At 39.0% G+C, this 111,720-nt stretch overlaps 18 protein-coding genes across 22 annotated transcripts; 12 read left to right on the forward strand and 6 right to left on the reverse strand.

The window, feature by feature from the left end:
• The first annotated feature begins 1,747 nt into the window (after positions 1-1,747).
• LOC140762260 (protein-ribulosamine 3-kinase, chloroplastic) lies at positions 1,748-7,723 on the forward strand. Its single transcript, XM_073099957.1, has 9 exons — positions 1,748-1,906; positions 2,153-2,306; positions 2,873-2,963; positions 3,058-3,132; positions 3,210-3,298; positions 5,251-5,369; positions 5,928-6,068; positions 6,617-6,693; positions 7,404-7,723. The coding sequence occupies exons 1-9, from the start codon at positions 1,759-1,761 to the stop codon at positions 7,548-7,550; spliced, it is 1,041 nt and encodes a 346-aa protein (XP_072956058.1). The 5' UTR covers positions 1,748-1,758; the 3' UTR covers positions 7,551-7,723.
• Positions 7,724-11,312: 3,589 nt separating this feature from the next.
• On the forward strand, positions 11,313-12,428 carry LOC140763037 (ethylene-responsive transcription factor ERF026-like). The gene has a single exon (XM_073101067.1). It carries the CDS (start codon positions 11,641-11,643, stop codon positions 12,175-12,177), a length of 537 nt encoding a protein of 178 aa, XP_072957168.1. The 5' UTR covers positions 11,313-11,640; the 3' UTR covers positions 12,178-12,428.
• A 4,470-nt stretch (positions 12,429-16,898) lies between these two features.
• Positions 16,899-21,337, forward strand: LOC140763994 (uncharacterized). Its single transcript, XM_073102398.1, has 9 exons — positions 16,899-17,095; positions 17,330-17,378; positions 18,033-18,121; positions 18,231-18,287; positions 18,831-18,893; positions 18,975-19,040; positions 19,751-19,837; positions 19,970-20,063; positions 20,658-21,337. The coding sequence occupies exons 1-9, from the start codon at positions 16,991-16,993 to the stop codon at positions 21,137-21,139; spliced, it is 1,092 nt and encodes a 363-aa protein (XP_072958499.1). The 5' UTR covers positions 16,899-16,990; the 3' UTR covers positions 21,140-21,337.
• A 3,488-nt stretch (positions 21,338-24,825) lies between these two features.
• LOC140763052 (dehydration-responsive element-binding protein 1G-like) lies at positions 24,826-25,835 on the forward strand. Its single transcript, XM_073101083.1, has one exon. It carries the CDS (start codon positions 24,897-24,899, stop codon positions 25,512-25,514), a length of 618 nt encoding a protein of 205 aa, XP_072957184.1. The 5' UTR covers positions 24,826-24,896; the 3' UTR covers positions 25,515-25,835.
• Positions 25,836-27,801: 1,966 nt separating this feature from the next.
• Positions 27,802-31,548, forward strand: LOC140763987 (uncharacterized). The gene is made up of 3 exons (XM_073102388.1): positions 27,802-28,396; positions 28,930-29,086; positions 30,516-31,548. The coding sequence occupies exons 1-3, from the start codon at positions 27,974-27,976 to the stop codon at positions 31,016-31,018; spliced, it is 1,083 nt and encodes a 360-aa protein (XP_072958489.1). The 5' UTR covers positions 27,802-27,973; the 3' UTR covers positions 31,019-31,548.
• A 1,718-nt stretch (positions 31,549-33,266) lies between these two features.
• On the forward strand, positions 33,267-39,461 carry LOC140761848 (cell division control protein 2 homolog A). 2 transcript variants are annotated; one of them, XM_073099333.1, is made up of 9 exons: positions 33,267-33,515; positions 33,644-33,687; positions 33,777-33,961; positions 35,587-35,707; positions 36,514-36,687; positions 38,020-38,183; positions 38,284-38,371; positions 38,626-38,679; positions 39,178-39,461. In XM_073099333.1, the coding sequence occupies exons 2-9, from the start codon at positions 33,679-33,681 to the stop codon at positions 39,265-39,267; spliced, it is 885 nt and encodes a 294-aa protein (XP_072955434.1). In that variant the 5' UTR covers positions 33,267-33,515; positions 33,644-33,678; the 3' UTR covers positions 39,268-39,461. The 2 variants fall into 2 exon arrangements, with proteins under 2 accessions (XP_072955434.1, XP_072955435.1); XM_073099334.1 differs by having other exon boundaries at positions 33,270-33,515; positions 33,649-33,687.
• A 640-nt stretch (positions 39,462-40,101) lies between these two features.
• LOC140763280 (uncharacterized) lies at positions 40,102-43,181 on the reverse strand. The gene is made up of 5 exons (XM_073101394.1): positions 42,886-43,181; positions 41,506-41,767; positions 41,168-41,367; positions 40,875-41,062; positions 40,102-40,658 (listed from the first exon to the last, which is right to left on the reverse strand). Exons 1-5 carry the CDS (start codon positions 42,975-42,977, stop codon positions 40,372-40,374), a joined length of 1,029 nt encoding a protein of 342 aa, XP_072957495.1. The 5' UTR covers positions 42,978-43,181; the 3' UTR covers positions 40,102-40,371.
• Positions 43,182-43,672: 491 nt separating this feature from the next.
• Positions 43,673-44,885, reverse strand: LOC140761849 (uncharacterized). The gene is made up of 2 exons (XM_073099335.1): positions 44,152-44,885; positions 43,673-44,064 (listed from the first exon to the last, which is right to left on the reverse strand). The coding sequence occupies exons 1-2, from the start codon at positions 44,611-44,613 to the stop codon at positions 43,792-43,794; spliced, it is 735 nt and encodes a 244-aa protein (XP_072955436.1). The 5' UTR covers positions 44,614-44,885; the 3' UTR covers positions 43,673-43,791.
• A 213-nt stretch (positions 44,886-45,098) lies between these two features.
• On the reverse strand, positions 45,099-50,981 carry LOC140761847 (zinc finger CCCH domain-containing protein 17-like). The gene is made up of 9 exons (XM_073099332.1): positions 50,234-50,981; positions 50,066-50,161; positions 49,895-49,984; positions 49,645-49,746; positions 49,390-49,536; positions 48,782-48,901; positions 48,593-48,652; positions 45,696-45,793; positions 45,099-45,612 (listed from the first exon to the last, which is right to left on the reverse strand). Exons 1-9 carry the CDS (start codon positions 50,699-50,701, stop codon positions 45,471-45,473), a joined length of 1,323 nt encoding a protein of 440 aa, XP_072955433.1. The 5' UTR covers positions 50,702-50,981; the 3' UTR covers positions 45,099-45,470.
• A 1,211-nt stretch (positions 50,982-52,192) lies between these two features.
• On the forward strand, positions 52,193-52,985 carry LOC140763259 (uncharacterized). The gene has a single exon (XM_073101366.1). The coding sequence runs from the start codon at positions 52,318-52,320 to the stop codon at positions 52,678-52,680; it is 363 nt and encodes a 120-aa protein (XP_072957467.1). The 5' UTR covers positions 52,193-52,317; the 3' UTR covers positions 52,681-52,985.
• Positions 52,986-60,066: 7,081 nt separating this feature from the next.
• LOC140763911 (SPX domain-containing membrane protein OsI_17046-like) lies at positions 60,067-71,927 on the forward strand. 2 transcript variants are annotated; one of them, XM_073102292.1, is made up of 12 exons: positions 60,097-60,128; positions 60,315-60,418; positions 63,314-63,387; positions 64,070-64,190; positions 64,865-65,176; positions 65,371-65,475; positions 65,584-66,038; positions 67,043-67,344; positions 68,383-68,561; positions 68,953-69,143; positions 70,274-70,404; positions 71,469-71,927. In XM_073102292.1, the coding sequence occupies exons 3-12, from the start codon at positions 63,335-63,337 to the stop codon at positions 71,705-71,707; spliced, it is 2,088 nt and encodes a 695-aa protein (XP_072958393.1). In that variant the 5' UTR covers positions 60,097-60,128; positions 60,315-60,418; positions 63,314-63,334; the 3' UTR covers positions 71,708-71,927. The 2 variants fall into 2 exon arrangements, with proteins under 2 accessions (XP_072958392.1, XP_072958393.1); XM_073102291.1 differs by having other exon boundaries at positions 60,067-60,418.
• A 1,256-nt stretch (positions 71,928-73,183) lies between these two features.
• On the forward strand, positions 73,184-80,929 carry LOC140762421 (probable ubiquitin-conjugating enzyme E2 23). Of its 3 annotated transcripts, XM_073100212.1 has the most exons (9): positions 73,185-73,448; positions 73,560-73,641; positions 75,919-78,056; positions 78,226-78,366; positions 78,447-78,950; positions 79,163-79,232; positions 79,311-79,450; positions 79,590-79,901; positions 80,282-80,929. In XM_073100212.1, exons 3-9 carry the CDS (start codon positions 75,963-75,965, stop codon positions 80,549-80,551), a joined length of 3,531 nt encoding a protein of 1,176 aa, XP_072956313.1. In that variant the 5' UTR covers positions 73,185-73,448; positions 73,560-73,641; positions 75,919-75,962; the 3' UTR covers positions 80,552-80,929. The 3 variants fall into 3 exon arrangements, with proteins under 3 accessions (XP_072956314.1, XP_072956313.1, XP_072956312.1); XM_073100213.1 differs by lacking the exons at positions 73,560-73,641; positions 80,282-80,929 and adding an exon at positions 80,072-80,275 and having other exon boundaries at positions 73,184-73,448; XM_073100211.1 differs by lacking the exon at positions 73,560-73,641 and having other exon boundaries at positions 73,186-73,448.
• Positions 80,930-87,359: 6,430 nt separating this feature from the next.
• On the forward strand, positions 87,360-90,086 carry LOC140763310 (uncharacterized). The gene has a single exon (XM_073101436.1). It carries the CDS (start codon positions 88,928-88,930, stop codon positions 89,927-89,929), a length of 1,002 nt encoding a protein of 333 aa, XP_072957537.1. The 5' UTR covers positions 87,360-88,927; the 3' UTR covers positions 89,930-90,086.
• Positions 90,087-92,017: 1,931 nt separating this feature from the next.
• LOC140763309 (bifunctional dTDP-4-dehydrorhamnose 3,5-epimerase/dTDP-4-dehydrorhamnose reductase) lies at positions 92,018-95,476 on the forward strand. The gene is made up of 2 exons (XM_073101434.1): positions 92,018-92,628; positions 94,761-95,476. Exons 1-2 carry the CDS (start codon positions 92,173-92,175, stop codon positions 95,211-95,213), a joined length of 909 nt encoding a protein of 302 aa, XP_072957535.1. The 5' UTR covers positions 92,018-92,172; the 3' UTR covers positions 95,214-95,476.
• A 520-nt stretch (positions 95,477-95,996) lies between these two features.
• On the reverse strand, positions 95,997-98,796 carry LOC140762597 (subtilisin-like protease). The gene is made up of 2 exons (XM_073100471.1): positions 98,703-98,796; positions 95,997-98,059 (listed from the first exon to the last, which is right to left on the reverse strand). The coding sequence occupies exons 1-2, from the start codon at positions 98,794-98,796 to the stop codon at positions 95,997-95,999; spliced, it is 2,157 nt and encodes a 718-aa protein (XP_072956572.1).
• Positions 98,797-99,449: 653 nt separating this feature from the next.
• Positions 99,450-101,651, reverse strand: LOC140762598 (subtilisin-like protease). Its single transcript, XM_073100472.1, has one exon. The coding sequence runs from the start codon at positions 101,649-101,651 to the stop codon at positions 99,450-99,452; it is 2,202 nt and encodes a 733-aa protein (XP_072956573.1).
• Positions 101,652-102,682: 1,031 nt separating this feature from the next.
• Positions 102,683-106,849, forward strand: LOC140763065 (copper chaperone for superoxide dismutase, chloroplastic). The gene is made up of 6 exons (XM_073101100.1): positions 102,683-103,160; positions 103,249-103,275; positions 104,379-104,451; positions 104,581-104,715; positions 105,723-105,943; positions 106,436-106,849. The coding sequence occupies exons 1-6, from the start codon at positions 102,906-102,908 to the stop codon at positions 106,667-106,669; spliced, it is 945 nt and encodes a 314-aa protein (XP_072957201.1). The 5' UTR covers positions 102,683-102,905; the 3' UTR covers positions 106,670-106,849.
• LOC140763063 (subtilisin-like protease SBT1.3) lies at positions 106,839-111,407 on the reverse strand. Its single transcript, XM_073101098.1, has one exon. It carries the CDS (start codon positions 109,301-109,303, stop codon positions 106,976-106,978), a length of 2,328 nt encoding a protein of 775 aa, XP_072957199.1. The 5' UTR covers positions 109,304-111,407; the 3' UTR covers positions 106,839-106,975.
• Between the last annotated feature and the right edge of the window lie 313 nt (positions 111,408-111,720).

Below are 111,720 nucleotides of genomic sequence, written 5' to 3' on the forward strand. Positions count from 1 at the left end.
TGATGACTCATGAAAAACTTGTCTGCTGTCAAATTGCATCCACTGTGCAGACTTTTTCCTCCATGCTTATCATTGTGAGAGCTAGACTAGTATTTTTTTCTCTTCAACGACATCTTTTGATTGTCGACAGAGTGCGCTCAAATTCTTTTCCTCATCCATTCATTTCTCACTGGACACCATTACTAGCTTTGTTACATATGAAAATTTATGTGAACAGGGATGTGCAATTACTTGATTTGAGGAAATGTTCTTGGTACCATGAGTATGTTTTAAAATGTCGGTTTCTCTGAAAAATAAAAAAAAGTTTAAATGTGCATAGTGTTTTATGGACGCAGACTACAAAGAATGGATTGTTAGCCATGTACAGTTAAGAGTTGATTTTTTTTCTTTTTATATGTCAGGTCTCGATGATTGCAAGGCATTCTAGTTGTCATGAAGTATCTAACATGTCATGACATTCTTTTAGCACATTAAGTCTTTCAGTTATATATTTATATGATGGATTCAGTTATTACTATATTGAATGCTTTAGCTCAGAGTGGTGCTTCCATAGGGGCTCCTCCCAGCTTTTGTTACTTGTCATTGATGGCGAGTATAAAAAAGATCTTGTTCTTCTTTCTGCGCATATGCTGCAACTCTAACTGTCCTTTTCTTTTTTTTACTTCAGTTAATCTTTACGCAGAAGAGAAAAAGGAAAGTTTTATCTTTCCCAAAAATTTACTGTCATTTTTGCTCCAACAGGTGTTCAATTTGTTTAGGAGAATACGAAGAGAAAGAGATGCTCCGTATCATGCCGACATGCCGTCATAACTTTCATCTTGCCTGCATAGATGAATGGTTGCAGAAACAGCCAACTTGTCCGATCTGTCGTCTACCACTAGGTGACATATTTGAAGCAAAATATGCTTCAGCTTCTGCACTCAGAGCCTCTGACGGTCAGTCTAACCAATGGCTACATCCCAGCCATGTCCGTTCAGAAGGCAGAGAAGATAGCCACATTCGACATGAATCCGTGTCTGTGGTTGTTGCTGTTCCACAAGAAATACAAGAATCCAGAAGGTAGTCAGGCTGTGATGATTAGATTCAGAGACTGATGAACCCTTACTGGTGCATCTCAAAATTTCCCATCTGAGCCAGTTTACAGCTACAGAGACACAAATGATCTTTCTTGGCAGTAACAGGCATGATATTTGTTATGGATTTCGATTTATCAACAATTGCAGAAGTCGATCTGAAAGCCCTATGGATACAAGAGATGCAGGGAGTGACTTTGTACGCTTGAGTCTAGTCATCCCTTTATGAGTGGGAGCAGCGAAATTATGCTGCTAGGCGACTTAGTCTGTAAAGCTAGTGACTTTTGATTTTTATCAATGCTTTTGAGTTGCTTGCTTGTTATTTTATACTTATGCCTTATTGGATATCATTATATATCTGAAAGATTATCAGGACAACCTTTTAAACCGAAGGACGGGAAAAATTTCTAGTTATGGCAATTAGATAATGATGATAGCAATTGGATTATTATTGTTATTATTATTGGATGATAAAAAATTAAAAAGAAGGGAAAAGTGGTAATAGCCACTGGCATAGTGCTCTTCTTTTAGTTAAGAGGACTCATATTCAATGAGATTTCTTAGGTTCAAAGCAATTCTAGGAGGGTTTTAAGGTTCGAATTCTGGATAGTATTTAGTGGAACAATATTAAGTTATTATTCTTTTTTAACAAATAAATAATAAAATAAATAAAGGTGATAAGTGGATGTCGAGTGGGAGAGTCCCTGGGATTTGTGGCGGACGAGGGATGACGCGCGCGGGAGTACTCTACGCCGCCCTTCCTCCGAACCCTTTCCCTTCTTCTCGCCGCTCGTCTCGCGCCAAATCTCGACGCGCTCGTCCCTTCTCGATCAGTGAGTATCAAATCCCTTCTCAATCACCACAATTCTGTAATAAAAAATCCCGAGATTTGTCATCCAAATCAATTCTTTCATCTCTTTATCACTTCCTTTTAGAATGCGAATCTGAGAGACTGTTTGATGTTTTTGCTAGCATTGCTTGAGATCGAAGCAGTTATTATGTATTTTTTTTAAAAAAAATTAAGAAGCTGTTATTATTTCTCTAGGTTGATAAATTTTCTTACTTTTCTCAATTGGCAGTGTCGGCATTAAGTGACGATCCGATTCGCGGATGGATTCTCACGGAAGGGAAGGCTACTCAGATTACACGGATCAGTCCCATTGGGGGAGGCTGCATCAACCATGCGAGCCGCTATGATACTGATTCCGGTTCCTTCTTCGTGAAGACGAACAGGCATGCCTTGCTTCAAAATCCTGTATAAGAGTCAAGTTTCTTCAAATTTCGTATATTATAGTGAGACTAGAGACATATTATAGCGGATACTTATTTACGGTTAATTTTCTTTTTTTTTTTCAGATTGATTCATGTTTTCTTGGATTTATACTTATGGTGACTTCAAAAGAGTTTTTTTTTTTCTTTTTCCTGTTTTTGCTAAAACTATTTTTGAAACGTGGTTGCCTGTTGTATAACGAGGCCAGTAGAGTGGAGATATTGCAAGACCTAATCTACCAACATTGATAGTTAGATAGCTCTTCGTTGCATCAGAAGCAGCACTTGGGCTCTTCCCATGTTGTGTGTCGTCAAACTTTTTCTGGTTCTAGGATCTCTTTATCTTCTATCAGTAATACTTACAAATAGCTTAAAGGAAATGTGTTCAATTTAATTTTAACAGAAGTATTCATACATATCTTGAAGTATACGATTGCCTGTTTCTAGATCTGTTCTTGCTTCGTTTGTTTTTTTTTATTTCACAAGCAAACTGTGGTTAATAACAATATCTTTTTTGTTACTTGGTTCAGAAAAATTGGAACATCCATGTTTGAAGGGGAGGCCCTTGGTTTGCGTGCAATGTATGACACCAAATCAATTCGTGTTCCCATGCCGTATAAGGTGGATAACGTGCAATTTATTTGTAGTTTCCTATGAAATTTCTCCAGTACACCCTTTAGCTATTAAGTAAATTATTTTGACATCTGAGTTGTAGGTTGGACCTTTACCAACAGGTGGTTCCTTTATCATAATGGAATTTATTGAGTTTGGCCCTTCTAGGGGAAGTCAGGTGATACTAGTGTATCAATACTTCCTCTAAAGCACGCAGAGAAGTTGATCTTTGTTTAACAGAATATCTGTCCTCAGTCAGTTTTAGGAAGAAAGCTTGCTGAAATGCATAAAGCTGCAAAATCTGATAAGGGCTTTGGTTTTCATGTCGACAATACTATTGGCAGGTGAATTTTCTTCTCTTAAACTGGTTAACCTTTTAAGATCATTTTAAGATTTGCAATTAGGGGTAGCAATTGTGTTGTGTTAACACTAACATGAACACAACTCATTTGTTAAACAAATTGAAATTCTAAACACGAATGTGACCTTTCACATGTCAATGTATAGATTAATCAAGCTGGATGAAAAAAATGTATAGCTTGACAATAACAACATTTTAGATGGACCAAATGACTTTTCGCATATCAATGTATAGATATATAAAGTTGGATCAAAACAATGTATATGTATTTCTCTTTTGAAACTTCTATGCTGATACTGTTGTATGTAAAGCATTGAATGAAGGAATGATTGCCAACAAGCAAAAACACAATAAGCGAGCTTGCCAATTGAATAGAAAGTCAATGTTGAAATTATGTAAGTAAGAGTAATCACTAATCAGTTAGGTTGACAGAATATAAAATAAATTCCACTGCTAAATATGCCCATCATGATCTCATATTAGTTTTAAAGACAATTAAGTGCATATATGATATTGAATTCCATACAGTCCTAGGCGCCAATTAAGTGCATATATGATATTGAATAGTCTTTGAAAGACTGATATTGTGGTATGTCCATTTGACATGTGCTAGCAATTGGGTGATTGGGTCATCCTGAGCAGTCCTAGACACCAATTAAGTTGGCATTCCTCAAAGAATTCACATAATCAACATACTAACTAATAAATACCTCACCTTACAATATTAGTTTCCCAAATTGATCAAAGGATCGATTTCTTACGGTAATGTTGTCCTGCAGCCTCATTCGTAGCTCATCATTCTCTTTCCCCAAATCATCGCAAGATTCCATGACCCTCTCAAGACCTTTTTCATATAGACCTGCAAGTGCAGCGGGCCTTCAAATCCTTTGTACCCCCTGATGACCATCTCCTCCTCACTGCATTTCCTCAATCCTTGGGCAGTCATGCTCTCATCCATCTATCATCTACATCAGAAGGGAAAAGAAAAAAAAAAAACTGGCACAACCTCAAATATGGAAAAAAAAAACAACCCCTAACGAAGAAATAAATAGACATCGAACAAAAGGATTATTAAAAAAACATTTTACCTAGTATTGCTCCAATTAATAGTTGCAAAGGCCCTGCGCTCCTCGATGACAGATCTGATCTTAGAGGCATCAGATAAATCGATGGTTTGTAGATGGCTTCGTATGGGCGATCTCTGACGCATATTGGTTTCCCGTCATTGTCTCTTCTCCGGCAAGAGCTAGGATTTCAGACAAGATGAGGAGGTGCCATCTATTTTTACCAGTCACATAAGAAAGAGAAGAATGACAGAATAAAAGAGATAGGACTAGCGCAAAAGCTGTCTAACTTACATAGGGTATATGAGATGGGTTAATAGGGTTGGCGGGTTAACCGAACCAAATTCAACCCAGTATAATTAAACGGGTTGGAATTGGGTTAGTAGTGTAAACACAAACAGAATATGATTATTAAATGAGTTGACTCGTTTATGACACTAATCCGATTAGATTAAACCATAACCCATTTAAGATGAAGCAATGGCGTATCCTGCTCTGTTATAGTAGCGGAAGCCAGGCCAGGGATCTTAGTAGTGGAAATATCAAGTTATCGAGTCAGGTTGACTTTTGCCACTCCTACTTACAATTTTCTTAGAGACCTCATGTTACATTTAGTTGATGTTTTCCATACATGCAAAAAGTGGTTCTTAAAAGTCTCATGGCATCTCTCTGCTTCCTTTATTGGAATTGTATCACCATTACATAACCCTTTCTTCATGTTGTAGGCTTTCCTGCTTTTCCTTTGCCCAATCCTAGTATGGGGCTCTGCATATAGTTGTTGATCATCAATACTGCAATCCTACATGTAGTTAGTTATTGTTTAAGCACGCAACATTAACACTTCCAAGCTCATCTGACTGTCCTGTTGTAGTACTCCACAGATAAACACTTGGACTTCCGACTGGATTGAGTTCTTTGCTGAGCATAGATTGGGCTACCAACTAAAGTTAGCGTTCAACCAGTTTGGGGACTCTAGCATATATGAAAAAGGTACGAGTATTGAAATAGTAACATACCAAAATAGTACATGCATTATTAGTAGTTTTATTGCATCATGAGGAAGTAGCTGAGATCTTGGTTTGCAGTAAGCTGCATGTTGTTTCACCCACCATGCTAGGCTCTTTCCATAATTCTTATTATAAGATATATATATTCATAGTTAACTTCACCATTCATGATGATAAATTAAATCCCTACTGGTGAATTATAATCATTTCGCTAGTTAGGTTAGTTGTGCTTTTCTTTGAGTTGCCTTTGGAAGAGCCATATACTTTGCCAATAACTGGAAGATGCTCACTCCCTTTGGCAAAAGCGTTAGCTAAGACTCGAGGCTCTATTGTCCCATCTGTCAGTGAATTTGGGTCTGAGGTAATTTCTGGTTACAAATAACTGCATATATTTTTTTAAAAAAATTAGATGTTGATTGATGAAAATCAGGAGGTATAGCATCATGTTAAAGCTAGTGAACCGAGATATTATGATCAAGTTATTGGTCCCTGGTAATAAGTTCCTCTTGTCACTTTCAACTTTCCAATATCCCTTGAACAGGTCAACGTTTGTTGAAGAACATGGGAGCTCTTTTCGAAGATGTCGTAATTGAGCCATGCTTACTACATGGGGACTTGTGGAGTGGAAACATTAGCTCTGATAAGAATGGTGATCCTGTTATATTGGATCCAGCATGTTACTGTAAGTTTTGCTCAGTACTTATTTACTGCTTCTGAATCTGAAGGTTGACCAAGTGATAAATAAAAAACTTCTAATCCTTAAATTCTATTAAAAGACATCTATTTTAATCCCAATTAATTTTATTAGAGTGGAAAACAGCAATTGTTAATCAAAGCAATTTTACTTATCAAAAATGTCCATGCACCAAGGATAATGTGACTATGTGCTATCATGTCAATGACAAGGATTCTAAGATTTCAGACATGCTAATTTAATGTTTAGAGTTCTCTCAAAGTTTACTATTGAACTAATTTGACATTGTGGATAAGAGCTGGACTACAAACTTTTTGTTAATATTTGACGAAACGGTGCAACCTTTCCACCTCTGGATTTGTTTTTCAGAATCCAAAGACATGAGCAATGAGTAAAAGATGTTAACTTTGTCTAAAGTTTTTAACATAAAATTTATAGTCCGAACTTCATGTTGATCTTATGCCATGCTATAGAATGTGTCCTAAAAGCAATTTTCTCCTTGTAATAATTTATCCATTTTCTTTATGTATCCACAGATGGGCACAATGAGGCAGAGTTTGGAATGTCCTGGTGTGCTGGATTTGGCGGGTCCTTTTATAATTCATACTTTGAGGTATCTCCTTTCTCATCATGTAAGTGATAAATAACAGAAGCAAGTAAACTTCACCTGGAAGCTTTGGAAACAAACTTCTACCTATATGGAACAGATAGCAAGAATGGATGTGTACAGTTGACTGATATTATGGTAGTTCTTAAATGTCAAAGGTGCTCTAGTAGTAAGAAGTCTTAAATTTTAGAAAAGAAAATTTGGAATATTGCAAGAATGGACTTCCTTATAAGGGTGGTGCTACTGTGCAAGAATGTTCTGCACTCTAGCCTTCAATACGAAGGTCAATTGATGTCACCAAAATTTGTGCGTGATTGAGATAAACACATGGCTGCTATAATTGATGGTGTTACTTGTCAGTTTATTTCTTCAGAAGCAAGTATCATCCTTCTTGGAAACTAGTGCATCTTTCTTGGAAACTAGTGGATGATGGATGGTGGATGATGGATGATGCACAGTTGCCTTTTCTGAAGTTAGATAGATGTGTACCATAGTGCTTGAGATGTGTGAGTTGACATCATAGTTCTGTTTATTTGAAGACAAACTGTACACTATCACTTGGAGAAACACAACCATCATTTGTTGATCTTATACTCTGGTGCCTATTTTTTGCATTCTTCTACTCCTCATTTCTCTGAATGTAAGATATACTGTCAACTTATCCATTTTTTGGGCAGAACTATTGACATCTTTTATTGGCATAATTTTGTATGCAGGTGATGCCAAAACAGCCAGGATTTGAGAACAGGAGGGACCTGTACATGCTCTACCATTACTTGAATCACTACAATCTTTTTGGTTCAGGATACCGATCGTCAGCCATGTCGATCATCGATGACTACTTACGGATGCTAAAAGCTTAAAGCATCCTCTGGTACAAAACCACTTCCAAGTTATTGTAACTGTTGTGAAAAAAAAAAAAAGAAACTGGAATTCACTTGAATATATTTACGAACTTTGTTTTCGATTCCTTTTGGGCTTTGGAAAGATCAGCATTACAAACTTGGTGGGCTTCCCAGGACCCTAATGTTGAATAGATTTATTCTGATATAAACCTTCTTACACTGATATAATCTCTCGTCTTTTCTATATATCTAATACATAACTATTTTTCTGCGGAAAGTCACTTTAATCACTATCTCTTTCATCTTCCTTCTTTCTCCTCTCATCTCATAGTTTAATTATTTATCAAACTACTATTTTAATTTTATGTTATATTAATATATAACTAAACACTATAATTTATAAATTTTCTTTTATTAGCACAAACCAAAATTGAAATAATTGTAACAGTGTTGATCTTATTCTTATTTCTGCAAGTAAATCGTGTAGGGCTTATAAGGAGCCAGCATGGCATATCAGGTAGAGGTAAGGCTTACAAGGAGCCAGCATGGCATCTGGTTCACGTAAGCTGGCCCGTGGGCCATGGCATGGGTCATATCAAATGTCCGTATCTAATCTGCTGGTGATTTCAATTTGTTTTGAATTACAGTTGACAACCTACCGAAAGAGATAGAATATATAAATATATATATATATATAGTACTATTATTAAATTCCACATTCATTAAATACCTCCTCCATAAGTGATAAGGGTACAATCACAGAGAGTTTTCTAAAATAAATATAATTTAGGGTGATGAATAGTACTATTTTTTTATAGACTCCTCTGGCCGTCGTAGAGAACTATTAAAGCCAGTCGTACTCTCTCTCTCTCTGTCTCTCTCTCTCTCTCTCTCCTTCCAATAGTATCTTTCATGCTTATGCTAATTATGTTTCGATTATGAGTCCCAGTCGATCTTGAGAAGAGATCTACGTGAATGGGTAATCTGTAACCGTGGTTAGTAATTAATGCAAAGCCTCTTTTTATTATTCCTTTCACTTATGGAACGACGCCAATACCAATATAGTTTTTTTTACTAGCAGGAGAAATTATATCGATATAAATTATTCCAGTGTTTAGACGTCTACTATATAGTATGTAATAATTATACTTTGTTGTCATATAAAGTCAAAATTATAGTTTAATTAATAATTAAAGTAAATTTTATAATAGATATATAAAGAGAATAGAGAGAAAAATAGGGAAAAAAAAAAGATAAGAGTAATTGAAATAATACTCTATTAAAAGTGTAAATGAGCTAAGCTTGAACGAGCTATGCTTAATTGAATTCTGCTCAAAATTAATAAAAATTTATTATAATTGAGTTCGAGTTCTAAACAAGCTCAATCATACAAGCTGGCCTAGGTTGATATTAGCCGCCAAAGATAATTTAATGCATTTAGAGAGAATGCTAGTCATTATATTATATGAGCTCTATCGAGTTTTTGATATGAGATTAATCAGCTAAAAGATTCTCTTTGAAAAAACTAGTAAATAAACAGAGTAAATTATAAATCGAACCCAAGTTGGCTAGTTTACTATCTTTATCAATTGTGCTGCACAAAACTTATACATCTATTTTTTATCCATATATATAACACCATCTGCCAAGCTCGCAAGCCGATGAGCTTTTTATTGATAGTCTTTTAAGTTTAAATGGTTATTTACTAGCAATACTAGTATAAAAGAGTTATACCGGAATAAACATTTTCTTTCTATTAAGAAGAATATCTGCTAACCCAACTAAGTTATATTGCATTTCGAAGAGACATATCTCCCCCAGAAGGTCAAAATAAAGGACACAAATCAAATCAAACAGAGGAAGAAAATTAGCCCATTCTGAATAAAAAAAGAGACTTAAATCTACCTCTACTAGCTGCCCAATGACAGCGGCCTAATTGTAATTGCAATCCTTGTAAATATAAACAAAAGTACGAAGGCCAGAGTGAGATATTAGTTTTCTGCACTGAGCAATGATATTCTTGATGCACCAAAGAATTTCTTCAAACCGATTGACTACCGTGATGATCTCCCAAGAGGGAGAATCGCCGTTCAAGGGTTGTCCCCAGGCAAAGAGCAGAATGCCCCAGGTGATGGATGATATCTGCCTACCAACACAGTCCCCAGCTCTAGCACTCTTTGACTGCTGGACAAAGGAGGCTTCAAGTCTTGCCTTGCCATCTTCAGTTAATCCATCGATCGACGTGAGTAGACTAGTCCGACTCCGAACTAACCCAAAGAACGCGTTTTAATGCAAACTGGATTCACCTCACCTCACCTCACCTCACTGGAGAAACACTGGATAATCCAATTCCAGATGGCCCGCGATAAGGAGTGAATTGTGATGCTAGGAATATTAAGTTAAACATTTATATATGCAACAGCTACTGTTTCCAACTTAGATAGCTACGGTCTTAGAGAATTTTCTGGCTCTCATCTTTAATGATCAATTAATGAAGGGGAGAAGGTTATGGTGGACCAACCAATCCATCAATAGACAATAGGTAGATGCCACTTGCCTTTTAAAATAAAACCACGTCGCAAAAATGTCTTAGAGATAGTTGCATTTTTTCTTTTTTTAATTTCCTTGTCGATAATCACGAGTCTCCAGTGAAACTATGTGTGTGTGTATATTGAAAATAGTCTTTAACTTGGTAATATAATTAATTAGTAAAGTAATTTGGCATAGTGTATCAAGTCTGTATAATCCTCTCCGTACTCAATCGGTCGGCGTCGCTGCTGACATCATGAGCTCCAACTATCCAATAGAAAGGCGCCACATAGACGACAAGATCTTTGTAGCCGACTAGGATCTTAGTTTTGTCTTGTATTTGCTTTAAAGAAGTATTTGAGGTTACTTCTCGTTGGTATATCATGTACCATCCATCATCCCTCGACTTTTGTGCTTTTCAAGTTAAGCTCCAAATCTCTCTTTTTCTCTTCTTCTATCTAACACCCCCCTTTTTCATGTCGATTGCTATTTTAAACCTTATTATGTTAATACATACATATATATATATATATTATTATTTTTGATTCTTGTACTTTACATAGTGTTTTAAAAAAATATTTAGATAAATAAGAGCGGAATTATACATAATAAATAGACAAGAGAAACATAAGATTTTTATTTTTGCTCTCTCCTGTTTTCTTTCACTTTCCTGCTGGTTTTTGTTCACATCCACACAAATGGGGGGAAAAAAAAAAAACAAAGAAAGAAAAAGAAGTAAACAGTAAAGATTCTTCACATCTCTCTCCGTGTCTCCTTCCTCACCCCTAGATAAACTCTCTCTTCGCACAAAGTATTCAAACGGTTTGCGGTTATAATTAATCAGTAGGTTTAAGAAAATTATATTCTAGTGGGATTTAAAATAGTTTAGCAACATTTTATTTTATGACCTCAAAAGCTTTTTTTTATGTCACGTCGCACACAAGTCGGACCAAAAAGATAAGTAGTAACATACACCAAGAATTTAAAAAAAAGAAAAAGATAAAAAGGGGATGATGACTACAATTATTATTATTATTATTATTGTTCAACTTACTATTCTAACAGACTAATATATAATTAAATAAAGTGGCTCGCACACTGCTATCAAGCTTTCTAACCATCATATATTTGTCGCACTTGTCATATTTAATTATTCCCCCCTCCCATTAGAAAAGCGACTGTGGGTTAGTATCATCACAACCCTAAAGTTTCAAGTGTTTTGCTCTTCAGGTAACAGCTAATTGCTAGCGAGCAACTCCCAATACCGCGTCTCATCTCTCTCTTCTCACACGATGGCGACGAACTCTCTCACTCCCCGCGAAATCCCTACGCTTCTCTCCCACCCGCTTAAATGCCCCCCTCTCTCCTCTCACGAGCTTCCACTCCAAACAACATGGGCCAAATCTAAATCTCCTACTCCACGAACACTTTTATTTCCCTTGTCCTCCCCACCCTAATTAAGCTACCTTAGACTATATATAGATATAGATATAGATATAGATTTTCATAGGGTTCTTATAGGAGGTATAGGTCCTATAGAGGATATATATATATATATATATATATAAAAGACACATAGATGGATCACGACCGCCATTATTCCCACGTGCACAGGTCACAACCGTCATCGCCTACCGGGAAGCACCCCAAGTACCGCGGCATCCGGTGCCGGAGCGGCAAGTGGGTGTCGGAGATCCGCGAGCCGCGGAAGGCAAACAGGATTTGGCTCGGCACGTACCCGACCGCCGAGATGGCTGCTGTCGCCTACGACGTCGCGGCGCACGCCCTCCGGGGCGCCGATGCGGTGCTCAACTTCCCGGACGCCATCGCGTTGAGGCCAATCCCCGCGTCGGCTTCGCCGGCACACATACAGGCCGCGGCCGCCACGGCGGCCGCGGCCTGCCTGCCGAAACCGGAAGGTACTCAGAGTCAAGGTGTGTCCGGAAATTGTAATGCGGGAGGGTACATGGACGAGGAGGAGATCTTTGACATGCCACAATTGCTAGTTAGCATGGCGGAGGGGATGATGATGAGCCCTCCGAGGCTGAGTCCGACCACTTCCGACTACGCACTGGAGACCTCGGATCAGGGGGGCAGCCTTTGGAGCTACCATTAATTAGTTCGATCGAGATCGTTTGGAGATTTTAGTAGCTATTAGTAGTATGTGTGTATGATCGATGCATGCCTTGAATCAGTTTGAGTATTACCCCCTTTGAGTATAATGGAGACATGTCCACGCCTCTTGCTCGTTTTGGTAATCGAGATTGGGGGCCTTTTGACTTTGCAATTCTCGAAGCTTGCCGTTTATGGAGATGTTGTAATTATATATATATATACCTATATATAATCTATCTGGTTTTAATCCTACTGACTTGCGTGCTAATTGCGATGCCGTCGGATTGGTATCGGACGTCTCAGATCGCTCCTGGAGGTCAGAGCTACTACTAAAGAATCTGTGATACGTGGGAACGACTCATTCTTCTTATCGTATGAAGGTCCGTACTCCAATATATATATGGTTTCAACTTAGGAAATTAATTAATAACGGGAAAGGTAACGGAGCTGAGTCTCTCCCATATGTTCTCTCGCCCATTTCTTTCGCATGTGGTGATAGGCCAGTTCGATCTTGATGTTAGCTTAATAAATAAAATTCTTGCGACTATTTTTAGGTGAATAAAAATGTTCTGCGGTCCACAGATCAACCAATGGATCGAATTATGAATATGAGAATATCAACATGGATATTTATTTAAAAGAGAATATTTGTACAAATATCCTTGGAGTTTCTTTGCGATTATACGATAATCCCTTCATTGACCAACTAATTCTTGGTATATATGTGTATAGGATATGGTCAGTTTTCATGGAGTTGGATGTGTACATTTCCGATATCACATATGATTGGATAGCCAGATTCCGCAGCTCTAAAAGGCTTTGCTAACTTCCAAAGAAACCAGCACGGATGTGACTAAATAAGTAAGATGAAGTTGAACTCAGGAACAGTAGGATTCCCAACTTTTAAGTTTCAAAAGTTAGAACTTGTTAACATTTTTTATTTAATTTATTTTTGCTCTCCCTTAAATTTCAAATGACCCTACCAATCATCAAAGCTCTGCAAGTCCATTACACAGCGTATATATCATAATGTTCTGTAGCTGTCTATCTATTTCTTATTCCAATATTTTTCCAACAGTGTAAACCTGGCTAATATGCATAAGAAACAAAAATTGAGTTCTTATTAGAATGTTTTCATCTCTCTCCATGCTCAGAGAGAACCTGATTCACTAGTTAGTAGTTACTGATTGAAATGGACGAATACATTAATGTTCACTGGTGAAATCTTCTCTATCCCTTTCCCGAAGTAATGAGCCATTTAAGATGCCAACCATATGGCCATAAAATTGTTCCGCCTCACAGTACACTTTTTTTCCCTCTCTGATTAGATAGTGACGCACGAACAGTTCTACCCCAGATTCACGTCCACCTTTATGGTAAAAAAAAAGAGAGAGATGGGCTACGGAGACCTTTCCATTTGATCGATAGAGAATTTATATGTTAACCATCGATAGCTATCCTTAATACATAAAGTTTAACATATGAGTCAAACTGGCGTATAAAAAATAAAGATAAAAATAGGCACTAAACACAATTACTTATGTTGTAAATAGAGATGTAGAAAGAAGTTACTAATGGTCTATGTTAAATGTTACTACGGAGCTTAGTAACCAAAAGGTTTCACACATTATAGAGTTCTTGGACGACGTCGGTGGTGTGCATGTACCTGGTCACAAAGTAGCCGAGAATATTTTGGCTCTTCCACGTGTGAGCACATGACTTTGGCTTTTGCCTTTATTCTCTCGTACTCCTAACACGCACGATTAATACCTTAATCGTCGTGTTAAACAAGCTGCTTCGTTAGGTAAGAGGGCCGGGATTTCGTAATGTACTTGTACCTGTGGAATGCATGGGCAACCATGAGCTTAGAAGCTCTCTTTGCAGTGGTAGAAGAAGGTCACGAGTTCAAATGCTTACGAGTGTAAATTTAGGGAAAAAGGAATTAAAATGGATTCCACTTTATAGACAGGGTTGTCGTTGACTGTCCATATATATAAATATGTTGATCGATAAGTCCATTACTATGAGCCGACCACTACGAAACAAACAAGGAAGCATCCAACTTGAAGGCTTCCTTTCTTAAAGAACCCAACAAGTGGAAATTAACACGTGTGCAGTGACACGTCTGGAACATTGGGCAGACACAGTCGCTAGCGTGATCTTGGGTAGATCTCGCCGCGATGCCCCACCGTTCAAAAGTTGATGGCGAGACTCACTACATCCCAAGCTAATAACAATACATTTGGACGGAGGGGTATGCATACGTGTAAGCTCACGGTACGATCTACCAGCCCATATGATAGTAATGTGATGCTATAAAAGCGATGGAGAGAGAGAAAGAGAGAGAGAGAGGAGAGAGGGGAGGTACCAAAGAGAAGGCGTTTTCGAGGAGAGGGAGGGAGAGAGGAAAAGGTTTTTGTGGTAGTTGGGAATCGGCGGCCGCCGCGAAGTAGGGAAAAGGCGTCGCAGTCTTGTGTAGATATCGTTTGAATGGGTCGGGGGGATTCGAGGATTGCTGGGGCCCGGGAGGGAAAAGGTTGGAAGACAAGTGGGAGTGGAGGGTCTTGGTTGGTGGAATGTCTTCTCTTGCTTTTCGTTTTGCAACTATTGTCCTTCCGGCTTTATCCATTCTTATGTTTTCTTTAGAAAAAGAAAACAAAATTTAAGTAGGGATCTTTTGAGAAAGTTGGATTATTTAGATTCGGTGAAAGTTAATCTCATATGGATTACCTATGGTACACCATGTAGTGCGTATTAACATATCGATTATGTAGGGTTGATAATTTTAAATTATAACGGCTTAATCTACGATCTTTTGACTTGTGATCACGGTCTACCGTGCTGAATTGTATGAGTTGGCCCACGCTAAATCCACACTCGATCCTTAATTCTATTTATTTTAGAAATAAATAAAAAAAATAATTATTATTAAATATTATATGTAAGTGTTTAGTTACACATTAAAAAGATAGATAAAAGTGAAAATATTTATATAGATACCCGAGGCTTTTGGGTTGAACCAAAACTTTTCTTTCAAAAAAGATTTGTCTTGCCCACAAACTTTATAAATAATTTATATGGTTAATGATTGCAAAGTGGAGAGAGAAAATCACGAATTGATAAAATGCATATATATGATATGGATAATTATTTTTAAAAAATGTATATAATAAATCCTATAGTTGCAACTTTCATGCAATATCCATTCTATATTCTTTATTATTAAGTCAGTGAGCTACCGGTTTAAATAGTTTCAAGGCTTATGGCCTCACTAACTCAATATATAAATATAATCCCCTATTTGACTAAATCGGAGCTAAGTGTGCATTTATTTAACAAATATAAAGATGAATCTTATTAAATTAATAAATGGGATTAATAGTCTGGACTGAATATCATATTCCCTAAAAGAATATACATACGGGGATAAAATAATATATCATGGATATAAACATTATAATTATATTATATTTATATAAGAAATAATAAATTTAGACGTACAATTAATAAGACTATATTCTTAACTACTAAAATGTTATTTTTATTTTTTTTAGTATTTTTTATTTAGTTAAAATATGATCATATTCGAAATATATACATATATAATTAAACATTTTTTATATAACGTATTCTATTATTTTGTATTACTTTTGACTTTAATTTTGATTATTTTGAATTGAACCTCATTAATTTTTATAATTAATATAATAATATTTAATAATATAATTTAAGTTTGAGATAATTGATAATAATTTTAAATAGTAATTAACGTTACTATTTTTATTGTGTATAATAATGTAATTTTATTTAGTTAATCACACATATATATATATATATATATATAATTTATATAAGCCAAACAGTATATTAAAAAATGGGATAAATAATCTCGAGAGATATGTTATCCTTAAAATAAGCCAAGGGATGACTTATTCTACTCTTATTGGGTTGGAACTTCACAACGCTTACGCGTCCATCAATCGATAACTAAGGCCTAGAATCCAATCACATACTACTTCAGAGCCCATTAAGCCCAACATATATATATTGTTCTAGAGTGAAGACTAAAGAGAGATCTAAATTGATATACTTATTGATATAATATAAACACTGAAACTTAAGTGGTATAATCGGTTCAATAAGTGATTTCTTAATGTAATGTAGTTAAGGGTGTAATCAAGCCGAGCTTCATCGAGCTTAGTTCTAATCAAGCTTAAATTAAAATAATTTTGAGTTTATATTTGTTATTAAGTTTGAATTAAAATTATTTTATTTTGAGCCGATTTTGAGCTCAAGCACAACAAGTAATTCCAAGCCTATTTTTGAGTCGAATCAAACTTGAGTTAGACTTGAAATCAAGGTTAAAATAAGGTCTAACTCAACTATAAATACAAACTAATAGAACATCTTCATGTATTAGCAAATTTTAGAACATAAAATATAGTATAAAAAATATCACTAATATTATTATTATTATTATTATTATTATTATTATTACGAGCCTAATTATTTTTTGCAAAAATAAATCTTATTGAGCTGGCTCGTGATTGCTTGAAATCATTTTCAAGCTTATTTTTAAGATTAAGCTCGGCTCAGCTAGTTTAAAACGAGCTTAAGTTAGTTCGATTATTTTGACAGCCCTACATTTCGATGGGTATTGAAGTATTTGTGTGTGTATATAAATATAGCCCATTAAGGCCCAAATAAAAGATCATCGCGAGGTTTATACGCGGGACTCCGGTTCTCCAAAACCCACACAGCTGCTACTGTGCTGCGATCCCGGAGAGAGAGAGAGAGAGAGAGAGAGCAGCGAGATGACGACTCGCATCGCCCCGGGAGTGGGAGCGAACCTTCTCGGCCAGCACTCCGCCGAGCGCAACCAAGACGCCACTACCTACGTCGGCAATCTCGACCCCCAGGTCCTCCACCTCTCCCCTATCCCCTCTATATGCTCTCGATTAGTCTCCTTCCGTTAGTAAATAGGGTTTTCGCGAGCTTCTGCAATTTTGACGAATTAGATATTGTAAGAGTCTTTTATAACCTATTAGGCTTCAAGGTTCCTAGGGTTTCCGTGAATTGATGCGCTTTTAGGGTTTTAATTAGGCCTAATAATTCTGCTATAACTATAAGAGTAATAGTTTTGGTTTTTACAGGTTACAGAGGAGCTGCTGTGGGAGTTATTTGTACAAGCGGGGCCAGTTGGTAAGTTAAAACGCTGCTTTGCCATCTTAGATTGGTTTCTTTTGCAAATTGTGGCTTGTTTCCCATTAATTTTTCAGTTTTTAGATTTATCCTGTACAAGTTTATGTTCATATGTTCTGTTTCACCAGTGTTGCTTCTTATGTGTTTGGATTGATTCAGTGTTTTAGACATTCATAAATCTGAGACCTTTAGGTAGGTAACTGCCAAAGTCATAGAATCGGTAAACATCTACAAGCTTGCTGATTTAGAGTTATGCATGTACAGATGTACTTTTTAAAAGGTTTCTAGCACATCCATTTAAAAAAAATATATATAATTCATACTTATTTTTAACTTGGTAGCTAATATTTACCTCTACTTTTGCTTACTAATTTACCTTCATTTTTTTCTACTTTATTCTATTAATATTTTTCCTCAACTGAATCATTTGAACTACTGAAACTGAAACTGAAACTGAAACGGATGAGTTTGAACTTCGTTTTGTCCTCTCACTTCTTTCTTGACTTACTAAGCGGTCTTTGTCATGTGCAATCAAGAGGTATATAACCTTAATCATTGAAATTGTAACATTGATATCGTCCTCTTTTTGGTACTATAAATTGTTGTACATTGACAATATGCAAGTGTTAATATCTGGTCAACTTTTCCTTGCAGTTAATGTGTATGTTCCTAAAGATAGAGTTACGAATCTGCATCAAGGATACGGATTTATTGAGTTCCGGAGTGAAGAAGATGCAGATTATGTAAGTCTTGCATCTACATGGATGACTTAAATGTCTTTAAGTGAATATGTTACTAACACGTACCCTTAATTTCTAGTGACTGATTTCTTTTCTGGTTGAGTATTTGCAGGCCATTAAGATTTTGAATATGATTAAACTTTACGGCAAGCCAATACGAGTTAATAAGGTGAGATTGATTTCATTCTTCAACAACACAACACTTCTTGTGTTCTATTATTTCTCTTCATTAATTGTCGAATTTAACCTTATAGACAAATGAATGTAAAAGGAAATATGCTTACAGCTCCTCAAGCATTTGTTGTTTATGTAGCTTTGTTATTTAAGCACGTGCTATTTCTAAAGGTTTTTGGAGGCCATTGAGAACATTAGAATGTACAATTTGATATTGCATTGGCTGTTATTAAAATATGCCCTAAAGCAATATTTATCATGCAATTTTCCTAATTCTTTCCATGTAGAGATGTAGGCATTCCATCAGATTTTTCACTTAATAGTTGCAGGAAAGCAAATTGACGCAGGAGGATAAAGGGTACATGAGTCTTGAAGCATTATCATTTAAATTTGATGTGTTCTAGCATGTTTTTATGTTGAGTTTCTTTTATAGCTTTTGTTTTGAATCCTAATATTTCTATTCTTGCATGTGCATGTACTGATCTCTATTATGGTTAGTAATTAATTGGATTTTTGCTAATTATCTATCTTATTTTAGGCTTCCCAAGATAAAAAGAGCTTGGATGTAGGGGCAAACCTTTTTGTTGGCAATCTTGACCCGGTAAAAATCTTTTGCTATCGGCTGTTTCTTCATCAATTATATGACATGTGGCTCAGTGTCTCCTTTGCTATCTTCTTGCAGGATGTGGACGAGAAACTTCTCTACGATACATTCAGTGCTTTTGGAGTCATCGTAACTAATCCTAAGGTGATGCCTCAAAATATTTACCTTGGCATCATCCACCAAAGTTAGATATACAATGATTTATTGAAAATCTGTTGAACTCAATCTTGATAGCATCATTCGTCATAAATCTTTTGTACAAGTAGACATCTAACAAAGGGAACGATTGCCGGTACATATGCAATAATTGGTTATTCGGGGGAGTACTTTAAATAATATTAGTATTACCTGAATATGTTAGATGTTGCAGAAAGCAGGTAGGTATTTGTCTACCTATTCATAGCTAACCCATTTTTACTTGATTGTTTGTTGACAAGTTGGTTAGTAGGACAACCGGGAAAGATAGACCCAATACATTTAGTTTGGTGTGTTGTGGTCGATTTATGTCCACCCACACATCAAATAAAACACTGCAACAAATTTAGGAGAAAGGTAAGGAACTAAGTAATTGGAATGATGATCTCATGGTCATAATAGAATCAGGGTAGCTCTCGTTCTTTCTATGCTAATCGTCATTTCTTTTAGGTCCTTTCAGGATCACTTCAACTCAGTTTATAATTTTTACATATAACTGCTTGATTTGACTTCTTTGGACTGTTGGCTTTCATGTTTTTGGAAGTATACTAGCATGTACTGTTGCTTCATCTTCAGCCCCCCATTGTTGCTTCTTTATCTTAGTTCCCCACCATTTTCTTGACCATGTGAATAGATTAAAAATTATCCTATTTTGCCAGATAATGCGAGATCCAGAGACTGGGAATTCTCGAGGTTTTGGTTTTATTAGCTATGACTCCTTTGAGACATCTGATGCAGCAATAGAGGTATTTTCTTGACCATCCATTGTAAAACTTTACAAAAACCAATAGAAATCTCCAAGTTCTCTTACTGGGTGAGAATTTCAGCTTCTTTCAATCTTTACACATCTTAATTGAATTCTTTTTCTTTCTATATAGGCCATGAATGGTCAATATCTCTGTAACCGTCAGATTACAGTCTCATATGCTTATAAGAAAGACACAAAAGGAGAGCGACATGGCACTCCAGCAGGTAAAGTAACTCCATCGTAAAACAGAACAACTTCTGCACCTGTTGTCTGCTTGGTTGAGTGAATTTATAAATAGTGTTATGGCTGTTAACCAAAGCTGGTCCCTCCAATTAGCTCTTTGTTATACAAGGATAGTATTCTGGTGCATAAAATCAAATTCTAGAAGGAGATAGTCATAATGCTATGGGAGTTATCAACCATGTATAACTACTTTAGAAGGTGGATTAAATGAAGATTTCTCTTAGACTGGAGATGTAGATATCCAACTATTCACGTCAATTCATTCTTATTTAACCATGTATACATGCATTTTGACACTTAAAAGATATACTTCTAGCATATTATCCTTGGCCTAGAAGATTGTGCAATGCGCCCCCCTTCTGGTTAATGTACTTCCCTCAAATGGGCTACTGTCAACGTCATGTCTTACTTGGAGCTTGCTGATCTTCTCTTTCATCTCCATATGGAGATTTAGTAACGAAAACCATAGTGCTACTCTACTTGATGTTCAGCTTAACTATCATGTTTATCTGTTCTTGCTGTTATTTGATCTCAACCAATTCTTTATCTTTACACATGTGGTTGTCAATATGCAGAGCGAGTTCTAGCGGCTAGCAACCCAGGAACACAGAAGAACAGACCGCACACCATGTTCGCAAGTGGGCCACCAACCCTTGCTAATGGACCCCAGGCAAATGGCGGTATTGGTGCGCCAATCCCTCCTCGACCATTTACCATGCCAGCAGGTCAAGTGCCGCCAGCTCGGCCCCCACCGCCGCCGGTTGGGCAATTTCCTCCTCCCATGCAGTTTTCAGGGCCACCGGCTTGGCCTAGTCAGCCACAACCTGGCCAAACACTTCCACCGCCTTCCATGCAGCCACCACCACTTCAGTTCAGGCCTCAGATGCATGCACCACCACCTAATATGCCACCGCCTCCACCTACAGGTATGATGAGGCCACCCCCACCCCCTTCTGGAGGTGGTATGCCACCTCCTCCTATGTGGAGGCCACCCCCACCACCGCAACAAGCTGGTATGAGGCCCCTGCCACCACCTCCACCTCCAAATGTTCAATAGCGTGCTGATCCTGGTGACTCTGTAGGATAAATTTTGTGAACAACAAACCCTTACGGTTGATACTGCTCAAAACCCTTTTGTTGAGTCGCTATTTGAGATGTTTTTTATTTAGCCTTTTATGGTTAGCATCAATTGATTATGTTATTTGCTAAAGCACAGCACCAATTAGACTAATAGTTGTTTTTCTTCTTCCTAGTCTATCGAATCTTTTTATGGGCTCGCTGAAGATGCTCCACGCTGATATGTCTCACTGTTTAGGTTGTTCCGTTGAACTCCAAACTCTTCTTCTTTTTCTTTCTTTGTGGATATTAATATTTTTCCTGTACAAAAGAAGCCTACTGGATCCTGTTATTACACACTCCTATTGAGTGAAGTGGAAGCACAACACCAAAACGAAGAGCATACCTTTTCCTCGTACAACAGTAACCTCGTGACTGAGACCCGACAAGCTGCGGAAAGAAACATGTACGGTCCTTCATACGTGGCATGGTTCGGGTGACGTGACCCGTAAGCTTTGTTGCCTCGTACGAAGACTTTCCCTTCGCATCAACAGCACGCCAAAATTGGCATGGAAGTTGGGGAGGAAGAAGAATCTATCATTAGCTAGCTGTCTCTCGAAAGGACGAGAATGATATAAAGTCTGTTGATTCAACTGTTGGGGGGGTGTGTTTAAACTTTAAATCCGACGACGTCGTTGTTCTTACGCGTTTCCATACCCCCCTTAACAACCGACTCCCAACTGTCAACCGTGTTCCCAAGATTAGATAACGTAATTTGCACAGCGACACTGATCACTTTTTGACTTCTTCTAGAGTTCGCATCGCTTTCTACTCCTCGTCTTATTAGATATTTTCAGAAAAAAGAGTAAACTTCGCTTTCTTTATCAGCTTAATCAGTAACCGTTCGTTTATATGTTTACATATATTGAGGGAGAGGAAAAAAAATTGTGATAGCTTCTTTGCTGGCTCCAATGAGAGGAGTACACTCAGAAATTACTTATAGTTAAATTATAAGTAGCCATAGTTAACCATTCGATACTGTGTAAAATGGTTTTTTATATATATATATTTATAATAGAGTGTATATAGAGTTATTGTATCTAATTTATGGCTAGTATCTCAAGAAAATATAATTATAATAATATAATTTTAAAATCTATAACTATGGAATTTAGAGTCCGTATCTACAAAATCCAGATTCAGCATATATAAAAACTGAAAATACTAACTAAAAATAAATAAATTCAGTTATATTATAATATCTTTGGAAGAACTCACCAAAAGAAACTCTTTCTTTTATTGTTTTGTCGCTCAAGTACATACTTCATCTACTAGCATACAAGTTTGTATATTAAACTCGCGTCGGAGTGTGCACCGTGCTGTTATAGTACGGAATTCACAATTAATAACTATAAAAACAAGAGTAAGTATTTACAGAATCTAGAATAAGTATATATGAAATCCAAATATACTAATTTTAAAACTATAATTGTATGTCAAAATATTTGTTTGCTCTGTATAAATATTATAGAAAATAATATCTATGAATTATATAGAATGTAGGTCGAAATACATCATATATTGAACTTCGCATCAAATATTTAAGTGTTATATATCAAAATAAATAAAGTACAAGTATGCTGATGATGTAGGAGAAAAATATCTAATATATATTTTTTCTCTTCGTACCTACCTCCGTATCTTCTAAAGTACACATTCTCTCTCCTAATAAATAGAAAATTTAAAAAAACAAAAGTCATTCAGTGTTGCACGTGACAGTGGCTTTCTCTGCCTTTTAAAATAGGTTCACCGGCGCTATAGTCATTTTATATTAAAAAAAAAGGGATAAAATGGTTAAGTAAATTAAAATATGTAAGGATGCAAAATCATAAGTTATATTAGTGTATGGTATAAATCTCCCAAATAGTTTTTAATAGTCAATATGTCTACGGTGAATAAATGATTGAACGGTATTCTGACAGTTTAATTGCTATCTTTTTCATAAAAGAAGAAAAGAAAAAAGAAAGAAACATAATGGGTCCATTTCTACTCAGTGATCATTGTTCTAATCATTCTTGAATGGATCTTATGGGATGAAATAATATTCAGGGATTGCCGGGGCGAAACCGGCTTGTAATTTAGGAGGGGCCACTCACTTAGTATGTTAGCATACTAAGTTTTATAAAAAGAGTGGTTAAGATTAAAAGTAGCATTACATTTATAAAATAATTTATTAGATATATGTGGCTCCACACTAATGATAGCTAACCTAGAGTGTCAACTTATTAAATACTCTAAAAATATTTAATTATTTTTATATTTATATTTCAACACTTTCTCTCTCCGTGAGAGATATTTTGATAAGCATAAAAAATAGATTTTAAATTAGTGGAGTTGAAAATAGTTGGTGAATACATATGGTATCAAAGACATAATCACTATCTCTTCTTGACAAAGACAACTCTTTCTCCCTCTATTTTTTACATTGTAAGTTTAAATTATGTCATGCTCACATGTTATTTATAAATATAAAATCTCCGCTCATTTAATAGTTACTAAAATAAATCTTTCTTAAGCCCAAAATGAAATAATATTAGAATATAAAGTATATAGAAAAAACAACGAATTGGCATACTGAGTCTAGCATAATTTGAACTCAACAAATGACACTATTTATAAGCTCTCGGACTAGTCCGTGAATTAACACAGACAAATAAAGAACCAAACAGCATATAAATAAATAAATAAATCAATCAATCAAAACAGAATCTATTACATTGAATGTAGCGTTAGATGCAATCCTCAGAAAATCAGATAAAATCCAACTAATTGATAGTACTGTAAACACTGCATTTTAATGTCCTCGCCCACACGGTTGCACCTACACCTAGCAGGATAGGCCGGGCGGCCACCAACGCAATGGGTTTATGGGTTATGGGTCCCTGGCCATCTCACTTAATAAGATGGCTTGAAATCATTGTCCTAAGTACAAAACTGCGACCCATCCATCCCAGATTAATTTAAACCCACCCACAGTATCCATTAATAAGCCCAGTCCTACTACTACTACTACTACGTCACGTTACGTTGCATCTTTCTCCTCCCTTGGGCCCCATCGATCCTACACACGCTTATTAAACTGAAGCGGGCGAGTTCCAGGAACCAACGATCCCCGCAACATCCACATGCATCTATCTATATATCTAAGCCGCCGGAAACTCCCCCCCTCTTCCTTTCTTTTGGACCCACAGGAATCCAAGTCCAACTTTAGCCACCGTCTACTTTTCTTTTTCTTTTTATTTTTATTTTGGGGGGGTTCGTCTTCTTATTATTTTCTTATATTTAATGAAAAGAGAAGGATAAATATTCAGATCAGTTAATATGTTGACGAGTGGTGAACTAAGTAGAATTTATTACTGTCAATATTTATAAAATAAGATAAGATAAAAATAATATGTAAGAAGGAAAATCCAAACTAAAATTTTATTTGCTGACCCAAGAGGCCTATGACCCGGTAAAAGGGTTAAAGGAAAGTCGCTACTTTCTGGATGAGCGCCACTCCTCATCCCAGCTGGTCCTATATATCTCAATCCCCCAACCTGGCAGACCGAGTGACCGTGTCCGGAAAGTGACTTTTTTTTTCTCGCATATACTAGGTTCGTACTATTTTATATAATCTCCCTCCCATTTTCTCTTCATTCGAAATCACTCTCTCTCTCTCTCTCTCTTACGAACACTTACTTAATCGACATCCAAAAATGGACTCATCCGTCAGCAGCGACTGCTCCTCCGAGGAGGCCTACGCCACCGTGTCCTCCGCGCCGCCGAAGCGCCGGGCCGGCCGCACCAAGTTCCGTGAGACGCGGCACCCAGTCTACAAGGGCGTGCGCCGCCGTAACGCCGACCGGTGGGTCTGCGAGGTCCGGGAGCCCAACAAGAAGTCTCGGATATGGCTAGGCACCTTCCCCACCGCCGAGATGGCGGCGCGAGCGCACGATGTGGCTGCCCTCGCCCTCCGCGGCAGGGCGGCCTGCCTCAACTTCGCGGACTCGCCGCGCGTCCTGCAGGTCCCGAGCAGCAGGAGCCCGAGGGAGATACAGCGGGCTGCGGCGGAGGCGGCGGAGAAGTTCAGGCCCAAGGGCGATCAAAATGGCTGCTTTGGGTCTTCTTCCGGAACAGGGGAGGAGGCGGTGGGAGAAGAATTCGACCCGTTCGCGTTGGAGGACGGATTGGATTTCGGGATGCAGGGGTATCTCGACATGGCGCAAGGAATGCTGATAGATCCGCCGCCGCCGCCGTCACCACTGCAGAGCGTGAATCCCGAGGAGGAGGAGACTGGCTGTGGTGATATGGGGCTTTGGAATTATACGCTTTGAAGCCAGAGGGGTGCTTCTCGTAGGTGTACAGTTTACAAGCTTGGTAGCTATTTTTATTTTTATTTTTTTATAAAAAGAAAGCGGATAAAGCGAGAATAAGAAACAGGGGCTGTATGAATAAAGCCTCTGGAGGTAACAAAGGGTTGCCTATATGGCTTATAATAGCTGCTTAATCAAAAGTAGCTATAAGGGGTATTAAGGGGCTCTTTTGGCCTTTTACCTCTCAAATCACTGGATTTGAGATAGTAATTAGGATATGAGCTTGGATTAATTAAAAAATGTGGTTCTTTAATATACGAGCAAATCGAAGCTTTTCAGCAATGCCATGTTTCTTGTTTGATTCTTCCCCCCCTTTCACTCTCTAATTATACGAACTCAATCCTAACTAAGCACGTTGGGATTTCTTAACATTAAATAGGGAAAACCAAGTTGATAGTGAGAGAGAATTTTAGATACGTGCATATATATATATATATATATAGCACTTTGTCGCGTCCACTTATCGTAGCTGGGGCTTTTAGACGTCCTTTAAGGATAAGTCTGACGGCTTGGCAAGTTTGGGCTACGTGTTCGATGGATCACGTAAATAAAAGACATCAAAGCCCATAGAGTTTGGGCTCCCAAAAAATTGCAAACTTAGAACTAATCTAACCATTTCACCAATGAAATTAAGCTGAAGCAAGCTACTAAATTAATAGACATGCATATCCCTAGGTTTCAGATCGATATATCTTAAAATAATATAGATTTGAAGTGTTTCTGGAAGCAAATATATGACTGGGAGAGCAGTAACTGCAGCTAGCGCCAAAGAGCAAGCGCAGTATGGTGCGGCCCAGATAGCGTGAAAGATTTCTCGGGCTCTTATTTGGAGAAGAACAGTAAATAAAAAATAACTATATAGACTAGGAGCACCCAATCAAATTGGTCGTAGCTCAAAGATCTCTTGGATTCAACTTGAGACGTCGCATCCTACCTCAATCCAAGTAGGTGAGCATCAACCAAGTGTATGTAGCTATTAGCCAAATTGCTTGTAGGTAAATCTTGAGCTAGAAGACATTATGCCAACGTCGGCAGTTGTTGGATTCGCAATCTCCTGATGAGAGAGAGAGAGAGAGAGAGAGAGAGAGAGAGAGAGAGAGAGAGAGAGAGAGAGAGAGAGAGAGAGAGAGAGAGTCAGATAGAGGAGAGGGGAAAGAGTAAAGAAATTTGAAGATATTTGATTGATTCAATACTAGGAGCGGAATGCTCGAAAATCTAATCGAGGTAAAAATTTATACTTGCTCGTGTCGACATATACAGTTGCTTGCCCGTGAATATTTGATCGCTTTATTTCGGGAGATGCGGCCAATTCAACGATGGTTCATTCGATTTAATTCTTTGGTCCTCGGCGTACTCCATGGCCAGGTTACGCCAACGCAAATAGATCCAATTCCCTTCATATAATTGTACTCTCATCATATCATAAGCATCATCTGTCCACACGCTTTGCTTTAAGATTCACTCCCTCTTGATTAGGTTACCCTCGTGCCACCGGTCGCCACCCATCTCTTTGTATCCTAGCGTGTCATACGTACCACACAGCACCTGATCAGCTGCAACCTGCAACTAAACGCAGCAGAATCCATCCACTCACCATCCGACGCGTGGAGGTCAAATGCGAGAGCCGACGGGAGGATGGGACCCAGCTGGGCCCCACCACTCATAAATGCTAAAACTTTGGGTTCCCGTCACCTTCCTTTTGCGGTCCCCAAATCTAGACATCTCGGCCACACGTGCTGCTTTCCCAGTTATACGCTGCCACGTGCCATATCTCCATATGCATCGCGACAACTTCAAATTTTCGAATTGTCCCAGCTTGTCTCCACTTTCAACCCCGAAGGCATTCTAATTTCTACCCCCCTCACTTTGATATAGTTATCCAAAAAAGTGAAGATTATTAGTACAAATGAGAGTATAATACATTACTTAACTTATATGCATAAAGCGACTCACTGTCTTGAACTTTTTTATGCAGGTATTTAAGAGAAAAAGGAAAGCTAAAAAAGTGTGAAAATAACATCAGGGTCAATGGGTCAAAGTGGTCAGACTTCCCGACATGCGCATCGCTATTGCTCCAGCACGAACAGATGCCCTTCTCCGACGTGGCAATCCAACAAATTTAATTCAAAAGTAATAAAATGTAAAATAATTGTTTTAATTACTGCCTCATTGATTGGCTAATGAAATTTTTTTTTTACATGCGTCAAAGTTCCTTTTCCATTATAAAAGGCAACTACCATCAGTTTGGACTTTTAAGAAGCTAGCATCCGTGGGCTTGCGTCTCTCTCTCTCTCTCTCTCTCCCCTTCTTCTCTTCCTTCCGTAACTCCATCTCTTCCTCTCCGCCTCCTCCTCTCTTCTAGTACTCTGCGGTCCACATAGGAAAATTAACATGGGCTACATTCTCTTATAAAGTGAGGAATGATATCCGAGAAGCCATTAATGCTCAAGGAGTACCTTGAGCTCGAGTACGATGCGGAATCCAGCGACGGTCTCGACTACTACCCAGGCCTGGCGTATGCCTCTACCGTGCGCCACCTCATCGATGCGGAGCTACGCGGCGGGGCGAGGCTGATCCGGACTCGATCCACCAACGCCCTCGCCAAGTTCTCCGCGCTTGTCAAGCTCAAGCTCCTCCCCTTCTCCAATTCCATTCCCGAGCGAACGATTTCTAGAAGCTTCTCTAAGAGGCTCGAGGGAAGCTTCTGGAATAAGAAGAACAAGAAGAAGAAGAAAAGGAGAGGGAAGAATGAAGAGGACGCGGGAGGGAGGAGATCCGACGTGGACAAGAACCGGATTAGCGACGACGACAACACGAAAGCCACGGGCCACCGCGAGCCGTCGGTGAGTTATTTGTTTATTTATCTACGCTTCAATTATTAGAATTAGTTGTGCTACGTTTCGTGACCACGGAGGAGATAACGGAGTTAATTAATTTTGGACGGTCAAGTTGCTTAATTATATCCCTAGTCGTGTTCCATCGTCAGATCCAGGGGGGGCCTATGCTGTCAGTTCGATCTACCCGTACAATCACGTTGGTCGGGCAGCCTTTCGCTTAAGACGGCGTTACAGGCGTCGCACTACGCCGTTCTCTTTTTTGAATAGATATATCGCCCCATTGGTCCTGTCTTTCTGTTTAATTTAATTGATCTATTCATTCCTTTAATTTGGTAGGTATAAGATGGAGTGCTTGCATTATATAAAGATTAAAAAAAAAAAAGAGGAAAGTGGTGGCTCGAATTAATGTTATTCTTTTCTCCTAGCTTAGTCTGTCGTCTAGTGAAAAGATATTGGCTTTTTTGCATGTCCACTTAGGGGATTAGTTAATACCGAAGCTAATTTATTTCTGTTAATGCCTTTGGAAAAATAATTTTTAGGTAGTGGGGAGTAGTGAATCCATGGAATGCCATTCGGAGGAGGAGAAGGAGCAACTGAGTCCAGTTTCAGTAATGGACTTCCCCTACGAAGAAGACGAAGAAGAGGAGGATGAGACCACGTCGCCTTCCTTCCACGAAAGGATCGCCCACATCGAGAGTACGTACTCTTCTCTACTATTCTACTTTAATTTGAAGACTTGTACGATTTATACAGCTGGCGTTACGGTCAACAGTTCCTCTCCCTTTCCCCAGACTTAAAGCGACTTTCCAGTCATCCCATCAAACCCAAACTAAGCTCCTTTCTAGTTTTCTCTATCTCATTTACGGACTTTTATCCCCCCACTCAAACAAAAAAATCTTTTCTCTATCTCCAGGATTGCGTAATAAAATTAATAAAACCCCACTTGCAAAGTTGGCAGTTGAAACGGCGTTATCGTCATTCCCCATAAGACCGTAAGCCCTCTCTGTGAAGGCTTCTTTGGGCCATGTGTTGCGCCAGAATCTTCTGTGCCTTTGTCGTTTGGGCCCTTGGCTTTTACTGTAGGGACATACCAGAAGAACTGGCCGACAACAGTAGGGGCGAGGGATAGAAAAGGAAAGCAATCAAACCTTGCCAATTTATTTTGTCCTTATTGTCCCCAACGGCCCACCTACTGTTCAATTTAATCTTCTTCTTTTTTTAAAAAAACACGTTTCGTAAGAAATTTTTTCTATTTTATTTTAAAATAAAATAATTTTTTATTTCAATTTGAGTTTAGTGTTTAGTTGTAGAAGGAAAGATAATGGTTGGAAAAAAAAATACGAGATAAGATAATTATTTTAAAACAAATATAGTTTAGTTTGAAATAGTACACTTGTTCTATTTAACAAAACCGGGAAGGGAAGCGATAAAAGCCCGCCAATTTTTGTCCCCCACGGTCTACCTACTATTAGGGTTCAAGAAGCCGAACTCGAGGAAGCTGCCCTTTGCTCCTGTTATGCTTAAAATTAAATTTATGGAATTTAAATATGAGCTAAATTAAAAAATGATTTAAAATTCTTGCTTGGCTTGAAAAGAATTCGAGCTGGCTCATGTTAGGCTCAATTAGCTTAACAAGCTAGGTCTAGCTCGTTCAGATTAAAAAAAAAAAAAACCAGCTCATTGAGAACTGAATGAGCTCTATTCACTTGTCAAATAATCAAATGAATTAGATACTATACGACTCATAGATCATAATATTATCATATTATATAGGTATTAAAAACAATAGCTAAATCGAGGATTTATAGCAATCTAATGGCTAGATTAATTAGTAATTAGTTATCATGTTTTAACCATTATATATATATAATCTCGAGCGAGCTAAGTCTTAAAACAACGAACTAAATTGATGGTCTCACCTACTATTAAATTTAATATTTAATCTTCTTCTAACACTTAGTGAAGATCAGAGAATTTAGCATATATGACCCCTGTATATTCTTCAGCAAAGACAGTAGACTATATAGCATTCCTAAGGCTAGAACAGAGAAGTTCACTAAATGTAGGGGGGTAACTAGCAAATTTCCAAAAGAGAGCGCTTCTTCTAACGATGACGGGTTTGCAGGAGTAAAGCTGCAGCTGCTGCAGAAGATCCGACACTTCGAGTGCCTCGGTGAGCTGGATCCCGTGGATCTCGGTGAGGCATTCGAGGCCCAGGTAGAGTCCCCGGTCCACGTGGCATCATCAGACGGCGAGGAAGAGGGATGCAGGGAAGAGAGCAGCGCGTGGGCCCTGCTAAAGGCTCTCAAGGCTAGCCCCACCGTGGGCCCAGTGGATTGCTCCGTCCAGAAACTCTTAGTAGACTTCTTCATCGAACGGCTCTCCTGTTCCGATGGCGGAAGCAGCAGATCAGACGGCCATGATTCGGCGGATCTATTGGAAGCCGCGAGGGAATGGATCGACGGCGGAGGACGCGGCTGGGAGTTGAGAGACGAGATCAGGAAGATGGAGTGCAATGGACGGTGGAGATGCTTCGAGGAGGAAGAGAGGGAATTTGCGATGGAATTGGACGTCGTTTTGTTCGAGTCGCTGGTGGATGAATTAGTGAGAGATTTGGTATCTCGGTAAAGTTTTAATATATATATATATATATATATATATGACTGTTAATATATCGCAGAGTATAAAAGTTTGCAGGGGGTTTCATGCCACCAATTTTGACTGATGAGATTTGTAATTTGTCATCCACCTTTCAAACGCGGTTCGAAATTGCCGAATTCCAACGTTTCGGCACGCAGTTAGTGGCCGAATCGAACCTAGAATTGACCAGAAGAAAGTTGATCGATCGAATCGAGCAGTAGGAGTCCCGGCTAAGGTTTCGACCCTTTCTTCTCTACCTCTCTCGAGCGCTGCCTTCCTCTTTTCCCCCTCGTCGTTTTTGAGTAAGAAGAGGAGAGAGACCTTAGCTTGCTGCATTTAATTTATTCCATTTCTTTCTACAAGACAATCAAAGCTCTGGTCATTTCCTCTTAATGTTTCACAAGATTGTATGTGCCTGGGATATATGTCTTGCGACAGCCGCTGAACTCTCTTGTACTTCCATCGTTGCTTCGGATATGCATCATATATGACTTCTTTTTATTCTTTGAGCTTTAATATGATGGTGTATTTTCCTGCTACGCTGCTATTGATTGCTAAGTTAATTCAAGCCTCATCTTTCTACCTCCCATCATTTCATTTTAATATCAGGCTTGTAATTGTTTTCAGTGATAATAATGTAGTTCTACACCTGTAGATTTTTTTCTCTAAAAGAAATAAAAAACATGCGACAGTGAGTCGATATAACTGTAAGGGCTATTTTGTAATTTGACCATTTTTCCTTGTGAAATTTGAGACTATCTTTTGTACAAAACAAAAATATGAGCTGTTCATATGTAAGTTTAAGACTATAATTGAATATATATTGTCTTGCTAAATTAAGACACTACAAAACGATGGTGGTAATGAATATACATCTATTATATTTTATAAAAAAATTATCAGATAATAGTATTATTCATTGATTAACTTTTCCACATACTTCTAAATAAAATAGTATTGTTGAAGAAAACATCGTTATCTTGTAGAAACTGATTTACCGTTACTTGCACAATTAGGCTTGTCTTTTCAAAATTGGGTTGTTGCATTTAACACAATAATGTATCTAATAAATTGTCTGACTGCAAAAGTTTAGCAATTTCCTAATCCATATGGTAAGCTTTTTCCATGTAATCTTGATTAATCTAGTTTTGTGTTTTGGGGTGTGTATGTTTTCCACTTATATATTTGTATGACAAGCATAAGTTTGAATTTCATAGTAAATGATGCATTTTCTTACGTTATGATTGTAATGAAAATAATTATCATTGTTTTGATCTAACTTTCTGTTGTATTTATGTCTCAAGGCATGTTGTGTTTGATGAGAATGTTTTCTTGCAATGGATACAACTAGCTCATAATCCTCCTCGAGTTGTCAGACCAGTGGTTAGGTACATTTTTGTGTTCATGTTTAATGTTATGTCGTATTCTAATTCTTAATATTAATCTCACGGATAATATAATCCTATTTTTTTTTAGTGTACCATAATTCTACGGATAATAAATAAAGGGGTCCATATGGAAATAAATATCTTATTTGCCCACGATTGCGGAGTTAGGTGGGGGCAAGAGAAGATTTAGAGTATGTGTAGTTTTTATCACTATTAGACATTGCATATCTTTTTCTTGCTTTATTAGTATGTTGATGCTTGTGAATGTTGGAGCCTTTCATTGGCATTGTTAATTTTTTTTTTTCTCTCTCTCTTTCTTGGGGTTGCATATATGTATTGCTTTAACTATCAAATCGCACCATGAATCAGAATGCTAACTTAAAGCCTTTGCGCTTTCGATCTAACCTAAGTTTGCTCTATCTACTTATTTTTTCTAACTCCTTTGGTCGGATACCTTTTCTCATTGGTGTTGTCTAATATAATTTATAGGGTTTGTGTTAAAGTCTTAAAAGGCGGTCGCATACTTTAGATGAATTACTAGTTGAAATAATTCATAGAGTCTTAGTGTTAATTTTTCTCTTTTAAAAAGATATAAATGTTATGGGGTCAAAGCTTAGAGAATTTAAATGCAATTTAGCCAATATAAAACTACAGAGGATAGATTGTTTAGAAGTTTTTAGTTGACAATTCGACAGTGTTTTTAGTGATAAAGAAAGGCTGATTACAAAGCTAAATCGCCAAAACCCAAGCTAGACCGGACCAGTAAAAGCAAACCCAGTAAAAAGAAAAAAGAAAAAAGAAAAGAAAAAAAGTGCGTTTAATCATTCAACCCTGCAGCGAAACAGTGCGACTGCGCCACCCAATTGTTGCTCGTCTCTCTTTTCTCCTCCTCATCACATATAACTCCCAAGCAGCGGCAGTCAAACTCCACTCCCCAACTCTCAGAGACATACGGAGGTGAAGAAGACGAAGAAGAAGGCGAGACGAAGGGACAAGGCAACGCGGCAATCCTCTTCCGCGTTCCCCCCCCCCCCCCCCCCCCCCCCCCTCGTTTCTCCCGATCTGTTCCTCGGATTCCCCGATCCGATCCCTTAGTCGTACGCTCCCTCTCCCTCCCTCCCTCCTATCCGATTTGGTTCTCGGCCAAATGGTCGCCGTGGATTTATCGGTTCGATGTCTCTTCTTTCACATTGTGATTATTTACTCTCCTTTGTTGGCTGATTAGGTTAGGGTTCATCTCTCTGCGCTTGCGGCTTCGAAATGGACCAGGTAAGTGCGCTCGTTTTGTGTGGTTTTTATCTAGATTAGGGTAATAGATAGTTCGATTTAGTAACTGTTGGAAGGGATTTGGAGCGCAGTACGAGAAAGTGGAGAAGATTGGAGAGGGGACTTACGGGGTGGTGTACAAGGCGCGGGATCGACACACGAACGAGACGATCGCGCTTAAGAAGATCCGATTGGAGCAGGAGGACGAGGGAGTACCGAGCACCGCTATTAGAGAGATCTCCCTCTTGAAGGAGATGCAACACGGCAACATTGTCAGGTCGAGCTCTTAACCATCGTCTTATGTCTAGGAATAGGGTTAACTGGAGGATAAGATTTGTGAAATACTGGAGCTTGCTACATGTGTATTAGAGCTTACTTGTCAGATGTATTTCTTTTCTAATAGTAAGCGTAGATATTCTCTTTTTGATGCTTTATAGATTTCTTTTATTAGAATGCAACTAGTTATTGGTACTCGAAATCTTCCAAGTGGGTTTGTTGTTAAATGATTGCATGTATAAGGGCAGAATCTTAATTCTGTGCATTGTATACATGCTACTCCCATCCTTTTGGATTTAGGGCACCAAGATAGTCAAGCAAATCAAAAGATTAGCATCAACTTTATCTTTTATTTATTGCATCCTAGCTATTCAATATGTAAGATTATAGGATCAAATAGTTTGTGATCAATACTCAGTTATCATGCATTTTCACATGTGTTACTTATCAGGAATTAAATCATATTGGAGCACATGTATCTTTAGTAAATTGTAAGCAACCAATGTGTTCAATGGTGAGTGTTTGGTTAGTAAATTGTACACTCCAATTGCATCTCCCTTAAAATATTATTGTGTCTAATATTGTTAATGCTCCCAAATGTCAAGTTAAACTATACTTGAATAATTTGTGATATCAACCATTCTTGGAAATAAAATAAATCAAGTGCATGGTGAGTATATCATGATTTATGGTTTTCCAAAACTTTCCTTTGCATTGCATCATTTACTTGTTACACACTCATCAGTCAAATGATGACAAATTATTTAAAAGGAGAACAAAACAGTGCACTTGGAACAATAAGGTATGCCTTAATATACTAACTGCATTTTGTACCGCAATTAATGTTATGAATTATTGTTAGGGATTTCTACATAATTGCCACTGAAAATTTTCAAAGTATCATAATTGCCACCGAAAACTTTCAAAGTATCATAATTGCTACCAAAATCATTGTGATCTTTCAAAAATATTGTTCCATTATTTTCTCATTTTTTTTTCTTTCCTTTTTGAAGCACTACCTACGACATTATGTCGATTTCTCCACCCAAATCAGGGATCCCTTTGAGGGTGGTGATGATTTTTTCTCTGATTATTGGAGATGCTTCGCTCCGAGTCCGACTTGTAAATCTAATTAATCACGATTAAAATATAATTTAGATCCAAAAAAGACTATTTTGTCCTTGCATAAATTATTAAAAATATTTGAAAAACAATCCAATATTATACTCAATATCATAGTGCAACAAATTATATCTTATTTTATGCGAGATAAAAATTGATGAATATTTAATACTCAACTTAAAAAAAAGGGTAGGGTATTGTAGTCATTTAAATGTGTTTATAAACTTTAAAAGTTTAAATAATGATCTGTTAGGAATATTTTGTTAAAATTTAACCATAATGACAATTTTGAAAGAGTTAAGAATTTAGTGATAATTTTGATATTTTAAAGAATGCAGTGACAATTAAGGTATTTTGAAAGTTTTCAGTGGCAATTATGTAAAAATCTCTTATTGTTATCATCTTCCATCTTCGTCATCATCGTCCTAATTGTCGTCATATGTTTTTCTGTAAACCTGTATTATATATTCATATTCAGCTTTTGATTTTATCTCTTGACAACAGGTTGCAAGATGTAGTTCACAGCGAGAAACGGATCTATTTGGTTTTCGAATATCTGGACTTGGACTTGAAGAAGTACATGGATTCTTGCCCAGAACTTGCTAAAAATCCTCATCTGATTAAAGTGAGCTCCTCTGCCTCTACAATGTGACTAAATCACACCGATGAACTGACCTTGTATTTTTATTTATATTTCTCCTGAACGGCGATGCTTGTCTCTTTCCCAAGGGATTCCTTAGCAGTAAATGCATATAGCTATTCAAGTCAAAGCTTATGAAGAATTTTAGACCTTATAATTGCTGTTTTTAGAAATGACAGAAAGGAAACTAGTGCCAAAACTTTATGATGTCACTATTCTTGATGGCATAATGGTTTACCTTCTAAAATTTGCAAGCCATTGTAATTGTATGTCAAGATAATTACTTGTTTCTCGTGGAGATTGAGAATTTGAGATTACCTATGGAGTAAGGACAACTTTTATATCTGAGGTTCTTTTGGCTCCTTTTCCTATTCCTGACTTGAGCACAATACATCAAATTGGTCCTTAAAGATTTCTCTTTTCTCATTAATTATTGCTTGCATTTCTCATGATAAGGGTACTCACTTGCATGAACTTGTGTCAATCAAATAGCCAGCAATCCTATGAGGATAATTTGGTAATTTATCAATATCTCGATCACAATTTTCTCAACTAAGTTATTTACTATAGCTGATAGATTTGGTGGGGAAAAGCTTAGACGATGGGAATACAAAAGGCAGTAACCTGAACATTATCTTCTTTTGTGTACATAAGCATTTTTATGAATTAAACTATGGCACTGCTAATTATTTGGGCGTAGTATTCTTCATTAAGAAATACACATTAAATTTTAAAAAATGTGTTGACTAAACTAAATATGATTTGAAAGACTTAGCTCTTTTCATTTTCAGACATATCTCTATCAGATACTCCGAGGGATTGCCTACTGTCACTCTCATAGAGTTCTTCACAGAGATCTGAAACCTCAAAATTTATTGATAGACCGGCGTAAGAATGTTCTGAAGCTTGCAGACTTTGGGCTAGCTAGGGCCTTTGGTATTCCTGTCCGTACATTTACTCACGAGGTATCTTTATTTATCCTTTAAGTTTTATTTTTTGACATTCCTTTGTATGTTGAAAGAGTTATCACTGATGGAAAATATATAACTGTTTTAAGTGCTCCCATGATTGGCAGGGATGGATTCTACTATGGTATTACGTTATGATCTGATCGTTGACAGCATATCAAAGCAAAATATTTGTTCTAGCTGGAAATAGCATGACTGTAATGTAGGTTAGGCTTATGATTTAAAGCACAAGAAGTGAAGTCCAGACACTGCTCAAAATTTGCAATCTCCAAATCTGTAATTACCATAATATAGAGGGCTTTGAAGCACGGACACTTTAAATAGCATGTCATGTTCGTGTCAAACGAGTTACACTGACATTCACCGGACACTTGTTGGACACATGTCGAATACTTCTACAACGTATCCGATATTTAAGATATTATAGGATAAATTCAAATACTCCTTGGACACTTTTAGATACTCTTGAGAAACTTTTTAAACATAAGATTTATTATATGCTTTAAAAGTTTATAATATAAATTATTTATTTTAGGAATTTTCTGCATGTGCTATAGAAATATAATGCAACAATCACAAGTTAGTGCATATAAGAAAATTAATCTTAATGCGAATTATGGTAAAATCATAGATTCGCCTATGCCATCCACTGTAGTTAGGTAATAATAGTTAGTTATTTATTCTCATAATATTGAATTGTATTGTTACGTATTAGCGTTATCAATTTTGCTGTGGTATTGTGTATATTTTATTTTTCTCTCATAAATAATTTATGCATGCTGAGTATGCATATTATAAGTTAAGAGAAATATTTCTTTAAATATAACAATAATATATTTAATGTTTTTATTTATTTATTTTGTTATGTCCTAATCGTATCGTGTCCTGTTTTTTTAAGATTTGTTGTATCCTTGTGTCCATATCATGTTATATTTGTGTCTATGCTTCTTAGAAAGATGCCATGTTACTATTCTTTCAGAAAGAAGCTAGTTACATGGCTTAGTGATGGTTCATATGGTCTGGTTAAAGGACTAATATTCTTTCCAGGTGCATGCAAGTATGTAGAGAATTTGGCTGATATAGTTAATGTATATAAACATCTCCCTAAACAATTTCTTGTTTAACATAACCCAGCCCAGTACTCATATATAATCATGTGGGCCCTTGCTAGATGAGTACTTCTAGGTGGTTAAGGATTTTCCTGGCGAAGGAATAATGCTACTTATGCACCACTAATCAAGTGTTTCCTTAGGGTGTTATAGAATTTTAATAATTTTGATTTTAAAGTGTATTAAGTTTCAATTGATGTGCTTCAGTAGCTGTTTTCAGGTAGTAACTCTTTGGTACAGAGCTCCAGAAATTCTCCTTGGATCCAGGCAATACTCCACACCGGTTGATGTGTGGTCAGTGGGTTGTATTTTTGCTGAAATGGTGAATCAACGGCCGTTGTTTCCTGGGGATTCTGAAATTGACGAATTATTCAAAATATTCAGGTTTATTTTCAGATTAATGCTTAAATTTGTCTCTTTCATCTTCTTAAGTGCATCTACTTGCATAACAGTTCTTCTTTTCCGATGCGTATTTTTCTTGAAGAATACTAGGTACCCCAAACGAAGAAACTTGGCCAGGGGTTAGCTCTTTACCTGACTTTAAGTCTGCATTCCCCAAGTGGCCTCCTAAGGTATGAAAGAATGGTGTGCCAATTTGTTAGTGCGTTGACCCCCAACACCGCCCCACTTCCCCCCCATCCACCCCCAAAACACACACCACCACACAGTTTTTTTCACTTTTTGAGAAGTTCAGTTAGTAGTCCATCCGTCAAGTTCTGTGGACTGCACTATATTTCTGTGATCTGATTTGTTGTTATTATAGGACATACATTCTGGAATTAGTTTCATTCAAGATTTTAAGGTTTGACTGAACATTTGTTTCCAGGATCTAGCAACAGTGGTGCCAAATCTTGATCCTACTGGTGTGGACCTCCTATCTGTAAGTCTGAGTATATTTTCTTTCAAGAAAGTGTATACATACATATAAGCCTACATAAGATACATATCGACACATATTCTGAGGATCTCTTGGCACTAATTTTGCGCTATCATACACTTCTTGTTGCATTTAATGAGTTTCAAAGTTTTGCACATGTTAGTCCTTTCGGATGCAAACTTGACTTCCTTTTGTTTTTGTGGCACTTGAAAGCTGTATCCTCTTGAATGCTGGAAGATATAGCTCGTAATGGTAGTCCTCTTCTTGGTTAAGACTAGTCCTGTCTGAAGTCCCATCTTTAGCACTTGCTACCTCAGCCTATGCTGCTGCTGAATAGAATAATTTTAGGGCCACAATTCCTGTGGCTTTGGCCTGACCCTCTTTTTAAAACGTGGAAACAAAAGTTTCTATTCATTAAGGATAAATCAAAGTTTCAATATAGTGGATGTTCATAGAAAGAGTTAGTTCCTAACTCCTTGTTTGGTGCTTTCTAACTGACAGAAAATGCTCCGACTGGAACCGAGTAAAAGAATCACAGCTCGGCAAGCTCTGGAGCATGAGTACTTCAAGGACCTTGGAACGGCACCCTGACTCACTTATTTGTGTGTATATTGTCTCAGCAGTGTGTGAGATAGTTGCAACTTCCATTCTTGCATTTGTGTGAGGATTATGCTTTTATTTTCTTTTCTTTGTTCAGCTGACTATCTAGTTAGCATGAAAGCCATCTTTTCTGCTGTGTGTAAGTGAAATACTAAATGGCATATCATTGCGGTTTCTTTCTTTTATTCTTTGAGAGATCGCATAGCTTTTAAATAGGCTGTTAGGTAACCTTCACAGTTTCAATCGACGCCAATCAAAAGAACTGCGATGGTTTCCTGTTTAGTCATGAATAATTGAATATCTTGGTCTTTGATCGGTTTAGTTTCAGCCAACCTGACACTGTGACACAAATAAATTTTCTTCCCAATTTCTTTGTTTACTTTATTAGAATGCATTCTAGCACCGGTTATCAAAATTTCATCGACTCTTCGATGGGTTTACCTTTGAAATTTCTACCCTTATAACTATGCAAAACCAATTTGTAATCCAGCGATGCTGTAAAGAGCATGGGCTTGACCTCGCGAAGTTGTATACGATTTTCCAGTGATGGCTAATTATATAAAACAAAAGCTTCCATAAATCGGTCTGGTCGCCAAGGAAACTACTGGTATCGCTGACTTCCCTTCAAAATTTTCATAGTTTTACCTGTATCGCCGAATTCTAATTAAATATGAACTTTATGAATGACATATCATCTCGCTCGACATAAATAAAGATAATTACTTCACTTGACCTGTGATAACTCGAAGCCTTGTGTTTCATCGACAAGTTGTAGCAAGTGGCTTGATGATTATCTTCATGATATTTAGAACATGCTATAAAAGATAACAGAGAAGCTCATAGCCCATTAACCAAAAATATAACTTACAAACCGTTAAAAAGAACACAAGGAGAACAGAAGCCACAACCTATAGTGCTTCTGCAAAACCGAACTGCAAGCTGAACAAAGCCCCCAGATATGTATAAATTGGAGACCAAAAAGACATATAACTGAAGTACAACGATCACCTATTAACAAGGTGAGAAATTATGCGGGGACATGGAAGGGGCAAATTTCCTGCAGAAACTGGATATGCCTCTTTTTATGCATCTCTTTTAGTGCACTTTCTTCATGATATCTAAAGTATGAAACTCAGCATCTTCCTTGATGAAGCTCCACCAGAGATACGAGAGGGGGATGGATAATGCATGGCAAAGCGCATGGGCATCAACATATCCCTTGAAGGGGGGGAAGTCGTAGATTTCCAGCAGCACGACAAGGGTGACTCCAATAGCAACTGTCCACAGCTTCATGCCGGAAGGGTGACTGGTTATGACAGCCCAAGCTGTCCAGAGGAGCACTTGGGCAATGATCATAGCAACGCAGACCTTCATGTTCAGCCCTGACAGAAAAGAGAAAAGATCAAAATCATTCAGGACATGCTGTTATTTGTAGATACAAAAAAACATTCAAATATTTGTAGATACAAAAATCCATTTATACATTGTAAAACATGGAAAAAAGAATTGCAAATGCTTATTGGGAATCGAAAATAAATATATTACATTAAGCCTCAAAGTATGTAAAGCCAAATTCTTTAGTGACAATAAAAGCTCACCATAGTCAAATTCATGGAAGTTGAGGTACAATATATGTGTCGTCAAAAAGGTCAGCAAAGGAGCAACCACCATAACCCTTGAAGCCTCATTTGTCACCTTAAAAATCCGCAGGATAGCCAATACGAGGGAGAATCCAATAAAAGTCACAGCAGATGAATAATCTAGCTTCTCGGTCAAATTGCAATTTCTGTGGCACACAAAAGAATAAGATAAAGACTAAACAGGAGAAGGTTTAGTATTGTGTAAAATAATGGCCTGGAATCACTGCTGGAAGATTTTGACTAGAGCTTACTGACAGTGATGTATAGCACTCCAGAACCAAGCATTCATTGACAAGAGGCCATGGATGTGCCATAAGCAAGTAAACTCATAATATGTCCGGTGACTCTGAGGCCTAAGAGGCAACTTGTAATAAAGCAGGAAGAAAAAGGATAGCCAGCCATTAAATTGCACAAGAAGATTCAAAGCAGATAGGGCAGCAGAAACAGGCTCCTGAAATGGAAGTAGTGAAACAAGAATTACAGCATCACAAGAAAAGAACCAGACGGAGAAACCCACAATTAATAAGCAACTTCTATCATAAGTTCATAACAGGAGAGAGATCAATCAGAAAAGTTAGTATTGGCCCACCTGAAACACAAAAACTCGCTTGAAAGGCCATCTTCTGTGATACTTAACAGGCCCGAGACCAAGTCCTTCCCTTTCTTCTTCTCTCTGCACCATACAACGGTACCGACATTCAGTTTTGCAATTCCACTGTTTCCATTGCAAGTACAGTGGTTCTTGCTTATGCCATGGATGTTTGATAGGTAAGTCATCTAATGAAAATGGGCACTGCTCAATGGTGGAGTCTTTAAGAGATCCCGTCATTTCACATTGGTTGACACAAGCCCTGGCAAAGGAATCATGACATAGCAAGGACACAAACAGAAATATAATATCTAAAAGCTCATCATGTATGCGATCAGCAACTGAAAGCAGCAGGCCTTAAATAGCCTAGCAGAGAGCTGAAATCCTAATAAATTATCTCTCAATTTGTACATAATGTATATACTGTAAACCTGCCATAACTATGAGATTTTAAATTGATAGCTACTGACAACAAACTCCTTGCTAGCCGAAGTAACATGCTGAAAAATTTAGACCATTTTTATGGCATCTTCATTTAATTTGTAAAATATAACTAATCTCTGCTATGCATCTTGTGAAGTTCTTCCTAATTCATCACAGCTGCATCTCAAAACCTTGCATAAAAAATTCTTTTTTTTTTCCTTTTTGGTGCCTTAATTAATGTGTTGAAGAAGTTTCTAATTTTTTGTGTCCCAATTGCTGACAAAGATCTTCATAATTTGATATTATTTTAATGTAACATCATCATCGCAGAATGAAAAATCTGTGATCTGGATTTACTAAGACTCTGGAAGAAATCTCATACACCATAGCAATTTCTATAAGATGACCAAGGATAGAGACAAAAACATCTGTCTTTCCACCTAGTAAAGTAATACTACTAAGAAATAGTGCATCTCTATGCACTAGGACTTAAGAAAACCTCTCATCTCACTTGATTAAAGACTTCTCAACCAGCGGGACCAATTAAACAAAAAAGTGACAATCATGATCCCATGCAAATAGTGAATCTAAGAAGCTACCAACAAATAGTGCCCTCAATAAAACCCATAGAGAAGCCCTAATTCTAACAAGTCCGAGGACTAGAAATTCTATGGCCCACAAATTGTTCCTGGAAACGCAACTAAATCAAATAGTCAAATAGGAAGCAATATGATCTGGAAGTAAGATGAACCTTTGATAGCTACATTAAAACTCAATTTTAACCATGAATTCTCGTCATCAATCTCGAATAGTTTCGCTTCGATGTGCAATAAGGAACGAAATACAAAGTCAAGATCCTTTAGAATCGATTCGCTCATCCGAAAGATAGAGACGAAAGCGGAATTATTCACACACACACACACACACACAAATGCGATTACGAAGAGGAATACGTACATATACATCGGATCGGCATCACCGTCGCTTGCGTCAATTGCTCCAACGACCCATCCCAGAGCAACAAGAAGCAAAACCCAGCAACCTCCCATCTCCTCTCCAGTGCGAAGGCTACTCCACGAACAAGAGCAGACGCACGGATAAGCTATCCATTCCCGTATCGAGAACCAGACAAAGAAGAGCAAGGACGCGATCAGAGAGGGTTTGGCGTTCTATTCTCTGAGAGGAGGATAAGGAGGAGACTTATCCAGAGCATATCCACATGCCGCTGGGGACTGGGAAGTTTTAGTAGTCAGTCTCTTTGGATATTTATTTAGGGGAACTTTATCCTTTTTAAACTCCTTTATTCCGGAGATCCGGTAAATTATGCGCCGCTATCCGCACGTGAGTGGGTCCACCATACTACCTATCTTTTATAAGGAATGTTTTTAATAACACCCTATAATTTTGTCATCAGGCTTTCTTGCTCTCATTTTTTTATTTTTATAACTCTAGCTTATCATTACTCTGATATATAATTTATATAACTCTACAAAATTAAATTATTAAAATACTCTTAAAAAATTATTGGTAACTTTGACCGATACTAATTATACTCTTTTTAAGCATCTTTTTCTAGATCTACCCATCATGCCCTATCTACTAAAAGGTAATTTAAATATTTTCAAAAGTACCTTTAATATTCTAATAATATTAATTATTGATATCCTTTAGGCATTATTTGAAAATTTCTCTATTTATAAATAGGTGTCGGATAGCGTATTTTCTATTAATCCAACGGCAAATATGGCTCGGGATAAGCTTAAGTGAGTAATAAATGATACAAAGATGTACACAGTATTATTACAGTTACAAGTTACAACAAGGAATAAGAAAAGTGTAGATTATATTGCAGTATGGTGGTCATCAGACTGGGGCTAACGAGATTTTTGCATTCAAATAAGCAATGCATTCTGTTGGTAGACCGAGGAAGGAGTTCATGAGGATATCAGAGATGGGATCCACCACGGCCACACCAACTAGCTTACATCTTCCTTGTTCATCCATTCTTTGACCACTTCCACTCCTTGTGGTTCCCTTGGATTGCTCTGACGTGAGTGTTGTCTCAACTACTAAGGGAGGAGCTTTGTAGATGCTTCCAATTGAGAACCAGAACTTGGATCTAAATTGTAGATCTACCTGCACGCGTGATTACTTAGTTTAAATCGACGTTTCAGGTATAATAAAATTGTGAACAGACGTGATTAAATTCATTGATAGCTTTACCTTACCACTCGTCCTATTGATGCTTCCTTGAAGGAACTCCGGAACAATGTCGATCTTGAGAAATGGCGGCAATGGTAGGCCGAGAAACTTAGTTGTCGCAGCAGTCAAAGGTGGGATGTATAAAGTTGCAAAGTCGAAGGCGACCAAGACTACGTCATCTGTCTCTGCTCCTTCCTCTTTTCTCCCCGTTCCACTGCCAAGGCCTCCTTTTGCGTTGTACTCGAAGTCTGGATACCTGGAAATTCCCAGTTTGCAGCTCTCCAGAGTTTGGAACTCGACGTTGTAGTCAGCCGGGGAGGTCCTGGCGATGGATTCTTGTTTGCTTTGGTTTGTGTAGGCCCAGCAAGTTGCGGCGTGTCTCTTGCACGTAATCCTGAAAAGTTTTGATGAATTGGAGATGGATGTCTTGTTGGATAGATGTTGGAGGATTGAGAGATTGGAGGAGTTCATGCTAGAACCCATTGGAGCATGTAGCTAGTAGTAGCGGATAAGAACTTCGCCAGTGGTGATGACTGATGAGATATTGCTCCGAGTATGCGGCTGGGAGCACTCGGGTATATTAATAAGCCTTATCTTTGTTCTTCTGCGGAATGACCAAACAATCCTAAGCAGGGGCAGGGGCAGGGGCGAATTGCGTGCGTCGTTTGCTGGCGACGACACGAAAGTAGGGAGCCAATCCAAGGATACGAATTGCTTATCGCCATGTTCTTATCCGTACTCAATTACAGAAAGAGATAAATTAACTCTCACCCACAAGGCTGACAGCCTCCCTACTTCAAACAAGCAAACCATATCATGACATTCTCTGTTTGCTACTGTCTCAGAGAACTAAATCCATACTTGCAAGACCTTACTTGATTGGGCCTTGAGTTAAAACACAGAGAGAAGGAATAATTATTGATAACTGGTCTTTTGGCGTGTGCCAAATTATTCAACATGCAATACACTGATGTTAAGGTATCCATTTAAAACAAACAGTCAACAATCAGTAGTTACAGCTGCATAATAATACTCATTGCAAGACAAATTTATTCTATTGCTCATTACGTGCCTGAGAACTGTGCCAGTATGCAAGAAACTGATACATTCTACTTAATTCATGCTCCAAGAGTCCAAGCTAACCGATTACTGACAATAAGCTCTCTTTTATCCAGCCAATGTGGATTCAATTCAGATCGAACTCTTGTTAGGAGAACAATAGAAGATCACCATCCAAATGAGCCACCGTATATCTCACTCCATTGCATTTCATGTAATTAAGGTCATAAATTACATGAGAACAGGAATATAGACTACACGACAGTGGCTCTCATAGTGTGTCATGAAGTAGCCGTCTCATTTGTCAACCACTTCCACACCTTCAATTCACCAGTTCCATCTCCTGTGAAGAATAATCCACCAGGACCAATTTGTATTGCTCTCACTTCTTCCTTGGAGAATATTTTACCCCTCTCATTGAATCTACAAAAGAAAAGGAATTTCTGTTGAGACAGTCTGCCAAGCATCTCAGCAATAAGAACATCTGACTAGTCTAATAAACTTACGATGGCAGGTCATATAGGCGGACAGTGTTGTCATTAGATGAACATAATAAAACAGGCTTTGCTTGAGCATCATGCATACCACATAGTGTGAGCACTCCCTGAAAACAAAAGATATGTTACTTAGCAATGTAACAGCAAGAAGCGAAGCAAGGTTGCAGCCAAATTCTTCTTGAACAATAACATAAATTAAATAAAGAAAGACATAGGAATTCTCTTGTTTTTATGGTTAACAGTTAAGACAACAATAAAAAGTTCATAAAATCTGAGATACAAATATTTCCTACTACGAACTTCTATTGAGATTCATGTATAGCAGTCTAGCAACCAATCCATGTTTAGAACTTCAAAGAACTATACATGTTTGAAGATCTAACGGTCAAATTCAAGGCATGAAAATATCAGAAATGTTGCATGAACAAATTCATGACATCCCACAACAGAATCATTAAGGAAGTAGCTTATTGCGAATAAGTTTGTCACTTAAAAAAGATCGCTTGAACCCCACAGATACACCAAATATTAGTTGTGCCAATCCAAAATCCCCTTTCCCAATGAATTCAAGAGGATTCACATTTCACCATAAATGGCCAGAAAAGTAGATGGTACAGAACAGCAGATGTATGTAAATTTATGACAATCATTGATAATTGGCACTGCTATAAAATAAAGCAAAACAAAAATAAGAGGACAATAAAAGAAAAGTTCAAAATACACTCTCAAAGACTTGGAAAGGCAATTGTCAATTGCAATTTCTCCTTGAGCAAATAAGATAGAAGAGTGTTGACATGTGAGTGTCCAAGTGCATCAAGCTCCCACTATAGTGGGCTCTGGAGAAGGTAGAGATGTGTGCAGTTGCAGCCTTATCCTTTTTAGTGAAGAGGGAGTTTCCTCTTGAACCAGTGACTTCTTGGAAGTAGGGCTACTATAGAAGTTTGTGAGCCCAAAGCCCATTCATGTCCGACAAAATCAGGTCAAAATTCTGCTTGATCCTGCTTTCAGCCCGACCTGACCCAACTTGGAAACCTATTGGACTAGCTCAGGTCAAGGATATAGCTCAACCGGCCCGAGACTGTAGCTCGGGTCCCATCCATTAGAGCCCAACCCAAGCCTGTATATATAGGCCCATCTAACGATATTAGGATTTTAAAATTTTGAATTTCTAAAGGTTTATATAGATGGAAGATGTCATCATATGGAAAGAAAGAAGTATTAGGAGTTCTATTATAGGAAACTTTGATATAATTGGGCCTCTTGATTAATATACTTTTTAGGTAAAAAGCTATTTGTTAACTACGATGGCAGCACATCTAAACATTACATCATCAAAAAATTGTATGCAGAATTTAAATCACAAATTTGCTTTAAAATGGGCGTTATTTGTAAATCTTTTTATGGGACCCTTTTCTTTTGGGGTATGGGTCTGTAATAGGCCATTGGTGGCTAGCCCAACTTGCACAAAAGATGGACATAAACCGGACTGGGTCAGGTTTTTTAAACCCCACGAGCCTGAACCCAGCCCAATACTAGTCCAAGGTTGGGAACCCCTACTTGGAAGTAAGGTGCAAGCCTTATCATCACACCAAGTGACCAAAAAATAACACTACAGTTGACCAAAAAAGTAGTTTGATCTAGCAGCTTGACTGCTATTCTTGTTGAATCTACATAAGTGCAAAGATTTATATGTTTCTACTAATCATGACTTTTGTCTAATAGCCAGAAAAATGGCCTGTAATATTAATCAGTTGTAAGTTGCAATCGTCTTGTTCAAAAATGCCGGTTTAATTGATTAGGTCTTGACTTAGTTAAGCCTAATGGGATTGAGCCCAACAGTTCAAATCATATTGGACTTACCTTCTAAGAATATATGTTTTATGTGCTAGATTCTGCTGGATGTATTCACCAAACTATATTTGCCAGTCTTAGGAATGCTCCCATGTTGGAAAAACATGACCCATATGCCAAAGTACTTCACCTTATAATATTTGTGCATCTCCACACCTTTCCAGACCCATTTCCGTTGAGCTTGCTCTCCTTAAATATCCCTGACATTCTCCATTACAAGATTCAATTGAACTTTTGATGAATTGTCAACTGCCAGATGAGTGGCAACCTGATTTTAGATCACTAGTGAATGTTGAAAAACAATATCAGACCCTGTGTTGGGTGATCTAATGCTATATTTCAGATAATCGAGAGCTGAGATGTGTTGTTCTTTAGCAACTACATTCTTGATGTATTGCAAAGGGAAATGAGACAATAAAATGAATTCCTACTTCCTTCCAAGCAACAAGACTTAACGGAATTCACTTCAAATCCATTATTTTCGAAATAATTAATTTCATTTTGAAATGAAATCAACTGAATGCCATTCAACTAAAATCAAAATGAATTCCATCTAAAATTGGTTCCAAACAGAGCGTTAGCCTATCATCTTATAGGGAAAGGAAATAGCCTCTGGCACTTTCAATAAATAATTTGTCACCAAATGTAGCTCCATGAAAAAATAGAATTGCACTAATTTCATCAAACTATAGAAGACTTGATTCTCTGAGGCTAGTAACATCATCTATTGACTATTAATAATATAAATTTAAAACTTCCATCTCGGTGGCCCAAGTAGCCTACATTGGAAAGAGAAGATATAACATGGTGAAAATCTAATTGAAAAAAAAGAAGCAAAGTTCTTATGGAATTTAATAAATACAGTACTGCAGACACTATGTCAAAATGCCAAATATTAGAAAAGCTTATTGATGCTCACAGAAACATTTATTGGATACAACAAAGCTGAATTTTATAATCTACAGTGAAAAAACTAATAAAGGTCATTACAAAGAATCACCTCATTTGTGACATTGGGAATGCATTGTATTATCGTTAATGTAAAAATGACTTACATGTTCTTCGTTGTGAGTATATGTTACTTCAAGGTTTCCAGTTTCTGTAGCAACCCAAACCTGAAAACAGAAAGGATTATAATTGAGTGAAGAAAATGATGATCCAAGTGATCAGGACAATATATAGAGTAGAAATTGAGGCTAAGGACAGCGCATTACAATCAAAGAGTGCCAGAAAAGGAAACTCACCTTTACAGTCTTGTCCAATGAAGAAGATAATAAAAACTGATCCCAGCAAAGTAGCGACATAACAACAGACGTATGGTCAGAAAGGGTCTGGATACACTGTAAACTTGTAAGGTCCCACACCTGAAACATATATGGTACTTGTGAGAATGCCAAGTGTGCTTTCACTCCAAATAACTTTTCAATTATGAAAGTAAAAGGAAAATCATTAAGGTAATATGTTTGACGTAACAATGGCATCTAAGATCTGAATACCATGGAGGAGTAAAAAAAACGTAAAAGACCGTAATCTCACCCAACTAAGAAACGATATATGATGAAAAAATACCTATCAATTAATTCAATGACAGTGGTGGAACATCAAAGCACCCTACAGCTGTGGTACAAGATCTCACTCGTAGAAAGTACATGATGCCCAAACACTTTGATTAAAGGGAGTTATGTTAGTAGAAACCTAGAAGGCTAGAAGTACAAACAAATGGAACCTTTAAAGTTTCAGCCCATGGTTTAAAGTTTTGGCAGGCTCTATTTTCAATTATAGTCTGCTCAATTTCGTTGGCTATCATTCATACTACACATAAGTTGATCTAAGAAGATTAAAGTTTCCTTACTCTTATGGTGTTATCCATTGAACCAGAGTAAAGCCTCATTGCTCCAACAACTAACGTAACTACAGCAAGTCGATGGCCAGGAAGAGAAGCAGCTGGTTCAAAGCAGTTTCCCACGGCACTAAATTTCCACGCTAAAATACTTCCATCCTGCAGTGGACAACAAAGGATATAACTTTCTTTTGCGTGGAATTCTAATAGTTTGTGTTAGGTGTACGCAAACTGTTAGGTATGCCAATCAAATAAAGGAGAATGTACCTGTGTCCCAGCAAAGAGCATCTCATTACCAACTACTAGAGCATAGACTTGTCCAGTAGGCCCAGTAAGGCTTAGATCTGTTCCTGTTTGTGTATTCCATGCCTGTGAACAGCACAGGTTCCAGGAAGAAGTTATACAATTATTTCAATTAAAAGCAGAGAAACACATGCAAAGAAACTAAGAACAAAAGTTTTTTTTTGACAAAAGGCAAGAACCCTGTTTCATTGAAACATATAAAAAGTTGTTTTACCTTAACAGAATTTGGAATTCCAATGAATATCCACGGCCCCTCGCTTATCATACAGCCAACTTCACCTCCCATATTGATGGCCCCGACGCACTACCGTACAGAAATAGCATAATGAAACCAACACAATCTCAAATTTCTAGTGTGGTAAAAGAACACCAGGAACTCCGGTACCTGCCCAGTCTGGCAATCCCACACTCGGATTGATTCATCCTTGCTCCCAGAGTATAGCTTGTCCGACCCTGACGGCAGCGCGATCCCAGAAACAACCTACAACACAACACATTGAGCTAAATCGCCGGTTCCAGACAGAAACTAATCAAGAAGTACTAAAGGAGCCACCTTTTGGTGCCCTTTGAGAGGGGTGAGCAGAGAGAAGCTCTCGCTGATGAACCACGAGTGCAAGAACCGGCAACCGTCGCCGTAGGGACAATTTCCGGCAAGAAAGTGCTTGCAAGCTTTATCCGATACTTTCCCTGGGGCCCGCCCCGCCGCGCCACCCCCTCGGCCCTTCCCCCACTTGGAAGCGTGCCCGGCGGTGTTCGGATTCCGCCACACGAGGCCGCCCTGGTGGTGGTTGTTGGCCCGCTTCGATGCGCCAGCGAAGTCGGATGATTCAGGAAGCTCGCTGTGAAGGAACGGGCAGCGGGGGCGGTTGCACCGCCCGGCTCGCCAGTGATAGCAGACCTTGTTCAGCTTCTCCGGCGCCGACGAGGAGGAGGAGGAGGACGACGACGACGACGACTGGGAAGGGCCAAGCCTTTGGTAGATCCGCTTGTTGCCGAACCGATCCGCCGTCTCGATGTCCATGGATTGGAAAGCTCGGCAAAAGGGATCAAGAAAACCCTACCGGTGGATCAAAAGATGGGTAAGAGTGTGGCGATCGGAAGGATGCAGCGAGATCGTGGGTATTAGCCCAGAAGGGGAGATAACACGGCGGAGGGGACACAAGACTAGGGTTTAGGAGAAACCCTAGCCCCTAGCCCTGTCCTTCTTCCCCAACTAAATCCCTTTGCCTTCTTCCTCTACAGATCTTAGTTTACGAGTTTGGCGAGCTTCGCGGTGGGTGGGTCGCTGCCCATCCCTGCGCCGTCGCCCTTTTACCTTTTACACACACGAGTCGTCACGACCCGATGGGCAACCGGATCTGCAGTAAGGCTAGATCCGAATCCGTTTAACCTTGTTGGGCTTCCATTCGGATTGGATCCCGATCGGGAATCTCAAGTGACCATTAATTTAATTGGGCTTAATCAACTGAGTCCATCATTTCACAGGCTCAGGTGGGCTGCAGCCCACAGGAATTAGCACTGCATATTCCACGACAAAATTATTTCTCAATAATTCACCGGTAAAACCTCCAACTTGATCAGACTATTTGTTGAATATTAGGTAGGATTGGCTATTGTTTTTTATGACCACTATTTTCTTCCATTAGGCATAGAACATAGAAAGCGATAATTTTGGAAGGGTCAATAGCAACAATCCGAGGCCATCTCTCTCCATTTGATGGGTTGGTAGTGACGCTTTGCCGGTAAAGATGGTGAGAGATGGTAATGATAGGAGTGGCGGTGAGTGCAATTAAGCGAGATGTGTCAGGCGGCCATAAGCATCACCATCGTTCGTGGAATAGGATTTATGAGATGATGTTAGGATAAGTGTTCACAATTTTCTAATGGAGAACTAATCATCGGCAACAAATTATGATGAACGGGTCGCTAGTCAATTAAGGATATAATGGTAGCACGACCCTCTTATTAAAAACCTTAATTAACTCACCAGTGCACGTAATCATATCTTCACATTGATTTGCCAACACGTGGTTTTCACATTGCTTTACTACCGTGAAACTTAAAATATGGTTAAAGAGGGGCTCTTGCAACTTAATTGTATTTTTTTTTATAAGTAATGTATATTTTTACTATAATGATGTGCATGTAATTTATATACGTAATACAAACTAGAGCTCATTATTACAAATTAAAAAATAAGATACAATTAAATTGCAAAAGGCACCCTAAATTATACACTACATGAAGTTTCGATAGGTCGCAATAAAGATATACCACACTGTAACAGGAGGTTATGGAGTTGAACTTGCCATTAAAAAAACGGTTGTTACCACTAATACATTCTCACATCATCCATGATTCAGGGATTACATCACTCTCGCCCTCCAAATTTGAAAGAGTCAGTCGTGCATCATAGCTGACCTCAAACGGAGCCCTAAACCTTGGCCTCCAAAGTCCGTTAAAATTCCAGACAACAAAGCGTGTATCACAAGTCCTCAAAACCCACTTAATCCACGCAAATGAAAACAAACCACCCCCATCCCCCATTCCATGCCCCCCATAACTCCATAACCATCCACACATCAGACATCTAACTGATCCCTTCCTCTCTCCAGGAAACCAATCTTTAACTACGCCATGGCAAGGCACAGAGATGGGCTCATGGCCGCTGCCATCTCCATCGCAGACATGGTCTCGTGGTCCTGCGCTCTGGCCTTGATCGTTTTCCTCCTCGTGAGCTCGTTGCGGTCCGCCTCGGTGGCCAACTCCTCCTCCTCCTCCTCCTCCTCCTCCTCGTCCGAGCTCGACGTCGTGCGCGGCGGGAGGTTCGGCGAGCGACCCTGCGACGAGATCTACGTGGTGGGCGAGGGGGAGACGCTGCACACCATTAGCGACAAGTGCGGCGACCCCTACATCGTCGAGGAGAACCCTCACATCCACGACCCCGACGACGTGTTCCCGGGCCTCGTCATCAAGATTACACCAACCAAACTTAGGTAGAGTTGAAAGTGCATCAAGTAGAGTTGGAGAGAGAAGGAGAGGGAGGGGTTTAGGTTTAGATTATTTGTTATTGCTGTAGATATTTGAGGGCGATAATGATACGATTAAGTAATAAAAAAGGCTTATATTTTTTTAAGGTTTATGTGGAATCGTGTGAGTTCAATTAGTGTTCTTGTGGATTTCATCAAAGATGGATGAGAACATTAACTTGATAGATAATTACAAATATGTTAGGATATAAATACAAATTATCATCTTCTATGAGTTAATAAAATAAACTATCTAAACTATTTTTTGCAGCACACGGACTGTTCTACTACGTAAACTCTTCTAAACGCTCTTTCTACTATTTTCTAGTTAAATTAGAAGTGAACTGGTCATATACTATGTAAATTATGCTATTCCATTTTATGGCTATAAGTTGGAAATGAACTCATAATACACACGTATTTATGACATCTAGGACAGATTTGTGTACTGCTACGTATGACATGTACAGCAAAAGGTGATAAAAAGTAGTTTGAGTTATCTTATATACCCCTTTCATTGCACCGGTTTACCGTAGATCTGAGTATAACTTGCAAGTTAGACTTAATTGCTGGGAATTTAATAATGGAGACTATTAACCTATCTAGGTGTTTAAATATGAATATGCCAATAAGTCTTTTAAATATCTTCTTTGTGATAAAAGGCCACCATCGGCCAACAACAGACTCATTTTACTCTTCGATATCCATTTAGATTTTAACAGCACCTAATGATTAAATATTGGTACAATATAGATTCTGTCAAATATTACACCTTGTGAAAGTGGAGAAAACTTCGATAATATAATAATTGCTTAATTAGGTGACTCGTCGTCGTTATCCCCTTGGCTTACGTGGAACTTATTTTAAATATGCATGAAGAAGTCCAAATTGAGGTTATTATCAACTTTGATGCGTGAAAACTTAAGAACTTTTGGACAAAATACGCCGTAGTTTAGCTTGTGTATTTAACTCTATCTATTATAAATATTAAGAAAAAATTAACTCGCTTTCAGGGTGAAATAAATACTTTAGAATTTTTTTTACATCGTATACACTTCTAAAAAAATTTACCGTGTGGTTTTACCATTACAATTTCATTAAGTTAACTATAAAAAAAGGACAAAAAATACATTATTCTCAATAACATGGAATGATTTAAAAGAATTTTGAAGGGTATCAGGCAAGAACTACAAGTTTTAAATATGAAATCTAGAACCATTCATGATGTACGTGGTTGGGGCCCTTTAATTCCACTTGCCCTTCTCCTCTGTAAAAAGGCTTCGGCCCATTTAATGACAATCATGGCCCATTCTGGCTTCATAATGTTGCATTGTTGGCTAATAATAATATTAAAATTTTCGATACGGTTAATTAGTGTATTTAAGAGCCAAGAGGGCTCTATATTTATTATTTAATTAATATAATATATTTATTTATATATTATATTTTAAATTACTTAATAAGTTCTCTTAATGTTTGTATGTTTTGAAAACTCTCATTGATATTTATAATAAGAATAATATTTAATAGTTTTAGAAATAATTTTAAATTACTATTTTTTAATTAAAAATATCAAAACTATATTACACGAAATAAAAAATAAAATATTTAAAATAACTTAAATAATTTAATATTATACTTATTTTAAAGATCTCTATAAGAGGGTATTAATTTTATTAAAAAGTTATTCGTAAAACTAATTATATATTCATTTTAATTAATTAGATTATTTAATAAAGAATACATACGAAATTTAAAATTTTGAATTAAGCTTTTGTACGGCAAAATTAGCATTTCCAAAAGTTATATAGTATTGGAGCTCCAAATTTAAAGCTCCATTGTAGTTGGCTCCAAATTTAGAACCTCATTTGGAATCCGATTCGAACTCTACTGGGCTTCAAATTTAGAGGTCTGGAGTCCAGTTGAAGATGCTCTTAAAAATATCTTTTAACAAAAGTAAAATTATTTTAGATACGTAAAGAAGTCACTGTTATAATTTGCTTTCCCAACCGAACATCAAAGTAGAAAAATTCTTAAAACTCCACTATTTTCCAATGTGATATTATATGATTTTCCTACAAAAGTATTCAACAAGCAACCACACTACTAAACATCATACACACAACATCTATATCCCAATCAACCCCATCAGCATCCGATCAGGACCTAACATGCGAGTCCACATATTAGGATCCCCATCCTTAGTGATATACACATACAAGTAGGAAGTGGGGTTCTTATTCCGTTTTGAAGTCCAGAAAAAGAGAGAAACGATGACACCTAACAAACACGACATCCTGCAGCCTTGTCCATTTGTTTGTTTCTTATTCCAGTCCACATATAATATATATATATATATATATATATATATATATATACATATAAAAGTAGCAAAAAAGTTATCCAGGATCTTGGCCACCACTATTATATGTGATCATTAACCCAAGGTGGAACGAATAGATAACTAGATAAGGCCATAAGGGTTCTTTGGTCTTTGCCAATACTTTCTCCGTCAAGGGCTGTAGAAAGCCAGAATAGGATTAAAACGTGAGAATAATTCTAGGAATCGAAGAATATATATCCGTATATGCCTTTCGGGAATCGGATATTCCTACTTTATCGAGGTTAAAGGCGAAGGATACCTCCACTTGTGGAGAAGATAAAAAGTGAGTGGAAGAACTACAGGACAAAATGGAGATTGTGGTATAGAAAGTAAATTATCTGAACAAGTTTTGAGTGAAATAATATGAGAAGATCTTCTTTAATTTCTTATGTTTCTCAAGGATATTTTGAGTGATTTTGCTTAGTGCCGAGTTAGATTATAGAGTCTGAGCGATAAGATTATTAGCAAAATAATGGTGAATTAGAAGTAATTCTATTTGATAAAAAAAAAAAAGATTCTAAGTTAGGTATCATGAATGGAGAATTTCTTGTATTTTTAATTAACTTATAGTCATGAGGGCCACAAAACCTTATAGCCTCCTAATCTAGTTTATGTTCTTTTCTTATATTCATAGATTGTGATTGTGATTGTGATTGTGATTGTGATTGTGATTGAGCTATTTGGTCGCCTATGGCATATGGTGTTTTTCTTTTAAACAAAAACATTAAGAGAAAGCTTGTAGATAAAAATATTTTATTAATATTTAGATATTATAAATATAATTTGATTTACAGATAAGAGAAAGAATAGATTGATGACTCTTTTAAAACAAGCGTTAAACTTTGGCTCTAATCTTCTCTTCCTACCTTGTGATTTCAGACATCAATCTAATTAATCAATACTTTTTTCCTTCTTTCCCTTTGATCATCAAAGATGTTTATGAATTAACTTGCGAAACCATGGAGTTGCAAGTATTATTTTAAACATTAATGCTTTCTCCTGATCAAGATATAATGAGCAGCTAGTGTTGCACTGTTACATATATAAACGTATGCTACATATACAAGTTTATTGAATCCATCTTTCTTCTACTTCAATTGTAATATTTGTATGTTGGATTTATAAGTTCAGACCTCATGAGTCAATGCCGGAGCCAAAGAGGCTTAATTATGATTATCTACATTATAAAAAATAGTAGCCCTTTTCAAATATTATGTTAGAGAATTGAGTCAATTTTTTCTTAAAAAAAATTAGCTACAAAATTTAAAATTTTAATAACATTTTTTTTAAAAAAAATTCGATCTTTGTCATGAGCTGTTAAGACTCTACTAAGTAACTATAGTGGCTTAGTTACCGATACTAATAGTCAGGATTAGGATACGTGGTAGGCTTTAATACATCAATGCGTATTGTAATTAAGGAGAAGTTAATCATTTACAATCAAACTTAGAACAAATGTATCCGTGTGCTTTGACAAGATTGTAAGACCACAAATTTGGTTCTAACTGTAAACTAGACAAAATTCCCAATTTTCCAATTCTTGTACTTTTCCGCATATCGAGGCTCGTGTTGCATGTTTTCTACTGCACCTTTTCATTTAGATATGGCGAGGAGGATCATTTAACCCTCGCTTTAGAAGGAAGGAAGAAAGCGACTTTGATGGTTTAACATTCATTTGATATTGTCCATGGATACTAATAAATATGCAGAGATTTTAGATAGTTGAGAGAGTTGAAATGTAATAAAACTTAAATATCTTTCCTTAAAATTGCCGATTGAAAAGTGCTTAAATGGGTCATGTTATATTATATTTTTTAATTGATTTAATTGAGACATCATCGAGTTTCTTACTTTTAACAGACAAAGTTTGTATAGTAAAAGTGACGATTGTATTAATGAGCACGATTAATATCTAGGGGATCTATGTAAATCAGTTCAATCAACTATCAGATGTGTATCAACACATTAATTATATTAATAGCTTCGATTACGCTAAAATAAAGGAGATATTAGATAAGAGTAAATAAAATTGATGTCATTAGATAGATGTGGCTAATACATTGACACGTATTTGATGGTTCGCTCGAACCAACTCATGTAAGATTAGCTGGAATAAAATTCTAATCCTAGCACCTAATAGTATAACTAAGACCAGTAAGATAAATCAACTTAAATAGAGATATTAAGATCGATAGACAATTAGCTCCTCTGGTTGCTCCTCCGTCATCATATATACAGGTCTTCGAAGAGATCTCATGAACAACTTAATTTGTGTGATTTATCTCTATTACTCAGATACCAGCCTATTTGTATTTGTGTGATTTCAACAAATTATTTTTAAGAAATGGCAAAGTTTTTTCGTAGCTGACATTGCTTTGTGAGCTCCAAACAATAATTTGTAGTAGGTTGGCTATTTCCGGGCATCTTTCATTCATTTGGCTTTCAGATGGCAGTCCTTTTCTCTTCCATGTTCTCAATCTCATAAATGAAAGGCACATCAGTCGTACAACTTTTAGTGCACATTTTCCTTCTGCGATCTCTAGTGCAGTCTTCTGTAGATAGATGATTCAGCATCTATTCCACTGCAAGTAAATGTTAGCCAATTAACTGCTTAATTGTTTCAATGAAACAGGTCTGCCTGCTGCCGTCTTTAAGAAAGAAGAAGAATAAGAAAGATAAGAAGACTGATTTAATATAAAATATTATATAAATGTAAAATAATTTCATGTATAAATACGAGAGTACAAAAGGATATAATTGAACCAAAAACATCTTATGTCGTTTCTTTTATCCCTTTTCGACAAGCCTCGTATAGAAAAAAAAAGAACTCGTAGTCTATAATAACTGTTGGATACTTGATGGAACATCTGAGCTAAATACGGCGAGAATAATTGGGCTATATAGAATCACGTGAGCCTGTTATTATTAAACTAATACATTCACTAGGAGCCAATAGCGAAAAAAAGAAAGGAAACTACACTCGGGTCCACCTCTTCTGTCGCACTCAAATGAGTACTAATTACTCCATAATGTGGACATAATGAAGAAACACTTGGGGGTTCGGGGAGCAGTCTGGCCTGGCCCACCACGTGATTTCTACCAATACTGGCTCAAGGCGGTTTGCGCAGCCTAATTCCCCTTCTTATCTCTAATTCCCAAAGGAATAGCATCGCCGTACGAACTACCACCTTGATGGCTTGATACGATGATTTTTATTTTTTGGGGGGGTTACGTGAGAGAGACCAGTTAAATAAATATAAATTAATACTTTATATAGAAAATTTGAAATAGTTACAAAAATTACTAAGAGTGAGAAGAAAAAAAAAACACAACTAACTATACCCGATTTTTACGTATACTCCTTAAATATTTTTAGTTTATATATCACCTCTAAACACCTTAAAAATTTCAATAGTGTACTGTCAGAAAAATTAGGTGAGTTAACTTACGTGGTAATTATATCTAAATGACTTAAATTCTCTCGTAATACTTACACAACTATTTTAATTAAATTATGATGAAAAATTATTCTAATAAAAATTTAAATTATTATTATTATTATTATATTCAATCTTCTTACTCCACTCCTCGTTGCCACTATTCTATCCTCTCATCCCTTCTTCCTTTGCTTATATTCTCTCATTTCCCGAGCTTCTGCGACACGTGGGATAGAAGGCTACGACGAGCTTACTATCGTCACACTCCTACTCACACACTGATGCTATTACCGTCGCCTACTTATTCTCGCGTGGATAAGTTAGGAGACGAGAGAGAGAAGAGGGTATTTTACAATTTTAATTTACTTTTTTTAACTAATAATATTATGATATATTAAATTAAGGTATAATTAGTTATTACGTGTTGTAATTTCAAAAAGTTTAAGGAATCTTTTATGAAAACTAGGTATAGCTTAGGGGTGTCAACTGTTATTAACCCAAATATCTTCCAATAAATCTTATCCTCTATGCTCGGTAATCTTTTTAGTTGTTTTCATTTTTTTTTTTTAATATAAGTCAGGTCCGACACTTGACATGTGATGCAGTGCACCTACAAAGCGAGAACGCAGCCCCAACAAATAATTTGTGATTTGTCTTTCTCTCGTGGCCTACCAGTTACCATACGTAACGGGTGCACAGCAACCACGGCTTTCCTTCTTTCCTTTCTTCCGGGAGCCACAAGCCGGGCCCCACCGGAAATAGTAGCCCATCATTAAAAAATTTATAATAACCTCCAAGTGGTCAAATTTCCTTTCTCTTTTGCCCTCTCCAGGTCATCAGGTGTGGAGCGTGGCCAATCTTATCAACTATCTTATTAATGTCTGATTTTCTTTAGACTATGTAAAAATATTCCTTTTATTTATTCGCATGTCTCTCTAAAATTAGTATAAGACTCTTATAATGAATATGCTTTAGAGTTAATCAATCATTAAAATTAATTAAATATAAAAAGATAAAAAAAACTTTTTAAAAATAATTTTATTTTATTTATCAAATTATTTAAACTTAGCCCAAGATTAATACAGTAGAATATTTATACAGATAACATATGTTATATATATATATATATATATATATGTGAGGCTAGATCACTACCGTGATGTAATAGGTATTCTCGCTGGCACATCGACAGTAGTGCCGAAAGGCAGTCCGCTTTGGATCTCCCCGGAATAATTCTTCGACATATTCCTTATACGATACCGACCCTTCCATAATCATTAGAATTAGGAAAATTTCGGTCGGTTATTCTACCTTATTTTCGTTCTGGCCCCTTTTTTCTTTGCCCCTCCCATTCTACTAGACTACTACTATCCACCTACTATTTTATCTCAAAATGGACGGCTGAGATAGCTCCTACGTATTTAACACAAGAGAGGACTTTTTTGAAAATCCTCCTACGATTGACGTCGAGGTCTCCGCTCGCTACTCCCTCCCCCTCTTCCCCCCCGCACACCCTATATATAGAGTCGACTCGTAGCTCATCACGAGCGAAGGACTCGCACGTCTGCGTACCGTATCGTGAACCGAACCGGCTCGCTCGTACGGCTTCTTTTCCTTCTCTCTCATCGCCGTTGATTTCGAGAGTTCGTTACAGAGCGAAAAAAAAAAAATTTCCTACATTTTTCTCTTTCCTTTGCTATCTTAGCTTATACTAGCATAAAACCCCCACTCTCTCTCTCTCTCTCTCTCTCTCTCTCTCTCTCTTTGTTTTTGGTTCATTCATAGCTTTCAAGGTCTCGCCACGAATTCGGCGGTCTCGGGTTTGTTGATGGTCATCTAAAGATACTTGGGTTTGCCGAAGAGGAATTCGAGAACACGCTGCTCGCACGGTAATGCCTCTTATTTTTGTTAGTGTTGCCGGATCTCCCTAAATGTGGGAATAGACTTGGTATCTTCTATGTTTGATGTAGGAATTTGTAGTTAGATCTATTTTCACATTAAAAATCACGAATAATGAAGTTTTTCAGAGTCGAGTTTTTTACTTCGTTTCACCCTAAATAGGATCTACCATGCCTGTGATGCGCGCGAAATAGTAATATTTTAAAGGCACTCTGTTGAGCTTGTAATTCAACCAACATTTATTATTCTTGTTAGGTATGGAAATGTTGGAGTTGCTCGCATTCACGAGTGTGTTTCTCTAGTTTGCTTATTGTTGTGTGGATTCTTCTTTTGCTTAGAAAAATTAAACACTTGTCCCTCTGTCCTTCTTCTTTCAGATCTCTTTGCCTCTCTCACTCTCTAGTATCTATGTCTATATACTTATGAATTTATTTTTACAATGTTGTATTATGTTGTTATACTGGGGTACTTTTATCTCTTCCAAAATTACACGTTTGCTTTTGAACGGGTAGCTGTGTGGCATCTTTTGTTGTTGTTCGATATGAGTTATATTAGAATGAAGTTCTCATAAAATGTTTGTAGTTGTTATTTAGGAGTAGAAATCATAATATGCCATTTCCGTTTGTGGTGATCTTTAATAGTAGATCATATCATGTTTCAACTTGAGGGTTATTTTATTATTAAGTGGTTCTGGATCACTCTTGACCATTTGGGTTCTTATCTCCTAGAATTAGGCATATACTTTTGCTAAATTCAGAAAGGTGTATACTCCTTAGTTCTCACTAGTCACTATATCATGATAAGAACATGGGTGTAAAAAATTCAACAAGTGGAAGACAAGACAATGATATAATGGTACATAGTGGATTTGACTATTTTTATTATATAAGGATGTCATAATCAAATCTTGTCTCCCCTTTCGAGCTAAATATCAATCAAGAAAGACAATCAAACTTAGGTCGTTTTAGGTCCTAAAAGAAGACAATAAGACACGTAATTTTAGTATAATACTCTGTCCACCTCATTGATCATAACATTTAAGTGCCTTAAGCTTCTTCACAAGTTGGGGTATGGATACTCCTTATTAATATAATGCAAACAAGATAAGAAAGCTTCTAGTTTATTCTAACAAAAAGCATCTGGCTCTGTATGACTTCCCACCAGAAAACGTACAACAGATGCAGGGCATATGCACTGACCATGTGCACTGTCATCTGTACCAGATCAAATCTTGCGTGCTACTCTTTGGTTTACTTAGTACTACTATCTTGGGTACTATTTCTGCAAACCATAGATCTTGAATACTACACTCTGGTTTATTGACATTCTCACCCTTGAAACATAGACCTGCAGCAGTCTACTAAACGTTTTTCTTTGTAGGAAATATCAGACATCTGCTCTCCAGATGCGTATCATAAAACAATTAATCAGCGGACCCATTCATCTATTAAAGACTGCAATATGTCCATTCTCCATGACTTACTGAATCCCAAAGAATCATACTTCAATCCAGATTGTAAGACATAACTGCGTAATATTTCCTTCCTAAAGGTTGGAAAAGAAAACTTTTAGGAAGGAAAAAACTTAGTCATTTGATTTGCCTATTTATCAATGAGATAAGGTACTGAATACTGTAATTGAAAGAATATTAATGGGGAAGGAATAAGAAAGTATAATAAATCATCAAAAGAATTCCACATTTCATCTTAATAAGTTGGTTGTAATTGTGAAAATATATGTAGTCTGTAGTTTTGGACCTAGTTGACACAACATTTTTCTTTCTTTCTCTCTACTACTATACTGGCTATAATTGTGAAAATATGATTTAGGTGTCTGCTTAGTTCCTAAGGTCATTAAAGGATTCATGGTAACACTATTTTAAATAATTGGAAAGTGTTCTTTCCGCGAACATCGTTCCTCGTGGTTCATCAGCCATCTTAGCTTATAACATAGACTGGTGTTGCATAATAACTTGCAACTGCAGCGAACATCAAAATGGATACAATATTCTTTTGATAGGCATACCTTGCTAGGAAGTATAATGCTAGATCACAGCTACAATTGAACATATTCCTTTTTTAAGAATTGTGGTAATTTGATGGATGGAGATGAAACTTACTGTCTCTAGTACTTATGATCATGAGTTTCCTTATAAAGAAGCATCATTTGCACTTTTGCCTCATTGTATTGCTGACGATGGACGTAAGTTGTTTCAGTTAATTTAGGTGATTCTAGTGAAAGATGGTTCAAAAGACAAATGCATAGAAAGCTGATACTAATGTATGCAGCAAGGCGTCTAATATATTTTCCTTTATCAACTAGCCAGGATTCTTATTAAAGTCATTCGTGTAAATTTATTATTGGACCACATTAAAATTTCAGCTTATTCTTTAAGTTACGGACTTATTTGGATGTCAGCCTCATAATAGATCACCATTGAATTTGGGTTGAGCATAATGTTGCAAGTAGAATGGTACATCAATTTCAACAGTATATGCATTTCATGGAAGCACATTGACCTGTCACTAGAAAGTTTTAAAAAAAGGAACAAGAGAAGTCCATCATATCTTTGTATAGAATTGTATGAAATATGCTCTCTTATTTTATGTATGAAAAAGTTGTCATATCTGGTGATGATGTATAAATTGTTTCATTACTTGTTTACTCCATAATATTGTTTTTTACTTTTCTTTGCATCACTTTTCAACGAAGAGTGAAAGAAAGAAACAGAATGAAACAATGATGTCAGACAACCAGTATTTATTTCAATCTTTCAGTTGGAGTGTAGAAGATCCTAGAGCACACATTATATCCTTTTAGTTTATACATATAACTGCTAAAAGTGATTGCCTCTGATCTTACAATTGAACTGACTTATGCTGTAGGTTAACTTATTTGACATCAACATGGTTAACTTTGGAAAGAGGCTGATGGCAGATCAAGTCGAAGAGTGGAAAGGGTATGCCTTTCTACCTTATTAGTCAACTATAAGTTTCCAATTCCTTCTCATTTTATTGACTAAAGGTTCTTAAAATAAATTCCGACATTACCTTAGAAAGATATATCATCACCCAATAGTTAATTCCATAAAACTTTAGGAGAAATTGTCAGAATATCTGTAAGTCTCAATTATCAGCTAACTTGTGCTATCATTTACAAAATAGCAATTGTTATAGCTCTCTACTTAATATGCTTTCCAATTGATCATAGCTTATTACTGAACCTTGTTCATTGTGGTTTCTGTCATTTTCTTTGCTGCAATAAATATTCTGATGTTTTTCCTTCCAATTGCAGAAACACCTTTTTTTTTATCCCTTTAACTTTCTAGAATATTTGGTTTTTCATTTTGTTAATCTACATGTGAATTTTGATTAGAGAAGAGTTCTTATTAAATTTACTCCTACTCTTGTTGCAACTATGTAGGAGATTACCTATATCCAGACATATTAAAGTCGTCATCTTCAAGTGCACAAAAAGCATATACTCTTGGCTTTGTCCTCTGTAGCAAAATTTTCTTATTTGGTTTAATTATGGTGGCTCTTTTCAAGTTAAACTTGATAGTTCCGAACAAACTTTGACCTTTTGCTGCTTTGATTTAAGTTCATGTGCATGTCTTAATGTTAATATCTTTCTATTCTTAGATATTACATCAATTACAAGTTAATGAAGAAAAAGGTAAAGCAATATGTTCAGCAGACTCAGGTGGGTGGAAAAGATCTGCAGCAAGTTCTTAAAGAGTTCTCATGGATGCTTGATGACCAGGTATAATTAATATTTTATACTCAGCACATTTTCATAGAGGTAAAGTAAAAGATGTGTAAACCAAATTTCTGTTCTTTTTGGTTGTGGCAAAACTTTAATAAGCGCATATTATGCAAATGATGTGGGATATGAAGATGAGATTAACCAAATTTCTGTTCTTTTTGGCAAAACCAAATTGTCTTTTTTTAGGTTTGAGAAACTGAGAGATGAGATTAACCTGGGAAGGAAATTAGGGGGAAATTGCCTAGACCTGAGAACAAATTTAGCTGTAATAAACCAAGGATAGCAAATAGAAGAGAACAAAGGGGCAAAGTATATAGGTGTATTGAAATGTTGTGTTTAATTGTTTCAATGAAACAGGGCTTTTGCCGTTTGTCAAAAAAAGAAGTATATGGGCGTACATGGTCTATTTTTATAGATGTTATTCAATGCATTAAAAGAATTAAAGATTGATGTGGACATATTGCATACAATTAGAGTAGCATGACTAAAATGGAGAACTCCTTTAATATCTTATGCGAGAGTCATTTACCCTTTAAGCTAAAGGGAAGATCTATAGACCTGATATGGAACCATGAAGTGACTATCATTGTTCCTTTGCTGGCATTCTTGGTGTGATATTAACTCTATCAGAAGGAACATATACAAATTTCCTTTTATCTGTTTCTCCACAGATTGAAAAGATTGTCCTTTTCCTGTTGGAACAACAAGGGCTTCTTGCAAGCAGAATCCAGAACTTGGGAGAACAGCGTAGCATTCTTCTGCAGCAGCCAGATATAGGCCAAATATGTGAACTTAGAGAAGCTTACAGGATTATAGGGCAAGATCTCCTGAAGCTTCTTAGGTTTCTTGATATGAATGCAACTGGTATTAGAAAGATACTGAAGAAGTTTGATAAGCGCTTTGGCTATAAGTTCACTGATTACTATGTCACTACTCGTGCAAATCATCCTTATTCTCAGCTGCAGCAAGTCTTCAAGCAAGTGGTATTTCTCCTCACTCAAAACCCTTCCTCGACATAAATAGGCTCCTTATAATAGTCCTCTTTCTTTTATCATGTTGTTGTATATTCTTTGGTACACTGTATCTTGATAACACTGTACTGTGGACAGATCTGTTTTCATGGTTGCCATATAATTTTTTTATTTAAAGTTTTTTCAACTTCTTTTTGAATATGCAGGGAGTTGGTGCTGTTGTAGGTGCCTTGTCTCGCAACCTTGCAGATCTTCAGGATTGTCAAGGAAGCCAGTTATCCATCTATGATCATCCATCTATAGTTCTGAAGGTTTTATTTTGTTTCTCCTTTCCTGGTGAAGTTTTGCTATTTACTCCATGACATAGTATTTGTTTATGTTCAAGGATCTTATTGTTGACAATATCTTTCTGCATGCAGGACCCTGTCATAGACCAAATAAATGCTTCAATAGACAAACTAACATGTTCAACAAATTTCCTGCAATTCTTAGGAAAGCATGCACTTATCATTCAGGAAGATACACCAAGTGCAGCAGGGGATCTTGTTGATGATCAGAATTACCATTTTATATCTCTTCTGCTAAACTTAGTAAACACATTCCTTTATATGGTCAACACATATATTATTGTCCCAACAGCAGATGACTACTCAGTGAGTCTTGGAGCTGCACCAACAGTTTGTGGTGTAATTATTGGCTCGATGGCTGTCGCACAAGTGTTCTCCTCGGTCTATTTTAGTGCATGGTCAAATAAGTCATACTTCAGACCTCTTGTATTTAGCAGCATTATGCTCTTTTTTGGAAACACACTATATGCCTTGGCATATGATCTTAATTCATTACCAGTTCTTCTAGTAGGGCGACTTTTATGTGGGTAAGCAATTCTTCTCTTTGTCTGGATAAGAATAGAAATTTCATTTTTTACTCTCTTCATTGAATTGCTGCCTGACTGTCCCCTTCACAGAAAGAACTGTTAATTTGGAGGAAGAAGGTTGTTTTCTTTATTTATGCAAATAGGATCTCTTAGTTTGAGGTACTGAAAAATGCAAATTAAAGAGGATTGGTAATTGTAACATATAGTTTATGCAGTTGAATATACCAAGAGAAATTTGACACAATTGACTCTGAGCATATCGATGATAAACAGCATGCATCATTAAAAGTTTGTTATCATGGTGATTTAAGGTTGCACCTGTCTAGGCTACATATTAGGTGAATGAATTAAATCTGCATTAAACATTTACCCACATATCTAGTGAAACCAACTGCAGAAAGATTAAATTTAACTGTAGGCCTCTTTCTTCAATTATTATGGTTTTGTAGACCACTGGCCTTATAAATAGTGTTCAACCGATCACTGGGTTCTATATTAATATGGTGTGACTGTTGGTTCTGAAAAATTGTACATGCACTCAAACTAGTGATTCCTTTCCTCTTTTGGTTATTTTTCAGTATAAAACTTGCAGGTTGCTGGTTGCATGGGCTTAAGCTATGCTGGTAGTTATCCCTATTTCCCATGTGGATTATATTTGTTGCTGTCAGGCCCTTTCCTGGCACCAAGTCTTATATGGTTTATGTCAAGTTGACATTTTAATAGAAGTTCACTGATCCTTCCCTCTATAGCTACAGACTTCAAATTGCACATACCAAACCTTATAGTGACAGAAAAGGTTGACGATGATGATAAAGTTTGATACTAAATTAGCTGTTGTAAATGTAGATATGATGAGGTCTATGTAAGAATTGTGTTATCTATCTCATGCACTTTACTATATGCTTCTTTATTCAATTCTGCTAGTTGATGCAAAAATAAAGTTCCTTTATGGTTTAGCTCTGTGCATCAATGTATAACTTAATATTCGTTGGTCTTGAATACAGGCTAGGATCTGCAAGAGCTGTAAACCGCCGTTATATCAGCGATTGTGTACCTCTCAAAATTAGGCTACAAGCTTCTGCGGGTTTTGTTAGTGCAAGTGCTCTTGGAATGGCCTGTGGTCCTGCCCTTGCTGGTTTTCTACAAACAAAGTTTACAGTTTACACTCTCACATTTAATCAGAACACTTTACCTGGATGGATCATGTCATTGGCTTGGCTTCTGTACTTATTTTGGTTGGCTGTTTCATTCAAAGAGCCTGATCGTAGTACCTACAAGGATGATCTTACACAGTCTGCCGATGTTGGTAAGCTGAAAATCAGTTACTATTTGCTTCATACATATATTGAAACTTGGTATTTCTCATTCAGGATTGTTATGTATGAAATTATGGGTAGATATTGAGAGAGTGCAACCTCATTCAAAAGAGGTCCTAAGAGATATTCTTGATCGTAGCATCTTAAGTTTATTGTCAAGGGTTCTGAAAGGAGTAATGATCAATAGAATCTTTTTAGTTTGTGACATAAAACATTTAGTTAAGAGTAAGTGTGTAATCAAACTACCACCACACGAAATACCATTCGTGGACCTAGAATGCAACTGTAAGATTTGTCTCCTTGCACGGTTGCACCCATGTGGTGATGGTTGAGGCATGGAAAACCTCTCTAGTTACAGGGCACGCCTGGGTACATCTTTTAAAGCAGACATAAGCAAGCATATATTTGATCCTGATGCTCCTAAAAAGTAAATTAAATATGTGTAGAAATCTAGAAATCTAGCAAGCATATGGACCTACAATGCAATTGATTTTCTTTTTCGTGTAACCATATCTTAATGTGTCCCTATACTGATCAGTGTGGATCTTATTTGGAAGTTCTGTAATTAATCTGACCCAAATGGATGACCTTTTACATTTTTCTATGATTTTACCGATTATTAGTGAGCTAGTTTAGGCATTTTACTTATAAATTTTGTCAATCCTGTCGCCTATAGTCTGCAACTGCTTATTCCTGTTACCACACATGGTGTGGATAGTATGAACAAGCATTACATGATTTAGGCAGAATGTTCCCAGAGGGATCATAAAAAAATAGCACTCTAGAACATTCTCCTTGAAATCCAAGCAATCTTGAAGCACTTCTATGCTGTAAAGCATAATTCTCTTTGATAAACTATTTAGCACTAAACACTTGTAACTTACTTCAATAATACTTTGTTGTTTAGGCCAAATGTTAGTTATTTGGCAATGTCGACCTTATGGTGGCGATGTGAAGCAGCCTATGACATTAAATCTATAAACACGAGAAATTATTTAGTTCACTTTCTTATGAACTGAATAAAACAGGTCATGGCGAAAATGCTGAATTGGAAGATGGTCTTCGGCAACCTTTGCTCATAAATGCAAAGGAGATAAAAGATGAAGATGCAGAAGATTGTAATGATAGTGAAGAATCTTCAGAAGAATCTCATAGACCTGCAACTTCAATTGCTTCAGCCTATAGACTACTGACGCCATCAGTAAAGGTTTGGCTTCTGATGCTTCACATCAGCTAAATAGGTTGCTTTAAAGAGCTATATTATAGAGTTATGCTGGTCCTTTTGTTTTGGTTTGTGCAGCAGCTTGATGAAATTCTTGCTACCCATTTTTTGAAAAGAAAAGGCTACGATTATTGTTTCAAAATTTCAGTGGACTTTTGTTGAAATTATAGCATATTTGGCAGTTAAAATTTTAAATGGAAAACATTTCCTGTTGAATTACTTTATTCTAAAATTAAATAATCTTTAATCTTACGACTGCAATAACAGCTTTTCATGCTTCACATCAGTTAAATAGGTCATAGTTACTACTGCTTTAAAGAGCTATTTGGACTGTTTGCATATTTCAAGTCACTTACATTTGCTTTTGCTTTTGCAGGTCCAGCTATTAATTTATTTTATGCTCAAATATGCAATGGAAATTTTGCTTTCTGAGTCAAGTGTCATTACCACGTATTATTTTAATTGGTCTACTAGCACAGTGGCAATCTTTCTAGCAATCCTTGGGATAACTGTTCTTCCGGTCAATGCAATTGTTGGAACCTGCCTTACCAACTTGTTTCAGGACAGGTATATAAGTATATGCTGTTGACCTCTGTATCTATCAAGAATTCTAGGCTTTGATTTTCCTTAAAGGTTATTATGATTGTAGTATTCATTCCTGAATTGCCTGAGAGAAAAAAAGTTATGGACTCTCCAAGATGGTTTACCTGTTATATCATTTGAACACAGTCACACACATTGTAGTCATAATAATATATCTCCATTTCCTATAGGAACTACATCATGCACTCTGACTGTTTGTTTGTATTCCTAAGAGTATTCTAGGGAATTAATTAACTAAGCAATTCTGGTGTAATCTGTGAGAAGTATTGTTATATTAACTGAATCTTGACCTTTAGTTCCTCACAATTTTTAAAAGAGCTTAGATGTCATTTGCTGTTTGACAGCCTGAGTTAAGCTACACATGCTGGTAGATGTCCATCCGTGTGATAATCCTGTTTATAAATACAGTAGTTACGTACAAACATTTGGAGCTGACATTGCTGCTAGTAAATTTTTTGATTGCTGAACTAGTTTTGCAGTAAGATATGATGATTCATTCATTTCTGTTCCGGAGTTCCAGTTGTATTCTACACACTAGATTAATGTGGAAAGGCAAAATTTCGCATACTACATTCTAGAACCACCGTGTTTAGATACAAACCTAGATAACAGTATTCTTATGCAGTCTTATTGTCTTGGCTTAGTTGAAACTTGAAAGGGTGTAAGGGTCTGTTACTATGATCAGGACAGCATTAAAATTTAAAGAGAATTAGGCTCAATTAGATAATGAATTTTGTCTATTACCTTGGAAATATTAGGTATCAGTAATTCAGTATCCAACTGAAGACCTTGGTGTCAAATGTAATCCTCTTCACCAGATATGAAGGACATTTTCTGTCCGTGCACACAATTAGCCTACATATGAACAAATATAGACTGATAGTATTAACTCATAACTTGGCCGTACTAGATGTGCAGGTCATGTCAGTCATTTCATTCATTAACCAGCTCATGAAAAATCAATATGCTCAGTTTCTCCACATCCCTGTCCAAATAAACATAGTGAAAGAACTGCTTCATTACACTTGAAATTTTATAGAACACCGTTATACTGTCCCAGTATATCGTAACTTCCTATGTTTCACATTTTGCAGGCAGATCTTGTTGGCATCTGAAATAATGATTTTATTAGGTATAATTCTAAGCTTCCATGTTACAACCTACTCCGTTCCACAATATGTCTGCTCCGCCCTTATCACATTCGTATCTGCAGAAGTACTTGAAGGTAAGTTTTGGTTTAAAACTTTGAGCTCGTAACATTCTAATTGAAACTTCTATTCGTCATTGACTTATTCTGGGTGATTCCAAAGTAAAATTGGTCGTAGAGTTTTGGTAATTTTCTGCCAGATTTGCGAGCAACAAATTTTTTTGTTCCTACTGACTTAAAAGAGACAAATAATAGAGATAGAGCTGAGATGAACTGAAAATATGAAATAAATAAATGATAATTTCCAGAGTTTTTTTTCGTAACTAGAGCACTAGAATGATAACGAGTACATTTCACTCCTGTTAGGGTTCCTTGCTTCTCCAAAATCTTTTGCTTCAATTGTTTCATCACCGGTCCTTTTCATTGTAACATTCTTCTACAAAACCCCCTTTAAGAACAATGTACCGGGTCTTTTTATACTTTTTGCATATGACAACTATTAATAAGATAAAAGCATAAGCCCCAGGATCTAGCATAATTCTTTTTTTCGTTTGAGTTGATATAAATATTCATTAGCTTAGTTTCTTTCAGATTGTCTTGCTTTTCTTGTACTTATTACCTACATCACATAAACTTGTGTAATCTTTCCAGTTTGTGGCCAGAATTAGTTGATATGCCATTTTTTTTTGCATTGGCAAGTCAAATCATGTTATCTCTACTTCTCAAGATGACAGTTTTTAGTTAATGACCGACTTATAAACAGTTACCAATTTAGTAATTTGGAAATCGTCGAAGGTTTTGCTTTTGAAGAACTTCCAGCAACTTTTAAGTAGGAAAACTATAGTTGGACCCAAATATATTTCGTACTTCAATTGTAACCAGAATTAATGGTTCTGTAAATATGCCTTTGAAAAAATTTTAGATACTGTCAAAGGGCATCAGTTGACTTGATAAAGATGTTATTTGTCCTTTGACATCTCAGTGTTTCCACCACCATTTCCATTTACATCGTAATTTCATACTTTTGATCTGATTACCTTGCAAGCAACTGGTTAACCTGGAAACAACTTGTTACTTGCTAGTACCAGGGCTGCAACTTAAACTAGTTCATTTATCTCACACATTCTGCATGCTCCATGCAGGGGTAAATCTATCCCTCCTCTCTCGAGTAATGTCATCCCGGCTTGCCCGTGGAACCTACAACGGTGGATTGCTGTCGACGGAAGCCGGTACCTTGGCCCGTGTGATTGCAGATGCCACGATTACTTTGGCTGGTTATTTAGGACAAGATCTTCTTCTTAACATCACCCTACTCCCTTCTCTCCTGATATGTATAGCCTCTATTGCAGCTACCTTCTTTACGTATAACACCCTTTACTGAGAAATCGATGCCTCTCCATATCTACTTGTACAGTTGGTAAAACCATCTGATTAGATGGTTCCAATCTTAAATTAAATTAGATGCCATCCAAGACATTGCCATTTTATCAGAAGTAAAGCATCGGCTATGTCATCATCGTGTTTGTGTTCTTCTTCCTTTTATATTCGGTTAATAGTGATGCAGAGTGTGAGTAATTACTACTTACTGCTTCCTGTCTCAGTCTTCTCTTGTTTGTAATATTTTTTTATCAGCAGTTCTTTCTGTGGTCTTTTTTATTTTCTTTTTCTCTCTTTCCTGGTTGAGAAGGTTACTCGGACGTTATACTATACCATACTACACCTTGCATATTGTGTGAAGAACTTTTCTTGAGGAGTGTTTAGCTGTTGCTTTAATTAAAGCGAATCTGCTTGATAATCCTCCCAATTAAAGGGAAAGTGTGCTGATTGCTAAGAGTCTACGAAAGAGATCAAAATAGGCTAAAGCTGCAAATAAAATAAAATTGGCCGTTTATGAAATTGAAAGTGAAGGCGTTATTCTACAAAATCCTAAAACCTGAAATGTCTAATAGCATTAGACAATTTTGTTCTACAGATTCTATTAACTAAAAATCAATTTTAGATATAAGTTGGACATAATATCTTTTAGCCTAAATTTAGGCTAATCAAAATGGATCATTTTCCATTTCATAGGGTTGCTCTAAGATTCTTATATAAGCAATTTCCTGTGGTTTTGGGTTATATATGCTTGCTTCAATACGGATCGTAATGGTTAACTTATGCTAGAATTAAAATGTACAAATTAGATATTGATATAAAATGGACACATATGAGATCTTAAATAGATTCAAATACAAATTAGATATCACCATAAGCAAATTAAAATACAAATAAATATATAAATTAGATAAATTAACAAATGATTGAATCTAAATACATCCAAGGTTTGAGGATATACAGTACACTAATAAATTTATTTATTTTGTTTTACCAATAAACAGGATATTAAAATGCCTATTTAAATCCATATTTAATAGTGGAATGTGGATTATGAAAGATAAAAGATAAACAAAACTATAATTAAGAGGGTTAGGTTAAAGTAAGCAAATTTGAGAATCAATTAAATAGAAAATTTGCAGCTCTGTTTCACATCTATGATATTGAACTGGATCGAATATTATCCGACCCGTTTGCAGTTTGCACCCTTAACTGAAACTTAGATTTGACTGCGGGCTTACATTTGGATCCAAAGTCCACACAGTTAAGTTTCGCCTCTAGTAGTTTATTAAGATCCGACCCGGCAAAACAAACCGAGTTCAGTAGGCTCAGGTGATAACACGAGACGCGAGCCAAATACAGCACCGACTCTACGAACTATAGCGGTCTCCATGTTTACTACCATCTTCTAGCAATAACTTACAAAAGAGATATTGCGAATAATAGCAATTTGCTTCGGTGTACATTTTTTTTTGTTGCCTTACGTCTTTATATTACTTCCGACTTCCGAGCTTAGGTTAGGGCATCTCTCGTGGCGTTCTCCTTCTCCAAGTCATCTCCTCCTCCCTTATCTTACGAAGGTGTTTAGAATCCGATCCCTTACTCAGTTCTCGTCGAAATTCCGATTCTCGCGGCGAGCGGCATACAAGCTCGCCGGACTCTCCTCGATCAAGGGCTGTTGTTTGGATTTCCTGCAGATCTTTCGTTTAGTTCGGTTTCGTGTCTGGAGGGCGTCGCGATTGTCTCAGGTTTGGATGCGCCTTTGTCGATGTTATTGAGATTTATCCGATTATTTTTGATATTATCCTTTTATTGGAAATTTAGAGTCGCTTCATTTGAGTGCTTGATCTTGCTATTAGGACTTATCTAGTGGCCACGCGGAAGAGGAAATATGATTTTTTAAAGAAAAGATGGTTATTAAAGGAGGATGCAGCTGAGAGAGTTAGCTCTTTTTAACTGAAATTTTGAAATGATTATTTTGATGCGTTTTTGTTAATCTGTGCCACTTAAGTTCCAGAATAGAAAAGGTGCAATAAAAATGTGAGTTTTGCATGGAGGCATTGTGAATTTGCAAGAGAATAATAAATCTCGGAATAACGTTGAGAAAGAAAGATTACCGAGTAAATCTTTATAGCCAGTGATATGATTTGTTTTACGTTTACGTTTTTCATGGTCTACATGCAAACATGCTATTGAATTGGTATTTACGTTTCTCTGAATACTGTGTGAAAGCAAAGTCTTTGCTAGCGTTTGCGATGGATCCTACAACCTTCTTCCACAGGTTACATTTCTGAGACCTTCATATTAACTAGTAGACCTTCGTCTGGTCAAAAGGGTTCTAAGAAAAGAGCACATTATTGAATCTTTAATTGTTTTGACAATCTGGTTGAGGTTATTCCTCTTTCCTGCTCTATTTAATAAGTTTGTTGGCTTTTAATTTCTTAGAGTTCAATTAAACTGCATGCAGTTTGGGACAAGTCTTAGACATATTTTTACTAGCATCTCATAAGAAGTAGAGAGTATGTTACTATATTCTTATCTAGGGGCATTACCTATGATTATGTGCCAATTGGGTTAATGTTACAGGTGCTGGTCCTGTCAGTTGCAAGAGACATTGTATGTTCTTTGCGTCTAACTTGTGCTAACATTGTTTAGAACTGTTTTGACCTTGTGCTGACCCACTGAGGAACCACTACATACAAGATATGCTGACCCCTCCAACCATGACAGACAGATGTGTCATGCCGATTAACTGGCACCCCCCGGACCACCATATAGTTCCTTCAAGTAAAGACCATGTAGCTGCCTTTGCAACCTTTAGTGTTCACTTTTCCATAGTTAACTATCACTTTCAAGTTAAAATAGCGTAATGAGTGTTTTAAAAAAATTATTTCAATTTCAGTTTAGTTATTTGCTAAGAAATTGTTTTGGAAAACAAATGGCAAGAGCTAGTGTTTCATATCATTGCAGAGTACCAACAAAGAAACTTAAGTTAGCGTAGGTATCAAGGTGAGTTATGTGAGCATTTTATGAAACAAATTTGCTGTATGTACAGAATATTCACACACACACACACACACACACACACGGTGGATTTTAGGGGAGGGAGGTAGATTGACAATATATTTTCAATTGGATGAAGCCTGTTGTGTGGTTAAAATACAATCTTGGTCTCACCACTGTCTTGACATTTCTGGAAGGAAGAGAAACTTTTTCTTGCATTGCTTTCATCATATTTAGATTGTTCGTTATGCTTCCTATATTGTTATTTGAGGTTCGGTGAGCATCGAACCTCACAAGTGCACACCGGCTTGGGTTAATGGTCTTGGTTTTCGATAGCGATGCACATCAACATAGGGTTGAGAGGCTAGATAGGCTGATTTAGCTTGCTGGTGCATACAAGGCTTTAGGTGGTGCATTTAGGGATTGGAGGAGGCCAATTGATGGTAGTTTTACTCTAGGTAGGGTTGTGAAAAGGGCTTAGCTAAGTGGTACAAACATCTAGGGTTTGGATACGGTAAACTGATGGTTAGGGCTAATGCGGATAATAGTGCTAGGTAGGTCGATAGCGTTGGTAGAGTTGCACATGGCTAGAAAGAAGGCTGGCACGGTGAAAAGGAAAACTGCAAAGAGGAGAGAGAGGCAAGGTGAGATGACTTAATAAGAGATAGAGAGATAGACGAAAGATTATTTAGTTCAATAATTCAATGCATGTCTAGATTACAAGCTATAAGACCTTATTTGTAAGAAATAAAATAAATAGTCTTAAGATAACTAAAACCGAATAAGAAACAAATAAGTAAGCTTATCAATCCAATCTTTGTATCTCCTTCAGATTAGATCACGGTTTCCTCCCATATCCCAAATAGAGTCTAAATCTAAAGCATAGATCATGACGTTATCAAATAAATCTCTCTGGTTTCATATTTTTCAGACGTAATATGAATATTTGCTGAGTATTTTCTCAGATCTGCGCAGGCTGTAAAATCCTGCAGTTAAGGGAATTGCGCTAGTTTGAAATTGGACTCAAAGACTTGCACCATAACATCATTGTGATTGGACCAACTTATGAATGATATTAAAATGAACTTAATTGGATGTCCTTTTCTTGGTTCATGTAGTTTTAAATTCTTAGATTTAAAAAAGAAAGTTCTTATTGTCGTAGCATGATCTGATGATTTTAAGTTAAAAAAATTAACTGTCATTTGCTGTTGACAGGCTTTCTGAATTTCGAATCAATTAACTTGAAATTTGTGGTATTAATGGAAGATGCATCAAATGACTTTGGATCTATAGCTGAGAAGAGTCCAGAAAATGGGGAGAAAGTTAACTGTCGAGAACCTACAAGTGGCCCGCCAAAAGATTCATTTGTATATAGACAAGATGTTGTCAAATGCAGTAAGTATGGAGATTTGCTTGGAATAGTGATGGAAGTAGCTGGGGACTCGGATTCAGATAGTAGCATCACAGATGACAGTGACGATGAAGAGATGGAAGAGAGGAATGACGCAGAAGTTGGTGCTACCGGTGACGGTGATGATACTGTCAACATGGATGGTGATGACAATGATGATTCTCTACCAGATGGCCAAGTTAGACTAACATGGACGGATGGGTCAGAAACAACGGATGATATAACCAACATCACAGTTGTAGATAGAAGCTTTTTGCATGGAGATTATGTTGCTTCTGCTTCAGATCCAATGGGTCAATTGGGTCTTGTTGTGGATGTTAACATCACAGTTGATCTACAAGCTGCAGATAGGGACATGATAAAAGGTGTATCTTCTAGAGATCTTAAACGCATAAGGGAATTCACTGTTGGTGACTTTGTAGTGTTTGGACCTTGGCTGGGCCGAGTGGATGAAGTTTTGGATAATGTAACTGTCTTATTTGATGATGGATCTGTTTGTAAAGTTGTCAAGGCTGATCCTCTGCGACTGAAGCCAGTTTCAAAGCCGCTTATTGATGATACAAGTTGTCCATACTACCCAGGACAGCGTGTCAGAGCTGTATCATCATCTGTTTTTAGAACCTCTAGGTGGCTTTCAGGATTGTGGAAAGCAAGCCGTCTTGAAGGTACTGTAACCAAAGTTGAAACAGTTTCTGTTGTTGTCTACTGGATAGCATCAGCCTATCTTGGCATTGGTGCCAACCAAGCAACTGTTCCGCCTGAAGAACAGAATCCAAAGAAGCTAACTCTGTTATCTTGTTTTTCTCATGCAAATTGGCAATTAGCTGACTGTTGTCTCCTCCCACCTGGACAGCTATCATCATATGCTGATGATACTTCAGTGACAAGTACAGAACCGAAAGAAAGATGTACTGCAGAACATATGGAAAACCCAACATGTGATAGCATAGAAGGCTCAGGACTTCCTGCAGATGTTCCTGAACAAGATCTGAAAATTCAGAATGACACAGTTAACTTAGGTGGCATGGTCTCAGATCCTCCAAATGATCCACTAGATTCTGAGAATCTGGTAGATTCATTTTGTGAAAGTAGTATAGAATTAAAAGAAAATTCCAAGCCTAATGCTACTGATTCAACAATTGTTAACGAAACGCTAGTAGCAGGTGAAGACAATGGAGCTGAACAAAATGTACTTCCAGAATGTTCTTGCAGTAGTTCATCATCGGTGTTGAAGGAATCTACTCATGAAAGTTGGCCTACATATCGCAAAAAGCTGCGGAAAGTCTTATTCAAAAGAGATAAGAGAACACATAGAAGGGATGAGACCTTTGAAAGGGCTCTTTTTATTGTAAATACTGTGACGAAGGTTGATGTAGTATGGCAAGATGGAAGAAGAGAAAATCAACTGGATTCAACATCTTTGATTCCTATTCAGAGTCCAAATGATCATGAATTCTTCCCTGAGCAATATGTGGTGGACAAGACTTCAAATGAAGTGGATGATTCTTCTGAAAGAAAACGTGTGGGGATTGTAAGAAGTGTGAACTCCAAAGAGAGAACTGTATGTGTTCGATGGCTTAAGCCTATATCAAGGCCAGAGGATCCCAAGGAATTTGATAGCGATGAAGTGGTGAGTGCATACGAACTGGATGCTCATCAAGATTATGATTATTGTTATGGGGATGTTGTTGTCCGCTTGCCATCGGTTTCAGTTTCTAGTGAAACAGTCAATTGTGAAAGTCCTGTGGAGAAAGAGGATGACCAAGACCCAATGGGCACAAAAGCTGATCCAAGCAGGCAGCATGCAGATTTTGGTGAATTGGAGCAGGCACCTGAGGTTGAATCCTGTGCAACTTTTAGTAGTTTGTCTTGGGTTGGGAACATAATTGGTTTTCAAGATGGTGATATTGAAGTAATATGGGGTGATGGGAAGATGTCAAAGGTGTGGCTCTTTTGAAGTAAAGACTCATATAATTGTAGCATTCCATTTTTTTTTACATGAACAATCTCTCTGAAAAGTTTATGTAGTGTGCTAGTTGGCATCACCATCTGTGTGCCAATTTATTCTGCAATTTTAGTAATTTGAAGATGCATTCCTACCTCTTATTTAGGTTGGACCTCATGAAGTTTATGTTGTTGGTCGAGAGGATGACGGAGACTCATTTGACGGTGGAAGTGAAGTTAGTGATGATGGTGCTAGTTGGGAAACGGTTGATGAAAATGAAATGGACACACTTAATAATTCTGGAAAGGTTAATGTCTTTTATTGCTATTATTCTGAATTTTACTTGTTTGATTGGCTTTTCATTTGTTCTTGTATCCTTTGTTACAGGAAGGTGATCTTCAAATGCCAACTGATGAGAATGTTGAAAAGGAAAACAGTGATGTTCTCTCTCCAGATAATGGTAATGCTGGACGAAATGGGCCACTTTCTGTGCCTCTTGCTGCTCTTGGTTATGTCACCAGATTGGCGACAGGATTGTTTGCTCGGGGAAGAAAACAAATGGATATTTCTGGTTCTGATGGCATGAATGAAAATGAAGCTAATCCACAGGAAGTCCTCGAGGTTTCAGAAAAAGCTGCAGACGAGGGAACTCACAATAAAGAATCTGAGGCTTCTGTTGGTAGTGTGTATGTCAATGATGCGAAAGAGGGATGCGGTAATATGGCAGGAGCAGAAGAAAACGACGTGAAAAAGGATGTAGACAGCTCAGCTTCTATGGAAGAATATGCTGGAAGTACAGGGCCAGATAGTCGTGATGGTCCTCATAGCTTCAAGCACTTTGATATCGTGCAAAACCCCTTGGATCATCATTTCCTTGGGGATAGTGGGCAGGTGGCCTTTGCTACTGTTTCTTCTTTTATGCTAGAAATGTTTCTGGTTACTTCACCTTTTCCAGTTTATGAGTGCTGATATTGTATAAATGAAAAGGTCTTTAAATTAAAACACCGCTAAGGTTTTCATTCATATGAGGATACAGATTATTTTGGTCTTGATTACGATATATGGATATCTTTGATACTCATTATAGTAAGAAATAAATGCAGGGTACTTGTGGAAAGAAGTGGGTCAAAAAGGTTCAGCAGGAATGGAACATTCTTGAGAAGAACTTACCAGGTCAGTGATACATGTCTAGAACATCAATGCTTGGGTAGAAATAGGTATCAGAAGCTAATCTTTTTAGTGTGATTGCAGATGCCATTTATGTCAGAGTATTTGAGGAACGCATGGATCTAATAAGAGCAGTAATAATTGGAGCCTGTGGAACACCATACCAAGATGGCCTTTTCTTCTTTGACTTTCACCTGCCACCTGAGTACCCTCAAGTTCCTCCGGTAATTGAAGCTACATTGTTCTGTTTTTCATGATGTTTCTTGAAGATTAGCTCTCAGCAATTCCTAGCATATGAAAGATGGATTTGTATTTCCAAAATGAGTTCTCTTCTACTAATAATACCTTTTCACCACCTTGCAGTCAGCCTACTATCATTCTGGTGGTTTGAGAGTAAACCCCAATTTGTATGTTGATGGGAAGGTTTGCTTAAGCCTTTTAAATACATGGACCGGCAAAGGAAATGAAGTTTGGGACCCATCATCCTCCAGCATCCTTCAAGTTCTTGTTTCACTTCAGGGTCTGGTTCTTAACTCGAAGCCATATTTCAATGAAGCGGGATATGAAAAGCAGGTTGGAACCGTTGAAGGCGAGAAGAATTCTTTGCCTTACAATGAGAACACGTATCTGCTGAATCTGAAATCTATACTATATCTGCTGAGAAGGCCCCCCATGGTAAAACAAATTGCTAGCCCTTCCTGCCTGTGTGTATCTATTGCATGTCTTCTATCCTTTCTATTTGTAGCATTAGTTTTTCTTTTTCTACTGCTGCTTTAAATGCTTTTGCATATTTCGAATTCTTAACGCTATGAGGAAAGCTGCTTGATGCAATCCTATTGAAATAGATGTTGGCTTCAAAATATCATTTTCTTCGTCAGAATCTTCATCAATCCAATCAGTGTTATGCAATCCAATACTGGCGGGCTTTTCAGTTTCAAGTGTCTCCTTAAGTACGGTCGTACAATTATGCTGCAGTCCTGCTAGACTTGTAGTGTTCGAACTGACTTGATTTAATAATCTGACTTTTTCCCTGTCTCTTTGTTTGGTTGATGTAGCATTTCGAGGGCTTTGTTAGGGACCACTTCTGCAAGCGTGGTCACTACATTCTCAAAGCTTGCGAGGCCTACATGGGAGGCTGTTCGATTGGCTCACTGACATCAGATGCCTGCTCCACTGAGAAGAGCAGGGAGCATTCTTGTTCAGTCGGTTTCAAGCTAACGCTGGCTAAAATTTTGCCACGGCTAAGCTCTGCACTCAGGGAAATTGGAGTAAACTGCGATCGATTTGAATACCTACATAACCTCGAAAATATGCAAGAATGTTGAGCAGCTATATATTTTTGCACTGCTACGGGTTTTACCAAGGTGAGGTGAGGTAAGGTGAGGATATTGCTTGCCTGTTATGGTTGTCGCGTGTTGGTGCACTCCAGTGTTCTTCGTTTATTAAAGCATTTGGCGTGTTCCAACTGTTGTTTTACTTCTTTCTTTTTAATCTTTCAATATAAACTTAAAACAGGGACGAAATTGCCCTGTATAGTCATCATTTTTTAAGCCGCAAAGCTCGTCAAATTTGGCTTGCAATCTGAATTACAGTCAAGACGTACCTCCTTGTTTTGTTAGGTACGAGGGAGCAGAGGCATCATTACTTGCTAATTTCTTGTAACTGTTGGCTTTGACTTCGATGGGAAAAGAATTTCATTGGCAGCAGCCCTTTTCCTTATATTAATTACTTATGATCTATGAAGGATGGTGAAAATAAACATGATTTATCGACATTCTTCCCCACTATAATCATGTCATGCATCTGAGCGTTCTTATTTATCTGTTGAGATTTTCTGGCTTATTTTTCCCTTGCCCCTCTCCCCTCTTGCATCTTCTGGACTCTTGCAAAACAATCATTCACCCAGTGTCAAGGTTGGTTTTTGAGATGAGTGTGTATAACCTACTTAAAGCTTTCAACTGTTAATATTCGCACTACGTACTTTGAACTATCAGATGTGCCATTGGCTTTTCCAAATAACATCTTTGATGTTTCATTTGAAAATATCCCTAGGCATCATTATATTATTAGTTGGGACTACAATCTATGGATAAGGGTGATCAGTACTCTATTTTAGCAGTACATCGTTGAAGGGGAAGACTGCCTAAATTGTGGGCTGAGGAATTGTTACATTTGCTCACATAGAGAACTATGAGATTGGCCATATGGAATCCAGTCTTAGTTGGTACAAAACTGGAGAAACTGTTGACTGCCTTAACGACTTCAAGACACACCGAAAATCCTCTGCGGAGACTCGCTGTTAAGAGCTGATTTAGACTGCCATCTGTTACTGTATCAGTTGCAAATGTATACAACTAAAGTGTTAGTGATACTTAGTGTGTAAATATGCTTCGAAATGGCTGCTGGTATTATTTTGGACAACCAATCTCGGGCCGTCATTAGTTGAAAACGTGGGTTATCGGCTCCCACGTCCAAAAGCCACTCAAACATGCCAAAAAAGTGAGAGGAATAAGGCTGAAAGAAGGATAATGCCAGGACACCCTGCGGGCTGTGGCTATATAATTTTTTTCATTTAACTCCCTGCGGTATACTGATGTTGTGGTTTGGACCACTGTTATTTACTATTCGCAAATCGCGATCGTCTTCGTAAGATGAACTAACTGTAAAGATGGTCTTTTGTTGAAATGGGAGAGTCTTAAATTACGTAGGCTTCGAAGTGCAACGACTTGAGAACACAGGGTGTCATATATTGCAGATTTCTCTGACAATTAGAAGGGAAAGAAAAGGATCGAGAAACCAAATCTCTATCTCCTTTCTCTCCTGCTGTCCAAATTGGGAGAAGAATCGCTTAGTGGAAAGTGAACTTTATTGGACATGGCTATGATGGCTATGGAGGTAAAGGATATCGAAAGCAAAGCGGATATCCGCGGTATAACCCTTCATAAAACCTGAGCATATGCCAAATGCTTGATAGGTGTATCCCTTTTGCTCACTGCTATAAAGCTTGTGATGCGGCACAATGGATAGAGCAAGCAAGTCCAAAAGAAGCAGCTACTCGAGATTGTTTGTATATCATTGCCTGGTTAAGCTAACCAGTTTCAGGGCTCCTCTTTCTTGGCAGGAATAGAGATTTGCATAATAGAAGCTCTCTAATTTCTCTGCCAAAGGAGAGTTGCCCTGCGACTGGCTTCAGTTTAAGAGTTAGAAGCTTCAGATAGTAACAGCTGCAGTGCTTCGTGCTAGAGAAGAATAAATCATCGTTGGTTTCGATCATATTTTTTTATACTTACACTACTATAAAGTTTCCTTGGTTTCTTCTTTTGTCTTTCGCACTAGCTGCTCTTTTATTGCTATTGGAAATCTAACCAAAATATAAGTTTTTGTGATGAGTCTTGATTCCTGAAGAAGGACTATAGCCTTTCCTTTCCCAAAAGATTGCTTTTTAGAGTGAATTATGACATCTAGATTCGAGACAGTTATAAATTAAGTAACTACTGAAAGAAAGATGAGAATGCTTAGACTAGAGGTATTAGCCCATAGGCTAGAGATTTCATTTTAAAGTAGATTATTACAAGCTTGATACACAGAGAAAAGTAATAGATAGTTTAAACAAGTCCACGAAACTTGCCATAAGACAGAAGCACAACAGAAATTACATTTCATCGAAGCCTAAATGGCAACATTGACACAGAAGATCTAGCTTTCAGCCATTCTGTCATGATCACTGGATCCGTCTAGTTAGCCAGGAAGAAGACCTACACAAACACAATATTGAAAGGAAAGAAAAGAAAAAGGAAATGGATAGGTGCTTCGCGGCCAGCAAGCCATGGCCAGATATAGCAGGAGGCGGTGGTGGCGACAAAAGAGGAGGCGGTGGCCTCAGCGACAGGGAGGGAGCGAAGAAGCTAAGAACAATAAAAATAGAAAATAATAATAATAATAATAACATAGGGGTGGGCGAACGACCCTACATCACCACACCCTCTCCAACATTGGCAAACCCTGCTCTGCTCCCCCTCCACTGCCGCTAGCCTTGTAGGGGGAGAGGCGACGAGGAGCGAGAGAGGGCGACGTAGAAAATGGTAGTGGGCGGCGCGAGCATAGAGAGGGTGAATGCAATGGCGTCAATGAAGTCGCAGCTTGCAAAGGAAGGGGAGAAGCTTGAGGGAGGAGGGACGGGGTTGAAGAGGATGAAGTAGTCCAAATAGCGATGAGTTTAAGATAGGAGAAGAGAATGGAGAGGGGGAGAAAAATATGAAAAGAAGAGATGATCAAGGCTGGGAAGGGTGCAACATCACCATCGAGGGGAGAAAACCCTCTCTTAATTCCCATGGCCACCAGGCAAAGAGGAGAGGAGAGTTTTTGCCGGCTGGCTACGGAGGAAGACCCCCCCCCCCCCCCCCCCCTTAGTAGAACAAGCTGCTACGGCCGCCGGTTCCAAAAAAATTTACTACTTAAAGCAAGACGAAGATGTTTGAATTAGAGGTGCACAAAGTAACTGTTCATTGCTACGTGCAGTAAACAGTAAACAGGTCGAGGGAAGTGCAATTTTATGCTGAGAAAATTATGACTATATGAGTTAATTCCCAGCACAACGCAAATTCTCACAGTTGGAAATTAGGAAACAGACAATAAGCCTTAAGCCTTAAGAAGAAACTATATAAGTTATTCCCTTTAAGTAAAGGGATATGTCCACAGATTATGGACGTAATAGTATGTAGGTTGGTGTCTCCCAAGATAAGGAAGAGGCACCCATTATTATTTAATAAAGCAGCATATTCCAGCAAGCATATATGCGGAAGTAATTGTTCTCGAAGAACTGAATAAATCAATCACCTTACTTTTTCAACCTCATTATTATTTTGATAAAAAAACTTATTAAATATTAACTCTAATATTTATCAGGAGAATCAAATCCACAACGGAGACTCGAAACATTGAGTTAGAATAGCAGCTTCCTTTGACATTATTACGTTATATGCAAATCCATGCGAGATCTAATCCATCTCTTCAAAATTGTAGATTACTTAGTTAGTTCACTCTAGTAGTCACTATTACTTTCGAGAAAGATATTAATCAATATGTAGTGTTCCAATAACAATCATTTAGGCCCACCACCACCATCTCCTACTCCCCCTCTCTCCTATTTTTTTTCTCCAAAATTTTCTAAACTATCCAAACATGATAAATTAAATCGACACTAAGAAAAATACATATAGGACCAATTTCTATATGCTAAAATTCCTCTCAACAATTTCCCTAACTTATCCAAACAAACCTTTATAAAGAGGACCATAACACCGGGTCTCTCCTGCAAGTAACCCAGAAGCCAACATCATGACTTCCTGTTTTTCTAAAATGAAAAAGATCATGATTTTGTTCTACTGGACTAATCAAAACAAGATTTTTCCACCTTGGTGGCAGAAGATAAGTAGAAAACCTACACGGAATCTCCTTTTCTTAAACACCTCGGGCTTCTCCTGGATCAAATTGGACGTGACCCGAGATAAGGGAGGAGGAGATGCTACAATACCTTATCTTCTCCATTCTTTGTGTTGACATCGATTTGATGGGTTTTGAGGGACTGGCATTTGGTAGAGAAGCTCAAGGCCACCAGTGCAACAATTATTTGGGTAAAGATGAGAAAAAGAAAGATCGACACTTGTTCCAATTTCCAAGCGACAAAATTAGTCAGAGATAAAGATTGTTCGATTGCCAACCCGAACACGAGAGTCAAGATGCATCAACCAGTCAACCCTCTTTCACCCGCTTAAAGCCTTAAAACTCCCACGAGATTCCACTCTTTATTTCCCGGCCCAATTTCCCAAGCGGTTGATGCATTCGGATGCTCATCGAATCGGGCCCAGCAAAGTATAGAAATCTAGGGTTAGTTTTAATTACATCTTTGACCCCTCAGCTATCACACTTTCACCCTCCTAAAGTAATTACATATATCATCAAGCCTCCACCGTAAATACTCTATGTCAACTTCTCTAAATATTAAATTCTAATTAATCTTCTATAATTCCTTTAAAATCCACTTCTAATAGTAGAGAGGAGGTGAAAGTAAAGATATTTTTATAGGACTTCCACGAGGCATCCGGGGTAATAATTGAGATAATCAAAATGTGGCTATTAACCCTAAGTTTTAACTTTGATAAAAATAAAAAAAAAAGAAATTGTAAGATGATATAAAATAACAACGAAGCATGCAGGACGACGGTTTAAATTCTAATAAGTGACTAGGATTTGGACCTACCATTGTGAGCACAAGGACTCAACGCACGAACGGCTCTGTGCAGCAATACGTCGACACCTTCCTTCGCCATCAATTATGGAGCAACTACAACAGCCAACCACCTTTTGCCCCTGGCCCACGTCACTGGTAGACAAAAGTGGGGGCCGTGGTACGGCTATGAGTCTAGGACTAGGACTACGACTTGAATAAATCTTGTTGGAATTACGGTACGTGGTTATCGGATTAGCAGGTGACGATTTATATTAATCTCTGGTTCGAAAAAGAAAATTAAAATGTAGGCAGTATCTCGTATCGATCGTCGTTCTTTTCTTTTAGTGGTATTTATTACGGTACGTTAGTTGATTCGCTGAAGACGACATGCACAGGGAATTTTCTCGTTGTTGAACTGAAACATATATGCACTTTCCACACCTTTGCTAATTATAACGTTTTATTGCAACTAATCTGTTAGAGTTTACATTATTAGCCCCTCTTCTATAAGACTTTATCTCTCGTCTCAGTCTGTTAAGTTGATAGTTTTCTCTCTTTACTCTCCTTTTGTCATCGTTTTATACCATGCATCCCACCCTAGTGTCAACTTTATCGTTAACATCATTCACGCTTAGCCTTCCCTTAAATTTGCTCATACTGACTTAGTCACCCGCGATTTCTTCTCTTAGATCAAAAACCTTTCAACCCATCCACCTCTCACTCACAGAGACTCCTCTGTCTTATTGTTGGTTTTGTTCACTATATTAGTACTGCTGTTAAGTCATATCTCCCTCTAATTTATTTTTATTTATGTATGCATATATATATATGTGTATATGCTATGAATGTGCTTATACGTGGATTCAAACGTTGAATTTGCCCCCACTTTCCTCTGCCATCTTTCACTCTATCAAATCTTATTTTGTTTTCTTTTTTATTTTGCATGCATCGATAGATCTACATGTATTAAGTTTTCAAGTGGTATTGACGAAGCCAAAAGAGTATAGCCTTAAGTGAGAATTTATTCTTGGCATGGCTAGCTCTGTAGTATAGTTTTTAGTTTATAGTACACGTGTAGCCTAGCGATAGATTGTTTAGGTATACAATTTAGTTATGTTTAGCTTTTGGAATCCGACATGAAATTAGAGACAGCGAACCATATCAAAAATTTCAACGTTGTTGTGCATTGACTAGATTGGGCCAATCTCGCTCTTGTGATGGCTAATCTAATGTATTAGATTAAGTTGTCCTTCAGAATACTTTTGAAATGAAGGCTGGAATCTTATACGATGACTTCCATAGTCTGGACTGTTTAGCCATGTGCAAAGATGTAAAGAGACTATTATGCAAATATACTATTGCTCCATTAGGTTAGGAAAGAGAATTTAAACATCCAGGAAAATGGATTTAATAGCGCCTATAAAGAAAGTTCAGATGAACGAGTCTGATATATAACTATGGTAAAACTAAAAATAAAGTGTTAATTATAGTTTGACTATTTAATTATCATTTTTATTATTTTTAAAATCTCAAGAAAAAAATAGACACATGTACCAGTTAAATTATCTAACTATATTACTAAACCCTTTTAGTTAAAAATTTTATTTAGAAAAGTGTTTAAAAAATTAACTAACTAATTAGACGAATTACTTTTGTTTTCCTCTCCGGTTTGAAGTAGATTTTTAAAGAAAATTATAGAAGATCGGTTTAGAATTTAATATTTAGAGAAATTATGGCTAACAAAAAAAAAAAAAAAAAAAAAGATATGAAGAAAAAGGTAGAGTAATTTTTATTTATCTATTAAGTTAGTAAAAAAATTTCAAATAAAATATTGATGAAGTGAGCTTAATAATATAGTTAAATGGTAGATATAACTTCCTTTTTTGTCGTGAGGAGTTGAAAGTGATACATAGAGGTGAGAGGGGGTTAAGATGTACTTAGCTCTTACAAATAATATTTGGCCCATAAGCCGATGATCCCCCCTCCCCATTATAAACAAAATATTACAAAAGTATCCGCTTGGTAAATAGTGATCCGCACCCAATTGTCGACGCGCGTACGCAACTCCTATCGTAAGACCCAGGTCAGTCGTGCTCCCCACCAGTTACAAAGGAACGGGTCCCACATGCAAGTTGGCTCCAGTTGGCGATGACCCCATCCATGGCCGCCTCGTTCCCGGGGTCCACTGCGCTTAACCATCCCCTGCCGACCCGGTGGGTCCCGAACCCTACGCTTGCCGAGGTGGCGGTCCCCGCGAACCTACAACGTCTAGACGGGCGACACGTTTCCCACGGATGGGCAGCTGGAACCCACCCCCTCCATCCGAGAGTGGGGTGGGGTCTGACGTGGGACCATTACCGCCTCGGGTGCGCCGCCGTGCCCGCAAGAGGATGAGCGATGCGTCACGCAGCCACGACAGGACTTACGGAAGGGGTGGATGGGGGGCCGGGGACAGTTGGCAGTAAAATACTTGTGGGAGCCGGGAGCACCACCCACGTGGGGCCGACTTGGGTCCCCTTTTCCCAAGGGGGACCAACTCACTGGAGTTTTGAGTGGCCCCAAAAGGTAACGTGAGAGGGGTTAAAATTTGAGGGACGGAGATCGCGTGCAGCTCAAGTATGTAGGAATTTTTGCTGCACTCTCTCCACAGAGTCGAATCGACCCCAACCAGGGACTGAAGAGCATACACACAGCCAGGCCCCAGCCTTTTTAGGTGCCTTTTAGAAAGAGAAATTTGTAGGAGGGTATTTGTGGAACGAAAGGGTGCGCATTTACGGAAGAGAAGTTCCAAGAAGTTTCGGGGGGCAATAGAAAAAAGGTGAGAAGGAAAGGAAGATCAGGTAGGGAATTGTATACACGCACGGACCTCGGCATTGGCTGATTGGCATGAGGAGGGAATAGAGATTGGAAATTCATTAAAAACCTAGTTAATCCAGGCGTTATAAAGAAAAAGAAAATCAAATGGTTGTAATATTATTTGTCCTGATAAAATTTAAAAAGTACATGAACAGGAAAAATAGAGACGCTGATTGGTACTGCTACTATTTCAGAGCGTAGAAGGAAGTCTTGTTTGCTATTTTAGTGAAAGGAGGACCCTTCTCCAAGGATAGTTGGGCCTTCGCGTGAAATAGATTGATATATCTGTTATCCAGATCATATATATATATATATATATGATCCAGTAAATTTACCAAATTAACCCCGTAAAGATTTTAAATCGGTGGACCCAGTTGTAATCCGACGGCCTGCACAAGTGGATCAGTGGGCACTTGGGGTAAAGGAGTTTAAAGGCCATGAGATAGGCCAAATAGTGAGTAGAATAAGACGAAGGGAGTTGGGTTTCCAGGGTCCAGCTTAACAAGCTTCCTTTCGTTGTGTCATGTGTGTGAGCTCTTCGTTATCTTGGGTTACGAGAGAAGGGAAAGAGTAGAGATGTAACCTGGTTCGAAGGAGAAGCAGAAGACCGCGAGAGATGGATTCGAAGAAGCAAGACAAGGACGAAGAGAACGGGAACCGCGCCGACCTTTGCGACACCGGAAAACCGCCGGCAACGGCGCCGCAAGGTGCGACGGTCCACCGGCTCATCATGCCCAAACCGGACGTGATGATTCCCAAACCAGAGCTGATACTCCCCAAGCCGGAGCCGATCGATTTGATTGGCCCATTCCAGATCCTCCGCCGACCACCCGGTCGAACGAAGGACCGGCACACCAAGGTGGAGGGCCGTGGCCGTCGGATCCGCATGCCGGCCGCGTGCGCCGCACGAATCTTCCAGCTCACGCGGGAGCTCGGCCACAAATCTGACGGGGAGACCATCCGGTGGCTCCTGGAGCACGCCGAGCCGGCGATCATCGCCGCCACAGGTACCGGCACCGTCCCGGCGATCGCCACCAACGTCGGGGGGGCCCTCAAGATCCCGACCCAGGCGGCGATATCCGCTCCGGTGACTTCCACCTCTACCACCACCGCCGCAGAGGAGGAGGCGGCGAAGAAGAGGAGAAGAAAGCTGCAGCCTTCAAGGGTTGCGTCGACCGCAGCCACCGGCGTCACGGGCGCAGCTGGTTACTACACGGTCCATGACCCGCTATTACCGGGAGGGGGTGCGATCTCGATATCGGCGGGGCTGGCGCCAGTTGTGCCGGTTTGGGGAGGCGCCGCTAGGGTCATACCGCCGGGGGCGGTGTGGATGATTCCGCCAGCTGGGGGGGTGGCGGGGCCGTCCAGCCAGGCCCAGGTTTGGGCGATACCGCCGGGTGCACAGTTTATAAATCTCGCGGCGGCGAGGCCGGTGGTCGCGGGAGGCGCCGCCGCAGTCATGGAAGCTCCGGCAGCGGCGGCACCGCCGGGAGGAGGGGCGCCTCCGGAGCTGCAGTTGATGACCGAATCGGGAAAGCAGCGGCAAGGGCAAGAGGAGGAGGAGGAAGAAGAAGAGGACGATGAAGAAGAAGAGGAGGAGAGCGGCGCCGAAGACTAACTCTGTTTAGATTTATTTCTCTTTTTTAGTTATGATTAATCGTGTTTAGTTAATCTTAACTCGGTAGTTTTAGTGAAGCGCGTCGTGGCTGGCCACACTGGTCACTTGGTCAGTGGTCACTGGCCAATGGCCATGGACACGGTTCCTTTCCTCGCCATTTTCTCGCCTCTTTTCTCTTTAGCTATCTTGTCCTGTTGTTTTGAGTACGCACGTGTGGAATTGTTTATTTGGTACGTGTGGGTTGTGGTCCCCGCGTGCGAGGTGGGTCAAAGCTTTAAGCTTCGGGGTTGGAGCTTATTTCCGTGGTCCCCCGTGGACGGCGCTCGCCCGGGGACCACGTGGCAAGTGGGCCACAACTGCGGGTCACGTGTTGCGGGTGGATGCGGGGCCCAAGAAGAGGCGTGAGGAAGGGGGTAGATGGCCGTCATGGGTGCGATGTGGGCGACTCGTGGTGGTCCCACAGCCACGCACACCGAAAAGGTGGAGCCTTCCTAGGGGCAAGTGGAAGGGCCCCCCGCGCCAGACGTGTACACGTGTCCGGCGTAGCTGGAGTGGGCTACCGAAGTGGTGGAGTGGGGACGGTCTCTGGCTGGTGGACACGTCACTGGAGGTGACGTGGCAACAGGTCGGCAATCTCCTTACTGTTACTACTTGTTACCAGTGATATCATATCTCACATCTCATGGGTCCCTTATGATCAGTTGTATAATCCATTGGCGAAAGTTTCACTGCCAAGGGAGGAGGAGTCCCCGTTCTCACTTGGGCATACAGTTCTAGGTATTTTAGTAAATATTCAAAGCTTAAGCAGTTTTAGGAATAATTATCTCTTTCTATATGATGCACTGGTTCTTAATAAGTTCCAACTTGTCCATTAGACGCCTGTTTTCTTCCGCTTCGTAACTGAAACTCCCCAGGATCTCTTTGTAGCAATTTTCATAAGCAACTTGATCCAGAAACGGGTTAGCCCAGAAGAAGTTAACTTTTTAGCATAGCGATGGCTATGGGCCTAGTCTAGCTTAGGCCGAAGCCAATATAATCAATGTATCCGATTTGTACTCAGAGTGGGCCAGGCCCACCTACACTCTGGTGCCCCGTCGCCTTCTTTTACGGCGACTAGTCCCAGTCACCACAAACGCTCTTTTTAATCTACGAAAATGCTTCTGTGGTCGTTAGAGGGAGGCCCTTCATGCTAGGAAGCTTCACTTTGACAATCATTTTGGTGAGACGGCCCTGGTTTCCTGAACTTAAGTCGACTTTGGCTTAGCCATGTCACACATTATTATCGTGCTAACTATTTAATATATCTTTTCTTCTTTACTTAAAAATAAAATATACCCACCATCTTCTAATTAATCTATATTTTTACTCGTCTATAGTATTTAAGAGGATTTTATGGACCTTTCTTTGACGAGCATCCTTATATGGTGTAAGGGTGGTACCAAGTTATTATCTTTGTTGGTGGTTATGTGGTCCCAAAACTAGAGCTGAGAAGGAATCGGGGGACTGTATAAATAACCTCCAATTGTCTCGAGAAAATTTGGAGTTCAAATCTCGTCAATGTATAAATAACTTCCAATCTAATCAATGGCCCTATTTGCTAATAGTACCAGATTCAACAACCAAATGGTATCTAATTGCCTAACATAGTTTGATCACTTCACGTGACAATTACTGGTTCATTGTTTGGCATCTTTAAGAATGGCATGTATTACGAGTCAATTGTCTAATTGAGTCACCGTTTTTCTATTAGAAAGAGTATGAAAGTTATAATAAAAATGAAGATATACGATAGATCGTGGAGTGGCACGTTCCATATGCTAATGCTATAAGACAAAAGAATAGCTAATAACGTAATACTTCGAGATTGAAGCGTCCAGAGAATCTATAAAGCAACGCTCGTATTATTCACACGATACACCCCCCGGCCCCAACTAAGAAAAGATGGACATCCACATACCACATGCATTATCTGCGGACATCTGGGGTAACAATAACCTCTTTTAATTAACACAAGGCTGAGCTTTCTCTCAGAGATCTGGTAGATTCCATTTTCCATGCTCATCGTTATATCCACCCTACCCTCCTCACCTCCCTCTCATCCCCACCACTACTCACACCGACGCTTACAAATACCCCATCTGAGCGTGAAAATATCAGACTTATCCTCATATAATTACTCCCATCTTCCTCCTGTCGGTAACCCCTCTCCCGGATCCAGATCTCCTCCCTCAAATCGCTGGTTGATGGGGCTGGAAACGAATGGCTCGACCGGTAACCAAACCGGTCTAAAGTTCCTTATCTACGGCCGAACCGGTTGGATCGGCGGGCTATTAGGCCGGCTCTGCGAGGAGAGGGGGATCCCTTTCGCATACGGGTCGGGTCGGCTGGAGAACCGGGTTGGGTTGGAATCTGACATCGACTCGGCCGGCCCGACGCACGTGTTCAACGCCGCCGGGGTGACGGGGCGGCCCAACGTGGACTGGTGCGAGAGCCACCGGGTCGAGACGATCCGTGCCAACGTGGCCGGCACGCTGACGCTGGCTGACGTGTGCCGGGAGAAGGGGCTAGTGCTCATCAACTACGCGACGGGATGCATCTTTGAGTACGACGAGGGGCATCCCCTTGGGTCCGGAGTCGGGTTCAAGGAGGAGGACACTCCCAATTTTGTTGGGTCCTTTTACTCCAAGACCAAGGCCATGGTATGTAATGTTACTTCCAGTAGATCTCTTTGCTTTTTGGTCGCGTTTAGCAGATCTGGATCGGAGAGATCAAGCTCAGATCTTGGAATATCGGTTCCATTATCCATGTTGTCTTATTTTATTTCTTTCCTTTCTATAGTTTGTTAAGAATAAAGCCCTTTTCACAAGCACTCCTACAAACATTTCGCAAAAAGTGACGATGTGTCGTCATACAGTCATACTGTGTATTGATTATGATAATTATTATGTTTAGAGAGAAAAATTGAGGGTTAGTAAGATGCCACGTCGTCACATTTCGTACAATGTTTATAAGCATACCAGTGTTCGTTTGTCAATTGTAGTGACTTAGTGGACTTGAGGCGGTTTTTATGATTTCGACATTGGTAAGGTTTAAAGCGAAGATTTTGGAATGATGGACTACTACTAAGATCTTTAGTTTGGGAATGCCGGTTAACTTGGTGTAGAAATGCCATCATTGGTACTTTTTAACTTTTCTGGCTATTAGCATAGGTAACTTATTTGGGAAATTTGAATCATAGAAAAGATCCAAGCGTAAAGTTCTCACTGCAGTAGAGTATCTCTTCTCATTGTAATGTCGACGGTAAAATTTGATAAGCACAAAAACCTACCTTGCCAAAACATAATTTGTATAGTAACATTCCTGACTAATGTAGGAGTGCTGATATATAAGGTTAGAGAATGATAAATATGTCCGGAAATCATTGTTATAAGAATGGCCTGGTATGTTAGTAGTTTTGTGAATGTCTCCCTGTTATATTCTTGATAGTTAGTCTTTGACCAAAAGGCTTCAACCCTATTTCCTTGAAATATAAAACCACTAATCTCCATCCTGAGATTAGTTTAGTCTCGCAACATCCAATACAGCACAATTCAAAGGATGGCCCTTGGAAGTTGCAAGTTTTTTGTAGTATTTTCTGTAATTGACAAAGTAGCATTTACCAGAAGGGTCCTACCAACTAAGCTTAAAAATGATGGCTATTAAATGCTCAAAATGGTTGTTGACAATGCAGGGCTTATCTTTCCGATTATGTGCCTCTTGATCAGCAAATCTTTTGCGTTTTAAATTCTGACAGGATGTTATGAGTTTTCCTCAACTTCTAGAACTAATTTTTATGTCATTACATTTGCTATAAAACTGCAAAGCTAGGCTACATGTTTTTGTATTTAGAGTGACTAAATAGTAAACATCTGAGTATCTTGAGACTGTTGGATGTTGGTCCTTGTCTTCTTGGTCCAATATTGATTTCGTACTATATTTTAAAATGGACTCTGGTAAAACAGAGGAAATGTTCAGATATCCTGACCACACTCAGAAGCTTTAAGATGACATAAGTAGAGAAGAATTTCTGATTTTCTATCAACAGATACTGATCTTGACATGATGACAACAAAAGGTACTATTATGTGAAATATGCCACCCTAGTTGTAAGAGTCATTATAGAATTTTGTCCCAACAGGATAGCTTCTTTTAACCTTTCGCTTAGTTAAGAAGATGATACACCAAGATAAAAATCAGCCTTTTGTTTAGTTCCGAATGCCTTTTCAATTGCTGATTTTAAGTTTGTGTTACAAACTAGCAAATGAACGTAGAATTTCTTGGTCGTTGGTGGGCACGTTACCACTTCAACGTATCTTTCTTTCCTGCAGAATTCTGACTATTTGTAAAGAAAGATAATTTGCTATCCTCTGTTGTCAAATTGTGATATATTATTTCCTTTGAAATCTATTGAAAGAGTATGTGCTATCTTATGTTGTTTCTTTTGAGATATATTGAAAGAGAATCTGCTATTTCTAATATGGAACAAATTTTTTTGACTAAATGAAATCCAGGTTAGTTGGTATTGTACCTGCCTGTTTAAGACATTTCTTGTTACTTGAGAACTATCTAATAAGCTTGCAGTATATCGATAAAAAAACTTGGGAGTGATTACTTCAGCTGGTTCTGCCGTGATTTTGGAGTGCTTTGTTTTTATCTAATTGTGCATGCCACTCAAGTATCTATCCTGTGCAAACTGCATCTCAAGTTCATGTGGTAATATTCTTATAGAAATAACCTGTAAATGAAAATTTGAGCAATTTGGTGGTGAATCATGTGTCTGTGTCTGTTATAGGTTGAAGAGCTGCTCAAAAACTACGAGAATGTCTGCACCCTGCGTGTCAGGATGCCTATTTCATCTGATCTATCAAATCCACGCAATTTTATTACCAAAATCACCCGGTATGATAAGGTTGTCAACATCCCCAACTCCATGACTATCTTGGATGAGCTACTGCCCATATCTATTGAGATGGCAAAGAGAAACCTCACTGGAATCTGGAATTTCACCAATCCTGGTGTGGTCAGCCATAATGAAATCTTGGAGATGTACAGGGACTACATCGACCCAAGCTTCACCTGGAAGAACTTCACTTTGGATGAGCAAGCAAAGGTAATAATTGCTCCCAGGAGCAACAATGAACTCGACACCACCAAGTTGAAGAAAGAGTTCCCTGAGCTTCTGTCAATCAAGGAGTCGCTCATAAAGTTTGTGTTCAAGCCAAATCAGAAGACAGCCAATGCTTGAGGATCAGAGTCCTTTTGTCTTCCATCTGACCTTCTTATGAAGGTCTTTACTTCTTTGCGTTGCAGTTTGGAAGGCCCAGTATATTATTCATCATCAATAAGCGTGACCGGATGGTTCACCTTTTGGTCATAGCATGAGCTCTAATCTGTAATACTAAGTTTGGTTGTAGAGAAATTGCTGGGAAGTCGCAGCTATTTTTTCTTCTCGTTGTGCAAACTGGAACTGTTTTCAAGGTGTTGGTTTTCCAGGTACTGTTAAATTCATGGAAAGGGTCTTTAATTAAGTATGCTGGCATTAAATTACGAATGCCTCCTCAGAATCGGCAATGCTGGCATTAAATTACAAAAGCCCCCTCACGAGGATATTGTAAGTCATGTGGCTCTCCAATCTCCATGAATATTGAAAAAGAGAGGGATGGAGTTGGCCAGGGCTATGGATGTGTATTTATACGCAAGTGCTGTTAATGTAGTGTATATATCCTCCGTTATATACATGTACATGTATAGACTGCATTGATTGTAAAAAAAAACTCAGGTGGAAAGTCCTATTTGACTCTTGACAAAATATGCGTTGATTGGGTAGTTCCAGACAAAAAAGGTAAGCTGAGTTGGCTAGTTGCAGTTCCAGAAGTTGCCGTTTATATCAATTAATTAGAAGAAGAATACAGAAATTTATATTCATTCAACTATTCTAAAATCTTCTCCACTGTTTAGCACCTTTATTCCAGAATAAAAAAGGTTTATTCCAAAATAAAACTCTTTTTCCGTCGAAACAAACGACCCCTTAGGCACTACTGCCATCTACAATGACAATAGGGCTCCTGACCACATGCTCAGCGGAAACCCACCTCAAATTTCCATCTACAGATCCCTTTCTACTCCCTTTCCAGCTCACACTCACCGTAAACGTCATCTTTTCGTTCACGTTCGAAAACTGCAGCTCCGGAGGCGTAACAATAACTGACACCTCCTCCGGCACGTCGAGCTCTACCTTGTATCTCGAGTTCGCCTTCCCCACATTGGTTACGGTCCGGTTCACGGTCACTGGTTTATCGGCAGGAGCCACAACTATGGCTGGGTAGTTGAGTTGGGCCTCGGTAATGTTCGCCACCTTAGAGCATGTCACGTTGTGAGATCGTACAATAGCAAATAAGCCGGTATCCCCGAAGAGATTGCAGATATATCCGATGTAGTCATCTAAACCGAGATCATATACTAGTCCTGGATCCGCAGCCTTTGTTGGGTTTACTTGACCGGCTCCCATGGCGTAGAAGGGAGCCTTTTTTAACTGCTCGTCCAATACCGGCATCCCGTCGCGGCCCCCGGTGTCAGACGTCGTCATGATCGCAGACTTAATGGCGGCCGGTGACCAATCCGGATGCAAGCTCTTCAAAAGCGCCGCGATGCCACTAGTGTGGGGCGTGGCCACGGAAGTGCCGGACATAATGTTGAACGTCTTCATACCACTATTTCCTGATCCGACCTGTGTAGGCCATGCGGCTAACACATTCAGGCCCGGCGCCGAGATATCCGGCTTGAGAATTCCGGGGCTCACCTTGTTCGGTCCCCTAGAGGAGAAGTGCGCGATGACTGGAGCGGGGGATACACCGAGCACCGTGCCGTTGAAGACGATCGAAGCCGTCGGATTTTTCGACGAGCCGTATGTTGTAATGTTGAGGTCGTAGAGCGAGGGGAGTTGAGAGACAGGGAGGTCGACCGCCCGGTCGTCGGTGGTGAAGCCGTTGTCGGGCGGATTGATCCTTATGAACCCGGCACCGCCCGCTTGAGTGATGCCATCAGCGAGGTTTTTTAAAGAGAGAACTACTGGCCCATCGCAGACCACTATCTTACCCTTGATTGGAAAATTCGTAAAGTCGTCGCATGAGCTGAATTCGGGAGAGTAAGCGAGGGAGCACGAATTGGAAGTAGAGTTGTCTTCTTTCTGGTTGAGTGCTTCCCCGTGGAATTCTCTCCCATCCCCGAGCTTAACAGTCGACCTGAAGCTTCTATCGACGCTGCTGGCCGCCACCGTAAGAATCCACGGCGCCGCGTTCGACGCCGAACTCGGCATGGGGCCACTGTTTCCCGCGGCGCAGCTAACAACGACACCCTTCTGCATTGCACCAAAGGTTCCAATAGCAATAACGTCGTCAAAGAAAGGAAGAGAAGGACCGGCAATAGAGATGGATAATATATCAACCCCGTCCTTAACAGCTGCATCAATTCCGGCTAGCAAAGCGGCCTCGGAGCAAGTACTCGCGTTGCAAACTCTGTACATAGCCACGTGTGCGCGTGGGGCAAGACCGGCTGCCGTACCGCCTGCTAACCCGAAAGCCTCAGCATTAGCTACGAAGTTGCCGGCCGCCGTGCTCGACGTATGCGTGCCGTGTCCCACGTCATCGAAAGGAGCTTCTTGTGCGTCGACTAATGATTTTGCACCGATGAGCTTATTGTTGCAGCCTTTCTCGAACGCGCACGAACCCCTCCATTTGTTAGGAGGGGGAGGCATTCCTTCGTCGGAGAAAGAAGGGTGGGTGGGTGTAATCCCAGTGTCTAACAGACCAATTATAACACCTTCGCCGTAGCTAGAAGAGTTCCAGAGTCCATTTCCTGGTGTAAGACCCAAGAATTGAGGGGTGTGAGTGGTGAGAAGTTGTAAGACTCGGTCCGGGTACGAGCGCACGAACTCGGGTTTATTGGAAATGCTAGCCAACTCGTCTTCGGTTAGCCTCGCGGCGAACCCACTGAACACCTCGGTGTAGGAATGGATTAATCGTGACTCGCCCGAGGTGGACTCGGGTAAGAACGACTCGTGCCAAGCCCTTACGTCGACAAAGTGATCAGCATCTGCAGGTGACCGAAGTTGGACTACATAAGTCTCCAATTTGTTGGAGGATAGCACTAGAGAGGAAGTGGAGAAGAGTAATGCGAGGGGAAGGAGAGGAGAGAAGGATATCATCTTTTTCCTCTCCACGAGGAAGAAGAGGGGATGGAGATATATGCGAATCAAGCGCAATTATTGTTGGCAGTAATATGGAAATCTAGCAGTGTATCCTGGCGATGTGCATGTACATATACCCCTTTTGTTTTAGGATTTAAATTCTCTGGCTGTACCTGGGCACTGGGTGGTTCCACACAAGGAAGGTTAATTTGCGGAATTGTGGTAGGAATTTAAGTTGGCTCGTTTATCGAGTCCATATTTTTAAGTGTTAATGTACCAAGAATAGTAATTGTCGTTTAATTCATGAAACAATTCAATTGACACCATAAATTGTGCCTAGCTAGCTAATTGGATTCCATCAGTAGATTCCGAAATGGCCATCGAGATCGGGACACTTTCCTTGAACAAATATTATGTAAATAACTTCGTTATAATAGGGGATGATTTTCAATTACAATACAACCAACGAATCGCAGATTCGTACTACATTGAGGAGAGGTTGGATAAGAAGTGGCATTCATTCCTTAGACGCCCCTTATTGGTGAGCACTTGAGTGGCATGCATTGAGCAAGGACGGGCCACTGTGGTCCGCGCCAGAAGGGAGGAAGTGCTGAGGGACTACTGTAAGCTCTCCTCGGATCATTTCATCGAACACTGTGCTCCCCTGATCGTTTGTTATCAAACGCCGGCCTTCTCGCGTCAGTGAGGTGCAGACAACGCCTTCTGTAACACCTTAAAAGAAACTATTATTATCCAAATTTACGATAGTACAAAACTAAAAGCCTTTCAAAAATAATTGAGCATATAAACTTACTGGATGAAGAGTGCCCTTCTCGGCGCTCATGCGGTCGTGCCTAAGAACCGAAAGATAGGCAACTGAATGGATCTAACCTTTGTACTCGGAGAAAATTAGCAAAAAATAATAATATGAGGCACAATAATTGCTGTTTCTATCCATTAATTAGAAGAAGAATCCTGCGGCTACTTTATTTGCTTGATTAACTTAAAGGGAATGTTTCATTTCACACCCTGTCTTATTGAGTTTTTCAAGTGACAACCCTACCTTATTGTAATTTCCAATTTCCGATGTAGATAATCTCTTAAGAGAATCATCAACTTTGACCGAGAAATGTTAGACATCTGACAACCATCAATCAGTATGTAACTTTTCAACATCGATTCGCCTGCATATAATAGTTAGGTACAAGATGAGGAACACGCAAAACAAATCTTATTAATTAGCACAGGCATTACATAACATGACAAATTACACCAATTCTACTACCACTACTACTCTTACGCACTACTACCATCTACAATGACAATGGGGCTCCTGACGACATGCTCAGCTGAAACCCACCTCAAATTTCCATCGACAGATCCCTTTCTACTCCCCTTCCAGCTCACACGCACCGTAAAGGTCATCTTCTCATTCACCTTCGAAAACTGCAGCTCCGGAGGCGTAACAGTAACCGACGCCTCCTCCGGCACGTCGAGCTCTACCTTGTAACTTGAGTTCGCCTTCCCCACATTGGTCACGGTGCGGTTCACGGTCACTGGTTTACCGGCAGGAGCCACAACTATGGCCGGGTAGTTAAGTTGGGCCTCAGTAATGTTCGCCACTTTCGAGCATGACGAGTTGTGAGATCTTACAATGGCTAATAAACCAGTATCCCCGTAGAGATTGCAGATATATCCGATGTAGTCATCTAAACCGAGATCATATACCAGTCCTGGATCCGCAGCCTTTGTTGGATTTACGTGACCGGCTCCCATGGTGTAGAAAGGAGCCTTTCCGAACTGCTCGTCCAATACATGCATCCCTTTGCGGCCTCGGGTGTCGGACGTCGTCATGATCGCAGACTTAATGGCGGCTGGAGACCAATTCGGATGCAAGCTCTTCAAAAGCGCCGCGATGCCGCTAATGTGGGGTGTGGCCATGGAAGTTCCGGATATAATGTTGAAGGTCTTCACACCGCTATTCCCGGATCCGACCTGCGTAGGCCATGCGGCTAAAACATTCAGGCCCGGCGCTGAGATGTCCGGCTTGAGAATTCCGGGGCTCGCCTTGTTCGGTCCCCTCGAGGAGAAGTAGGCGACAACCGGGGCGGGGGACACACCGAGCACCGTGCCATTGAAGACGAACGACGCCGTCGGATCTTTCGACGAGCCGTATTTTGTAATGTTGAGATCGTATATCGAGGGGAGCTGCGAGGCAGGGAGGCCGAGCGCCTTGTCGTTGGTGGTGAAGCCGTTGTCAGGCGGATTGATCGTTATCATACCAACGCCACCACCCCGAATGACGGCAGCAGCGATGTCATGCAAGGAGAGCAGTACTGACCCTTCGCACACCACTATCTTACCCTTGATTGGAAAATTCGTTAAGTCGTTGCATAAGCTGAAGTCGGGAGAGTAAGCGAGGGAGAAAGACTTGGAAATGGAGTTGTCTTCTGTTTGGTTGAGTGCCTCACCGTGGAATTCTCTCCCGTCCCCGAGCTTAACCGTCGACCTGAAGCTTCTATCGATGCTGCTAGCCGCCACCGTAAGGATCCACGGCGCCTCGTTCGAGAGCGAACTCGGCACTGGGCCTCCGTTACCGGCAGCGCAGCTAACAACGATCCCCTTCTGCATCGCACCAAAGGCTCCAATAGCAACAATGTCATGACTGAAAGGAAGGCTAAGACCGCCGAGGGAGAGGGATAATACATCAACCCCGTCCTTAACCGCAGCATCCATTCCAGCTAGTATATTGGCCCCGGAGCAACCAGTCACATTGCACACTCTGTACATAGCCACGTGTGCGCGTGGGGCAATACCGACTGCCATACCGCCTGCTAACCCGAAAGCCTCAGCATCGGCTACGAAGTTCCCTGCCGCCGTGCTCGACGTATGCGTGCCGTGTCCTACGCCGTCGAATGGAGCCTTTTGCGATCTCTCAACTAATGACTTTGCGCCGATGAGCTTGTTATTGCAGCCTTTCTCAAACGCGCACGAGCCCCTCCATTTCTTAGGCGGGGGAGGCATTCCTTCGTCCGAGAAAGAAGGATGGGTGGGTGTAATCCCAGTGTCTAACAGGCCAATTATAACACCTTCGCCATAGTTAGAAGAATTCCAGAGTCCATTTCCTGGTGTAAGACCCAAGAATTGAGGGGTGTGAGTGGTGAATAGTTGTAGGACTCTGTCTGGGTACGAGCGCACGAACCCGGGTTTATTGGAAATGTTAGCCAACTCGTCTTCCGTTAGCCTCGCGGCGAACCCAGTGAAGACCTCGGTGTAGGAGTGGATTAATCGTGACTCGCCCGAGGTGGCCTCGGGTAAGAACGATTCGTGCCAAACCTTTACGTCCTCATCGAGGGCAAAGTCAGCATTCGCAGGCGGTTGAAGTTGAACTATATAACTCTCCAATTTGTTGGAAGACAGCACCAGAGAAAAAGCAGAGAAGAGCAGAACGAATGGAAGGTGGAGAGAGAAGAAGGATATCATCTTTTGGGTCTCCATGAGGAAGAGGGGATAGAGAATGCTAAGGCTCTGTATGTTTCCATATATATTTATATATATAGATAGATATGTGAATCAACCGCAATTATTATTTGGTAGTATACGTGGAAGTCGAGTACAGTGTATTCTGGTGATGTGCATGTATAAACACCGCTTGTGCTACAAGATTTAAATTCTTTGATTGTACCTGGTCAGAAATGCGTTGTTTGTGTGACTCCAGACACGGAAGGCTGATTTTGGTAGGAATTTAATTTGGGTTCGTTTATCGTTTCCATATTAGTGTTAAATGTACCAAGAATAGTAATCGCCGGTTCCATTCATGAATTCACATCGAACAATTCTAATGACACCATAAATTCGTGCCTAATCAGATTCCATGACGGCACTCGGCCAGTCGGGAATAACTTCTCTGGCCAGTCGGGAATAACTTCTCTATGATAAGGTATGATTTACAACTACAATTCAAGTAATAAATCATAGATTAATTACTACTTTATTTTTGGAGAGATTGGACGTTCACAATGGAACTATTCCTTATCTATATATCTAGATTGATTTTTCACATATATAATTTTAACTTTTAAAATATCATAACTCCCCCGATTTTTTATTTTTTATTTGTTTGAAATATCATAATTATCATTGTGACCTTTTTAACTCTTTAAAAAGTAATATTATGCTTCGAGATTGCGCCTTTGTTGGGCCGAGCCCATTGCTTCTGTCGAGGTGGCCCGTCCAACTGCCAATGCAAGTAGTCGGTTGTTCGTCGGAGTGGATAATTACGGAATACAAAACAATAAAATTGGAAGTTAGAAACTACACGATTCCTTCCATCCACACTTCTGCAACACAGAAAGGCCCCACCATGGAAATAAAAGGATTTGCTTAGAGGCAGGTGAGTCGTTTGTTAACGTAAGGGATTACATAAGCGAGAGCTAACTAGTAATGAGAACTTGTTCATGTTGAGCTTAAAGGAAATGAAGGTGCTTACCCTCTCCAAAAGCTAAGAGGGAAAGATATCGAGATTAGGTGGTGCTCATGTATCTCAATTTCTTCACATCCTATTATTTACCTGATGGTTATCCAGCTAGAACATTCTAGGAACAAATAAAGTACCTTAAATCTTAACATGTGGCAAAAAAGAAAAAAATAATAATCTAAACATATTTTCTTTTATTGAGAGAAAAAGATACATGACGCATCGAGGAGGGTGAGCGAACTCACAAGAGGAGAAAGAGTAATCCTCCTAATAAAATGGTAGCGTTCCTTAGAGCCTTAACTGCGGCTTCTGCTTTCCCTGCGGCCATCGCGGTAGGTGCTCTCTCTTCCTCCTCCTCCTCCTCTTCTTCTTCTTCTTCCAAGGCCCCCTCGAGAGCCCACTTCCCTCTTCCAGTATCTTTTCGCTCGGCATCAACGACCAAAGGTTTCGAGGCTATTAGAAGCCCAATCCTCCCCATGGCTGCTGTCAAATTTGATTCTCCTGCTACCGAGCTGAAGAACTCCGAAAGGGTTAGCTTTTCTCCAATTCTTCTTAATTTCTCTTTTGTGTTTCCATTCGCGGATTCTTACCCTCTCTTTTTGTTTCTTCTTCTCGCAGCCAGATGGGGTTCTTCCGGAACTTTTGGTGAGTCAACTTGAGTATTATTCATCTCTTGTGTGCGTAATTCTTTGGATCTTGATAGTACCATGTCGTTTAATAATAACACGTCGCTTCCTTACTTCGACTGGGGAATTGTGATGCTGGGATGTGGTCTTTTCTAATATGGTATAGTGTTTGAGTTGTGGAAATGTCGTCACAAAGTGTTTGGACAATTCGATAAATTGGGTGGCATTAGAGCAAAATGTCGTCTGATTGTCATGTAAATATAATTAATTAGGTTTGGACAGATTCGTATTATAGAACAGTGATGCCTTTTCTCGCTAATTGATCTGAATGATTCATTTCGCACTTGCTACATTGATGCTGTCTCCATTAGGGAATTGATCGGTGGAGGTGTAGGACAACAGGGTGACTGAAATCAGCATATAATTTAAAGAGAACTAGGGACTATGGCCACACAAGTTGATTTTGGAGATTGCAATCGGACCAATTTCAAAACTTCATTTCGGAGGTTGCAGGCAGAAATTTGAAGGGGAACTTAAATTAAAAGTGTCAAAAACTTCCAAAAAGTAGAGTTGACTTAGAGATTATGGTTAGATAGATAGGCAATGCCGTATCCTGGATTTTGAGCCACCCGTGTAAAGTAAGCTATGAGGAGATTCACCTAGGACATAATGAAGAGAAGTGAGAACTGCAGAAGCTTTGTTTTAGAATTCAAGATCTAAAATAAGGCAAAGATTCTCTGTAGTTGTATTTTACTGAAAATTTCATTCACTAGCTTATTGAACAGGTTCACTTTAATTCTCAGGAGCAAAGAACTACTCATTGCACTCCAAATTCAGGGAAATTGAATTGGAAAATGGTTGTCAACGTGATTGAATTATACTTTTCCATTTTTATCTTAACGGCATAATGTGTTATGGTGGAAAGAGGATCTGACCTAATCTTCTTTTTAAGTTGAGTTTCTACTGTTTATACCCTGGCTTCAGGAAACACTCAATATATTTATGATAAGCATCTGTCTGATTTATATCCCTAGAGTTCCATATTCTTCCCAAGTAGCATTCTGGTTAGAATTTCTAATGTGAAACATCATTTTCTTACTTGAGTTTTATTTATGACCTTAGACAGAATTCATGGTGGATATGAAGTGTGAGGGCTGTGTTTCAGCAGTGAAGAACCACCTGCTAAAGCTTGATGGTTGGTAATTATTCTGTATTAAACCATTTGTTGCTCAATCAAGTGTACTTGCAACAGCATGCTAATTTTTTGGCATTTGTTTTGAAATGTTTGTATGCATGATCTAATGCTGCACAATGTTGGCAACAGGTATAAAAAGTGTTGATGTAGACTTGAGTAATCAAGTGGTGAGAGTTCTTGGATCTCTTCCAGTGAAAAGCATGCTGGATGCTCTGGAGCAGACAGGTCGTAGTGCACGATTGATTGGACAAGGAAACCCAAATGGTAGGTAATTTTACTTTTTTTGTGTATCCTGCACCAGTTGAGAACCCTTGATCGAGTTACGCTGTACCTTTGTCTAACTTCAATAAAAACTTTTTCTTTTGATGTACATTATCTCCTCAGATAATCTTGAAAGTTGAAAATGTTATATCTGAAATTTACTAGACTACTAGTATAATGAGTTCTACCACTAATTTGCACTCGTGAAGTAGCTATAGTGTCAAATGGTTGCCACTTATATTATGTTATGACAGTTTCAGCTATTCCTAAAATGGATTGTTGTTTGGCATATCTTATTAGTGCCTCTTGTTTTCTCGAATCTCATTTTACACTTCTCTTTATCTGCTCACATTTGTTGTTATTTACTTATTTATGATTCCTAGTTATGAAGACTAAATTACAGATATTCAATTAGATTTTGTTGTTTACTTATTAATGATTTCTATTTGTTTTCTTCTATTTTACCAACTCTACATAAGCCACTTGCGGATCCTATTTTTCTCCATTATCTATTTTGTGAAACTCTTAATATTTTCCTTAATTTTTTGTAGGTTTTTCCATCTTCTGGATTTTTAAGTTGACTTGATTGTACCTACTTTTAGTTTCTTTCAAGTTTCAAATTTAACTTTGTTTCATATTTCTAGTAAACTTTTGTATACATGACATATGTTAGACAGTGGGAAAGAAAAATGCCAAGCAATTTGAGGCACTAGCTTTATATTGGAAAACATGAATTCAATATCAGGTATGCGTTGTTATGAAATCATTTATGATGAATGAATCTTCCACCATTAACAAACTACAAACTGTCCAAAGAGTTTGTGCATTCAAATGTATTATAGCATGAATAATGTCGATATTAGTTTAATAGATTCCATGACAAAATATAAAATTATCTAACTCATCCACTTTATTCCTTTCTGCTGCCCGTCAGTTAATTGAATGCAGGGGCATATTTGATGTTTTCTTTTACTAATAATTGAGTGACTGATTGCTTACTGTTTTTGTAGATTATATAGTTTCTGCTGCTGTTGCCGAGTTCAAAGGTCCTGTTGTATATGGTGTTGTACGCTTAGCTCAAGTGAACATGGAATTAGCTAGAGTTGAAGCCAACTTTAGTGGCTTGTCACCTGGAAAGCATGGGTGGTCCATAAATGAGTTTGGGGATTTAACCAGAGGTGCAGCAAGTACAGGAAGAGTGTTTAATCCTCCTAATCATATGTCTGAGAAGGTTACCCTCGATTCTTGTTTTATTTTGTATTATGCATCATTTATTTAGTCGTGTATTTTGGAAATCTGCTGCTTATCATGCTTTGTTGTGTGTGTTTGATTGAAGTTATAGTGTTGGTGGCAGAGTGCAATCTGGTAAGTTCAGTGCTGTGTCAGTCTGTAAGCATGATTTTCCTTTTAGATTTCTAGTATGTAATCAAATCCTTTATAGTTCCTATAAATTTTATGTATATCGAACTTAGAAGTTATTGAATAGGATGATCTATTAGTTAATAGAGAGTGCATTGTTGTGGTTCTTGCTTATTTGAATGAGATTCTGCACTGCTTATTAAAGTTTGCATGTAATATCTCGAGCTATCAGACCAAACTATCAACAATCTACTCTTCTATTTGATATAGTTTCTATGTCTTTAATAGCTAGATGACATTTTTTTAATAGTTTCAAAAGCAGCTGTAATTTATGCGTTACTAAACAGTTAGTTATTGCTAACAGCCACTTGGTGACCTGGGAACACTGGAAGCTCTTCAAACAGGCGAAGCTCGTTTCTCAGATGCTAAACAGATGATTAAAGTTGCTGAGCTGATTGGCCGTTCTATTGTAGTATATGAAACTGAAGAAAGATCAGACCCAGGCATTGCGGCAGTCATAGCAAGAAGTGCTGGAGTTGGGGAGAACTACAAAAAGCTCTGCACCTGTGACGGAGTCACCATATGGGAATCAAGCTAGGAATCAAGCTAGACTATATTGTCAGTTATAATTACTGCAATCTGGTTCCTTTTCGTTTTTTATTTGTTATGTCATTGTACACTATCTAGTTGTAAAATCAGATGAGAAGAAACTCTATCCAATAAACACAATTCTGATGAAACTGAGATTATTAATTGAGGCATCAAAGTTAACAAACTATTCTCATGCGATGAATCAAAATTCCTTTCTGGACTACTACACCAATGTGATATTGCTCTCATGAAGGATATTTGAATCTTTTACAGCAGATAAAGTTGGTTCATCAACAGATCTTACTAAATCGATTCACAACGGCGGCAGCCATGTTAGTACGACCGGACTGCGAACTGAATGCACTCCGTCGCTCCATGTCAGGGCTCCGAATTCTGGTGATGACTCTGGAGATTTTGTTCTGAAAGTAACCTTGTAAGATAGCTTCTGCTTCTGTCTTGTAAACTGCAGTTTGTTAGGCTCAACTAGAACGTCTGCACCTTTGAAGGGTGTAACCTTGACATGGTACGTTGAAGCTGGATGACCAACATTAGTAACAGTCCTGTGCACTGTCAACACTGAAGCTGGCTGCTCAGAAAAAACGGCAGAAATGGCTGGATAGTTCAGATCTCCTGGAGAAGCGAATCTATGCTTGCAAGTTTTATTGGAGTTCTTGGAGAACACTTTGAGCTGCAAAGGTGTAAGCTTCTGTGTGCATAAAAATTCGAAGTAGTCTTCTGCACTGATGTCATACACCAGCCCAGGATCCAGAGCTTTCAAAGGATGTATATGGCCAGCACCATGATCATAGGAAGTCGAAGGCGAAGCCGTGGCTGCATCTTTCAGCGGCCGGAAAGTGTTGTCATGGACGTAGGCGGTAGTCATCAGCGCCGATTTAATCTCAGCTGGACTCCAATCCGGGTGGCCCGCTTTGATCAACGCGGCCACACCGCCGACGTGCGGGCACGACATGGAGGTTCCTGACAAGATGTTAAACCCGACACGGCGGCGATCAGCCACCAAGCTGGACGGGCTAGCGTCGCCGCTCCACGCAGCGAGAATGTTCACCCCCGGTGCGATGACGTCCGGCTTGAGGATCTCCAACGTGAGAAAGTTTGGCCCTCGGGAGGAGAACGCCGCGACCACCGGCGAAGGTCGGACACCGAGTTTGGTGCCCTCAAAGCTCAATGTAGCAGTGGGATTGGAAACACTATTAGCATAATGCTTGATCGCTCTACCTGCATTCTCTCCTACAGCTACTGCAGGCAAGAGGTGGCTGTCTGCCACAAGCTCTTCACCATTAGCCGCTGTATTGGTCAAGATCATGCCTATTCCTCCTGCTTCTTTAACTACTTGACCCTTCTGGACACGTGGAGTAATCCCACGGTCGCATATAACGATCTTTCCTGCAACCACATGCGGATCCAATGTCCCCTCGAGGCATAGAGATCTCGGATCCGGGTTGCTTTGGTTCCCGCCCATGTAAACCACCGGGTACTGCTTCTGAGGTAAAAGATTCCTCCTACCCTTGTAAAGCGACACCCCGGTGGAATTTATCCCATTTCCGAGCTTTATTCTAGCCGGGAAATCCCTGTCCATGGTGCTCGCTCCCACCGTGGTTATCCACGGCGATACGTTAGTGAGGCTTATCGGATCCGGGCCGCCATTCCCGGCCGAGCACGCGACGAACACGCCCATCTCCATCGCCCCGAACGCCGACACGGATAAGCTATCCCGGTAGTACGAGGATATGCCTCCGCCGAGCGAGATGGACAAGATATCCACCCCGTCCGCCACGGCTCTATCCACGGCGGCCAAGATGTCCGAGCTGAAGCACCCGCCGCTCCAGCACACCTTGTACGCGGCGATGCGGGCCCGCGGCGCCATGCCGCGCGCAGTGCCACGGGCGTAGCTGAACAGGTTGGCGTTGGGCACGGCGGCGCCGACAGCGGTGGCGGCGGTGTGGGTCCCGTGGCCGTCTTGATCACGCGGGGACTTGAACTCGCTCGTCTCGTTGATGGGCCCGGAGGAAGCCTCGTAGCCGTGGTAAAAGATACGGGCCCCCACGATTTTTCTATTGCAGTTCTTCTTCGAGAAGCCTCGGCCCACTTCGCATGCGCCCTTCCATTTGGTAGGTATTGGGCCGAGGCCCATATCATTGAAGCTTGGGCTCTCGGGCCAAATACCCGTATCGAGAACGCCCACGACAACGTCATGGTTGGCGACAGCCGATGAGTAGATGCTGTTGGTAACTGCTGGGCCTATGCCGAGGAACTGTGGGCTTCTTGTCGTGTGCAGCTTGTAGATCGTCTCGGGGAACACCGACAGCACACCGTGGTGGCTCTCCAGTTGCTCGGCTTGCTCTTGGGTGAGTTGGGCCGCGAAGCCGTGGAAGGCGACGTCGTAGTTGTAGAGGATTCTCGTAGAAGGTTCCTCTAGCTCAGACATGGTGGAACTTGCCAGGGATGCGACGGTGGAGGCATACCACTCGTGATGATGAGCGAAGGACGTGGGCATCTCAGATCTGGACATCTGGATGATGTAAGTTTTGGGCGTTGAAGTAGAGAGGGATGAGGACAGATGGAGCGAGGTTAGGAGTAGTGATAGCCATGGCCATCCTGGTTTGCTCCTAGGCGTTGTCATGAGGGGATTGGGATGGAAGAAGAGAGATCGATCTTTAGGCGGGGGGGGGGGGGGAGGAGTGAAAGGGAGTGGGATAGTGGAGTAGGAGGTGTAGTGTTTAAGTAGCTGGATTCAAGTGAGGCATCTCCTTGTACGGGGGATAATAAAAGAGGTAGGTGCTTGTAGTTGCTTTCCAAACGTAGGGAATTTATTGGGCTCTTGAAGCCTATAAAACTATTAAGGAATTGATAGAATCATTAAACTATGCATAGTATGTGGCATCTGCACTAATGAGCCCTCTTGGTAGGGGAATAATCTGAATGATTGCGTCTTTTGCATGGTGAGGATCGTATAAAGCTACGAGTGTGCATCATGACATGTCTCATGTCCAAACAATTAATTTTGAGGTCTAAGATGGTGTTTATTTTACTTCGAAAGAATGGGAATGGTACAGGGGTGATGCCCAGGACTTGAATTATTACCTACTGTTGGTGGGGAGTCCGTCGTCCATTTTCAGAGGACATACAAAAAGTGTGGATGTATCTGCAAGCATTTGTTTCTTGCACAACTACTGCTTCACTTACTCTTTCACACCTCCGGGGCCTACTACTGATTTCATGTATTCGGGATAAAAAATAAATGGAGCCAAAAATAACACTTTCTTATAACAGAATAAGTAGTGGGTGCGAATAACTTGGCCTTTACTATGGTTGGTGGAACTCCTCTAAATATAGAAGAATAATAAGACACAATTCTTGTAATTAAAAATGCCGAGCGTAGTAGCTCACGGGCAAGAAGTACCTCTTCTGTTCCGTAGATTTTATTTTATTTTTTTAAAAATAAACAGCACAAAAGAGAATGAGGTGAGAGACAGTTGTTAACACGCTAAGCTGCATTGGAATTTGGGGTTCTTTAGTCTATATCTATGACCCCATCTCCCTAGGAGTAAATGAGCTTTAAACAACACCGCCGAGGCCACGTATGTTCGTCCCATGTCCTCTGGGTGGAGGCAGGCCCACCTCACGTGGTTTCCTGACTCCTATGTCTTAAAAACTCCCGTCTTAAAAACTCCAATTCATATCATCACCAACCCACTTTAATTGCTCCAATTTAAGGCACCACCGAACGAACTCGTCATTAACCATCGTCCTCGACTCGAGTTGCTCGGCGGTTCGGTGACCAAGATGTGAATTTATTGAGCCACACTTTATAGGACGATCCAAGTCTAGATTAGGGCTTGAAGTAGAGATTAAAACGGTGGGTCGAACTAGGTCCAATTCATTCTAGAAAATACCATCTTTTAAAGGCCGACTATAATGGTTCGATTATAGATAGCTTAAGCCTGATCAGGGTTCAGGTCCAGCTCGGTCGAGCTAAGCCGAGCTTGGTCAACTAATTCGGCAAGAGTAGTTTCTTCAAGCATAAATAGCAGGATGGCATACATCACTAGTGGCCCGTACTGTGCCACCTGCAGCTATTGTCTGTAGGGTCGTCCGCCACGTGGCGAATCTTGGCCTTACGAGGCATCAGACATGTCAGGTTTGGTATTGCTTTAATTAAGAAAAAGCTTCATGATGATATGTTGTTTTATATGCAATGCAAATAATCAACGAACACGATACGCTTTAGATGTGCATCCAGCATCCAGATTATGGAAATGCACTATAGTAGCGAGTGGAACCCAAAATTCCTATTCATATAGACTTTCCCTTGCCAAGGAATTCATCAATTTTTTTCTTTTGAATGATCATAAACTTATAGGCTAATCATATTAGATAACTAAGTCAATTCTCATGAAAAATAGACTAGCTCAAACTATAAACATATAATGCCACAATTGAAAATCCACTAAATATTAACCAATAAACATCCATGGTACCTATCATAGACTAGTAAACTTTAATCATTAAGGTACAGTAGTGATCTAAAAAGTCATCAATTGAAGGCAATGTAAGACTCATCTGACCTAATCTGAGTAGCCAAATGGTTGGGTTTAGAATGTAGTTGATCCGGACAGGTAATAAATCAGGTAGCGCCGTAGCGGCCGTTTGCTTGTTTCAATATACAATATTTATAGTGTTAAAGAAGAAACTAATATAAATAAAAGTCTTATATATTATTCTCCTATGTTCTGATTAAAGAGAGAAAGAATGCGTTTTGAGTCTTTTTGACATCTTTTTAAATGTTAAAATACAAATACATATTAACCCTGGGAAAGGATATTTCAGAAAATTCAGAAAAACCTAATTTTTATATTATAATTTATATGTGTAATACAGATTTTCTAAATATATAAAGCAAATCAGCGCAGTAATGCTCTAAAGATAAACTAGTCTCGGGGAAATGAGAATCAACTCACATTGGGACTTTTTCTCTTCCCTTCAGCAAAAGGACCTTTACCGCAGAATCCTTGCCGAACAATTTAAAGTAGGAATAAT

Source organism: Typha angustifolia, chromosome 7 (genome assembly GCF_048772165.1).
Source record: "Typha angustifolia cultivar Huaian chromosome 7, ASM4877216v1, whole genome shotgun sequence".
Classification (NCBI taxonomy): Eukaryota; Viridiplantae; Streptophyta; class Magnoliopsida; order Poales; family Typhaceae; genus Typha; species Typha angustifolia.

Coding starts and splice junctions, on each gene's coding strand:
- LOC140762260 (XM_073099957.1), top strand. CDS start 1,759: ATGTCGAGTGGGAGAGTCCCTGGGATTTGTGGCGGACGAGGGATGACG. Junction 3,299..5,250: donor GTCGACAATACTATTGGCAG/GTGAATTTTCTT, acceptor GTCCTGTTGTAG/TACTCCACAGATAAACACTT. Junction 6,694..7,403: donor TTTATAATTCATACTTTGAG/GTATCTCCTTTC, acceptor TTTTGTATGCAG/GTGATGCCAAAACAGCCAGG.
- LOC140761848 (XM_073099333.1), top strand. Junction 33,962..35,586: donor CAACACGGCAACATTGTCAG/GTCGAGCTCTTA, acceptor TCTTGACAACAG/GTTGCAAGATGTAGTTCACA. Junction 38,680..39,177: donor CTGGTGTGGACCTCCTATCT/GTAAGTCTGAGT, acceptor TCTAACTGACAG/AAAATGCTCCGACTGGAACC.
- LOC140763280 (XM_073101394.1), bottom strand. CDS start 42,977: ATGGGAGGTTGCTGGGTTTTGCTTCTTGTTGCTCTGGGATGGGTCGTT. Junction 41,768..42,885: donor GATGCCGATCCGATGTATAT/GTACGTATTCCT, acceptor TTCCTTTGCCAG/GGCTTGTGTCAACCAATGTG. Junction 41,063..41,167: donor AGTGCTATACATCACTGTCA/GTAAGCTCTAGT, acceptor TGTGTGCCACAG/AAATTGCAATTTGACCGAGA.
- LOC140763911 (XM_073102291.1), top strand. CDS start 63,335: ATGGTTAACTTTGGAAAGAGGCTGATGGCAGATCAAGTCGAAGAGTGG. Junction 63,388..64,069: donor CAAGTCGAAGAGTGGAAAGG/GTATGCCTTTCT, acceptor TTCTATTCTTAG/ATATTACATCAATTACAAGT. Junction 70,405..71,468: donor ATCTGCAGAAGTACTTGAAG/GTAAGTTTTGGT, acceptor TGCTCCATGCAG/GGGTAAATCTATCCCTCCTC.
- LOC140763052 (XM_073101083.1), top strand. CDS start 24,897: ATGGACTCATCCGTCAGCAGCGACTGCTCCTCCGAGGAGGCCTACGCC.
- LOC140762597 (XM_073100471.1), bottom strand. CDS start 98,796: ATGATCCGAGGAGAGCTTACAGTAGTCCCTCAGCACTTCCTCCCTTCT. Junction 98,060..98,702: donor GCTCAATGCATGCCACTCAA/GTGCTCACCAAT, acceptor GGTCACCTGCAG/ATGCTGATCACTTTGTCGAC.
- LOC140761849 (XM_073099335.1), bottom strand. CDS start 44,613: ATGGGTTCTAGCATGAACTCCTCCAATCTCTCAATCCTCCAACATCTA. Junction 44,065..44,151: donor TCAATAGGACGAGTGGTAAG/GTAAAGCTATCA, acceptor TCACGCGTGCAG/GTAGATCTACAATTTAGATC.
- LOC140763310 (XM_073101436.1), top strand. CDS start 88,928: ATGGATTCGAAGAAGCAAGACAAGGACGAAGAGAACGGGAACCGCGCC.
- LOC140763309 (XM_073101434.1), top strand. CDS start 92,173: ATGGGGCTGGAAACGAATGGCTCGACCGGTAACCAAACCGGTCTAAAG. Junction 92,629..94,760: donor ACTCCAAGACCAAGGCCATG/GTATGTAATGTT, acceptor TGTCTGTTATAG/GTTGAAGAGCTGCTCAAAAA.
- LOC140763259 (XM_073101366.1), top strand. CDS start 52,318: ATGGCAAGGCACAGAGATGGGCTCATGGCCGCTGCCATCTCCATCGCA.
- LOC140762598 (XM_073100472.1), bottom strand. CDS start 101,651: ATGGAGACCCAAAAGATGATATCCTTCTTCTCTCTCCACCTTCCATTC.
- LOC140763994 (XM_073102398.1), top strand. CDS start 16,991: ATGACGACTCGCATCGCCCCGGGAGTGGGAGCGAACCTTCTCGGCCAG. Junction 18,288..18,830: donor AGCCAATACGAGTTAATAAG/GTGAGATTGATT, acceptor ATCTTATTTTAG/GCTTCCCAAGATAAAAAGAG. Junction 18,894..18,974: donor TTGTTGGCAATCTTGACCCG/GTAAAAATCTTT, acceptor ATCTTCTTGCAG/GATGTGGACGAGAAACTTCT.
- LOC140761847 (XM_073099332.1), bottom strand. CDS start 50,701: ATGGACATCGAGACGGCGGATCGGTTCGGCAACAAGCGGATCTACCAA. Junction 49,985..50,065: donor GGGATTGCCAGACTGGGCAG/GTACCGGAGTTC, acceptor TCTGTACGGTAG/TGCGTCGGGGCCATCAATAT. Junction 48,902..49,389: donor CAATGGATAACACCATAAGA/GTAAGGAAACTT, acceptor TATATGTTTCAG/GTGTGGGACCTTACAAGTTT.
- LOC140763065 (XM_073101100.1), top strand. CDS start 102,906: ATGGTAGCGTTCCTTAGAGCCTTAACTGCGGCTTCTGCTTTCCCTGCG. Junction 103,276..104,378: donor GGGTTCTTCCGGAACTTTTG/GTGAGTCAACTT, acceptor TTATGACCTTAG/ACAGAATTCATGGTGGATAT. Junction 104,452..104,580: donor CCACCTGCTAAAGCTTGATG/GTTGGTAATTAT, acceptor TGTTGGCAACAG/GTATAAAAAGTGTTGATGTA.
- LOC140763063 (XM_073101098.1), bottom strand. CDS start 109,303: ATGACAACGCCTAGGAGCAAACCAGGATGGCCATGGCTATCACTACTC.
- LOC140763987 (XM_073102388.1), top strand. CDS start 27,974: ATGATATCCGAGAAGCCATTAATGCTCAAGGAGTACCTTGAGCTCGAG. Junction 28,397..28,929: donor CGGGCCACCGCGAGCCGTCG/GTGAGTTATTTG, acceptor AATAATTTTTAG/GTAGTGGGGAGTAGTGAATC. Junction 29,087..30,515: donor AAGGATCGCCCACATCGAGA/GTACGTACTCTT, acceptor ACGGGTTTGCAG/GAGTAAAGCTGCAGCTGCTG.
- LOC140762421 (XM_073100212.1), top strand. CDS start 75,963: ATGGAAGATGCATCAAATGACTTTGGATCTATAGCTGAGAAGAGTCCA. Junction 78,057..78,225: donor GTGATGGGAAGATGTCAAAG/GTGTGGCTCTTT, acceptor CCTCTTATTTAG/GTTGGACCTCATGAAGTTTA. Junction 78,367..78,446: donor CACTTAATAATTCTGGAAAG/GTTAATGTCTTT, acceptor CCTTTGTTACAG/GAAGGTGATCTTCAAATGCC.
- LOC140763037 (XM_073101067.1), top strand. CDS start 11,641: ATGGATCACGACCGCCATTATTCCCACGTGCACAGGTCACAACCGTCA.